This window comes from Vidua macroura, chromosome 13 (genome assembly GCF_024509145.1).
Source record: "Vidua macroura isolate BioBank_ID:100142 chromosome 13, ASM2450914v1, whole genome shotgun sequence".
Classification (NCBI taxonomy): Eukaryota; Metazoa; Chordata; class Aves; order Passeriformes; family Viduidae; genus Vidua; species Vidua macroura.
The window spans coordinates 20,109,525-20,253,703 of record NC_071583.1 but is presented as its reverse complement, the minus strand read 5'-3'; the positions used below and the strand labels follow the sequence as shown (position 1 = coordinate 20,253,703).

General features: G+C 45.7%; 2 protein-coding genes and 1 long non-coding RNA gene across 7 annotated transcripts; 2 read left to right on the top strand and 1 right to left on the bottom strand.

Annotated features, from left to right (window-relative positions):
* Positions 1-15,697: 15,697 nt before the first annotated feature.
* Positions 15,698-16,415, top strand: LOC128813955 (histone H1-like). Its single transcript, XM_053989443.1, has one exon. The coding sequence runs from the start codon at positions 15,729-15,731 to the stop codon at positions 16,374-16,376; it is 648 nt and encodes a 215-aa protein (XP_053845418.1). The 5' UTR covers positions 15,698-15,728; the 3' UTR covers positions 16,377-16,415.
* A 9,379-nt stretch (positions 16,416-25,794) lies between these two features.
* Positions 25,795-118,368, bottom strand: FBLN2 (fibulin 2). 5 transcript variants are annotated; one of them, XM_053989560.1, is made up of 17 exons: positions 117,986-118,368; positions 92,046-93,500; positions 57,265-57,376; positions 55,641-55,770; positions 51,148-51,334; positions 50,128-50,334; positions 48,042-48,158; positions 47,510-47,611; positions 40,581-40,715; positions 39,350-39,487; positions 38,899-39,042; positions 34,810-34,938; positions 34,022-34,147; positions 33,296-33,412; positions 32,184-32,312; positions 29,892-30,015; positions 25,795-27,768 (listed from the first exon to the last, which is right to left on the bottom strand). In XM_053989560.1, exons 2-17 carry the CDS (start codon positions 93,373-93,375, stop codon positions 27,411-27,413), a joined length of 3,585 nt encoding a protein of 1,194 aa, XP_053845535.1. In that variant the 5' UTR covers positions 93,376-93,500; positions 117,986-118,368; the 3' UTR covers positions 25,795-27,410. The 5 variants fall into 5 exon arrangements, with proteins under 5 accessions (XP_053845535.1, XP_053845532.1, XP_053845534.1 ...); XM_053989557.1 differs by lacking the exon at positions 117,986-118,368 and adding an exon at positions 117,097-117,248; XM_053989559.1 differs by lacking the exon at positions 117,986-118,368 and adding an exon at positions 117,142-117,244.
* An 18,783-nt stretch (positions 118,369-137,151) lies between these two features.
* LOC128813965 (uncharacterized) lies at positions 137,152-139,056 on the top strand. Its single transcript, XR_008439231.1, has 2 exons — positions 137,152-137,328; positions 138,370-139,056. It is a non-coding gene; the product is annotated as an uncharacterized LOC128813965 (long non-coding RNA).
* Positions 139,057-144,179: the final 5,123 nt, after the last annotated feature.

The window sequence follows — 144,179 nt, the reverse complement described above, 5'->3', positions numbered from 1 at the left end:
CCTCTGCTGTCCAATGCTTCTAGTCATTGGGAAAGGCAGGAGAATGCAAAAGATTGTGCCCATAATGACACCCCCAGACTTCCTCTCCTGCTACACAGCTCCTCCTGCTCTCCTGGCACAGGCTGCAGGACTCATTTTTCAGGGCACATGGTGTCAGAACAAGGGGGAATGGTTTTAAAATCAAACATGAAAGGTTTAGATTAAATAGTAGGAAGGAATTGTTCCCTGGGAGGGTGGGCAGGCCCTGGCACAGGTGCCCAGAGCAGCTGTGGCTGCCCCTGGATCCCTGGCAGTGCCCAAGGCCAGGCTGGACAGGGCTTGGAGCAGCCTGGGACAGTGGAAGGTGTCCCTGCCCATGGCAGGTGTGGCACTGGATGGGCTTTGAGGTCCTTCCAACCCAAACCATTCTGGGACTCTGTGATTCCCCTTCACAACCACCAGAGCTCAGGCAGATGACGAAACCCATCACTGCCACCAGTAACAGCACTACCAGTGCAGGGGTTGGGTCCCCCTGATGATTATGATCTATCACAAACTTGGTAGAATTGTTTTTAGAGATGATTTATTTTGCACTTACGAAAACTGACTGCAGCCTCTTGAGAAATAAGGAGGGAGAAACTGATGCTTTGCAAAAAAAAAAAAAAATTAAATTAAGTTATTTAAAGGCAAAAAGGAAGACTAGAAGATGGTTACTTTATGCAACCATAGGGATAATAAAATCAATTAGAGCGAAAGGTTCAAGGACTGGCTTAGGGATTAGAAAATATGATATTGGAAAGTGTCTGATGAATTTATTTATTCTTTTGCAAGCAGGTTCTGAGTTTGAACCAGACTACTTTATATGGCAGATGATCTGTTTATCACCAGCATACAGGAGCCTCCTTTCACATCACCAATTAATGATGACGGCAAAGGGTGTACTAGGGAATGGTCCTTGCAGGATGAGATTTGTGGGTTGGAATCTCCTCTGAACTGATGGGTGGCAGCAGCAATGTTGCCTCCAGACAGCTGATTTATGTGGGCATGGAACTGCTCATTAAAATCCATAATGTTTATTTGCAATATGCAGCTGGCAGGGGTTCCCTGTGACCCAGCTCTGCCAGCAGGTGAAACTGCTGCGTGAGAACTGTCAGCAGCAGAATAAACCAGGTGGTTTTCCACACAGCTGAAGGACAGGTGAGCAGTGTCACTACAGGGAGAAAACAAAACCCTGAAATCAATGTATGCAGATATAATATCCTCAGCACCTTTTCCTCACCCTTTCCCTCAGTGTTTAATCAAAACCAGAGCTAGGGTAGAAGCAAACTCCTGACTGAGTGTGCAGACTTCAATTTAATGTGAGCTGGAAGCCTTCAGAACATTCATTGCACCTCCAGTGTGAGTACCCAAAGGCATTCCTAGGAAAAACAAAAACAAACAAACAAACAAACAAAAAAAAAAAAAAAAAAAAAAAAAAAAAAAAACCCACCAAAACCAAACCAAACCAAAAAAAACCTATTTATTTTTACATGCTGGCCACACCAGTCCCCTCCTGCTTTTACTCCTCAGACATAAGAAATAGAGACAAAAGCAACACCCAGAGAGAGGGAAATTACCTTCATTTCATCTCTGTATTTCAATTCAACTGTATATTACCTTCCTCCCTCCTTTATTATTTAAACTAATTTTTTTTCTGAAGTAAAAATAGCAGTGAAACATAATAAAACAGAAAATAAACCACCAAAAACCCACAGAAACAACAAAACAAATAGAAAAATATCCACTCATCAAAAAAACAAACCCTCCAAAAAACCAACCAAACAAAAAACTAAAGCAAACCCATAAACCCAAACATACATACACACACATTAAAAAAAAAAATAATAATCCAACCCATCCTCACCCCCCAAAAAACCTCAAAACAAAATACACCCCAAAATAAAACCAACCCACAACTATTACAGCAGGTGGTGGGATTAATTGCACAGATGAGCAATTGAGGCTGAGGGTAAAACCAAGTGGAAGGGAGCAGAAGTAACAAATCAAATCACAAGAAACTTGGAGATGTGTGTCTGCTTTTTAGAGGATACAATGCGCTCACATATCTTTGTAAGACAAACCACCAGGCCCTTTATTTATGTAACAGTTTCATTATTTGCAGGCAAGAACATTCTGTGAAAACTGGGGACATTTTACCAGGCTAATCCAAGCCACTTCAGCATTTATGTTCTGGGTTTTTTTAGCACTGATGCAGGTGTATTTATTTATTTTTAACACTAAAGAATAATTAAGGTAGAAGCTTGACATTCTGGCTCACAGCCTAGAGGCCTTAATTTTTTTTTAAAAACAAGAACCCCTTGAGACTGTCATAAGAATGTACAAATCCGAAGTATACAAACTAAAATGGAAATCTAAGAGGCCATTCTTCAGAAAATTTTCTTCATTATTTTTCTCTTGGGCAGGGTCTCCATCCTTTGCAGATTCTCCTGGAGGATTCTTTTAGCAAAAACATCCTGCAGAGAAGTATGAAGTAGCTACTGGCACACAACTAATCCTCCTCCTTTTGATTTACTATGGAGGTGGGACTGTGTAGGATTTACATGCCTTGTAAACTCTGGATTTACAGGGAACACGGGTTGTAAATGGGCACTGTGTTTTGGTGAACATTTACTTTTTATATTCATTGTGATTCAAGCATGATTTAATATGCATATTTGCAAAGTTTCCAAGAGGAAGTTCAATTAATTTTGCTCCATTTATTATTCTCCGCATCACTCACTCCAGCAGCCTAGTGTTTGCCAAATTTTAATCTGCCTTGGATTTTTAGAAATAAGTCTTGAATAAATAAGTAACTCACTAATCAGATGGGTTGGCCAACATCCCAAGGCACAACTAACCTGCCTCAACAAGAGCTGGGAGTGCTGAGCTGTGCTCTGCACTGCTCAGGATGAAGGAAACCAAACTCCCCTCAGTAACATCTTTCAGCAATGAGATTATTTAGGTGGCTGCAGTTTAACATAAATTCCTCCTGATCTATGCAGAAAAATAAGTGGGCCTCATATCTCAGAGGAGCATGGATCTAAACCCATCCTTGCTCTTACCACACATGTTCAGTTTTACTTTTCTTTTGTTCAGGAATGTGTGTCTGCAGTTAACCCACCCCAATCCAAACCTGTGTCAGGTAACTGTGATGCCTCAAGTTTAGCTTTTATATTTTTCACATTCTGTGCTGCTTTGGTGTGTGGGTCTTCACATGACGGGAAGGTGAGCTCTCTTCACAGAGCAGGGAGACAAAACAATTCCTTCTCCAACTGGGGACCAAGGACAAATGATCCAAACCTCAGGCCCAGGAGCACAAACAACGTGGGCTGGAGAGAGAAAAACAAGCAGGATGGGAGTGCATGGGCTAAAGCTGGAATGGGACAATGAACTGCAAGGTGCAAATGGAGCAGAGCTGATCCCAGTGAGAGCCCCCGGGAGCGCTCGTGCATTTTGGGACCATTTTGGTTCACCTTGGGTGCAGCCCTGGCTGGGCTCTGCTGCTGCCCAAGGTGGATCCATGGAGGAGATCCTTTTAATAAATCCCTGCTTTATTCTTTAACTGTCTAGGCTCTGTTCTAGGACAGCCTGCATAAGGCATCAGCCGACCCCTCTGGAGCACCTTGCTCCTCCCGGAAGACAGCATCCAGCTCTGGGCCACAGCCCAAGGGAGACATGGATGTCTTGGGGTGAATTCTGGGGGGGTCACTAAGTTTATCCCAGGGCTGGAGCCCCTCTGCTCTGGAGCCAGGCTGAAAGAGCTGGGAATGTTCACCTGGAGAGGAGAAGGCTCCAGGGAGAGCTCAGAACCCCTTGCAGGGCCTAAAGGGGTTCCAGGAGAGCTGGAGAGGGACTGGGGACAAGGCATGCAAGGACAGGACACAGGAAATGGCTCCCACTGCCAGAGGGCAGGGATGGATGGGATACTGGGAGGGAATTCCTGTCTGGGAGGGTGGGGAGGGGCTGGGATGGAATTCCCAAGGTAGGATTTTTGAAAAGCCCCACAGCAAAGTGCCCACCTGATCCTCTGTGCCTGCAGCAGTGGAGCAGAGCTGTGCACTAGGTGGTGGTCACGGACCACCACAGAGCAGAGCCGCAGCGTAGGCAGTGCTGAGCTCCAGAGGAAGCGGACAGGAACAGAAATGAAAAGTATTTAAAGCAACAGCATCCAGCTGGTCCGTGCAGAGCGGATTTCAGCCGCTCTGGGCACACTGGGGAGCTCATTCTCCCCAGGGCTGTGCAGACACCACACTCACACCTCTTCTGTGCAGGAGGGACACACAGGAGCCCCTGGGACTGCTCAGCCAGGAGGGTCTCCAGGAGGGTCTCCAGGAGGGTCTCCAGGCACAGCCTGTGGTCACTGTCTGCAGGAGGGGCAGAAATCTGCTCAGAGCATCTTTAAACCCCTCTCTGACCATCACAGCAACACTGACAGTAGGGGCTGGAGGGGAGAAGGCAGGGCTTTCCCACTGCCTCATGTGTCTGTGGCACCCAAACAAGCTTATTCAGAGTGAACACCCTCCATCTCCCAGCCAACCTTACAAAAACTGCAGGTTAACCTTTTCCTAGATACTCTAGTTTAGAAGGCAACAGACTCAGATTGTCACAGCATGCCTCAGGGTTTTGTTCAGAATAGGGAACTATGCTGCTTCGTCAGGTAGAAAATTATTTTTCCACCCTTAGTTTTTTCTCACTGCAACTGTGTTTTTTTTAAGATTTACATTCTTCAAAGGAAAAAAATCTAGACCACACATATGAGCAAGGCCTTAAAAGAGCCCTGTATTGCTTTCCTATTTCTAGAAGCAGCATGTTTTTAAAACAATGCTTCTCCCTAACTCCTTTGGGCAATCAGTCCAACATGAGAAAGATGAGGGCAGGGGTGGGAGCAACACAGTGATGATGCAGCATGAAGTTAAATGACAAAAGCAATCTGTTTGGCTTGATTTAAACTTCAGTTCTCACATCAGAGGATGCAATAGAGCTGAAGGTCATGAGCTGATCAGCTCTGCTGAAGGACAACCCGAGCCCTGTCTGACACTCCAGCAGGGCTCCAGCAGCAGAGTGTGCTGCAGCTGCCACTCATCCCCATCCTGGCCTCCTTGGGTAATTCCAGTGATAGACACAGGAACAGCACCAGACTGCGAGATTCACCCACAATGCTGTATTTCAGCCCCTTCCCTTCCCTTCCCTTCCCTTCCCTTCCCTTCCCTTCCCTTCCCTTCCCTTCCCTTCCCTTCCCTTCCCTTCCCTTCCCTTCCCTTCCCTTCCCTTCCCTTCCCTTCCCTTCCCTTCCCTTCCCTTCCCTTCCCTTCCCTTCCCTTCCCTTCCCTTCCCTTCCCTTCCCTTCCCTTCCCTTCCCTTCCCTTCCCTTCCCTTCCCTCCCCAGGATGTCTCAAAGCCCAGCAGGCCTTTCCAGCAGAGTTTTCACCCACTCCTGATGAAGGGATTGTGAAGCAGAGCCCGTGCAGCAGCAGGAGCAGTAATGGGAGTAATAGGGTAGTGCAAAGCTAACTGTGGTGCTGAGGGACTGTGACACTGGCTGACACTGATTGATTAAGAGGTTGAAACTCTGACTGTGGCACTTGGCTGTTGAGAAGAAAAGGAGCTTTCACTTCTCACTCGCACACATCCATCACGAGCAGACAGGCATTGGCTTCTCCCGTAATGACTGCGGCTCCTTTTGTGAGAGGGAGGCACGAGATGGAAATTCAGCTCCTTCTGTGGTCTGAAAAGCATTTTAATTAATCAGCTTTTCTGAAAGGATCTTCAAAGAAGAAATAACACTCTTTGGTAACACAGCTGGGTTTCAGCGTGTTCAGCATCGCAGCTATCAAAGACTCTTCCTTGCTTGGGTGAAAACCTGGCTGGGGATTTTGAAGAGAATGGCTGCTGGGTGTTGTTCCCAGGAGGATGCAGTAGTGCCCAGAGCAGGACAGCCACCAGCATCCACCAAAATGCAGCATCTGGAACATGTCTGCCCTGTTACGAATATTCCAAAGCCCTGCCTTGAACAGAGAACATGTATGGAGGCTACAAAGGGCATCTCTATGGGACCAGCTTGTGCATTACAGGGTGCTCTCATATTCCTGCCCTGTGTGTACACCTCCAAGTATTTTTGTTTCAGGATTGACCCTGTTGTAGTTGTGTGATCCAGGGCCTGAGAAAAACCATGATCACAGAATCCCAAACTGGTTTGGGCTGGAAGGGTCTTTAAAGCTCCTCCTGTTCCACCCCTGCCATGGCCAGGGGCACCTTCCTCTAGCCCAGGTGGCTCCAAGACCTGTCCAACCTGGACATTTCCAGGGATGTGGCATCCTAAAAAAGATACAAGTGGTCTCCCCTTGCTTTTTTCTTCTGCCTTTAGCCTTAGGGCACCCTCATGCCAGCAGCTCTTCCTGGGACACTCCTGTGGCCATGGGCTGTTGTGGGAAGATACCTGAAAACTTCATCAAGATGTCAAGTCACAACACTGAATCAATAGGAACAGGCCCATCCAAGGTGCTAGAAAATAAGGATTATCTTTAGGAATAATGACAATACCACAAATCTCTGAAGATAATTGTCCTTACAAAGACAATATTACAAAGTCATTTCAAACTGCAATTTGAAAGTGTCACTAAATAGAGACAGCAAGTGTGAAAGCACAAAGACCAACTCAGCTCCACATTTAAAGCAACCAATTATCAGATGAACCATTTACTGCCTGGACTGGCTCATGTGCAAGTGATTTGCTGAACCATTTCTCTCAGTGCTCTTGGCTTTGCCATGTAGGAACCGTGTTACAGTTTCCAGCACTGGTCTCTCTTGTTCAGATCATAAAGCGACTTGGGGTTTTGTAAATTAGTTTCACATTTCCCACAGCTGCATTTAGCTCCAGTTTACTTTGATCTCTCTTGCTCAATCCCAACTTTGGCCTACCTTCAAAAAAAAAAAAAAAATTTACATTATGGTCAAATTAAAGCCCATTCAAACATTTGCCATTTTGAGAAGCATATTTGCCTTTCCAGAAATAGCAAAATCTTCAACAGAAATTTCAGGAGGATCTCATCCATCCAGGACACTTCCAAATTCCATCAGCCTCCTCAGCTTGCTGCCACAGCATCCCCAGAGGATGATGGCTGCAGAAAAAAAGCTAATTAAGACTACCATCACCTGCAACGCTTGCTTGGTTGCCCGCATCATCCTCCTCAGCTCTTCTTTCTCCTCCACTTCCTGTCCCTTGTCCTGAGGCATGCTCCAGCTCTGTCCCAAGTGCTCAGCTAGTGTCAGCCCCGCTCTCGGTGCTCTAAAATGCCGTGGCTGCACCAGAGAGCACAGGATCTTCTCTGCCAGTGGAAATGGAAGCTCCCCAAGACATTGCTTCATGCAGACCTTTGTTATAGCCTCAGATCAAATACTGTACAAACGTTGACATCGACTAACAGCATTTGAACAATTAATTTATTTGCCAGGGTCTTTTTTTTTTTTTTTTGTACTAATGACCCAACCAAACACGTGCCAGCAGCTTTGATTATACCCCAGACACATAAGTGGCTCTAGTTCTCTGACAAGATGAGCCTAAGTTTTTTATATTCTTGAGCAAAATAGACTTCAAAAGCAAAATTAAGAGCTGCCATTTTCTGTGTCCACACTTCCAAGTTAAAATGCAACAAACCCTCAGTTCCTGTCTGTTCATACACGAGGGAAACACAAAGGGCTGTGAGCCTGGCCACAGCTAATCCATTCAGAAAGTTGCACAGCTCTCTGCAGAAAGGTTTTTTTGAGTAGTAAATCAGCACAGGCAGCTTGGATGCTTTCCTCTTCAAAGCATGCCAGGCTGGCTTTGTGCACAAGGAAAGTATTTTTAGCAATGCACTGAATGGTTTGACATTGAGAGAACTGAGGGACATTGTCATGCTGCGAAAACTTGGACTGGTAATTCTTGTACTGAGGACTTGCTGGACCCAGAGAACAGCCTGGAAGCATTCATAGACACTATAATTATTGCCATTTCTACATCATGCATTCAAAATAAACTCCTGTTCTCTCATATCATTGCCCAGTCTTCCCAGTGATTGCTGAAATATTTTTGTGGAGACATCCCTCCTCCCATTTCAGACTAAGGATTTAGGTAGACACAAGGTCAAGGACATTGGAATGGATGCTAAGGAGTCTTCCCTGGGACTGGTGCTTTGGTAGATACAAAACACAAATAGAAGCAAATTTATTTGCAAATGTAACCCAGTTTCCCAGGGAATACAGAGCCAGGACAGCAGCTGCATCCTTATGGCACTTACAGTCTCAGGAATGTAAGATTTCATGATTAAAGGGGGTTTGCACAGAAAATCTCTCTCTTGGTCATTCCTGTTGCAGGAAAAAAACCTTTGGTGCCATAGCATCTAACTTGATTTAATTTGGGCAAGAAACTGCCTGAGATGTGGAACACAGGAAGGTGTGGATGGATGGTGTCACTGTCCCTGTGTCACAACTTCCCTGTGCCACAGGACCCCCAGCAGTGGAAAGGACCAAGCAGGTGCCCCAGGAAAAAGCTGCAAACTGATGTTAGTACAGACTAGGAAGGAGAGACCAGCTAGATATAAGCACCTACAACCGTAAAACTGTATTTTCACATTCACTACAAAAGTTTTTAGTCCTCACATTGACAGTCTGCCCTTGGAAGTGCCGAATTCTGTGCTTAGTTAATTTGGAGACAAGAATTACCTATATCATATAAAACAGATCAGTGCCATTGCTTGCTATTACATGATGAAAACCTGCAGTCCTTAAACTATTCAAAGCACAACATTCTTTATGTCTAACTGAAAAGTAGGATAATTAGTCAATATGCACAGCCTTTCATCAATCAGAAGTCTTAAATTATGACTGGTATTAATTGTATATAATTGAAATTATAAATTCCCCAAGATAAATCATATCTCACTTGTAAATCCTACAAATATTTTTTCCCAACAATTATAAATAAGTTCTCGTTCATAAGCATTTACAGATTAATGCAGAGCTATAGATGTAATTTCTTTGCAAATGAAGCTATGTCAATATCACTGCTATTCATAAATCTCCAGGCTCCATATTTTTTAATGAAGTCTAACAGGTTATGAATCAAGGCAAATTTTTATTGTTTGGTGTATAAGCCTTAAGAATCAGAAACAGGTTTTATAATCTAATTTCCCCAGAGATTATGTAACAAAAGTGATAAATTTACAGTTAGTACAGCAATGGTTTTGACAGCTATGACTTTTTCCCCAGAAGAAAGTAATTTGAATTTAGATTAAGACACATCACTGTATCTTTCCTTATAAACTGTTGGATTAAGTTTCCTGATTGCTCTGTGTGCACATTTGACTGAGTGAACCAAAATGTGGAAATTAAAAATGTAGGAAGGGAGCAGCTTCTGCATTCCATTGACCTTTATATTAGTTAAGCATTTGAATTCTAATATAGGTATGATACATACTTTAATTAAAGTGTAAATCAGAACTCTGACTTCCTCAGATTTATGAGCTGTGTATCACCAAAGCTCCATTCAACCTTTCCACCAGCAGCTCCTCCATGGCAGCAGCACTGCTGCTGCATGACACAGCAGAGCTGATATCAAAAGCATCTGCAGGCTAAAGGTGAGAACTTCTGGCCAGTTATCTTCGCTTTAATTTAAATGTGAATATGAAGGCAATCAGAGGAAAATATTAGAGAGAGAAAATAATTCAAGCTGGCTGCTCGAATTAGTAGAGACAGAGGAGTAAAAGTCTCTTAAGTCTCTTTCTACTTGTACCTAATAATTTTATAGGACAGCCTGTCTGAATTATCCCCCAGCCAAACACAGAATCACAGAATTGTCAAGGTCAGAAGGGACTTTTAAGATGATTAAATCCAACCATCAGCCCAGCACCACCACCCTGTTCACCACTGAACCAGGTCCCCAAGTACCACATTCACACGTGATTTGGGACACTTCCAGGGATGGGGATTCCCCCACTGCCCTGGCAGCCTGGTCCCATGCTTGACCATGTTCTCCATGAAGAAATTTGGATAAGCACAGCTTAGTGTTCTGAGTAAGTGTATTGGGGTAGTAGGGTGTCTGCTGGCTTCCCTGCTGCCGTGCAAGGGAAAGGGTGTACTCCTCCTTTCAATGCCATTCCCGTTTCCTTTTGTTAAATTCCGTTTTCTTCAATACCATTCCATTTCCCTATTCAGAAAAAAAAGGAACAAAAACCCTAAAAATAACCCTACTCCTCCCTTCCCAAACCAAAAAACACTCCCTCAGCACAAACTCCTGTGCTGGAGTTGGAGGACGTGATGCTCAGAAACCTGCCTATGTACATGTTTTATGGAAGTGTAACACAACAAGCACATCTTTCTCAAATAATCACTCTGGAGGATGCTTAAAAAAATAATAGTTCCTCAGATTGGCTGTTCACTCCTTTCACAGTAGGTTGTATATTTAAGGTAACTGAAATACATTCATCACAATTGCCCTCACTCAGTCCAGCATCTTCCCTTTCTTTCCTACCTCTGCACAGTTATCAAAGATGCTAAAAAAAATCCCTCTGGTGGAAGAAATCTTATTCTGAATTTTGTTTGACTTTCATTAGATCACTCACACAAATAAATGAGTTCTAGAACACCAGTTTGGATGGAAAACTTCCAGCAAGTTGTTTTCATGTTTGGATCACACTTCTCAAGGGGGCACCAAGTGTTACATAGGAGAGATCCTCCTGTAACCCTGCTGCTCCCAAAGGGGTGCTCAGCCCAGCCCCAAGCTGGCAGCCCCAGGAGTAGCTGTGTTGTGTCTGGAAAGCAAGAGCACAACAGAAATGAATCCCTGGCTGGAAAATTGCTGGAAGTTTGCTTAGCTCCAAAAGAAATCCTGAAGCTGTGAGGTGTGATGCTGGCTGTACTTTTTTTCCTGTGTGAGACAGTGGTACCCGGCATTTTTATGACTCTTTGTGCTGATGAATGCAGTGTAGTGCTGTGAATTTTATCTGGGTTTAGATCAGCTGATGCTCCTCTTTGAAAATAGACCTTCATCCTCTGAAGCTGAGGAACATTTGCAAGGATTCATCACGAATGACAAAGGCTTTAACGATGTTGTTGTCATTCTGGCCTATCTATAACCCTTAGTAGTTGTTTCCCCTCGGCACAATGTTATCTGAGAAGAGCAGGATGGTTTGGCTGCAGGCTGAGCCTCACAGCCCCTCTGCTCCCTGCCTGCTCCTGCCTCTTAGCCCTGACATGGGCACAGAGAAGGGACAAAAGTCCAGAGGGCAGAACTGTGGGAATGGAGGGAACATATGGAAATGAGAGGCTAGCAGTAACTTTAGAGTTAAATAAATCACAGAATCACAGAATAGTTTACTTGGAAGGACCTCAAAGCCCATCCAGTCCCACCCTCATGGGCAGGGACACCTTCCACTGTCCCAGGGTGCTCCAAGTGTCCAACCTGGTCTTGGACACTTTCAGGGATCCACGGGCAGCCACAGCTGCTCTGGGCACCCTGTGCCAGGGCCTTCCACTCTCAGGGTAGTGTGACATTCCCATTCTCTGGACAGAGAGACATAATTCTGTCTCTCAGGAGAAGCACAGAGAGAAGAAGAGAATACAATCTTTATCTCTGCTCCTTGGTTTTCCCCATGTGGAATGTGGTGTGGAGATTGTTTACCTGCAGTGATTGCTGGGTTGGATTCTGGTGAAGGTTGTTTAGGTTCAATGACCAATGGGATCCAGCTGTGGCTCGGGCTCTCAGCAGAGAGTCTCGAGTTTTGTTAGATAGGTAAGTAAGAAGTGAGTATGTAGAATTGTATAGTATCTCTTTAAACAGTATATTAATGTAATATAGTATAGTTTTAATAAAGCAATCCTTCAGCCTTCTGATGTGGAGCCAGACATCATCATTTCTTCCCTGGATCTGGGATTCACCGCATTTTTACTATAGGGTAGTTCTTCCCACAGGGAAAAATTTCTCCCTAAAATCTAATCTAAATCTACTCTCTTCAGGTTGAGGCCATTCTACCTTGTCCTGCCCCTCCATCCCTTGTTCCCAGTCCCTCTCCAGCTCTCCTGGGGCCCCTTTAGGCCCTGGAAGGGGCTCTGGGCTCAACCTGGTGGTTGAGTTTCTAGGGAAAAGTGGTGACCTGCACCAATGTGTTGGGAAGGTGTTTGATTCCCCTTGTGCATCCTGCAGTTTTTGCCTGCCCGTTTCCCAGAGCAGCACAGGCTCAGCACTGTGCTCACCTCAGCAGTCCTCACACCTTCTTTGGCAGCCAGGCTACATCAGTTACATTAATTCATAACTGGAGGCAGTGGCCATCAGCTTCTCCTCTGTTTTGACTTGTAAAACTCAAAACGTTTGCACAGCCAGAGGGAACACTAAAACCAAGCGGGGAAGGGGCATTGTGATGTCCTTTCTGTCCCACTGCACAGCATGTGAGCACCCTGTGAGCACCCCCAGCTGCCCACTGCAGACCCAGCCTGTCCCCAGGGCCAGAGCAGCCCCAGCAGCTTTGCAGAGGCTGATTGAGCACCAGGCTCTGCAGTGAGGTCATTAAACAAGGTCACTGTGGGGATAGCTCTGCAAAGGCAGAGGATTATAGCAGGCAGGACTTGGGCTCAGGGCAAGTAGTGCTGGCACCCCCTGAGCCTGGCTGAGAAAGTGGCAGGGGCTGCAGCCAGAAAAGGTGAAGGGGTGCAGGTGTGGGATGAAGTTCCTGTGAAAGTGCTGTGGTAAGAGAACTGCTAATTAATTCAATACCAAAATACTTGCTTAGGTAGAAGGCTGCTTCTGAAACTCATGCAGATTGAAACAGCAACGCTGCAGCTTCAACACCGCTCTGAGGTTTGCAGTCCTCTCCTGAAAGACTCCAAAGATGTGACTCTTAGCAAGGCAGTGAGAGAACCAGTTCTCTCTCAGCCATATGTGGTGGGACCATTCAGCCCATGCAGCAGAGCTCCCACCCCTGTCCTCACAGCAAACTTATCTCTAAAACTGTCCTGAGGCCCACTCCCCTCCTCTGCCTCAGTCAGAGCCCTCCAGATTCCCACTGCAGGGAGCAGAAATTAATTTCCCTTCACACGTCTGAGGAGTAGAGAGCACACATATCATTGCCCCTGAGGAATGTAAAATGAATTTAGGAGCACTGGCATGCTCAAAGCCCTGGAACAGCTGCCATCAGTTTTATATACCAGGTTGTGGTTGTCTCTGACAGCTTGACCTTGACTATCATCTTTGCCCTGAAGGCTCCTTTCCTTGGGCAGGTTGTCCCTTCCCTGCTCCTTCCTTCCCTCTCATCCCACCCTGTCTCCCTCCCAGCTGTGGCTGCCGTTTCTTCCTTCCCAGTTACTAAATCCAGTTTTGTCCTGGAAAAGACTGAGAACACACTGCTGCACCATCACCCCTCCAAGAACTCACACAAAGCAGGAAATGTGGTTGCTTCCTAAGTTAGCTCTTCTTTCCCTGTGCTGCTGCAGAAGCACAGGCAATGTTTTAATGGATTGTTATTCCTCCCATTTCAAACAGGATGGAGGAGGAAACTCTGGAGCAGTGATGGTTCCCTGGGGTCCTGGTGATCCAGGGAGGCTCATCTGAGCTGCACAGCACAATGGGTTGGGCCCAGAGGTGCCACAAGATCAGCTCAAAGTGCTGCAACCCAGGAAACATTGAAGGCTTTTGTCAGTTTTCCACTTTACTCCCTATTAATGCTTCACCCAAAGACGAGCTCTTCACAAGTTAATGGAAAACACCCAGCCAGCACTAAATTCTTCCTGCCAGTTTTTGATGAAGAAAATCCCTAAGGTTGTAATTTCAATCAATCAGTTACGGTATACATTTTTATTCCTTATTACTATTACTTCTGCTTATATAGAAGACAAATAATGTAAGATTAAACTCCCTGAGACTCAAGTTTTGCACAAACTCACTTAGTATCATCCCAATGTACAGCTTAAGTTAGGGCTTGAATATTTCTCAGTACTTCTGCAAATAAATCATTAGATCTGTACCCATCATTTACCAGCCCATCTCTGCCTGTCCTAATGAGCAACACATTGCATTTATCACCCCCTCTATCATCATTTATCATGGTGTAGTCCATTAAAATCCTTGAACCAAGCTCTCTCCTACACTGAGGAGCTGCAGGATTTGACCCACTTAAATTTAATAAGAGACAGATTCTTTCTGAAGTCTCTCTGATGTTAGTAATTCGCATGGGTTTCTTTTTTTAGATTAGGTATTATTGTCTGGCATTTAAGGCTCAGATAATTAAGTAGATTTATATTTATATTGTCTTATTATTTACTCATGTCTGTTACTTAAAACCTAATAACAAACAATGACATTATTACTCAAATACTTAAGATATCCATAATTGAAATCAGGATCCAGTGCAAATGACTGCCTATTCTGACTTGATGGATCAATAAACATTCATTAGTAAAAACAATGAGGACAGCAAATAAAAAGTAAACCCTTGCTCTCTTTATCCTGTGTCACATGGCCAGGACATGCAGCATAGCCTTGAAGGTGGGAAGATGCAGACATCAATATCAAGGATGAGAAAGCAAGTTGGAAAATCAAATATGATATAATTTTGGACATGAAGGTCTTGGGATACAAGCAAGACAAGGTTTGAGGGAGGAGATAATATCTTTATTGCACATAGGGATAGAATGATAACAAGAAATAAGCATTCAGGCTCAAAATGCTTTTTCAACCTGCATGCTGTAAAGCTTGTTTGCTCTTCCAAGAATATCATTATGTCTCAGGAACGATATTATCTCTCCCTGCAGACTCGATAGTGCTTAAAATGTCAGCTCTTCTTGAAGATGTCTGCTTTGCACCTTCCATCTGTTCCCAGGGATGAAGCTGCTGTCCATCTCTGTTTCCCACCTCTCCCACAGCAATGTGGGAAAAGGCAGAGAAAGGTTTCCAAATAAAATATATATTTTAGATTAATATTAACCTCATTTCCATACCTCAAACTGTTGGCAGAGACCACAGAGCATGGGTATTTTATGCCTACATGTGAAATACTATTTATAGGAGTCAGCTCTCTGAGTAGGCACAAGAAAAATTTACCAGTTGTTTCAGTGCAATATGTGTACAGTAAAATTAGTCTATAATCCTTCAGAAAAATCTTTTACTGGTAAGAAAAAAGAATTAAGAAAAAAAGAGTTGATGGATATAGCAAAATTAGTTTGAGTTCTTTCTAAAAAGAAATAAGAAAAAACTAAAGCAAACAGGAAATACCCTAAACTCATATTGTAGATGCTTAGGTAGTATTTATTTTTATTAGAACTGTACAAAAAAAAACAACCAGGCTTTTGTGTTTATGCAGGATGGATAAGGAATGGCATATTCCCCATTTTTGAGAGGGAAGAAAGGTAGACTTTACCTGATTTGCCCAGTCACACCACATCCCTACCAGCGCATGGAATTAAACCTTGCTCCTTTCCCATGGACGTGTTCATCCCACTGTCCTTTGGACACAGCAGTCCCAGAAAGGGCCAAAGCCAAACCAGCCCTCCCAGGGAATTCCCGATGTGGTTTTACCGCAGGCAGAAGGGAGCACTGGCAGACCTTTTGGCCAACTATGACAGCGTACACTGGACTGTACACATCATAAAAGGAGGAGGGTTTGGCTGCAGGGAGCCAGTCCCTGACAAGAACACAAGCAGGCAGCTGGAGTGGTTTCCCTGGTTCATGGGCGAAGGCCGGCACGATGTTGGACACCACGGCCACTGCCGCTGCCTCTGCTCCCGGCACCAAGGCCACCACCAAGAAGCCAAAGAAGGCGGTGAGTGGCTCCAAGGCCCGTGAGCCTGCGGGGCCCAGCGTCACTGAGCTGATCACCAAGGCCGTGTCCGCCTCCAAGGAGTGCAAGGGGCTCTCCCTCACCACGCTCAGGAAGGTGCTGGCTGCTGGTGGCTATGACGTGGAGAAGAACAAGAGCTGCATCAAGCTGGGGCTCAAGAGCCTTGTCAGCAATGGCACCCTGGTGCAGACCAAAGGCATCGGGGTCTCTGGCTCTTTCAAGCTGAACAAGAAGCTGGGTGAGACAAAAGAAAAGGCAACGAAGAAAAAGCCAGCTGCCACGCCCAAGAAGCCGGTGGCCAAGAAGCCCGCCAGCGTGGCCAAGAAGCCCAAGAAAGCGGAGGCGGTGAAGGAGAGCCCCAAGAAGGCGAAGAAGCCGGCAGCCACAGCAGCCAAGAAAGTGGCCAAGAGTCCCAAGAGAGCCACAGAGGCAGGCCCCAAGAAGGCAGTGAAGAGCCCAGCTAAGGTGAAAGAAGTGAAGCCCAAAGCAGCCAAGCCTAACACAGTCAAACCCAAAGTGGCCAAAGCAAAGAAGGCAGAGCCAAAAAAGAAGTAAGATGTCTGAGAGAAAATGAGAGTAAATAAACCCTGTCATCTTAAATCATTCTTTGTTATTACAGTCCTCTAATGATGTCCAGTTACCTAAACCGAAGGTACTGGTACGGGACCTTGTCACTCAGGGCGTGGATATGCGTGTATTTCCACAGACACTGGTATTCGATGGGTAACAACCCTCTGCACCAGCTGGATGGAAATCCCAGACCTTTGGAATGACAATTCGCCTGTGACTTCACCTGGACCTCAAGAGTTGGACACTTTAAGGACATAAGGAGCAAAAGGAAATGCTCCGACAGTTTTAAATGTTACCTCTGATAGTTTTTAAGTTGGTTTGTTTGTAACATTCAAGTTGTAAGTTGTAAATTTTACGTAATTAGCCTGCAGCATGCCACCCAGAAACATTGAACCTTTGATAGCTCCTGGACATGATAGCAAAAAATTGATGGTACACACCAATAGTGAGAAAGATTAGGTTTGTCAGTTTAGTGAAGAATTTAATTCTCCTTGTACCATTATTCTTGTCCTTTCTGCAAAGGGGCCTCACAGAGCAATAATAAACATGGCTTTTATATTTTAAAACAGAAGAGGGGGAGCTATGACAGCATACAGCTGCACTGTACGCACCATAAAAGGAGGAGGGGTTTGGCTATGGAGAGCCAAGCCCTGACAAGAACGCAAGCAGATAGCTGTTGGTCAGTGAGCTGGGTGGTAACCAGTCACAGCCAATCGGGTTTGAATGTGGAGTATTTTGAATAGGGTACAGAAGAGCTGTGTAAACCAATACAGTCTCTGCTGCATGAACCACGAGTGCTGTGCCGTGTCTCCGTCTCCCCACAGTGTGACAGCCAACGAGGCACCTTTTATACACCTTTTATATGCAAACCATCCTGCAGCTTTCTGCCAGGGCGAGGTGGCCTTACAGTGAGCACAGGTACAATTTACATCCCCAGAAATTAATTTACACACTGCTCAGATGGTGCCTGGAGACCTCAGCATCCATGGAAAGGAGGAACAGGGATCAGTTTCCAGTTCTAGGCTGGCCTCTGTGCCAGCACAGCCACCACCTAAGCACAGGGAACAGGTCCCAGACAAACACCTGCACTCCCCGGAGAGACCCCAAGCCTCCTGCCAGGCACAGATGGGGCAGCCCAGCCTTTGTGCCTTTGTCCGTGTGCGCTCACAGCCATGTGCCAGCCATGCTCGCGCACACGGCACCAGCGTGATCCACCCACTCTGCTGGCTCCTTCCCTCAGCATTATGTCAGCCTGTTCTACACCACCAGAGCCAGCCTGCTCCCCCACCAGAGCCCTGCACTCAGAAACTCAAAAATATCCCTCCCTTCTGTTCCTGCCAGCCTCCAGCCGGGGTGAGCTCTGCTCAGCTCCATTTTTAAACTGCTCTCATGCCACACTGCCATGACTTCATGTGAGTCCAGGACTTACCTCGCCAAGAGCCCAGAGCTGAGCTGCATCCCCTAGTGCACAGGATAGTGGGATGTGATTCCTGGCAGAGAGCTCCTAAAATGGAGCTTTTCAACCCTTCCCAGGGAGGCCTCTGAGGCCACGTCTGTCAGGGTGTCCTGCATGGGGCTCTGTGTGCGTGGGGGGCGGCTCAGCCCTGTTGTGGGTGTGCGTTGCTCCTCGCTGTGTTTGGAAAATGTGGGCATGGCAGAGGGCATGGAAATTCCTGAAGGTGTGCTACTTCCCTGACAGGCACTAATTAAAAGTACATGATGAACTTTATTGGTTTAGAGTCCTTAAAATTTTGCACTGTTAAGACCAGTTTTAAACATTTAAACATTTATTATGCCTGCCAGCATTAGCAGGCTGGGATCACTGCAGCTCATTCAGTTGTTGCTTCTACCAACTGCATTTAAAAGAAAGTCTTAATTTTTCCATGGGTGACCCTCCCCTCCATTTTCCCCTTCCCCTCACTTTGTTTCTCTTTTTGTGTGGTCTCTACATTTATGGTAGCATTTATGGTGGTCCTCTCTGGCAAACTAACAATGACCAGGTGAACAATCCCAGGGAGCAATTTTTCTACCCCTGCCATTCTTCCACACACTAAGGTCATCTAACCTGTTCCAAGGTCATCTAACCTGTTCCCAGGTGTTTCTGCTTTTCCCCTTTTTGAAGTAGAAATACTGCATTACTTTCACCCCTGTTATGCATTTGTTGATGTCAGAAGTAACATCAGATGTGATTTTGCCCTGTGCATTCCCAGGATATCCATAGGGAATATTGTTCATACATGCAAAAGCAGATCACAGACATACTAAACCCAACTGAAATTGAGCCAGGTCTTCAAAGCAAACTTCCTCCATACTCAAAGTAAAACACTGAGCTATCTTGAATCATTAAGACTATTTAATGCCACCTTCTCTTCCAATAAATACATATTAACAATTTCAGATACTTTTCCCCTTTTGTTCCAAGTCAAGGAGTTGTTTGTTGTTTCCAAGATCGTCCTTCATTACAAGAATGCAGGACAGTAGCAATTTCCCCAGGAAGCTCATAAAAATCCTTATGCAGTATATTCCAGGAAATTATTCTGAGGAATAAAAAGCAAATTGGAGCACCCACCTCCCATATTTGTCAGAATATTTATATGTATTATGGATCTTGAGATGATTAAATGCCACTGAGTAAGCAAGGAGACTTTTACTGCAAAAAAAACCCCAAGATTCGTTTAAGTTATCTTTGACCTCAGCATCCAGTTATTAAGGGAGGATTACCAAAGACACCAATGTTTCTGTGAAAACGGTGTTCATGAGACAACACACAGCCTATCCACACCTTCCCTCCTGTTGGCACTGATCATGCCAGCCCCAGTTTTCCCTGGGAATTCCAGCCCTCCGGGCGATTGTGGCGAGCTCCTGGCCCTTTGCCACTCAGCCTGGGATATTCTTGGCAACAGTGATAAGGGCACTTGTTCCAAATAAGGAGAAATCGAGAAACTGGTTTGTCTCCAAGCAAATCCACCAAAGCTCACTGGGCCGGACACAGGCGGGGGAAAAAAACACCCACAAAAAACCCAAATGAAGCAAAAGTGAACTTCTGACTGTCTGTCTCACCAGCACCAGCCAAATCTCATTAAAGAGCCACAATGATGAAATACATTGACAGTAAGTGCAACAGACTTGATGAAAGACCTTAAAATGTTTATGCTAATCTAAAGTTTCAGTTTCATGTTCCACACAAGCTTTCCAAACAAGAACAGTGCCAGAAAGCATGGAAGAACAATCTTAACTTTTAACTGTCTAAAAAAATTCCAAACAAAATATCAGGCAAAAAACCCAAGCACCAAATCCCCAGGTTTCCATTTCTTTTCTCACCACCTGCATATTTTGCTGGACAGGTGAAAAAAAAGAAGGCTTTCCTCAGTTTGTTTGTGAGATAAACCTGTGTTGGAGCTATGAGTTCCTTCAGAGTCTGGAGGAACAACATGGAACAGCTGGTGCCTGATTTACACCATGGAGGAACCACCCAAGTAACTCCACAGTTAGTCCACACCTACCAGGGAGGTACCCCTGTGCACAGACTGAATAACTCAGCACGTTAAAAACAAAAGAAAAACCCCAAGAAAGCTCCAGTCCCAGTTCTACTCCAAATCTATTATTCAGTCTGACTGCCCCCGCTCTATTTCCTGCACTTTGATCAACTAATGACCAAGAAAAGCAATTACCAGCATAAGGAAAATATATTCTTGGTATCTTTGAACTGCTGTGGCAAGTGTAAATGCATTCCTTTCGTGAGAACAGAGGAAATATTTCTTCAGTGGCTAAGATGAGAAATGAGGGGGAAACAAGTAGGAGGAGGTAGGGGAGAGACTATTATTTTATTAACTAATTAGATCAGCATTGAAAGCAAACCAGCCTGCAAATCTCTGCACTATTGATTGTAAAGAGATGGCTGCAATGTACAACAGAGACGATGAAACACTGGGATGTGCATTCGGAAATTGCTTGTCCTGCCTGGGCAGGGGAGTACAACAACCTACAAAATAATTGAGTTATTTTCATGGGGGGAGGGATAAATACATCACTGACAGGTTTGGGGAAATGGTGTGTGCAGGTAACAACTGGTCTTGTAGCCTGTTCTTCAAAGTCTTCCAGTGCCAGCACATGAGAGAGAAGAAATCCCTCTGCCATTTCTCTGTTTTTTGTGTGTTTCCATGAACACCTCCACTGCCACTGTTCCAGTCAGCTGTAGCACCACCAAACACACCAGAATAAACCCAAGCAGCTCTGCAATAACAATGGGCCCAAAACTGACTGAACCACTTCAGCACCAGCTGTGGGCTGGGCCAGACACCACCAGAGCAGTGCCCCACCCTGCCCCACACAGTTCCCTGTGGGGGAGATGATGCTGAGGGACATAAACTGAAAATCCCAATATCCTCTGAAAAACGAACACATGGAAGCAAATATTTAACATTAAGCTCTACATTTCTACAAAAACACTCCAAGAAAGAACAAAACATAATGCCTTAAAACAATAAAAACGAAGAGTGGAATTTGGGGAAATATAAATCATCCTTTATTAGTGATTTCCCAGGGCAACAACACACCCTGGGGTCACGAAGGTACAGAGCAGCTGCCTTCCAAACCTGCAACACTGCAGTTTAAAGCCATGGTGTAGTCTAGAATAATATTATTGCTCAGGATCTAGCCTGGCAGCTCAGAGGCTCAGCAGGGCAGTGAGCTCCTCATGCTGGTGCAGGCTCTCAGGCATCAAGAAAAAAGGGTGGATGTTTCTCTTTCTGACCTGTGCGCTTTTAAAGGGGAGAGAAGTGATGAAGGAAAGATCTCCTGGCAGTGGGGTAGAAGCAAGAGAACCCACAGGAGGCAACTGCAGAAAGGACAGGCTGCAAGTGGAATTCCTGAGAGAAAGAGATGGAGATTGTTGGGGGTTAAAGGAACCAAAGTTACCAAATAAACTGTGAATTCCTGGATTTCCAAGGATGGGGAGGCTGGGAAGTGAGGCTGGTGAGAGCTTTCAGAGTCCTGAGAAGGTCACACTTCATGTGAAAAATCAACTGTACATCACTTGCCAAGGGACTTGGGACTACCCAGGTGAGGTGCAGATGATCTGCTCAACACCCCCATGGCAGAGCTGTGAACAGCCACAGCCTCCCTCTCCACCCAAACCAGTAAAAACACAAGGAAAACCTCCTAAAGTCCAACCACCAACACCCAAACTACTCCAACACCCCTCCACACAGGGGTCAAGGCTGACTGAAGGCTAGGGAGCTTCACATTGAAGTCTGGCAGCTCTGACTCTGCCTGTTGGCTTTGGTGTCCTCCCACACTGGAGGCCTGGCCTTCACCCTCCTCTGAGCACTTCATTTACTAGTGCAAACATATGTTTTTGAAAGAAAATTCAGGTACTTACATGGAGTAATCACGTTTTTAAATGGCCTTCATCATTATTTGTCAGCATCTTCCAGATGTGATTCAGGCAACGATAGCAGCACATGTCATTTGTGTGTCTGTTCCCGTCCCCAGGAGAAAATTAAGTTATGATTAAAGCTGTGCCTTCACCCAGCCCATCCACTTCAATGGAGCTCTGCATCAACAGCTGTTGGGAACCTAGGGAAAACTCCTCGAGAATATTAAGTCTTTTCCTCAGCAAGCATTATTTCCAAGGTGATTGAGGTTGGGGGTTTTGTTCTTTGTTTGTCGACCTACCGGAGGTAGCAGGAGGTGCTGGTAGCAGCCAGCACAGCCCAGCACAGCTGCAGGCTTGTGGCACCTGAGAACAAAGTCAGCCTCAGCCTTCAGCCACCAGCACCATCTCTGGTGTCTGCTGTGGGAAATCCTTGGGAGAAGGGAACCAACACCAGTGGGATTTTTTCAGCCTCCATGTTCCATGGTTTACTCAGAATCCAGCAATGGCAGTGTTCCACCTCAAGTGTCCTTCATCAAAGATTATCAGCTTTTTTCCCATACTGAAAGTATTCCACATACATTTTCCTCCTGGCTATGAGTGCTGGGGAGGATCTCTCCCCTTCTATGGCGCATCTGGCTGCAACCAGTAACTGCAATCAGAGTGAGCCAAAATCCCTCCCTGGAGCGGAGCCCAGTGGAGTCTGTGCTGCCGTCAAGGGCCTTCATTGACAGAGGGCCTCCTCCCTCCCATTCCCTCAGGGCATTCATGTCTCCTTTTTGGATGCATTTTCCTTACATTGGATCAACTGGTGTTGCTAATATTGTGAAAGGAGTTTCACAACCCCTTTCTAGTAATGGTGGCAAAGAGGAGAGTTTAGTGCTCTGCACACTGGACTATTATTCCTGAATAAAATTAGATTTTACATCTTCCCCCTCCACCCCTCCCCAGAAAGGACAGCATTCCACACTTGTTATATCGGGAAAAGCTCTGACTCTTTCAGATGGCCCTTTCCATAATCAGAGTTTCTCTTCAGAAACTCTGTATTTCCTCGGGAGGTTGAATGCTTGAGTTACAGACTATTAGCAATGAACCAAATCTCATGAACCCTGCACAGAACTAATTTAATTTCCCTTCTCACACATTCTGGGCTCACTAACCTGACCCTGGGTCACCTGTAAGCACAAGGCATTTCACCTGAGACCAAATCTTCACCCAGAGTGAGCCCAGGGTGCCCAGGGTTTATATCCCATGGGGCAGTGAGATCAGAGACCCTTCTGCTGCAGCCTAGCCTCAGCATCACCAGTTCAGCCCCTCCATCCCATCACCATTGCACCATCCCATGTTCCAAACATCCTGCTGTGCATTTATGCACTGAACACAATCCTTGGCTGCCACACAAGAACTCACTGATGTACAAAGGCTCTCGTCCCACCCCTCTGGTCACAGCGTGTAGGGCAGGCACCACAATGGCATCCTCTTCCTCTCTAGCCCCTGCTAAAAAGGGAAAATTCACTGCAGATGTTGTCATTTTTAACTCCAAACTAACAGGAGCCTCAGCTTATGAGAAGAGAACATGCAAGAGAAAGAACTGTGCTTTAGAAGACAAAAGGTTCGAGTTTGTGACTCCAGATTCACATCATTGAAACCAGATAAAATTAAATCCTGCTTTTCAGTAGCCACTTCAAAATGAACGTCTCTGTAATGCAGAGAACACTGGAAGTGTGAAGACACTTTTTATTTGACCTCAAAATCTATTTTTACTCCACAATCCTAATTCTCCACAGCTGGAACTTTCTCTTCCCCCTGGCATGGGTGGGAGCAATGGAAAGACAAAAGCAAAAAAAGGCAAATGAATGGGAAACCATCTCCCTACATCTGAGGCAGGTCTGCAGAAAGACACAGAGGAACACAGAAGGACAATGTGTGTGTGTCCACATGGCCAGGGGCTGCCAAACGTCCTTGTGTGCCAGGGGCTCCACAAGGGAACAGGGGTGGAGAGGGCTCAGCCCTGCCCTCACTCTCCAAGATGCCTTCAGCTGACAGAGGCACTGGGACCTTTGCACAATAAGCTCTCATACTCTGAAGTTGAAGAGATATTGCAGATTGGCCCTTATTACAGCTTTTTACTATAAAATCTGTCTGAAATTTATTTCTGTCCTGAATCTGATATAATTGATATAATTGACTGAATGACAGGTACAGAGAAATAACAGAGAATGAAAGTCTGGTTGGGATATCTTGGAAGAAATGTAAAAATTAGGGCCCATTAAGAGCTCCCTCCCCAGCTCTGGTCCCAGTGGGAGGAGGAGCAAGGCCCAGGCTGAGCCATCCAATGCCTTTCCCTGCACCAGGCTCACACAGGAATGCTGGCACGGGCTGGCCAGCACCTGCAGTGACCCACAGACTTGTATTTGCACACAAAGAGATTGTAAGCCACTTCCTCCCTGCTCCAGAAAGGGAACAATTCAAAATACGAGGTAAAAACATCCCTCTCACCCATGTCCTGCTATTTCAACTCTGTTATGTACATTCCAGTCCAAATAAACCTGATGCTGCTTTCTGGAATAGACCCACTCGAATTTCCAGCAAACACACAGAGGAACATTTCTATTTCTTCTTCTTTCCAACCGTTCATTTGATCTTGCTCAGTCTCTGGGATCACTGGGTCTCCCAAGGAATAGAAGAGCAGAGTGCAGAGAGGTCAGATTTTATCGAGGCAGGAGCAAGTAAAGCTGAGCTGAGCAGAGCAGGCCTTGCTCAGGCAGGTCACAGCAAGGCCATTTCCATCCTGGGGAACACACCAATAATCTGAGTTTCACACATACAGAACAGATGCCCCAAGCCAGCTATATTCTTTATGAGGTTTGCAGCTGTTGTCTTCCTCATGAGTTTATCAGTTTGCACAGCTCTTGTGTAACTGTTCTTAATTCATATCACCCAGGCAAGGGGTGGGGGGGCCACAAAGGAGCAAAGGGAATAAATGAAATCTACTCAAAAGAAAAGAAATACAGCCCAGGCCTGAAGTCTTTCCACTGAGGCCTCCTGTGCATATAGACACACACACACAGGTTACCCAGCCAAATAAAGTGGAAGAAGCATTCCTGGAGATGGGGATTGGGCCTTTGGGAGCTGGACCAGTTGAAGGAGACCAAAATTTCAGTTCAAGGCCACGTACACCACGTGAAAGCACATCCCCCCTGTGGGTGGGGCTGAGGCTGCCCAAGTTCAGCCACAGGTGCTGCCCCAAGGCAGAGCTAAGGGTACAGTGCTGACTGCTCCTGCTACCCCTTGAACTGACAGGAAGAACTCTTTGGGCTGGAAAAAGGTAAAACCCTCTTCTGGTTAATCTGAAAGCAGAGGAATGTGAAATTACCTCCTGAAATCCTTCCCCTTGCTTTGACCAGTTGCATCAAGCAACCCTTTCCAACCTTTCCCAACTACAGATGAAGACACCCTTCTTCCTAGCAGAGCATTTTCCTTCTAATAGCATGCAAAGACTTCCCTATAACTTTCTTCATCAATTACCTGTCTAGAAAATGAAGAGTTGGTGCTAAGAACTGCCAGATCCTTAATATGATTGACTGTGGCTGGTTTTAGTCAGCAAAAGGCCTCCTGGTAACAAATGAGTTGTCCATTTGTTCTCTGACAAGGAGCACAGTCGAGGCCTGGGTATCGTTTGTGCTCAATCAAATCCTAATGCTGATGGAAAAATCCAAGTTTTGGTGACTCCTGACGTGCCCCAGTGGGGCTTGGAGAAATGTGTCACTCCTGATCGTGGGCAGGATGGATCTGGAAGGCCTGGAGTTGTAAAACAGGAATTAACTGGAATGACAAATTGCACAAGCATGTGTTTTTCAGCTGGCACTTCCCTGTTACATGCTTACAGAACTGCTAACTATGGAAAACAAAAGATGGATGGAAGGAGATCTTTTACTAAATGGTTTTTATAGAAAAAAACCAAAGAGAAGTTTGATGTATGCAAGCTCACAGATAGTCCTTGTTTTACAGCTGGAGAACACAAATAAATTTTCTCTGCTAATGGGATTTTATTATCTCAGATACAGAAAGATTTGCCCTTTATTTTAAGGACATCCAAATTAAAGGAGTGACTTGAAGTAGCAGACACTGGCCTAGGAATATAGTGAATACCTCTCACCATATAGGTGATGCTTACAAGATTTTTAGATGCAAATTTTACAACGTAATAAAACTGTTGAATATGGCACAAAAAGCATGTTAGATTTAATTTCTCCATTTCTTTATGTGTACACATCGACCAAAATAAGATCGACTGTAGAAAAGAACAGGTTATTGTTTTCTCAAGAAAGGTTGGATCTTTGAGGTCCCATCCAACCTGGGATTTTAGGATTATTAAACTGCAGAGAAATAAACACCCATATCTTGTAGCTATGTTTTTCCTTTAAAACATTTTGCAGAATAATTACAGCTGAAACAAAGGAAGATCAGAACATTGCAACACTGGAGCTTTTTGGGGAAGGAAAAAAAAAAGAAAGAAAACAGCCAAAAAGAAGTTCTGATATTCATTTCTAAATTCTAATAAATACTTCAATTATATTATGCTTTGCCAGGTCCGGCCTCCAACTTTGGGCTTCATCCAGTTCCCTGAAAAACCAGAGGAAATCAAGCTCAAAACTTTGGTCGTGCTCTTTTATAAATGGCAAAATACAGCCCACCAATTTCAGTGGCAGTTTTCTCTGCATCACTTGGCAACACCACTGGAGGCATTTTCCTGAAGCAGAGAAGCAACTCCCCTTTTTGTCTACTTAAAACTGCAAGTTATTGTTCAGGGACATGGCCAAGCTTTAAAATAAGAAGCAATAATTATTATCTCATTATTTCCATTTGGACATTCCTTTAAGAATTACAAAGCTTCAAATCTACACTTACACATTATAGAGTGAGGAACAGAGGAACACCAACACCTTTAAAAACAACTACTAAAAATGGCAATGTGAGCTTTTACCTTAAAGCGTAACATTCTGGTAAGGCCTTGGTCTTGCAAATATTCAGCACATGAGCACTCCTACTAAAGCAAGACTCATCCATAGGCTTTTTCACTGGTGGAGTTTCCTTTTATTTATATATATTTTAAGGCAACATATTATGAAAGTTGGAAGGAGGAAAATAACCTGGGAGCAGGAGGTGGGGACCCCATCAGTGTCCACAGATGGCCTTGGACTCAGCACCTCAGCAGAGACACCCCAGTGAGGCCTCTGGCCCAGCCAAACCAGAACTTTGTGTCAGAAAGAGAAATCATTCCATGTTTTTTTTCCCAATACTCCCACATGAACACCTTCCCTCTCTAGTGCAATACCCTGCAGAAGTGACTACACCTAAAAATAATTGCTAAGAAAAGGTTCTAGCATTTATCACAAGGCCCGTACTGCCTTTCTAACCCTTCCTTTGTTTGCTGGCAGATGATGATGTACAGAATCGCATAAGAAAACAGAACATAAAAAGATAAAAATTAACTTAATTTACACAACCAATAAGAAAGTTTAAAGCAACGAAAGAAAAAGAATATAAAGGCTAGATACATGAAATGCCAGTTCAACGGTATTAAACTTTGGTAGAACAGTTAAAGAGCATAGCACCAATAAAATCCAATGTCAGCACAGGCTTCAGTAGGCATGAGCTGTGATGAAAATGTAGATTTTGGCAAGAAAAGTGGTGTAGGTTCCCTGCCTCCAGAGTTTCATTTCCACATCCAACAGGAAGTCTTTGGGCTCCTTGACCTGGCGCTGCAGGTACACGATGCCCGTGTAGGAGTTGAGCCTGCGGGTGCTGAAGAAGCCCTCCTCGTTGCCCTTGGTGATGGTGAGGACGATGTTGTCCCCGGCGTAGGCGGGCGAGGGCCCAATGCGGAAGATGTGGGCTGGCACCACAATGTTGGTCTGGAAGTTGAGCTGGTAGTAGGTGATGCGCACTGGCGTGTTCTGGCACTCCAGGTAGTTGAAGCAGCTGATGCGCTCACACCTCCTGGGGAAAGAGGAGAGAGGCACCTTCAGTGGCCAGGGAACAGCAGGGAAAAACATAAAAACCTCGGGGCATTGCAAAGGATTGGACTGATGCCTTAGGATTTTAGCTTTTAGTTTTTTCATGTATTTGTAATCCTGCAATTCCTTAGTGTAGAACTCTAAACTCCATACAGTGTCAGCTACAGCTTTCCCATTTTGGTCAGACACAACAATTCCTCTCCAAGCCTGGGAATCAAGAACACTTCACTGCCTTGGGTCCTGAGAAATGGAAACAAAAGTGAGTTTTGGGGGGAGCAAACTTGGAGTAAATGACTTCATTACCTGAAGCTGTAACTGGAAGATTAACCCTCAGTATACAAATGGACCAAACTTATAAAAGTAAAAAGCCCATGTGTGGAAACCCAGGGCACTGAGAATATTTCTCTGTCTGCTCTGGGGTGTCCTGACCCCCAGGGGAGCACTGACTTTGACCCTCATTCATGGAGAAAACTTCCAAAACCTCAAGGTAAACCAGAAACCACAAAAGTGTGAAATAGATTGTAGAGATTGTAGAGAGTAGTGCAGTATGTCACACTGGTGAGAAATTTAGGTTTTAGGATTTTTATATCCATCTTGAACAGATGGGTATCCATCTTTAGCATCCATCTTGAACAGATGGGTTCAAGATGGAGGATATAGGGTGTTGTCTTGAGTTCCTTTCTTCTTCTTCCTCTTTCTTCTTGGGTTTAGGTGATATCTTGTAATTGGGTAGAAAAATCCACATTGCGGGTCTTTAGGGGTCAGATATCGGGTTAGAAAGGGAAATAATTTAGGTGTCACTTCTTAATTGGGTAGCTTAGTTTTTGATTAGACTTAAAAGGCCTTGTAACAAGAGATTGTTAGCCGTTTTTGTGCTGTTTTCCTGTATGCAGAGTCTGGTGCAGACAGTGTGCTGAAGTCATGATAAGATAACAATAAAGAACCTGAAGACTGAAGAAGTCCTGTTCGTCTGCTTTTCCTGACATAGAACTGCTTCAGGAGGGTTTCCCCCTGCCAAGGGAGCCCTCAGGGAGTTGCCCAGTGTGGAGCCCGCAGAGTCACACCCATGACCTGTGTCCATTTTGTGTATAGGCCCTGGGGGGCTTTTTCTGTACCTGAAGGCCCTTCAATAAATATAACAGCTTTTTATTCTCTCAATTTTGTCTGGCCTCTGTTTTTAGGTAGTCTCATCAGGACAACAGCAGTCCCAAACCTCAGTGTGTGATCAGCAGCTGCTTGTTCTGCCCTGCCAGTGCCCACAGACACATCTGGGTGTGGTAACTGTGAGAGCAGCACAGCCAGAGGCACAGATCACAGCCTGAGGAGAGCGTGGGGAAGCTCCACAGGATCAGCCAGAGCCAGGCGGAATGGCACAGAGCCAGGAAGGGGAGCCGGGGGCTCATCACTGGCAGGGCTGGGGCACTGCTCCAAGAAAATAACAAGAAGACCCCTTGAAATGGTACCTAAAACATGGGAGTGGAAAACAAACTCCTCAACTGGCAAAGCTGCTCAGTTCTGTAAGGCAGGAAAAGTATGTTTTAAGACATAAGCAACTACATATGGGTTCCCAAAGCACTGGCAGCCACCAAGGCAGGAAATGGGTAGGGAGATTTTGGGGCTCCTGAGCAACAGCTGCTGAGGAGCTGGGGATGTGCCATTCCCAGAATCCTGTGGCCTGGCAAGCTCAGTATCCTGCTCCCCTTCAACACCCCCTGAGGACCTGCAATCCGAATATTAAACAGGGAACCCCAAACTTGCTGTCGAAGTGGAGCACTGAGCAGCCTGGCTGTTCCTGCTCTGATTCAAACAGCACAGAAGATCGTACTTTAAAACTTAATTATAAACAGAGGCATTTTAGAGCTGCAAGGAGAGCTGCAGGCTCTGATCTCTGCTGTTCCAGCAGCAGCTGGAGGGCAAACAGAGGCTCTAAGGCTTAGGAGAACGAAGGATAACCAGACAGAAACTCTGCACAGGGAAGGTCTATGAGCACCAGGTGCCAAAGCAGCTTCTCAGAGCTGTGAGCACCCACACCCACCCACAAACTAAACACCACATAGCACCAGAGGCACTGGGCTGGCGCTAGTGCTGCCCCAAGGCCATACTCACATGTCAGACACCTTCCTGTAGTTGGAAGGGCACTCAAAGGACAAGCAGCGGAAGCTGCCCTGGATGTTGTAGCAAGTCTCTGCAGCTGAACAGTTGTGGGTTCCTATTGCACACTCATCAATATCTAAGAAACACAAGAAAAAGATGTGCAAAAGTAAGAATTAATTCCTAGTATTTTTCAGGAATGAACAAACCCCACCAGGATATAATTAAGCCATGCTAAAAGCCTACAGGACCTTCTCACTGACTTTTTGAGACTGGAGAAAGCTGGGCTGTGCCAAAAGAATGCATCTGTGCATGAAAGTAGTTCTGGATTAAAGCAGAGCAACTAAAATAAATCTGGAATTAAAGCAAGCAAATGCAAAGTGGTCACTGCTGTCCTACAGGATCCAGGAGATGCGGAACATGGGAACTTAGAACAACCCTTCAGAACAAGGCACACAGTTTAGAAAACCCAAATACAAGTATCTCACCATAATAAGATGTAATTACAGAAGACAATAAAGAGCACTTAAAGCTCAAAGACACTTTATGGCCCAGAGAACAACATGGTTACCTAAACAGCACATACTCACAAGCCCAAGCCATGGGCCTGACAATGCTGCAAACTAGATGCAGTGAGAGGGATCCAGCCTGAGCAGGAAGCATTGGTAGAGCCCTCACAGTCACATTGTGTACTCCCAAACGTCTAGACAATGCACAGAGGTTTTAAAATGAAATAAATTCTAACAGACAAGGCATGTGGACTGTGTAGGGCCCTGCAGCTCTGCCAATTGTCACAGAGCAGAGACTCTTATAGGGAAATCATAGCCTTCCACTCCCGCCATTCCCCTGGGATGAGAACTGATCTCACACACTGAACTGGCTGGTTTAAAAGTCTTGCAAAGAAAAGTATCCAATAGGAAATAGCAGAGAATCAAAGTCAAGTAAATCCCTTGCTAGTTCTCAGCAGTGCCCGTAGGTGAAAAGAAAATTTCTTCCATATTGCAATCATTGTCATGAAAGCACTCCCTGCACCCCTTTGGCTGCGCTGCAAAATACCACAGGCAGTTTCTGCAAAAAAGATCCATATGTTGAGCCACTACCCCATGAGATACATCTCATCTTTTGAAATAGGGTACAAGGAACATTCCACCAGTAACTCTTCAGAACTGGTCAGATGATGAGCAACTGGAGCCAGATCTTTAGCTGGGGGAAACCAACATAAACTCCCTGCACAGAGAAGCCAACACCCACCCAGCCTTCCTTAGACCACATTTTCAGACACACCTTGGTATCTGCCCAGACTTATACCTACAGACCTGCAGAGCTCCAAAAAAGGGGATGTATCCAGAGGAGCTGCAGTTTTCTAAAGATGAACTTTACATAAGAATTTAAGTGCATGTGGATATTACTGCAATCATACTTAAAAACACATGTGAAAATATTTTTAAATGTTTCTAAAGGATTTTAATTGTCATTTCATCTGCTTCACTGTTCCACAGTCAGGGTTAAGTATGCTCATGTTGCTCAGGATTTACACAGAGAAAATTCACTGCCATTAGCACTCAGAATTCAAGCACAGGAGATACATAACCAAATCCTTCATTACATGAAGGGTTCCTGAAAGATCCAGGGCAGGAAATGCCTGGCAGTTGGTTTAAGGACTGTGCAGGAATGTGCAGAGGACTAAAGGTAATCAGATCCTCCATCAGGTTACACAGGCAGTGCATCCTTTGGAAAGGGGGATTCAGCTCAGAACCATACAGCTGCACACCAGATGAAAACCACCAGAAGACATCTCCACAATTCTGAGGAAAAGGGGTGTGTGACAGGAGGGTATTTGTCATTTCACCAACATTTATTAATGCCAGCATGATTAAGCTTAGGTGACACTGCTGGATGGCCAAGTCCCAGTTACAGCACCAGCATTTAATCTCCCAGTTTTCTGGAGGAGAAAACTGTAACTCATAAAGAAGCCACAGATTTCTACATCTGGCACCTCTAAAACCCCGAACCATCGAGTGCTGTGCCAAGGTGCACACACAGCTCACATGAGTCAGCAAGTGCCTCAGTTTGAAGGATGAAGTGGGCTCCTTGGGAATTCATTGAAGCAATTAGCTCACACTGACAGCTGAGTTGCCGTAGCACTTTCTTCTAGCACAGGAAAACTGACTTAGCAGATATTTGGCAGCTTTGTCGAAGACTGACTGCTGAACAGTGACTGATACAAAATATGGAGACTTGAATGAGCAACTGAATGGCTGAGCTCTTTCCAAGGGTGTGAATGATCTAATCCTGAGCTGCTGTTACCTCTGCAGGTCCTGCCGTTGGCTGCCATGGTGTAGCCCTGCTCAGGACAGGCGCACTGGTAGCTGCCAGGGACGTTGACACAGCGGAAGGTGCAGAGGATGCCGGCGCTCTGCGTGCACTCGTCAATATCTGTGCAAAGAACACAGTCACACCCCCAGCAAACAAAACAAACAAAACAAAACAAAACAAACACAGATCTGCAAAGGCAGGACACCAGGAAACTCTCAGCTGACACATTTATTTATAACATATTGCTAAACGTGAGCACAACCATGGAGCTCTGGCATTGCTCTGGTGCTTTCTGAAATGCTGAACACCAGCCTGCTCCCAGAAATACTGGCTGCAAGTAGCACACACTCATGGGAAGGAATAATGAAGGTGGGGCATGTCTGAATTTGAAGCACTCTCTCTCTCTGGTGCTTCTGTAATTGAGAGATTAATAGAATCACAGACTGGTTTTAGGCTGGAAGGGAGCTTAAAGCTCATTCCACCCCCTGCCATGAGCAGGGACACCTTCCACAAGACCAGGCTGAACCTGGCTTTGAACAGTCCAGGGATGGGAAATCTCTCTGGGCAACCTGCACCAGGGCCTCACTACCCTTTCAGCAATTAATTTTTCTAGGATTTCTAGCACAGGCTTCCCTGTGCTAGGAAGGATGTTGGCTTCTTCACTATTCCTTAAGCAGAGACTCTCCAGTGTGTCAGTGCTGGTAACTTCAGCTAAAGAGGTAAAACCCTTCCTTTCTTCATTCTGATCTCTCTGCTCCTCATTCACCACGAGCAGCAGCCAGAGCAAACCTTCACTCAGCAGTGCAGGTGTTCATTGATGCAATACAGGAGTATCTTCCCACCTGATTTCTTCAGTCGTAACCTCTGGCCCCATGAAGCCATTGCAACAACCTCCCTGGCTGTGCAGTCCCACAGGTGTGCTCCACCCACTGAACTGCACTGTGCAGTAGCAGAGTAACCTTTTGCAGCCTCTGTGGCAGCTGTAGCTCACAACCATCCTCACGCATCACCTGCAGCACCAGGGGCTGCTGAGGCTCAGAGAGCTCTTCCTGCTCCAGAGAATAAACACACACCCCTGACCTGGTGAGGCAGCCTGACCTTACCTTTACAGGAATGTCCATCTTCTGCCAGCTGGAAGCCTTGCCTGCAGTAGCACTGGTAGGAACCATAAACATTGGCACACTCCTGGCTGCAGGGATTGTTATCACATTCGTTCACATCTGCATCCAAAAACAAACCCACAGAGATGGCCACAGTGCTTCAGAACAGTGTCTTCCACCCCTTCCTGCCCCTGAGAACCTTTATCTTCCAGTCACAGTGACTAAGGAAGGACTAATTTGTCCCTATTTTTTCTGCTCCCTAGGCAGAATGCCAAGAAGCCGGAGCATGTCTGTTGCACCTGAATTTCATTTCTCCATATGCCAATGGAAACACACTCACAGAGACATGTTTCAGACTTCATAGGTTTCAGTTCACTAAGATATGTAATTGTTGCCTGAAAAAAATCATGAAGAACTCAAAAATTTTCCATTCAATTCAAACTCGTTTTTTTAAGTTCTGTCACTACCAAGTTTCATCTTTATCAAAATTTGAATGGTTTCCTGTTTTAACTTTGTTCTGTTCTCCTGTCATCTGAAAGGAAAGCAAAGAGTACATGGGGAAAGGAAGAGAGGAGAAACTTGTTGATGCTCATCCGACAATTCCAGTGTTTGACTGCCTGCAAATTTGAGCACACAAAGGTTACTGCCTTTATATTTCACCTCAAAGCCTTCTCCTAAGTTTCCTAATTCCCACAGCAGTTCCTTCCTCATGGAGGAGAAGCCTGGTACCTTCGCAGTGCTTGCCGTCGTAGGAGAGGCGGAAGCCGGAGGAGCAGGTGCAGTGGTAGGAGCCGGGGGTGTTCTCGCACGTGTGCTGGCACAGGCGCCCGGGGTAGTTCCAGCACTCATTTATGTCTGCCAGCACAACAAGCAAATGCACAATCAGCTAGGGACATGAGCAAGCAGGGTGCAGGAGGGTATTTTTTAAAGTGTCAGAGATTGATTTGCAGAGCATGAAATGCTGCAACCTCGGGTTTGAGGCTGTGTGACTCCGAGCTCTAATTGCTGCACGGGAGGGACCAAAGACAAAGTGTGTGTCATGGCTCTTGGAAGGGCAATGGTGGAACCTTCAGACAGACAAATTCCCACAGCAGCAGAAGCATAACCCACAGGGGAAGCACTCTGCAGGTGGTTTAAGTGATAACCTGCATTTAAGGCAAGCCAAGGGCGCCTGGTCCCAGATCCCAGCCTGGAGTGACAGAGCCCTGGATGTGCTGCACAGCCCAGCTCTGGAGGTGATGCCACCCTCTTCTGAGGCACTGCACTGCACAACTCAGGCTGCAGTGGTGCTAAGCACTGCACAACTCGGACTGCAGCGGTGCTGAGCACTGCACAACTCAGGCTGCAGTGGTGCTAAGCACTGCACAACTCGGACTGCAGCGGTGCTGAGCACTGCACAACTCAGGCTGCAGTGGTGCTAAGCACTGCACAACTTGGACTGCAGTGGTGCTGAGCACTGCCTCGGAGCCCAGGGCTCAGTCAGGGTGAGCTGCCAGCCCCTCCCGTGCCCCACGTACCGATGCAGCTGCGGCTGAAGGCGTCGTACTGATAGCCCATCTTGCAGTCACAGCGATAGCCCCCAGGCAGGTTGTGGCACAGCTGCCCCTCTCCACACCGGTGCACCCCAGTCTGGCACTCGTCCACATCTGCAGAGCCAGACATGGCATCAGCATCAGTACAGTTTGCTTAAAATCAGTGTTTATAAAGAGACACAAGAAGGTCCATTTAAAAGTAGGATTAGAAACTGGACAGGAGAAATAACACCAGCTTCTCCCTCTGTGCTCTTCTCAGAGGCAGTTGAGTCAAACTTGGGAAAAGCAGAGCCTTACCTTCAAAGTGAAAATGGCAACTGGACTTGCAATGGGGCTCTCCCAGTGTATTCTGCATTTCAGAGTAAACACACTTCGATTCTGATCAAACCATGACATTTAAACTCCCCATTCTGATGTTCTGCCATTCTGTGAGTCACACCAAACCATTTAAAGCAAAACATGAACCAGCCAGAAATTCTGCTCATCCTTTCAATTAAAGCAACTGCTATTTTCATCTCCACCTGCCCTCTCAGTCTGCTCCTGCTGTCTACCTTTTGCTCTTTCCCAATGTTGATTTTTTTCTTTTCTCCATCAGCTCTCATTTTGATATTCCCCACGGCCTCTCATCCAAAATCCAATACCAACAAATTATGTGCTTCTCCACTCACACACATAATTTCCAATCTCATTCAAACATCCTTGGAGGAAGATGAGAGTTTTCAATACAGGCTGATTTACAAGACTTGCAACATGACTAAATAGCTCATCAGCATCTAACAAATCCCTCTTACCATCTGCGACAAGAAGCATCAAAAAGTCTGATTAATGCTCACAATTGTGCATTTCTTCAAGTATTCCAAGCTCTGCCACTTCCTAAGCAAACAGATCCTGCTTTTTTCCTATTGTTCACATCTTCAACTACTTTTACAACCCATATCATGTAATTATGGAATCTCGTCCAACTGGGACTCCTGCTTCAGAGGCATTTGCAGAGGGCTTTGGCCACAAACCATGGCAGGCAGGGTACTGAGTGGGGGAGCACCTGACCAGGCCACGGTGGGAAGACTGGGGTCATGGGAATTAGTAGCATGCTAATAGCACTGTCCTCTCTTTGGTCAAGTTTCCAGTTCTTGTTTCCAGCTGGCTCCATGCTTAGTTCATATAAGGTCATGTTCCGAGTTCACCTTTGTGACTGGACCTTGTGCCCCTATACCTGCCCCACCCAGAGGTCTTTGGAATCTAGCCTCTGTACCCTGTGCCACGTTTTGTTATTTTGGTTATTACAGTTTGTATCTTCTGGGCCATTCCCATTTCTCCGTTTCCACCGTTCCCATTTCTCATTTATTAGCCAGCTCCTCCCGGCTGAGCCAAGCGAGGAGCTCACACAGAGCTTCTAAGCCCATATGTAATAATCATCAGGATGGATCTCTAAGGCTGAAAATTCACCATACTGCCCTATTTGAAGTCATAAATTTGAGCACTGTATCATTTCAGAGGGCTCCTGGGCAGTTCTCCATCAAACAACAGCCTTGAAGAGGCAACACCCACACAGTCCCTGCTGGCACCGGGGTCAGGGGTGGCAGGGAATGCCCCTCACCATGCAGGAACTCCTGACAGGAACTGAGATTTCTGCTGGAACAGAGTCCTCATTTTCTTTTAATCAGAGGTAGCAGCAAAAAACAAGGAAGTCTCTAAGGCAGATAACAATTTGTAAAGTAGCAGCTTTATTTGTAATGAATTAGTGTGTGCAACAATTTTGCTAGTTTGTCCAAAATTCTGTATTCCATTGCATTCAGACTTTAATTAGTTCTAGGGCATTACACCATCAGAACTCTGCCATATTTCACACTTACAGCAGTTTCCAGCTAAATCTAAGAGGCAGGTTTTAATAACTCATCTGCTAAATCAGAATATCTGAACAATTTAAAGACAGATGAATTCTCTAAACAGAGGAGATGACCCTCCAAGAGTTGTTCTGCTGAAGAAACACGTGCAGATGATGTTTTTACTACTGTGAAATGAATAAATCTGATTCAGGGATCTAATTAGCTATTGTAATGCCTCACAGACACTAGTCTTTATCACAGAGAGAGGAAATTAGGAGCATATGCTTTTCTTCTTTCTTCTCTGTGCTCTCTACCTACTTAAAAAAAGCCATTCAAAAAATACCAAACAACACAGACCAGCAGTAGGGACAGAGCGCACAGAGGAAAGACAGAGAAATCACCAATTGACATAATTTATGTTTTTCCTAAATCAAGCAAGAGAAGCCTCCTTACGCCTGCTCCTGAAGAGCCTTGTGAGTACTGTAAAGCAGAGACTGAAGGCCATCAGGAATCACAGTGCATTGTGTTATCTCACTGTATTCTAGAGCAGAGATGCTGGAGGATTAATGGCAATTTCCTCCTCTCTCCTGGATTTACACACAGTCACTTTTTTTTTAGGAAATGCTGGGAAGAAAAGCTGGATTCTTTCTGTACCATCAATTTGAAATTTAGGAACATAACTTGCCCCAGCTATTACAGAATCACAGAATCATTAAGGCTGGAAAAGGCCTCCAAGATCACCAAGTCAAACAGTTGATCCAGCCCCACCATGTTTACCACTAATCCAGGTCCCCAAGTGCCACATCCACATGTTTTTTGGGCACATGAGGGATGGGGACTGCACCCCTCCCCTCATTTGCAGGGCATGCAGGGCAAAGGCTGCAGCCAGGATGGCTGTGCTGCTCAGGGCTGACTGCTGCCTTGTGGGATTCAGGGAGACTCTGGCATGGTGGTCCCCCTAAAAACAACATCAGGGTAACCACACACCAGGTGGTGCAACCACACCCAGCCCAGGTGGCCTGGCTGAGAAAGGACTGATCAAAAGCAGCTGCAGAACTGTGTCTGCACAGAACTGAGAGGGACAGGACTTTCGGAGGTTCTTTTTTAAGAACTGAAATATCCCAGGCTGTAACAGGACAACAAAGGAGCACTGCTTTGCCCTGAACTTACAAAACACAGTATTTGGAAGCTTCTCAATTTCCTCAGTTGCACACATGAACGGTTCCTTCCAAATCTGCTACTTCCAAATCTTCTCCACCTTTCCACTGGCCACGCATGGTCTGGATAGTCCAGGGGGTAAAACCATGATGGGACGTGAAGGATAATGAAGAGCAAAAAGGTCAATGCAGAAATATCTGTGGAAATGGGATCTATCTGTACCAAAGCACATTTTATTAATCTGTCATCCTTTCTTTATTCCAAGGGAAGGTAGGTAAAAATCACTGGGGTATCACCACTAAGCAAACTGCTGCTTTGTCATTTATTTTTTTTCTTTCCCCCACTGTCATTTTAGGATTTCCTATCTTATGCAACTTGGAACACGAGGAATTGGAGAACACCCAGCCAACCTTGCCTTGGGCACCAGGGACTGAGCTTCCCAGCCCTTGGTGCCTCATGTGCTCATTTACAAACAAATGCTAACAAGCACTGAAATCTGCTATTCTGAGTCAGTAACTCCCTAAATACACTGGAACAAATACAAATCAGGATCAAGCTGCATGCCAGCCTATATGAATATTTCATATACTCATTCTCCTCAAAATTCTTTTCACACAGTGAGAATCTAACCTAAACACCCTCACAAGTGGATGTAAGGGGAAGACCATGAACAGAACATCCCTACAAAGAACATCCACTTGGTGCTACTCTTGTGAGCCCCCAAACCCAGCATTCCCCATTTGCTGCAGATCACTTCACTTTCAGGGAGGTACTACAAAAACCACCGAGGTATTGTGGTCTTGACTGACAGGATGAGTTTAAAAAGTAACTAAAACCCACTCTCTCCAGAGTGGAAGCCAGTGAATCCCATCTGCAGCTAAAACCAGTTGCTGAGCATACCAAGAGAAACTCCATGGAGCAATGAGACATCAGGATCCTGCAGCACAAACAAATCCCAGAGCTGTAGGGACAGCAAATTCCCATTCCTCAAACACATTTAGGAATCTGGAAGTAACTCCAAACATCTCTTTAGAAGTGAAATAGATTTTTCCCCTGGGAGAGCCCCCACCCAGCCCCAGGGTGCCCTCACCGACGCAGCGCGTGCCCTCCTCGTTGGAGTGGTACCCTCTGCTGCAGCTCAGCATGTTCCTCTGGCACGTGTAGGACCCCACGGTGTTGATGCAGTTGAATCCTGGCTTACAGGGCTCAGGGAGAGACGTGCATTCATTGATATCTGGTGAAGAACATGAATAGAGCGGTGAGAGATGCTATTTAACCCTTCTGGTCTGCTTTCTTCCAACTGTCACTTTTTTTTCTTCACTTCAATTTCTTGTGCTACAAAGATAAAGCTGATGCAGGTCTGCTGTGGGGATAGTTCTAAATTCAACATGCAAGTATTTGCATTTTTAAATGGACAGCAGCATTGACATTAAGCTCACAGCAGGGTTTGCAGAAAACTCCATATCCAAGGGGTCAATGCACAGCTCCTGAGAGGCCCAGGAGCTGCAGCACAGGGCACAGACTCTGCTGCTCACACTCACCCACACAGTTGCCCTCAGGGTCTTGCAGGAACCCATCCATGCAGCGCTGCTTTGACTCGCAGTAGAAGGAGCCCTCTGTGTTCTGACAAACAAAGTTCACCTTGCAGCTGTGAGTTCCTCTCTCGCACTCATCGATATCTGTTCAGCACATCAAAACACCACACGGGGGTTGAGTTCAGCTCTACCTTTTAGTGGCCTTCATGGCCAGCTAACCTCCAGAAAGGAAATTAGCAGGTATTATTTCAACAGACACGTGTTACCAATGGGAAATCTGAGGGTTAAGTGTGTGTGCTTCTGGATGTCACTTCAGGATTTGTCAGGTTCTGCAGCAAATTTGATTCAGGTCCCTACTGCCCCATTCACAGCATCTCTTGCAACCCACAAAATACCAAAATATCTGCAGTTTTTTTACAGGCTACTGTAAAACAGTTTGTAAATATTATAATCCTCTATAATCTAATTTCAAGACTAGAAAGTAAATTAGATTAATAATAAAGGTTAGAAATACTCTAGAATCAGACAACAGAACAAGACATTCACAAAACAGCCTCTTCAAGTAAACCAAGCTTTATTTATGACAGCTGTTTATAAAGGGAGATTTCTGATAATTTCTATTTTATAACTTTATGTTCTATGTCAAAAGCTTAGCTCTTTCCTTAGGCATCTCTTATTGCAGCTGTCAGGACACTATAAAACTTGTAGGTGCAAATAACAGTGAGTTTTGCCCTGAAAGCAGGGCACGTGTGTCTTTGCACATTCCTCTGCTGCTGTGAGCACTGATGTTCCCTTCTTTGTTAGACACGGACAGGGAGGATGAAGAATAACTTCTTAACCCATTCCAAATGGTTACATGTAAATGTAAAATGTAAGTAACTGCTGACAAGGATTCTGAACACAGGAAGGACAGGGCTGTCAGCCCTGTGATCATTCAGGCTGGGAATTTTTGCTGGAATCGCCAGCAAACCGCATCAGCTGAGCCAGGCAGAGGAGCTAAGGGGGATTTCTCCATCAGGGAGATGTCAAATCCTAATTCAGAAGGTTTCATCCATGTTGTAAGTAATTTATAGTTATCCCTGGAAACCATTTCAAATGAGTGAATGTGCAGGAGGAGCCTGCAAAGCCCAACACTTCCATGATGAACTGCAGCGCTGGTATCACAGAGCAGCAACACCAGAATGCTCTGCAATCCCTTCCCTTCCCTCTGTGTGAGAGCTGAGCACACTTTCCTTACCCACACACTCGCCGTCCTTCAGCTCGTGGCCAGGCTGGCAGCTCAGCTCCTGCAGGCAGCGGAAGGAACCCATGGTGTTGACACAGTGCTCTCTCCTCTGGCAGGTGTGTCTCTCTGTCACACATTCGTTGATGTCTGTGAGAAAGAGGGAACCAATCAGTGCCACAGGGTGCCAAGGCATCTCCCTCCTCCTGCTCTTCTGGAAGGAGCAGAAAGCTCAAATGAAGGGCACTCAACACAGGCTTTGTTACAGTGCTCTGATGGAAGATGTTTTTAGTCGAGGGTCTTTAGTTAGCACAGAGTGACTGAAGAGACACAAATCACAGGGGGATTTCCTCCTCCTCCCCTCTTCCCAAACACCAAGGGGATGGTGCAGGCACTGGGGGCAGGGATGGACAGAACTGAGCAAAGGCAAAGGATTGATGAGGTGGTGAAGGGATGGGAACTCCTGTACAAGGGAATGAGAAAGGGATTAATGCCCATTGCTCCTCACCAGACCTCCACAGCTCAGGCCACTGAGCAGCCCTGCTGCCACAGGCCAGGCTGCCAGGGGCTGCTGGGGTGGCACTGCCCCAGGGATGGGAGCTGAGACTGCCTGCCGAGCTGGATCATGCTGGCACCTATTCCCTAAGGAATACATCACTGGGACTGGATATGCAGGAAATCATGGAGACAGCTCTATCAAGTTTGTAAATTTGTATTTAGAGCTTTAAAGACATTTGATTTCAGCAAGTGCAGTAGTGAAAAAGTCCTTTTTAAGAAATCACTTGAACACAAGATTGCAGAGCATGGGACAATTAGGGAAGGAATATGAAACACCTTTAAAATTACACGTTTTGATAGGCTTGGATGAAATAATCTAAAATTCAGGTTTTGCTTATGTTAATAATGAAAGCTGGAATAGCATGATGAGCAAATACTGAGAAGCAACAAAAGACTGGGAAGAAAAATTTCCTTGCCAACCTCCACAAAACCTCACACATTCCCAGTTCTATATAAAGCTAAGAATTGCTAGAGCTAACAAAAGCCAAATGTGACCAGAACCATTACCAGTCCTCTGGCTGCTCTGTGCGTTAAGCCGTTTTCATACTACACAATAAAGCAAGTATTGTTTAAATCAGATTTTCATTTTGGCTGTAGAACCTCCTTCTCAGATAAGTACATCAGATATATGACTTCCCCTGTGGAGCATGAGAACAGGAAAAGCCATTTGAAAAGATTTTTGTATTTAAAAATGTGACAGCTGGTTTTCTAGCAAAGAAATGAGGAGAAGCACCAAAACTCTTCAGTTCCTGGTGGGTTCAGAAAACTGGTGATGTGCACTGAGTTTTGCAAGACCTGCATTAGCTTGGTTGCATTCCACTTCTCACTTACTCCTATTTTCCTGTTTTTTTTTTTTTTTTTGTTTGTTTGTTTTTTTTTTTTCTTCTCTCTGTTTGCCATTGCCACTCTCCACATGCTCTGGGCTTACTTTCTAAAGCAGTTGGTTAATCCACAGCAAGGTCCTGGCCATCACCTGGATCTCTTTCTACCTGTCCCACACAAAGTTTGAGATCCTCCACTGAGGGGCAGGTTCTTGCCTGCCCCAAAGTTCCTACAGGGTTATGTTTCCCTAATGCCTGTGCACTTTCCCAGTTTCTATTAATTAGTATTATCACAAGTGAAGTAGAGTATTTTCACAAGTGATCTTGTGGGGGTAGCAAAACCCCCCTCACATGCAGGGAGATGAATACAAGGTGCTGTGGTAGATCTCTCTCACCTACTTAGACTTAGTTCTTTAATGACTTTGATTTTTTTTTAAATTTATTTTAGAGAAAACCAGCAATGGATGGCCACTTAACAGCACCTAAAGCACTGCAAGACTTTCTGCTGGCAGTACCACAGATCTGAGAGTATCTGTTCTTGCAAACTACAAAACAGCTCTCACATAAACAAACTGACAGCATCACACTGCAGCTCATGAGCTTGAGTCAGTCCAACATGATGTCAAATGAGAAAGTATGTTTGTCTGACATATGAACCAAAGAGGGTAGGAGAAATTCCATTTGATCAGCAGGTGGAATATTAAGTAACAGGCATTAAAAAAAGGTGGTGATTTCACAGAGGGAAAAAAATCTATTATGATTTCATGTTTTGTCTATATTTTTGATTCAATTTTCAAAACTCTTGAGTGCTTGAAAAAATATGCAGAACTGGCTGGAAGACATTTGAGAAAATTAAAATTATGGAAACTGGCAGATTACAATGCAGAATTCTTGCTTTCAATGGAAGTTTTGTGTCCATGAGACACTGACAAGCTCTACAGGCTGACTGTGAGCTGAGCTGCAAGGCTTAAACCCTGAGCCATGGCCAAGCAAAGCTCTGCTCTGCGTGTCCAGAGCCAGGGCAGGAAACTCTGGCTGTGCCATCAGGCCAGCTGCCAGCCCACCACAGTCCCCTGGTCAGTTTATCATGCAAACATGCTGAGTTTTATTCATTTTTCTAAACGAATTCCTAAATTTACCCTAGAATCCAGAGTGCCCATGACCTGTCTCCCTCCAGTCCTGGAAGCCAACTCCACAAATCAGTAAGATGCTTGACAGAGCACTAGGAATAACAGGAGTTATGTTTTCAGTCTCAAACACAGTTAATTCCAATTCTAGACCAGCTGTGGTATTCATCCAACCCAATTAAGGCTGTGAAGGAGGGTAAGATGATATTTTCTTTAAAAAACAGGGAAAAGAGGAAAAATAACTCAGTACTATACTGAAAACAAGTCACACAGTTAATTTTTGAGGAATTTACTCAGTCTGTGTGTGTGGCAGCAACATTCCTCACTTTATGTCAGAAAACAGAATGAAATGTAATCATGTAATAACTCTTTTTTTTTCCGCAGAACTGTGGCTGAAAACAGCAACACACATGATCCCTGAGCACATCTGCTGCACCCAAGAGCTGGCATTTCTGCCATCAACATTTTACCTACTGCCATTTATTTCAAGATGCACTTTGTCATCAAAAACTCATTTTGAAGCACCTTCCATTAAAAAAGTGAAATGCAGACTTTTCTTGTGCTGCATCTGCAGTTTCTCATTATTTTTTCCTCTTCAAATCACCTCAGCTCTGTTTTATGGGACACATCTGTGCAATGCAGGCACTTTGTTATTTTGCAACCACCCACCCTGTGGGTCCAGGAATAAAGAGACCATGTCCTGCTCCCTGTCAGGAGGGAACTGAGGTAGGAGTAGCAAAGACAGGAGCAGAGCTGTCAGTGTGCAGTGCGTGGTGGGAATGACTTTGCCTGAAAGTCACCAGAAAAGCAACACGCAGCCTGGCTCCTTATCTCTGGAGAACATGGAGCTTCCAGCCCAAAGGCATTTCGGTGTCTGCTCCCAAAGACTCACAGAGGGGCTGTGTGAGAGCTGTTTAAACAGCTGGGGACTCTGTGCATGGCTGGCTTTTGGGAATCCTGGGTGTCTGCTCCTGAATGCACCTGGAGTTATAATGTCCCACCTCTGACCAAAGGAAACTCCACAGATCAAAGATTATCAGCTGCTTTGTGGCTGTGCAAAGATTGTTCCTCCTGTCCCTAAAACATGAAAAGAGGAACACTGCTAAACCAACAAGAATTTGCAAGCTGATTACCAAAGGTTTTCTCCTGGTGTTTGGATAGCTCAAGGTGGAGGACAGAAACTGTTAGGCTGGAAAAGGATACCCCAGGAGAACGAGGCAGAGAGCAAAACACAAACCACAGTGTATTCCTGTGGCTTTCCCCTTGGACTACAAAAGTAGGAAAAAATGTTAAACACGGCAAATGTTCTGGTGGCACCACACACGGAGCAGAGCTGGATGGGAGAAGGGAGCACACAAAAAAAAGGAAGAACATTTCCCAAGTTTTTTAGGTTATTTAAAGGGATACCTGTAAAAACTGCCCTGCATTAGAGGAACACAGAAGTCTGGTGTTCAGGGAGGGAGAAGGGCTTCACAAATGGGAGTTGTGTCTTTGCTTTCATGAGCAGTGCCTGAGGTTTATCTGGTATCAGCCATAATAAAACTGTTCTAATGTCAAGGGACAGAGGGAGAACGTGAGTCAAAGGAAGCACTTGGCACCTGCTCCCGCCAAAGCTGCAGACACACAGGCACTGGCTTGGTTTCAGAACACTCCTGGAAGAGGTGAAAAAGGACAGATCCATCCTTCCTGCACAGTCCAGGGAAAACATCAGGGGGTTCAGTGGCAAGAGTCAGGAGCAGAGCTGGAGGAGGGGTCCATTCCTGGAGCTGCCAGGCTCCCAGGCAGGAGTGTGGGCACCTCCAGCAACCGCTTCAGCTGAGGCTGAGCTGTCACATAAAGGCCTCCTTCCTTCCAGTGCTTCTCTCTAAGCCATTTCATTTAAACCAAATAATTTCATTCGTTTCCCATTCTTACCAGTACCTCTGATTTCAAAATCAATAATAATAACAACTAAAAATAAAAATCCAGTGTCAAATTTAAGGAACACCCAAAGGGTGGTAAATCACAGTTCTTCTCTGGACTCTGACACTCCAGAAGTTTTCCTGTTCATGCCCAAATGCCACACGCTGCTTATTAACCAAATAGGATCTTAGAGCTTTAAAGACAGGAACAAAACTGAAGCTGTGGTGGTCAGAAAAACAGTGTTATAAACAAAGGGAGGAGGACAGGGTGGAAGAGAGCACTGCATTCACACAGGACGTTACAGTCACGGGCACTGATGCTTTCATGGATGACTGGAGGTCTCCAGGTGCTCCATTTTTCCAGGCAACGCTGCTGCTGCCTCCTAACACAACCTTTAGAAAAGTACCCAAAAAAGAAACTATTTCACATAAGCTGAGGTCCTGGCTGCTGGAAGCAAACTAAATCCTCATAAATACACTTGTAAAAATTGATCAGTTTCTTACATGAAGTCAAACAGCAGGGATGATCCAGCAGAATTATGATGCATCCTTGACTTTTACACAAAGAAATTTATGCCAGAATCAACAAAGGACTCATGTGAATTTTAAAATGCCCTCCCTTTGGTTTGGATCTTTTCCAGTGCCGGACTCACACGGATTCTTGAGCTGTATTTCTGAAGTTTTATTGTTTGGTGGTGTCTAGAACTTGGCAGTATTGAACTGTGCAGAGAGATCAGCTGCTCTGATCCCTGGGATCAGTCTGCAGCCACCAGAGCTGCTGTGCTCACCACACCTGTGGGCTTGGGGCTCCTGCTCAGGGTTATCTGCACCCTGAGATGGCTGGGGACAAACCAAACAGCACACAGCTCATGAGGTGAAGGGCTGAGCAAATGGTGCACACGTATTTGTGCCGAGTGGCTCTGAGATGTCGGAGGCAGGGATGACCAGGGGCCTGGAGCACGGATGGTGGGGAGGTGCTGCAGAGCATGGAGAGCTGTGATGCTGAGGGGAGCGGCGTGTGTTTCTCGTCTTACCAACACATTTCCTATGCCTGTTGAGAATAAAGCCCTCTGCACACATCCCACTGTGGCTGACACAGGAGAATGATCCCAGTGTGTTCTCACATAATTGTCCGCTGGAACAAGCCTGAGCACCTGTGAGGCACTCATCCAAATCTACAGCAGCAAGGGGCAGCCAAAAGGGAAAAACAGAACTCCATTAGAACAGCTCCTGAAATGAAACAACATTTCTCTCATGCTGGGAATGCTGAGATGAAGTGTGCTGGAGCTCCCACATCAGCACCAGGCCGCAATACATGCAATGTTACACTGAAAATAGGGCTGGAATAAACCCTCGGAGATCATTCAGTCCTTGCTCACACTCTGTACTTTTGTCATTCCAGAAAGAAATATCATTAAAAACAGGCAGGCATTCACACAGAGACAGTGCACACTCCTTGAAAGAAACCTGTTCCAGTGCACCACCACCCTCACCATCAGATCCTGACTTCAACCGAGATTATAAATGTCCCTTGCCAATGTTTAAACTCACTGCTTCCACTGACAAATATAATTTTTTTAATTTCCTGTAGGAAAAAGATTGCCTTGAAATGCCCCTTTTGATGCTGACAATAATTAATCAAATTAGCTCCCGCCACACTTGAGTAAGCAGTGCTTATTGTGAATATTTCATCTGGTGATATTAAAATCCCATTTTCTTCACAGACTGCCTGGAATTTCATGAAAATGATTTGTTATTCAATAAGATCTAAGATTAATAGTGATGTGGATAATTTCTGAGGAATTCTGAGCACTGGGAGCTCCTGCTTGCATTTCCCTGTTATTGCTCCCTCACTTAGAGATTTATAATTAAGGTATGTCACAGGGCATGGCTTCTGACCCCAAAGCCCTCCGTGGGCAAACATATCCCTTGTCACTACTCAAGAATGTCCATTTAAAATTTCTGTAATGTGAGTGGTGAGGATGCAGCTTTGGAATTCACTGCTCATCGCTGGGCAGGCCAGAGCTCCAGCAGCAAGTGAACACCTGGAGCTGGCCCAGTTCCCATGGCACATCCTGCCTCAGCTGTGAAGCCTCCCTGAGTTCAGGTTTCCAAGGCAAGACGAGCTAAAAGCAAACAGAGCAGATGCCAGGGCAGAGCTGTGCCCTGAAGGTGCCCAGGACAGCAAAGGTGCCCGTGTCCTGCTTGCTGCTTCTGTTCCCAGCCAGAGTTCTGCGTGTCCACAGCTGTGCACACAGAGCCTGGCAAGGAACCTCAGCGGGAAGAGAAACCAGAAGGGCTGAAAAAAAGCCTGCAATGTCAGAGGGAAAAAGCAGCAGCCCAGGCTTGCCTCCACCTCGCCAAGTAACAGCCACGCTGTGCTTCAGGAGGTATCTGTGAGGCAGAACTGGGATTCCTTCTGCCAAATGGTCTCTCTGATGGCACTGCAATTCCCAATTCTGAAAATGAGGAACACACAGGGGTGTGAGGTACATGACCATTGAACCATGTCTCTGTGGGAAGCCCAAAGCACTCACCTTCACAGGAAACCCCATCAGCCATGAGTGTGTACCCAGCCATGCAGGAACACACAGCATCTCCTTCCACGATGTTGCACAGGTGCTTGCAGGGGCCGTTATCTGCACAACACAAAATTGCACAGCACATCAGGACCCCCAGCACAGATCAGCTGCAGTTCCACAGTGCCAGACCAGCCAGGCACAATCCCTGCTCAGGCAAGGGGAATCAGCCTGGAACCAACCTGTCCAGGCAGCCCTAAGCACTGCTTCCAACCCTCCTGCTGCACACAGACACACCTGGCCCCTCCTACCTGCACTGCTCACATCACCCTGCACTGCTGCACTGCCACCCCAGCCTGAGGAGCAGGTGGGGAATAACCCTAAAAGCAGAGCAGCCTCAGATTTCTCCCTCGGGTTTCCCCTGACAATTCCTCAGCCTTGTGCCATGGTAACAGATTAAAGCTGTGCACTGAAACCAGACTGGAGAAGGGATGAGTGGAGTTTTACTCTGTCTCTAAACATTCCTCTGCAGCTGACACCTCCAACGTACCTTTGCACTTGTCCTGCTCTTCCTGCAAGGACACCACGAGGATGGGCTGGGAGGGAGAAGCTACTGGAGGGATGGTGGCTTCGGCTTCCAGCCTGGTCATCTGTCCTCTGTCAGGATCTGCAAGGCAAGGGAGGATCAGGGACAGCACCACCCCTACCAGAAGCCCCACAGCAAGGGATGATCCCATTCATCCCACTCCATCATGGTTTAGAGGAGAAAACAAATATCACGGACACAGATCAGAGTGCCTGACTGACAATAACTTCTGTAAAGTACTGCAATATCTGAATAAACTACAAAGTGCTAATTTCGTTTTTTTAAACATTTGCTGTATTTTAAATACAGTGGCTGTCTTTCATTTGGTATTTGATGGAAAAAAACAAGCCTTTGACCTTATCCTGTCCATCCTATTTCAACACAGACAAACAACAAACACCTTTATAAGCACAGAGTACTTTGAAATTACTTTTGTACATGACAGCTGCTGTCACGTTTTCCACTTGGCTGCCACTAATATTTTCAACAGACACTAATGTTAAAGGTATCACAAAAAAAAAAAAAAAGAGCTCTGTTACATGAATAAGAGCATCAGTATCATCAAAACAGACGCTTAAATCCACAGGGCTAAATTGTCCTTTAAGAGGGATGGTCCTGTCCCCACTGAGTTCAAGGGTCACCTGGAGCAAAGTGTGATTCCCAAAACAGTGACAACCTTAAATGACCAACAGTGACTGCAGTGCAGGTTTGGGGTGTGGGAAGAGTGATTTCCTTAAACAAATGAAGTCAGCACAGACACATAACAGGCTGTGGAACAGAGACAAACAAAAATCACCTGCTTGGGGTACAGCCTGAATGATTTCCCCAAGAATGCCCAGAATGGGCACACAGGGACAAGGAGAACTGAAAGGCCACTGTGCCACATATGGGTCAGCCAAGCAAAGCCACTGAGGTTCCCAATCCCTTCCCTGACCCTCCCTCAGGCTGGCACAGCAAAGGCAGCACCAGCCCTCCCTGCCCTGGCCCCTGCCATGCACCTCTGAGGTCCCACAGGTGTCCCCTGCCCCTGTCACAATCCCATTCCCCAGGTGAGCTCTGCAAACCCCTCTGCACCCTTGGCCACAGCCCTGAGCACCACAGCTCTGCAGATCTGCAGGACCATGACTTCTCAGATGACAAGATGTTTCACCCAGAACCTCAGTGCTGGGAGAAGAACAGCAAAGCAAAGCAAAACCACAAATCCATTCCAGGTGAGCAATCAGGCCAATTTCTGCAGTGCTAAAATAAGAATTTTTCTTTGCCTCTTTTGGATTAGGTTCCTTTCCCAGAATTTTAATATAAGCAGAGCAGACAGCTGCCACAAGAACAGTCAAACGCATTCTTGAGGTAAATGCTGTAACACCACACTGAGAAGGATGACATACAGAATGCTCATTGTTTGGCTTGGGCAGAGGATTAGAAGCCTAAGGAGTTCTGTCATTGGATGGAAACACTGCTTTTGCTTGTTAAATAACAGAAAGCACTTGTAACTAATATGAGGTCTCAACTTTCTGGGTTATCTGACCTGAAATTGTGCCATTGGAGAACTCCACACATCAAAACAATTACAACACAACAGACTTTCTTTTCCAGACTTCCACCACACTAGACAAATTTAGAGTTTGTTATCACTGAAGGATGTTAATGATTTTTAGATAAAAATCAAAGCTCAGGAAGCAATGCTATCTGTCTGAACTGAGTTAAGTTTATCTAAACTTATCTAAAGAAAACCTAACTGTGAAATACAAAATTACTCTGAGAAGAGCAGGTATTTCTTTAAAAATCTTTACAAATCCCCTTCTGAAAAGTGTAAGCACTCTTGAATTGAACATATGAAACACCACCCTTATCCCATACCACCAAACACAAAAATAAGGCATAACTGAGTGTCCTAAATTACCATTTTTCTTTACACTTTACAATTTCTACAGAACATGTCCATGCATCAACACCCATTAAAAAACCTCAGAGAAACTGCAGAGAAACTCAAGAAAAGGTTGTTTGATGAGTGAAGGTATAAAGATACTGCCCTTCGTGTCCCTTTTCTCACCTGGAGAGCAGCTGGTGCCATCCTCCTGCAGGGTGAACTCTGGGAAACACGAGCACTTGTAGGAGCCCACAGTGTTGATGCACAGGTGCTGGCAGAGCTCCCCCCCGTAGAGCAGACACTCATCCAGGTCATCTCCAGGCAGGTTATTGGACAGCTCAGCCTCACTGCTGATGGACAACGCTTCGTGGTGATCTTCCCTCTCTGAAACTACACCAGAACATCTCTGAGAACTGTTCTGGCATTGGGACTCGACAGAACAGGGTGGGTGGCCACAAAAATGCCAAGAGAAGTCAGATCTACCCGAAACAGTTACTGCAAGGATAAGGACAAATGAACCCATCCTGGAGATAACACCATTGTGCTGGAGGGCCACCTCCTTCTTCCCTAGGGCTGCAGGGACAGATATTTTACAGAGCCACTGAGAAACAGTCACAAAGGAGGTCACAAGCTCACCTTTCCCATCACTGCCAACCCCATTCCCACTAACACCAGAGCTAAGGTACTGTGCTGACCCCCAGCTGAAATTGACCCCACACTGAATTTCAAATTTCAGAAGTTATCCAGTTGTTCTGGAAACTGTCCAACATCACAATTTGTTGGCTTCTCCACTATGAGCATTAGCAGCAGCCTGGGATCCACTGAGCAGTGACATGGCTGTCCTTCCTCCTGCCTTTAAACACCAGCCAAAGCTGGAACACCACCTGCTTCCATTCGTGACCAAATCTGACAAGGCTTTCTGTGACATTAAAATTAATCCTTAAGTGAGTTTCTCAGTCAGCTTTTCCTGGACACACAGCACCAAAGCTCCTTGCTCAGTGAGGTCTCAGGTATACTTAGGGATGAGAAACATCCACACATTCCTTGTTTTCCCCAACCTGCTTTAGGAACAAGGCAGTCTGAGCTAGATCTGAAAGGAAAGCAGCTGTGCCCCTGATGCTCTGCTCCCTCCAGCACCTCGCTGAAGGCCTGTGTGAGGCAGAGCCCTTGGTTGCAGGGTGTCAGTGACACAAGGACACTCACCCTTCTCGGGAGTCACCGTTGGCATGGGCTCCGGATGCCGCTTGATCTCGGGATGGACGAAGTGATCCCCCCCTTCACAGCAGGACAGCATCACGTGGCTGCAGGGGTAACCCAGGCTGATGTTGGACTCGCAGGTTTTGCCCTCACTCCTCAGGCGCAGGCCCAAGCTGCAGCAATCACAGCATTGCTGCAAGACAGGGAACGTCAGCAACGAGCATTTGGAATGTCAGCCACAAGCATTTGGAAGCACTGAGCGAACTGCCAGGGCAGTGGTGGAGTGTTGCATCCTGGGTTTGGGTTCAGATTAGGGGTTCTGATCTTTGTTAGTTTGCCGGTTCTCTGCCGCTGTGGAGTCCCCACACCCGGAAGTGTTCAGAAAATGTGTGGGTGTGACACTTGAGGACATGGTTTAGTGGTGAACAGGCCAGTGGTACTGGGTTTACAGTTGCACTTGATGGTCTTAGGGATCTTTTTCCACCTTAAAATTCTATTCTGTGATTTAACACAGCTTCAGGGATGAGCCCACACACACCTGGAACTGATCTGCACTTTCCTAAGCAGTGGAGCATCTGGAAAAAACATTTGGAGTGTGGACAGTTGTAAATATCAAAGCTTTACTTGTGCTTGTTTTTGCCATTCTGCACTAACAGGTCAACTGCAGCCACAACAAATACAAAGTCTGGCTGTGCCAGTGATTTCAGCAGCTCCACGTGCCAGGAAGGAGTGGTGCTGCACATCAACTCCCCCCAGCTCTTGCTCACAGGCCTTGCTTGTGGGCAGTATGAACAGAAATTATAAACAAAATACCACAGATCTGCACCTCTTTGCATTAGAGCTCAAGCCGTGGCCAGTTTGAAGCCATGCGACAGGAACTGCAAATCGCCTGCACAGACATGAGGGTCAGCAGCATCGCAGCCCTGTCAGGTGCCAGTAAAGACTCTCCTCTCTGCACTACAGCCCTGCAAACCTGCTCTGACCTTTAATTACCTGGCTCTGCTGGACAGCTTCCTGCTGGGACTGGCTGGAGGGAGGCCAGGGTGTCTTTGATGAGTTCTTTGCCTCTTTTTTTCCTTCCTCAGAGTATCTAAACAGCAGCTCCACTGACATCTTCATCTCCCACCTCTTGCAGTTTGCTCTGCTGCAGGTGGCAGGCAAAAACTGTGTGCTGCTTTACTCATTCCCAGACAAATCTACTGCACAGTCAGGCCACAAAAGGGCATCAGATAAATGATACCAAACTCAAAAAGTGGATACCTAACCAAGCAGGGAAGCTGAGGAGCTGAGTCTGCTGCAGAGACCACAGGGGTCACACCTGAGCTGGAGATGCCTTTGTGGATTTGAATTTAGGTGTCCTCTCACCCCTAATTTATTTATTTGTTTGTTCATGTATTTTAGCTATAAATAACATGTTTCACTGACAGAAAAGCAGAGTCTCTTTCCCTCTGCAACTCCTTTGATAGTCACCCACTCACTGAGAGTTTGCAGCCACACTGGAACAGCCTCTCTGAACCCAGAGAGGAGACTCCAGCCTGTTCAAACATTCACCCTGTGAAAGGGGGTCAGACACAGGAAATGAACATCAGGATTCGAGCTGGCAGCAGGAGCTCCATGGACAGAGCAGTTCCCAGGAGGGAGATCCCTGAGCTGGGCAGGCCACTAAGAGAGGCAGTGTTGAAATGAGTGTGGAAATGGGGAGGGATTACTTTTCATCATTAGAAATCCTAGCTGGGCATTCCCATCAATCCAGAGCCTGTCTCCTGCAGGGAGATGCATCCACTGCCAGCTCAATGCTCACAAACTCTTCTGCTGAGCCCCTTTTTTCAGGACAGCACTGGGGTTTTGTGAGCACTTCACACTCAGCCTGGCATGTTCAGCCAGCACTGATGGCTGCAGCTCACATTTTATGGCCCTGCTTCCTAATCTGAGAAATCCCCAAACACCATAAACAGCAGACATTACTCACATCTGCAAATATGCACAGCCATAAGGAGCTCCCTTCACATGCGCAAATACATTTGTGAAAAATTTACACTACGGGCCTTGAAAAGGGTGAAATATTTTGCACCCTAAATAGGCTAAATTATCTTTTCAAAAGAATTATTTATATATAAAAAAAAGAAGAAACCCAAAACCCTAGCAGCAACAATGAATTGCGGCCATGCTAGAAAAGGAAAAATTCTTCTTGCCATCCTCCCCAAATCCAGAATCCTCAAATTCAAATTTTATGAAAAAAAAATTCTGGTTTCTGCCTTTTTTTTTTTTTCATTTGTTTGTTTTAGCTCAGTTTTGTCACCTTCAATATGCAAAATAGAAGTTCAAGATAATACATGTTTTTTACTGAAGTACTGTAAAATATGCAATATTTGCCTTGAAGACCCTGGCTTCTTTCAGTCATAGTTTGATTCACAATTTATCCCATGTGCAGGCATGACAGAGAGTATTAAATCAGTCATGCATCTTTGGCCTCACATATTTTCCAGGTGAACAAAACTATCTCATTTTCCAGTGGAAAAACCTGTTCGCTGAAAAATTCTTTCTAAAATGCAAAAATTTGAATGACTTGACCTTCTGTTAGCTGCTTTTTTAATTTCCCAGGAAATCTACAACTGATTTAATAGCAAATATGGCCAGTTTTACCTTGCAATTGAGAAACCCACCTTGAGGACCATTCTTTGGTTCACAGCTTTCTGCATTTGCTTCAAACCTATCTTAGCTGGAGTTTTATATAATTGGATTTACCATGGTGGAGTCTCTGTCCACTAAGAAAAATCCCTAAGCCTGTGCTTTTTGTGTTAAGAGTAAATAACAATTAAAGCACTCTAAGATTAGGCTGATTTAGCCCAGGCTGAACTCCTGGATCTGAAAAACCAGCACTGCCACATTCACCTTGAAGCAAGAGGTGAAAACTTCTAAAATGCCTGAAGACCTACAAGTGTTTGTAACCTAGAGATAAAACCCTGGCTTTTGGCAAGACAGTGTAAATATCTGGCTGGGTTTTGAGGCAATTAATGAATCTTTCCACATTCCAGACAAACTTTTTTGATTTATGCCACAGCATTTACTAGGAGCAGACAGATCAGTGGAAACACCACTATGGACTGTCAGCATCTTCTGCCAGATCCCCTCTGAAAGAGTGTTTAATAATAATAAAATTAGAAAACCTTTCCTGTAAAACAAAGCATTAGAAAGCAGTACAAAGAAGGATTATTTTGTATTACACCAGTACATACTGTAATGCCAAAGTAATATGAAGTCTCAACAGTCTCAATATTTACTGATTTTTTTCAAGCAGTAGCTGCAATGACTCAAGAACTAAACAAGCTAAATAGGTGAGCAAAGCTGTTCAGTAATTTTACTGTCTCAGAGGGTTTATCTTAAAGGAAAAATCCCATTGGAACTGGCATGAGGAACCATTCCACGAGAGTATTTTTTCACTGGTTTCAGCTCAGCCAGGAATGATGGAGTTCTCCTTCCCCACCTCTGCCTGAGGAATGGCATGTGTAATCAGGCTGACTCCTCAGGCTGGCTCTGCCTGGCATGCAAACAACCCCTGCTGAAAACCTAAGAATAACAATTCTGTCACATTTCAGACATATTAATGGAATGCACAAATTCTCCTTTTACTCTAATGACAGACTTCAGACCCAAATTAGCAATGGTTCTGAAGATGACAAATCAGCACAGCTAATTAACCCTTAAACCCTGCAGTGGATGTCCACATTCCCTGCTTTTCCAGCGAACAATTATCTGCGAGAATCTGCGATGTAAAAGAACAGATAGAACTAATCAGGTTCCTGCTGAGCCCACTGAAGCTGCACTTAAGCTGAGCTATAGCTATGTAAATTATGATCAGAGGGAAATGAATTCTGAAAGGCACTGTTCTGGTGAAAACAGGACAAGCGAGCTGCTGAATCCTCAAACTGGTTCAAATTGGTTTGGCTCCGCTGCTTCTCATAAAGTAAATCTCATTTATCTAAGCAGAGGCTGTGGCTCAGGATTTGTGATTTGTGCTGTCCATTAATGGTTTGCCTTTATTTATGAACAAGAGCTTCCATCATCATCTAAATGCTTGTTCCTCTAGTCCAGTATTGCGAAGAACTGGGAAAGGGGGCAACAATTCAACACTGGAGCCAAGCAAAGCACCCAGTAATGGGTTTCACATTATATCTTCAATTAAGTTCTGCCCCATCATTTTCTAAATTCTTCTACACTATAGATATAAAAACCAAAATGGACTTTTCAGCTACTTCCAAAACCAGGAAGCAGAAGCAATACAGCCAGTTAGGTCTCCAAAATGGAGATGGAAATTAATTCAAAACAACATTACTGCAAAGTTTTAAAAGGGGCTGCAAACTGAAATGCAAACGGCACCATTTCACTGCCACATTCCTGCAAGTTCATCTTTTCCATGGCCCACAGGAATGCAGGAACAGATGCCTGCTGAAGGCAGGCAGGAGGACACCTTACACATCCCCAGAAGCACCAGAGCTCACCTTGTAGGACGAGCCCGCGCAGGGGTCGTTGTCCTCAGGGCCACACGTGTCCCCCTCCTTGGCGGCGACCATCCCTGCCAGGCAGCTGTTCTCCCTCACCGTGGACACGCAGCACTGCTTCTGGGCAATCCTGCAAGGGCCAGGCCACCACTGTCACGCAGCCCACAGGCACGGCTCTCTGACACTCCCTGGGAATGTCCCAGTGCCACCTCAACTACTCCACTCCTAACACCTAAACATGTGCAGAAAACTATCCTGGCAGAACAGGAACTCATTTTTTTAATGAGTATCTACCCCCAGGATCCCTGGAAGTGTCCAAGGCCAGGCTGGCAGGGCTTTGAGCAGCCTGGGATAGTGGAAGGTGTTCCTGCACATGGCAGAGGGTGGAATGGGATGAGCTTTCAGGTCCTTCCAGCCCAAACCAGACTGGAATTTTACAATCTTTAGGTAGTGAATTGAGCTGGAGCAGACTCCTGGGAGCTGTAGGATTTGCAGGGTTCCAGCACAGGCAGTGCTCTGGGGCTGGAGAGGAGCAGGGTCACCAGCTCCCGCTCACTGGCACAGCTCCCAGTGGCAGCAGCAAGATTTTGTCCTTGGTTTCCAGGCTCTGAGGCCATATACTTGAATACTTTTTTACATAAAATGTTTTCTTTAGACATAATATTCATAGGCAGGCTTAAATCTTTAAAACAGGGACACGACTGAAATTTTACAAGTAAGACAACTGAACCCCTGATCTCTATACTCCCTTTAATCCCAGTAGGTTCACAGGGACGGAAACATTTAGGATCTGGCTTTTTCATCTACAACCAGCCTCAGATCTGCAGGTGCAACTCATTAATGCACTGGATTTGCACCTACTTAGGCCGAGGTTGGAATTTTTCATCTGCCTTCACTTCACAGACAGTTGGTACATGTCAGTCACGTCACGCCAGATCCCAGCAGGGAGGATTTCAATCTTCCAGTAACTTCAAAAAGGTGCAATGATACTCAATTTGATAAAAGGGATTATGCCAAAGCTCTAAATGATGGGATCAGTCTTCAAGAATGTGAGTCTGGAGTGACTTTGTCCCCATCCCTCCCCAAGGGCCGCTCCAGGCTTGTGGGAGTGGGATGAACTGCAGCTCGTGGGGTGCTGATCCAGCCTGCACCCATCCCTGTCCTCCTGCTGTGCAGAGGGAACCTGGCTCCCGCTCAGACCGGTGCTGCCGACACCAGCAGCAGGATCAGGGCATGGTGCCCCCTCCAGCAGAACCAGGGGCCACTCACAGAGCAATAAACACATCCCTTAATGACACGAATAATTACTGCACTTGGCACTTGCCAAGCTCTGCCCTCCCATTTAGCTGCAACTCCACAGATGGGCACAAAACGGGACACAAAATCTGTGCTCTGCTCATGGGAGAGACAAAAAGAAACCTTAAAAAGCTTTTGTTTAGGTTTTGGGCAAATGGACAGGGAAATCCTGGCTTCTAGTTAGCCATGAGTATTGCCAGTCTACAAATAATTCAGACAATGAATGATACAGTTTCCAGTCTCCTGGACATCCCACGAAGTACACTTGATTTCTCCTCAAGGGCTACTCTTTCTGCTAACCGAAAATGTTCCATTTTACCTTACGTACCTGCAAATATCACCATCCATGCCACTTACAGGGATTTCTGTGCACTCCCCGTTGTCTATAGCCCACTGCTGGCCAGCTCCACAGCAGCTCTCAATCAACTCCTTTGTGGAACCTGTATGAAGCATACACACAGAATTTTTTAGATTCTTTTGTATGGAATGGATTTGGTTTAACTCTGCTTCTTAATTGAGAAGATCTTTAAAATAACGATAGCTCAGGGTGAGGTTTTCCCCTTTCTTTCCACATTTTGTTTGGTTATAAGGAAAAAAAAGAAAGAGACAACTGATACCTGAAACATCTTGACATAACTGATCAACTGGTGATGTCTTTTGGGGGGAACAGCAGAAGGAAATCAAGAGTTTTAAATGCTATGTATTAGATAAATGGTTTGAAGAACATTCCATATTTGACAACTCTGAGCAAAATCCTTGAAAAATCATGCTTGGCCACTTGGTGCAAGTTGAGTTAGTCATTATGCTGCTGTAACAGTGCCCTCACTACACAGGCTGGGTTAGCATAGAGTGCCCCAGCCTTGCATGGCTCAGCTGGCTTAAAAATACAATGAAAAGGAGCCGTAACTCTGACTGTGAAATGCTGGCACTAAGATGTAATAAGAGAGGTGGACATGGAGAATGCTGCTCTAGCTCCCACGTTTTGTTTTGCGGATTTGCACCGAAGATGTAAATGTGCAGGTTGCAGTCAAATAGGATTTTCCTGGATCCTCTACACCTACTGCACAGACTTGGGGAACTTTGTTCTCTTCAAGTCTTTGGGAAGGAACAGCCCAAACCAGACCCACGGGTGCAGGGGGTTAATCATCATTTGTGTCCCCCTACCCTGCCCAGCTCCTGCTCACACACCAGGGCAGTGACACCACAGCAATCTGCACATGGCCCCCAGGATATGCAATGCTTTCTTTTTATACACTACATTAACAATCTTAAAATATCCTTGAGTCCTGAGAGCTGTATTAGGCGTAAGAGTTGCTCTGTGACATTGGAGGGTTGATCTATACAGTTAAACTGGCAGGAAATATACCCAGTACCAGATAATTACAACACATTGCTACAAAACAATAACATAGTTCTAATTCACTCCCTCTGTGGAAACTCCATTAATTTTACCAAGTGCTGAAATACATTTGTTGCTCTTGCTGGAACATGAGAATAGAGCAGAATTTAACTACCTATATTGCAGTAATCTACATGATTTATAATTCAACTAAAAGCGAGTTACTCATTTCTCACTGAAGATTCAATATCAGATTGCTCTGCTGAAGTGCCATACTATTAAACAGTCATATTTGCAAAATATACTACCTTTTGTTGTCATCTTATGAATAATTAAACCCAGAATGAAGTTATCATAAAATCAACAAACTACTGCATTTTATCTTCATCAGGAATTTAAAAGAACCTGGAATAGCTCATAATAGGACTCACAGACATTAGCATGGATTTATGATATTTTAATTCTCCATTAGGAAGAACAAGTATATACAACTAAATACATGCACAGGACTGGGGATCACAGAGCTTCTATGGTGGATAGAGATTTTCAGCTCTGTGTGTAACAGGCTTTGAAATACAAAAACATTCAAACGGAGCTTTGTTTATTTGGGGCTTCCATGATATTAGCAGATTTGGGAGCAGATTTGCATCTGCTCATGGAAAACAAAGTAATTTTGTTTGAGAACTCTGTAATCCTGGGGTTTTTTTTATATAATGTTTGATTCTTTGATAAAATAATTTCATAACCCACCTGCTAATAGATAATTTGCTATTTATAGGTATCTTCACTAAGGAAAAGTAATTTATGTCAGGCTGCACTAGAAAACAGCAGCAGTTTCTTCACTTGTTTGCAATTTAGAAACTCACCTCCTGCAATTATCACTTTGCATCTTCAGTCTGAAGATATGAACTACAGAACATTTTGGCCTAATCTCAAAAATCGGTGTATTGTCTTTTAAAGACACTTAGAAGTTAATTCAAATATTTTGAAAAACATTTTTCCCTCTGAGAATTTTAACTCTTCCTTGCCTGTGCTTTAAAGTTTTCTCAGTGCCTGATTCAACCCTGAGCAGCAGCCAGATGGCCTGAAACTGACCTAGGGACACATCCAGGTTTTCCATGGTTACATGATGTCCACACAGCTTTTACATGCTAAGAATTTCAGCTTTCAGCTACAAAAATCTGCTATGAGTGGGTGTTGAGCTACGAAGTTTAGTTGAAACTCAAACTGAGAAAAACACACAGTTAAAGGCTACTAAATTATTTCCTCCCACTGTCACAGTGAACCATAAGTTTGTTAGAGCAGCAAAGGAGACAAAGTGGATTTTCAGAAACTTTCCTCCCCTTTTTCCCTCCCAGTGTTCACAAATTATGTTTCCAGAGTGATAAATCATCAGCCAGCTCTAGAAGGCCAAGAAGGGATAGAGTATCTCAGTTTCTTGCTAGAGCTTTTTTGATACTGAAGTTTCACTGATTTCAGCTTCACCTGAATTTCCGATCAGACCATTTCACACCTCCAATTTGCTTCCTCCCATTCTCACTTCGAGTCTGCAGCTCTGCAGAGCATTTGCATCGACTGAATAACTCTTGTTATGCAAATGCCCGTTCTTGGAGCCAGCACTCCTGACTGAGCTGTCAGCAGCTTTATCCATCATTCCGTTCCAAGTGGTTCTTTTGTCTCAGTAGAAAGATAGACAAACCTTAAGACATCAGCACTTCCTCACTGAGCCTGACAAAACCCTGGCACAGGGTGCCCAGAGCAGCTGTGGCTGCTCCTGGATCCCTGGAAGTGTCCAAGGCCAGGCTGGACAGGGCTTGGAGCAGCCTGGGACAGTGGAAGGTGTTCCTGCCCAGGGCAGGGGTGGCACTGGATGGGTTTTAAATCCCCTTGCACACAAACTGTTCTGTGAGTCTACAACTCCTCACTCGATGGGAGCAGCAAGGACTGACCCATCACACCAACCAACCCACCCAAGCCTCCCAGGCACGAGTGGACAATTATTTCCCTTTCCACTAAAATTACTCCAGGAATTATGATATTAAGGAGTCTCAGATAGCAACTTCAACTACAGAGAGACCCAAGTAAGGCAGACACAGTGCAGGGGCCTGGACAGAATCACTTGACTTCAGGCAGAGGTGAAGCTCAAAACTGGTATTAACACCAAAATCAATTATCTGTAAGCCAGGGAAAGCCAGAGCACTGCATGAATCACCAGGAAGATCAGGGTGTCAGGCAGGGCACTACCAGCCCCAGGCACCCACATCTCTTCACTGCTGGCTTTAATTCCAGCTGTTAATTGCTGGATCAGCACTCACATGTGAGAGAGGCACTCCCAAAACTGAGCTGAGCTCTTGCTGTTATGATGGAACTTCCTATTCCATTCGTATACCTAAAGAAAGTAGTTTATCTTCCCCAAACCCATAGTATTTACACTTGCACCCAGCACATACACTTAATAAGAACTGTTTGCTTACACTGGAGAAAAATAATTTGTACTTCCTTATCAAATACCTGCCTGAGAACATAAACCAATATATTATGAAAAATAATGACAAAAACCTCACAGAACTGTTACAAATAAACTCGTTTTAATAGGTGGGAGTGGTGATGGGTTGTAGGTAATTGTTAAATAATGTAACCAATTGTTAATGTAATGAATTGTTAAATTGTTAATGTAGTAAGTGGTTGTGAGTTACTGTTAGTTACGAAGTTTAATATGTACCATTAGTTAAGTGTTTGTGCACAGTTGCCAATCAAGGGGGGGGAGGCCAGGTGCGTCGGAGGACGACGTCATCAGTCCAACCTGCTATTGGAGAAACAGATCAACCAATGGTGCCTCGAAGTTCAGGAATGATTGGCCAGAAATGCACCATCTTATAAACCAATCAAGGACCAGAAAATGAGCCAATCAACGAGAGGATCAAGAACGCACCAATCAACAGCCTCCAGAGACTTTAACAACCCCGGGCGCTGGCCACCCCGGGGTCTTTCCGCGGACTTTGTTGCCAAGGAAACACTCTGTGCTTGTGCACAGTTACTGTTGCACGTTGTTACTTTCTGGCTTGCCGCTGAGGTCTTGGGCTTATCCTGGGACCTCGTCCCCAGCTGTCTGTGATTTTAATAAACAGGCCCAAATTTTTTTAACATATTCTGGCTTTGAATTTGCCTGTTCGTAACAGAACAACTTGGGGGAGTTCTTAAAATACTGATAAATAACTGTTTCCAGTGGGTCTTTTTTTCTGCTCCATCTCTTCACCATTTAAAGCTCTAATAAATAAATAAATAAGTGCTGTAGCTTTACCCCTTAACAGGCTGTCATTTCCTATCTTATCAACAGCCTGAGAGGGTTTATTAAACTCCCTCCTTGAATCTCACAATCTAGGTGGGCATTGTTCTCAACTTGGTTTATCAGGGATGGCTGGGAAGACGTTTTAATGAGTAAGGTAAAGAGAAGAAGATTTATCTTGGCAAAGACAGGGGAGGGGAGAATGACAGCACAGCCCCAAAGCCAGCTGCTTTCACTCCAAACTGAGCTATCACTTACGTCATTGGGGCTGGTTAATCTCTCCCAGGACCTCTTCCCAGATAAATGAGCAGGGGGTTTTACTCTGTGCAGGTTCCTGCAGGCTCCTCCAAGTGCCTCAGCGTTCAGGATGTGTCTGACTCTAAATCTCCCTGAAACGAGGGCAGTGCCGGAGTGTTTCCATGACCAAACCACAGTTAGCTCACTGCTTGAGATGGGGCATTAACCCACCTGCTCTCCTCAGATTTTGAGGCTTCTCTTCTTGGAAATGATGGAAAAGCAGATTGCAGGAGAAATACAGGTTGAGCTGAGCATTCAGCACACACCTCATGGATTCAGTTCAGTGCCTAATCCTTTTCCACCACCCTCTTCAATTCCTGCCTGCCATGCCATCACCACAGTAGGGTAAGGGAGGTCCATCACACTTGGAACAACCTGCCTTCATTTTAAACCTCATGCAGCAAAGTGTTTTTCTGTGCTCTCCTCCATTTTCTGAAGGCACCCACGTCTCTTTGGGAATCTATCCCACCACTCATCCAGGAGAAGTTCCTGTTATATTGCCTTCACTCCGTGGGAAGCATCTGCTTTCTATTTCAACCTGAAAACACTGTTTCCTACATTATTCTTTTTTCATAAATTCCTTATGCTGGCTTGCTTGGCAAAACATAGAGAGCTGTGTCTGCCCCAAGGCACAATGAAAAACTGGATAACCCGAGTTGAACGTTCATTTTACTGTGCACCATACAGTGGAGCCATACATCAACATAGCCTCAGCCAGGCTTGTTTGGCAGATTTTGTTCAAAGTGTGAATAAATAGCAACCTTATACTCCCTCTGCCTTTAGTTTTGGATAATCCTTGTAAGTCAAAACTTGTATTACCTGTGACAGAGGCCAGATAATTTAGATGATGTTTGGTTTTTAAGGTTTCCATGACAGCATCCTTTATTAGATCCAGGTTGAAAGAAAGGAGGGGGGAGGAAGGAAACAACAAAATAAATTTTTTAACCCTTTTCACCAGCTACAAACCCAACAAACCCAAGCAATTCCTCTTCCTGCCATTTCAAAATGTGTCTCATTTTGCTGTATCCTTCTGCCGTGGAGTTTGAAGCAGAGCAGTTCATGCACAATCATCCTTCTACCAGTTACAATAAGAACTCAGAGCAGGCAGAATATTTCTTGCCCTTCAGCCCAGTCTTGGCTGTATTTTCCCCCTCAACCCTCCTTCCCCAGATATTGCACAGAGTATATTTATGCTGGCTATTAACTTTCAAAAGAGCTGAGGCTTTGGAAAGCCTCTGGTTCCGATTATCCTTGTAATTCCTGTCTGAAGAATTTTATCTTGGGGAGAGCAAGCTCTTTGCATGATCTGTTTTGTGGCTAGGTAGGCTCCTTTCTTCAAAGCATTTCCACCAGCCCTGTTTAATTTTAAAGTTAAAATTTGGAGGAATAGTGTTTATCAGGGAATGTAGTCAGGGACTGCCTGTCAGAGCACTTGGGAAAATTAGGCAGGATCACTAAATCTGCTGCAACTCAAACACTGAATGAGCCAAGCACTTCCAGGATGTTCTTAACCAACTACAAACTGAGCTGAGGTTGTAATGGTAACTAAATTACAAAACCAATATTCCTTCTTCTTAAAAAATATAAAGGCAAACAAACATAAAGAAGCAAATAGATGTGTGTGTAAGGCCTTCCTTTAGCTTATATGCTCCCCTTACATCTGAGTGTTTATCTACAGTAAAAAAATGCATTAATTTCACCATTACCCAATCACACCCACACACTGCAGTATTAGGGACAGCCATCCATTAAGAGATGTTTCTGCTTTAAATTTTAAAAGTTTAGCAGTGAAAAAGGTCTTTGTTTTGGACTAGGAGTGTAGATCAAGGACAAGCCAAGTTACTGTGCCATTTTAGAGCCCAATTGCCTAAAACCACTACACACACTTTAATCATGCAATCCATATAAATAATATTATTCATTCTCACATCAAACACATGGAAATTGTATTTTTGTTTAAAGCCTGAAGGAGGACTGTGCATTTATATCTGAACCACATCTGATTTGCTGGGGCACAGACTGCACTGTGCACACCCTGGCAGGGCTAACATGGGATAGGGAACTGCTCATGGATGCTTTATGAAGCCGACCCCGAACGACAAACATCCTTCAGGTTGCTGTTGTGAGCCTTTAGGGTTTTGAGTTTTGTAACTCTGGCAACTGAAAATCACCAGCACCTGCCCAGTGCTCAGTCTGCTTCCACCAGTTCAACACATGCAGCACAGGCTAAAAACACAGCCTCAGCTGCCCTCCAGGAGAAGCCACTCAGAAATTGTTCACAGAGAAAACTCTCAAATCAGTTCGGGGAGGGGAGGGGAAAACCAAGATTTTCATTTTCCTCATGACCAATTCACCCAAAGCAGAAAAACTGTAAAATTCATCGGAAGAGTGAACTGAGTGTTCATCTCTGTTCAGAACATGACTGAAAACACGGGGCGGATTCACCTCCCGACTCAACTCAGCTGCTGGTGTCAGCTTGTTTGCTCTGCCACATTGCTCAGCACGGCTTTCAGCCACAGCACGAGCCTTGCACACCTGGAGAACAGAGAGGAAACATGACAGCCGCAGTCAGGGGCCTGAACAGCCCCAGGAGAGCTCCTGACCAAGTATGTGCCCTCCAGCTGTTTGGCTGAGGACTGTGGACAAAAGGATTCTGAATAGCAGGGGAAGGAAACCTCTGAGTTTCATTGAGTTTCTAATTAGTGAGCAGGGATGCTTAAACTGAACAGGAGAGTTCTTGTAAAGCTCCATCTCCTTATTTGGGAACCCTCCAGGATTCCTTGCTAGTCCTTGTCAGGTTTATAATCATAAATTACATTGTTCTTTTATTTTATGATGATGTTCTGAAGAGAACTCGCATTTCCTCAGGCCTTCCTTTATGAAGTTTTGTAATCAGGGTTTGGGCAAGAATTTCAGCAGTATTGATTGTGGCCAAGGACATTTCCTGGATTAATGACAGGTTGGAAGAGCTGATGGCTCCCAGTTCTGCCTTGATCCAGTCAACCCAAGGAGTTTTAAACTCTCCAGGATGCACCCAGTACCAGAGCAGTTATTGTGAAGGAATTTCAGAGGGACACTTAAGTCAACAGCAAGGAAACAAGCCTCCTTTTATCCCTTACAGAAGTAGGAGGAAATACTAATTTGAATGGGCTGATAATGATGTTTAGACTGTTCCAGGGGAATTTAGGAGCCCTAGCAGGAAGCACAGCAGGAAATCTCTCCTTTGCCATGCAGCATGCCTCAGAACCACAGATGTTTGGAAACAAGGAGGTTTAGTTCCCTAAGAAAGAAATGGTTTGGGGTAGAAATTAGGCAAATGGAGTTTTTAACTTCTAAATGAAGCACCCTGTTTGATGCTGTTACTGTGGTTTCACACAGCAGGGATTGGGTGAATCATTTTGCTCATTCCCACTTCAGACTTTGCCTCCAGCTCAGACTGTCCAGGGTGCAGCTCAGTGTAACCCCACAACACACCAAGAGGAACACATTCACATGAACTGTTCAATTCCCTAAGTCCTTCCTCCCTGTCAAAAATCTACACCACTCAGATCTCACACAAAATTCCTACGATTTGTTTCAATTCTATGTTCCTAATTAGCAAGTCACTCACATATGTGTTCATCAGGATAAATGACACTCCTGTAATACCTGCCAGCACTGCTACTGAAGTCACCTTCAAACAAGACAACACTTGAAAACAATTGTAAACTATGGCAGAAGTGGCTGTTTTCACCTAAAGCTGGGGTTTGACCCCATGCCCGTGGAAGCCTACAGGCACCACCTGCTCCTTTACTAAAAATTCAAGCACAAAGCCCCTGAATGCAGACTCACAGAATCCGCAAGATTTCTGTGGAAAAGACCTGAGATCAAGTCCAACCATCAGGCCAGCACCACCACCACTAAACCATGTTCCATGTGCTGCATCCACACCTGTTTTGGAACACTTCCATGGATGGGGACTCCACCCCTGCCCTAGGCAGCCTTTTCCAAAGCTTGACAACCCTCTCCATCAAGAATTTTTTCCCTAATTTTCCAATCCAAACATCCCTGGCACAGCTTGAGGCCACTTCCCCTTGTCCTGTCCCTTGTTCTCTGGGAGCAGAGCCCAACCCTCCTGTCAGGGAACTGTGAAGAAACAGAAGGTTCTTCCTGAGCCTCCTTTTCTTCAGGCTGAGCAAGTCCAGTTCAGCCTGGGGTTGTTTATACACAGAGTAAATATAAACATATTAATACTTAGGCCAGTCCTTAGCCCAGCAGCTCTGATGGAGCTCAGGCACGTGCTGAAGGCCACTGCTGACCCCAGTCCTGCCGAGGCACAGCAAGAACGGGTGGGACAGTGATTCCTGCAGGGAACAGCCAACAAGCAACAGCTGCATGCACAAAGTATGAAACAATCAGAAGGATGTTGTGAACAGATCAGCATTTCAGCCTGAATCTGTCTCTACAGAAACTCTTTGAGCTGCAGGGACAGTCCCAGTCCCTCTTCCTCTCCTGTGTGCCCACCACTGCAGCAAGCACAACCACGGCTGCAAGGACAGAGCTGGCATCGGGCTCTGCTCAGATTCTTCCAGCTGCTCCTGAGCAGCCAGAGACAAACAAAAGTACTCTGGGGCAGGTTCCACACCCCACATGCACAACTTAAAACAGGCACAAGCTAAACCCCAGCTGCAGCTCCATCTCCTGCCGTGCACTCTGGCTCACACTTCCTACTTGGACAACACAGGCTGCAGCCACTTGTAAAGGAATTTACATTCCCAATCACATTCCAGTTTGGAATCAGAGATGAAGAGAGAGAAAAGGCACTGACTTGTGAAAAGCTCCAACTATGTGATTTAAATGTGTTTTGGAGCATTTGGGACAAGGCAGCAAATTCTAATGAAGGGTGGAGGAGTCTTCATCTCTCCCACAAAGACTCATTACTATTACTTTCTGCAGAAGACACCTAAAATAGAGTAAAGGAAAATATTAAAAGAGGCAGAACTTCACATACCACTTCATCAATGCTTTTTCCAAAAACCCCAGCCTTCATTACTTGTGTGTAAATAAGTAGAGTGCACCTCTCAGTTTCTCTCTTTTTCAATATTCAACTGCACGCTGGGAAAGCAACATCCATTCCCACACAGTACTTGTGCAAATTATAATTGAATGATCAAAATATCAGGATGGTTGAATTTTGAAGGTTTTTACCCAGGTTTCTAGTTCAGGGTGCTAACAGCTCATGATGAGAGTAAAGCCTTAGTGCTGCCCAGAGGCTGCTGAAAATAAGATCCATATGAGGCCCTTTGTGGTGATGCAGCAATAAGAAAGGAACAAAGTGTCTGGATACTTAAGGCAGACAAGTCTGGACATTGTTGGAAAAAGACAATAACTTGCTGAGTCATCAGCCAGGAGAAGGGATAGAAGTGGTTGGAACACTGGGCTCTGGGTGCCTGAGAGGGTTTGGAGCACCACCAAGTTGTGCACACCCACACAGACAAGCACAAAACTGAGCAAGGCCACAATAATTCAAATTTTTACTCAGAATTTAATTCATTAACACAAAATAGGTCTTTCATACAGAAACAGGTCTTTTATAAACTACTCCACAGAAGCAGCAAGCACCCTGCATACTATTTGCTCTCTCCAGCAATTGTTACAATTTTGACTTCTTGCTGCCAAAATCTACTTTGTTTTTATTTGGGTTCAGCAGTTACACCTTTCTCTGCTGCATCTGCAACCACAAATGGATGTGAAATGGATCTTTAAAAGCAAGATACAACACCAGGGAGCACTGACAAGCAAACCCATAGATCTCAGTAAAGTGCCAGTGGTATCCCCTCATTTTCCTCATCAGATGCAATTTCTTCCTATTAACCTCCCAAAAGTCCCCTTGTCCTGAGAACAGGCTCTGACAAACCCAGCAGCACATCCTGCACATCCCAAATGGGACCCAGGAGGCAGGAAAGGATGCGACTTCCTCTGGGAAGCAGCCTCCTTACCTGGGGCAGGCTCCAGGTCACGTTTAAACCCACTAAGTCTCATCTCAATATCCACCCCCTGTGAGGGGAAATCCTCTCTTACCTCAGAAAAACTCAAACCCTTTGAGACTGCAGGGGTGAGACTGCTGCACTGCAGACGTGAGCTCTGGCACCATGGGCTGTCTCCTGACACCCAGGAGCTGCCACAGCATGTCCTACCCTCCCCTCCCATCACCCCTGAACTGCCCAGAGCCCAGTGGGAAGGACTGGGAGCAATGTGTGGGATGCCACGGGACAGGACAGCGTGTTCTGGGCAGGGGCTGGGCACCAGCCAGGAATGCATCTTTCCTCATCAGGGGAGAGGGTCAGCTTTGAACTTGCTGCTTCTCCCAGCCAGCAAACACTGGTGGTGAGCTGTCAGCTGTTTCCCCATCACTGCAAGACATCAGCTTTCACATGGAACAGAGCCACACAGTGGGGAGAGGTGAGGGAGTGCTCCTCTCTGCTACAGAGCTGGAAATACAGGTCACAATCTGACTTCCCTGCCACTCTGTAAATCTGCAATGAGAAAGAAGAGGGGTGGAGGGAAGGTGAGGTATAAATGGTAATAACAGTATATCAACACATACCCCTGCAGTGTCTGCGAACCAAAACAAAAGCCTGAAACCCTTCTCACATCAGATAGGTGACTCCTTATAACAATTTGGAGTAAAATCTCAACATTTTCAACACATTGATGTTCTGGAAGGCCACTGACCCAACCAGCACAAGCTGCAGGCTTCTAAGATGCATTTTGATTTGAAGTATTTTCCACTTCTTCCCATAGATAAGACAAAACCTCCTGAGGTCTAACTATCCACGTGGCTCTGATGTTCAGCACAAGGTCATGGGAGAAGGTTTTTCTGTAACAGCAGCACAGTTAAAGGCTGAAGCTGCCAGGCAGGGGCAGCTCCAGAGCTGTGGGACAAGAGATGGGAGCTGTGCTCCATTCAGCAAGGGTTAGGACCACCAACAGAGTGTATTGGCAAGGCCGCTTTTAGGGAGGAGTTGTTTGTTTATAAACTCAAGTAAAATGTGCTGCAACCACATTATAGTGAAAGATTGGCTATCTGACAAAAGCCAGTATAAACCATCTTGGGATCACAAGCTTTCTCGGCAATTTGTTACAAAAGCTCTCATAAAAAATATGAATATTCCATTTTCAATAACAGAAAAGTGCCATCCACATCTTCCAGGTTAGGACCCCTCTCTTCAATCTTCTTGTGTGAGGCAGACTGCAGGGGCAAAGGCAAGGCTGTCACACAGGGATGGCCCCACAGTGACAAAAGCAGCAGTGACCCAGCTGCTGGGACAGACAGGAGTAACGACATCAGCCTTACAGCACTAACAGTGTCATCTGTGCCCAGCTGGAGTCCTGCAGCTCTCATCCTTGAAGGGAAGGCTTCCCTGTTTCACTACTGCTTTTCCTCTCTAGAGTCCCTTAGTCTTCTCCCTTTCCTACCTGCCAGCAAACATTATCCCTATTTTTCTTGACCCTTTTTCATTATCTCCCCCTCAAATGCTATCTCTTTTCCTGCATCTCTTCAGAAAATATCCAACAAAAAAAACAAAACAAAACAAAACAAAACAAAACAAACAAAAAAAAAACCACCAAAAAAAAAAAAAAAAACCACGCAAACCTATTTCCCTCCAAGTTAGGACACAAAACAATCATCTATCAAGGCCACCACTACTGATGCTACATTTCTCACCCAGTCTGCCTTTTTCAACCCCAAACCTCTGTGCACATCCACTCGCTGACCCGGCAGAGGTTGTGCTTTCAGTCAGGACCAGAGCTCAGAGTGCTCTCCCAAGTGCCATGAACCCTGAGATCGTGTTTCACAGGTACTGGGAAAGAGCAGATTCCTTGTCCTGCTGGAGAGCAGACCCTTTAATCTGTTTGAGAGCAGATCCCTTATCCTGCTGGAAGCACCAGCAGGTGCTGTGTCTGTGCTGCACCACCCCATTGCACAGTTCCTATGTGCAGCCCCCGGAGCCAAGGGGTGAAATCAGAGTAACCTGACACTTGCACCGAATCCATGCAATTGGAATAGATCTCATTCCTGTGCAGTGGCTCATTGACTTCTCAATGACTTCTAATTCCCACTGTCAGCACACGAACTGAACTGACTGGCACCACAGCCCAAGCGTTAACATTTCAGGAACCTGAGAAAACATGGAAACCTGAGTTCAGAGCTTCATGAATTCCCAACAATGTTAAAATTACTTACATTTACAGTGCATGCAGTGTAAAGCACCACTGCCTCACGTAGTGTAACCATTTCTGATTGAAGGCTCATTACTTTTCCTGCCATCATCTGTTAAAGTTATGACCAGCATAACTCCATACACTTTATTAATGGAGGAAAGTTATTTCCTAATATTCAACACTGAACAGAGTGAAAAGAAACCTCCTAAATATAATTCTGCTTTCCACACCCTTTTATCTCTACCAATGTTCCCGTGTTATAGTTGCCTAATTACCTGTGAGTGGAAAAACTCCTTAGCCACTTCCAGCTTTCCAAGGCTTCATGTCAATCTACAATGACATCAACTGTTACTGACAATCAGTCATAAAAAAGGTGGGGTTTTTTTGCAAGCCTCTGTACAGTAGACTTGGTACGTAAAAACCAACTGCAAATGAGGAAAATGCACTTGCATTTAAACACAGGTTACATTAGTTCCCAAGAATCAGCAACTGCCTTCAAACAAAATCACACCAAAAGCCCAAACTGCCCAGTTCTCTGGCAGCACCGTGTAGATCCAACTCAAACAGAAACACCATGGACAGGTAAAACTTTCTAAATGCTATTTCCATGGGATAGCTCCAAAACACTTCATATGTTTAAAAAGTCAATTAAATTTGATATCTTTGCTTGACAGCCAGTGAAATTTGCTAAAAGGAAAGACTCGACCTTTTTAACTCTTGATGTAGTATTTTCCCAATCCTGTTTGTTGTACAGAAACAAGTTACAAATTGAATTTAGGAACTGTGTACCCAGCACCATCTAGCACCAACCCTGCTGGAGGAATGCAAGGGATCTGACATTTTACTGAGCTATAATCACTGATAATTGTTTTAATTGCTGATTGCAGGTACAACTCCAGTCACACCTCCACAAATGCTCAGCCTGTCCCAATTCTTCCACACTGCAATGCATCCACTTTTTAAACAACAATTTTATGGCTTTAAATTCTGAGGACAGACTGACTTGACATCAATTAGAATGGCTTTAAGCTGAGGATGCTTTCCCTTCAACTCGGCCATAATTTAAATCCCAGCAGTCCAACTCATGATAATCTCTCTTCATGCATATCTTGAAAATCTCCTCAATGCCTTAAGAAGTGTTTAGGCTGCTAGCAAGAGATATCATCTCCATCTCTAAAGATATGTACAGCACAGCTCAGGTCATCTTCACATCAGACAGATCTCAGATGACTTTTTCCTTCCTTTTTCACCTCAGATAAACAAATGGGTCCATCACACATCACCTTCACAGAATACTTTTTTGTTTTTCAAAGTAGGACCCAAGCCAACATGCAGTTTTGATATGTTTTTAACTGTTTTATCTCTTAATAGTGGTAATCTTCACTCACCAGAGGTGGTGCAATACAAATTTCCCCTTCTGATCCGTCTTCCCCCATATAAGAAAAGGGTGATTTTTCATGTTTTACAGAATCACAGAATCGCTTCAGTTGGAGGAGACCTTCAAGATCATCAAGTCCAACCACTACCCCAAGACCCACATTCATTTTCTCTTTGTAGCTGGCAGGATTTGAGGAACGAAGGGTGCAGGGATGATGGCGAAAGACAAAAGTGCAGCAGAGCTGATGTCCCCTGAGCTATGACAGCAGCAGAGAGGGCCCTGCTCCTGCAGCCAGCGATGCCAAAGGTCCCGGTGGAGTTCCTGCTCCACGTCACTCCTCCTGCCAAAAGCCGGCCGGTGCCAAGCCACAGGGAGGGGAGGCTGCAGCCATGGCTCTGCACAGCAGTGCCAAAATTCCCTGGAGCTGCATGGTGGGACACACCCGGGCCCTGGGATGACCCTCCAGCTTGAAATGGCTCCTGTGGGCCAGGACCGCAGTGCTGGTCCCAGGGCAGAGTCCGGCCCCTGCCAGGGCTGGGGACACTGCAGGACTCCAGAGCAGCCCACACTGCTCCTCCAGCTGGGAGGGGGCCAGCAGATCAGCCTCTCCATGCTGGAGCTGTCCTTCTCAGCCATCTCAGCTGAGGAGGAGCTGGTGCAGAGCGTGCATCGTTTGCCTGATTTATCAGAGTCTATCAGCATTCTCACCTCCCTGAGACCTGGCTCGGCCAGCTCCAGCTCCCAGGAATGAGCACTCTCAGTGAGGATTTACCCCACACAGGAATGAGCACTCTCAGTGAGGATTTACCCCACACAGGAATGACCATTCTCAGGATTTACCACCACACACCTATGAGTTTATTTCAGCAGAGGAGGAAAAAACAAAAAAAAACAGGCCAGCCATGTGCCCTGTTTGATCCACTTTCTACAGCTTAATCTGACGGTGTGAAAAATGAAAATCTGCCTTGTCTCATAGTACATGGCTTTTGAATGACATCCCTGAGAAATACATTTGTAAATAAATTATAATTGGTGTAAACTGAAGGACAAAAAGGCTTAAAAAAGAGAGCAAGAAGCCAACAAAAAGAACTACACCTACTACTACCCTTCTTTCTGACTTCCTTAAAAAATGGATATTGACCAAAAATCCCCCACACTTTACATACTATTCTGTGTTTCTTTGAAAATATCTGAGAATTTGCACTACCAAATATGCTGTGTTTGTAAAACAGAGAGAAAGCTGCAATTATTTGGCCGTTTCTATCTCTTTAAACCAGTACTCTTTTTTTCTTATTTCCCATAGGATTTCACAAGTTGCAAATGAGGGAAGTGGGTTTTTTACCTGTAGGGATTGATGCTGTTCATCATAACCCAGGACCCAGAGGTAAGTAATTTTGTGTACAGTAATTGTTTCTAGGAAGAGCAGCCTTAAAACTGAATGACAGCTGAATTAGGGGTGCTGGGTACATCTTCCATCACCCCACTCTCTGCTCCATAAACCTCATGGCAGCTTTTAGCTCTGTGTGTTGAAATGCTGGTGGCTTTCCCAGACTGGAAGAGAGAATTAGCTTTTCCTTTTCCTTCCTGGCTGAAGAGGAATGACCTTTCATTTGAGCATGTTAAAGTGCAAGCAATTCCCACAGCCCTGTGCAGGCCTCCCTGCTACTCGCTGCTCCGTCAACCCACGCGTCATCTACAGGCTTTGCAGCAGGGACTTTTAATTGTAAATTTCTAATTAGAAAAAGCAAACAAAAACCCAAAAACCTAAAAGCTGTTGGGGAACCCCACTTGGGGTCAGTGGGGGAACCACACTGGATCAGCACACAGATTCTCTTCTGCTCTTCTGGCTTTTTCTCTTCCACATTGCATGTGAAAGAGAAATGCCCCGCAGAGCTGCACATCTCTAAAACAATCTCCAGTGTCATACACTGTGTTCAATTCAGAGCCTGGAGGAGGAAAACCAGCTTTGCCTGGCTTTGAAATCCCATCCCACAGAGAAGCTTCCAGGCTCTGGCAAAAGGAACCATGGAATCATGGTTGGATAAGTCCAGCCTTCAGCCCAGCACCACCCTGATCCCCCACCCCAAGTGCCACATCCACACGTGTTTTGGAACACTTTCAGGTGACTCTAGCACTGCCCTGGGCAGCCTGCTCCCAAAGCCTGACAACTCTTTCCATGAAGAAATTTTTCCTAATATCAAACCTAAACCTCCCCTGGTGCAACTTGTGGTTGTTACCCCCAGAATGGAGGAATTTCCTCCTCCCTAAGCTGCTCAAGGGAAATATAGGTTGGATATTAGAAGAAAGTTTTTTACAGGAAGGGTGATAAAGTTCTGGAATGGCCTGCCCACGGAGGTGGTGGAGTCACTGTCCCTGGATGTGTTTAAAACAGACTGGATGTGGCACTGGGTGCCAGGGTTTAGTACAGGTGTTGGGGCTGGGTTGGACTCAATGATCTTGAAGGTCTCTTCCAACCCAGTGATTCTGTGATTCTGTGATATTCCCTGATCTGCTGTGGAACCTGTGGAACCCAGCACTGAGGGACTGAGAGCCCAGGTACTGAATTCACCTCTTACAATTCTGCTCAGTCCCCTACCTTCTTTTCAGACAGCTTCAGCTGCACATATGCAGTGTTTCAGCAGCACTAAGTTAAATCCCAGCTAGTCCATCAGTTAATAAACTATTTTTATTTCCCACACAGAAACATCATGTTGCTCATCCTCTGTTTTGGTCACATAAATCCTTGTCACAGAGAAATACCTCTGTTTGCCTTGGCCCTTGCAAAACAAGTTATTACAGTGTCATAAGGCATCCCCTAACAGGGAACAATTTGTTCCTAATATTGAATCCAAATCTGCTCTTTTTCAGTTTAAAACCATTCCCCCTTGTCGTATCACAATCTACCCAAGTAAAAAATCACTATTCACAGAACTGAAAATCATTTAGGGGTTGGTTCATTCTGGCTGTGTAAATTCCATCAAGCATCAAATACACAGTAAAAGAAGTATCTCTAAAGAGAAAGGTTCTTATCCTTCTTTTAGCTGGGGTATTTAAACTCAAGCTCCATTAAAACCAGTGGAAACCACCACAGCAGGCTGATACCTATCCAAGAGATAACAGCTTCCATTTGTAAAAACAAAGCCCTGAAGTGACAACCCACAGTTTCAGAGTGATAGAGAAACCTGCTTATCTGCTCATTAAAAGACAATTCAGAAATAAATTTCTCATTCTGATGAACCAAATTACTAGCAGAGAGCTAAATAAATCTCTGCAAGCCTCAGACTCTTATTTTCTTGATTGCATATGTAATAAATACCAAGAGCTCGAGGTAATACAATAGACAAGATGACTGAATCATTTTTTGGCCATAGTAAAGGAGATAATTTTAAAATGTTATGTAATCCTAACAGACTGACAGCTGAGGTAACCACCTCATGACAATCTATCTAAGGAACTATATGAAGCATGGCACTGTCCCAAAACTCCCCTCTCTGTCATTATTCATTCAGTGAAAACTCTCATCCATGTGCAACTTTTAATACTAGAAACTGCTTTCAGTATGGAAAGGAAAATTTTACCCAAATATGACCTAAGAAGCTTAAATTACTGCCAGAAATAAGTGGAGAAGTCAATTAAAAGTAAAGGGGCTTTGGTGCAGTGTGTCCCAGGTACATCTTGTGGTACAGGTGACAGGAGGGCAGCTCCATGGCAGTGCTACTAATTCCATGGGCTTCACCAGAGTAATGAAAGCCCCAGACAAGCACAACCAGTTATAAGTTCACTGCAGTGCACCCTTTATTGAACACCAGGTTCCATTTTGCTCATGGGAGGGTGAGGTTGACTTCAAAAAGGAAAAAAAAGGCTCCCCAACACTATCCAGGAGTTGGAGAACGAACCTCCACCCCAAACCTCACCTAGGGCAGCACAGAGGGAACACTGGGAGGAGAAAGAAAGGCTCATCTATTCAAGATTCCTCCTTGCACACATCCCACAGGCCTTCTGGCAGGAAATGTTAGTGTTTCTTCAGGAACAACAAATTATTGTAGCCTTAAACAAGAAGCAGAGGGAAGTATCAACAGTCTATTTACAGCCAGGTAATTCTGATGGGATTTACAGCTGATAACACCTGCACCCTCCTCTCCTTTAGCCCAAATGGCAGAGAGAGTCAGAAAAGGCTCTGTTGTATGCCCAGAGCCCGCAAACATCTCCCCTGGCACCACAAATGTCACACCAGCCCTGCCCACAGCTCTACCCCAGCTCTGGGGGCTCTGAATTCACACGTGGAACATTCTACATGGACCTTATGAAACCTCAGAGCACTGCAGCCCTCCAAGCTCCAACAAAAAATTCTTTGAATCCTGTGGTTTTGTTGCTTAGTTCACCAGCCACCCATCAGCCTTCTTAAAACTTTATATTTAACTATAAAATTTAGTAGCAGCAGCTCAGGCCTTGTTACAGAGATGACAGCTGAGAGGTACAGTCTCCATTTAGACAGTTGCACCCCATCACTTTTAACCCCTTGAAGTTTAATTAAAGCTGCAGAAGGCACACATCGCATTTTGGAATGTTTTATACAGGCAACCACTCACTGAAAACCTGAAAGGAAGAAAGATTGGTTCCTCTCACAGATATACACAAGGACAGACACACACGCTTCTGCAATCTGGGCTTCTCAGCTCCAGATCCAAGACTTGAGAGAACCTGAAATTGTGAATTTTTAACCAAAAACTTGTTAAAAATTGGAGTTAAATCTAAAAGTGCAGCCAGGAGCACCAGTCATTTTTAGGCTGGAAGGAGGCTGAAGTGCTCTGCAGGCAAACACTCCCAGAGCTCCACAGCAATGGGAGGAGATGCTGATACACAGGAGCTGAGTCAGATGGGGAATAGGCAGCTTGAGAGCATCTGCAGAGCAGAATGGATGAGAGCTCTGCTGTGATGAGTCACTAGAGAGATGCAGGAAATGAGGATTACTCAAAACAGGAACTATTATCAGAGCAACATTATGTTTTATAATGGGAAGTTAATGTTTTATTCAAGTGATATTTGCTAGATATAATTCCTTGTATCCAAGCAAGTCTAGAACTCCAGCTCCACCTTGGATCTGATTTTCTGCCCAGTTCTGAACTCCCCCAGTTGCACAAGCCTCTTGATTGGGCCTTTTCACAGGCTGGGAAGCTGAATGGCGTGAATGGGATTTATCATATGTAATGGGATGTAGACATGGATGAACAGGGTTTTGGGGTTTTTAACAGATAAAAGCTCTTTGGGAACAAACATTTATCCCAGTACATGGTATAAAAGATAAATAAGCACTATAAAATCTCCCATAGATTTTGGGAAGGACTGAACCTCAAAGAATATCCAACTCCAGCCTTATCCAGAAATGTAAACAGTTTAAGGGGGTGGTTGTTGTCCACAGCCTGCAAGTAATTAAGCACTAATTCTCTACCACCTACAGAGCAAGAAATTGGAGAGGAAACATGGCACATTGCTAAGTGTGCACTTTTCAGGAAGAATCCTGCATCTCCACCCTCCTCACAGAGCCCTGCAGACCTGCCCTCCCCATCCCAAACCCAGAGATGACACCAGACAGCCCCAAAGGCAGAGGGACAGACCTGCCCTCCCCATCCCAAAGCCAGAGGTGACACCAGACAGCCCCAAAGGCAGAGGGACAGACCTGCCCTCCCCATCCCAAAGCCAGAGGTGACACCAGACAGCCCCAAAGGCAGAGGGACAGATTGTTATCTCAAAATGAGGCATTTCCAGAGTCAGCTGCAATTGTCCGAAAACATCCATCCAGTGGGAGGCTAGGGAGAAACATTCTCAATTCCCTCAACTGGGGCTCTCATCTGTGATAACTAAATCCTTGAAAAGGCCTTCATTCATTTCACCAAAACGTTTTCCACATTATTTGCCGAGTTTTTTTCACTGAAAGAAGATGAAAGGCTTAGTTGCCTTATCTGTAATTAGACACGCATTTGCTACACATTCCTGGAACAACTAAACCAAATTTACCTTAATAGGGTGCTTTTATCCAGCTGAACTACTTTAAATTTGCTGCCGCTTTGTTGCACAGTAACTTTTCACAAATAAAAGCCAAACCCAGTGCCACGAAAGCAGCATTCCATGGCGTTTTTTCCAGCTCTACAGACCTCCTGGGGCAAAAAAAGCAGGAAAGCGTTTGAAGCATGAAGGATTCTTCCCTTCCCAGTCTCCAGGTCCAAGCAAAGCCTTGCTGGAGCTGCCTGGTGACATCAAACACACCCAGATATCCCCATCCTGGGGATCCCTGCAGCACCACAGTTTTGTGGGGCTCCTCTAGTTCACTCAAAGTATGGCTTTGGAGGACACACTCCAAGCTTGGGCCAGACCTCTATTTTCAATTTAGACAAGTATCTATGGCAACTGTGGGGCTATTTTAAACCATTCCCATTTAGCCACCTCCAGGTTGAATGTTAAATAGACACAAAAAGCCAGCCCACCCCATCAGGCGCTCCTCTAACGGCTTAGGGCATGTGACAGAGCAGGACACTCCTGTCTGCTCCTCTCCCTTCTGCAGAACATTCCAGCAAGGCTTCCTTTCCCCTCTCTAGTGACTTCTGTGGGTCTCAGCAAAAGAAATGCCTTGGTTTGCTCTCATCCCTTCAAGCTGTTGGTTCCTATTGTTGGAACCAACAAGAGTTGGTTCTTCCTTGTTGCAGTGACTTCGGGTGCTGCAGGTGCACCCAAGGAGAACTGCTGGGAGAGGTGATCCCAGACCTTGCTGGGAAAGGTGTTCCCAGGCCCTGCTGGGAAACATGTTCTCAGACCCTGCTGGGAGAGGTGTTCTCAGACCCTCCTGGGAACGGTGTTCCCAAACCCTGCTGGGAAAGGTGTTCCCAGACCCTGCTGGGAGAGGTGTTCCCACATCCTGCTGGGAAAAGTGCTCCCCGGCTCCCAGCCACCCCCCCCCCCCCAGCCCTGCCACCACCCCACCCTGCCTGAGGGCTTTGGTGGCTGAGGAAGGACTGCATCAGCAGTGGAGCAGAAACATGAACCACAGAATCTCAGAATGGGTTGGAATGGATCTCTGGAAATCCATCCAGTGCCACCCCCGCCCTGGGCAGGGACATCTTCCCCTGTCCCAGGCTGCTCCAAGCCCTGTTCAGCCTGGCCTTGGACACTGCCAGAGATCAAGGGACAGCCACAGCTGCTCTGGGCACCCTATGCCAGGCCTGCCCACACTCATAGGGAAGAATTCCTTCCAAACATCTCATTTAAACAGTAAAGTCTAATTAATAGGTTTTAATTTGCTCTCTCCTTACAGGGTCGGTGTCTTTTGTTTGGTTTTAAACATTTGAGATTTAGTGTTTCTCTCTGAGGAAAACTGAGAGTCTTCTATTTTTCTAAAAAACATGTTTTAAATGAAAGTTGATGGCTTAGGGCAGCCGCAGGACTCCAGGGAATGGAACCTAACAAATAACCTCGTATATCGGATTATTTGAAACATGTTGTAGAATTTGGCACTCCTTTAATTTTGTAGGTGATGTCCAAGGCATACATTTCCATGCTGGGAAGTTTATTCATCTTCTTTACAAGCACACCTGACAAACAACTTTAACCTCATACTAGATTAACTCTCTTCCTTGTTCTGAATGTGACTTGCTACAAAAGGCAGAAATCTGTCAAATTAATCCATTTGCCTAACTGGCAGTTATGGAAGAAAAATGCAGCTAACAGGAAGCCAGGTGCAGTCTGTTTACACATCCTTGTTATCAAGCCACAGTCACAAATGCATTTGCTGTGCTGTGTTTGCTTTGCAAACCAGATCCTACTTTTCATCACTTTGAGGATTTTCTGAGCCCTGGGGCTCAGCTCAGCTCCCCAAGCAAAGGTTCTCTGTTTCACCTCCCCTGGCTTGACCTCCAGTGACCAAACCCCTGGGGCTCTGCAGCACCTCTCTTTTAAGGGATGTGCCAAAATTTCCATCTGTCTATATGCCAAGTGTTTACATTGAGCCAGCTAGCATTCCCACAGCACCACACATATCTATGGAGCAGTTCTGCCAGTTCTAAACTCCTGCTTACAAAGGTTTTATTTTCAATTACATAAATTGTGGCAACCGCCATCACTGCTGCAGAACTGAACTCTCCCCTGCTTGACAGACTAATTCAGAGAATGTGTTAGGAGCTATTTTAGCATCTGATGAAGGTGGATTTTTAGTCCACACAAGTAGTTAAAAGCTGCTCAGCAGTTTGAAAGTTAACAACCAAGTCTTACTACCAGGGAATAAGAAAAGAGGGCAAACAAGATAAAGGTATCTTCCAGCCTCAGCAGGCAGCTCCCCACCACACAGCTGGAAGTTCCTCTGCACCTTTTTTAAGGCATTTGATACTCAACAGTCGCACACACATACCCAGCAGTGTTGGCTGCATTGACACACTCATCCTGCACACCGTGGGTAATGATCACCAGCTTTGACTCCTGTTCTAGGGCCCAGCCTGCACATCCACACACAGAGGTACGGCTTTGTGCTGACTCTCCCTCAGCTGCACGCACAGCCAGGCCTCTGAACTGGGCTGAGGGAGCCCACATGGAGCCACCTTCTCCTTAATTACACCAAGATACTGAATTAATAAAGGTTAAACTTTACCTTCTCCGCTCCCTGAGAGGCAGGGCCAAACAAACCTGCACTGTACACTCGAACTGATGGAGCAGCAGAGAGGGGACAGGTTATGAGAGCAGATAATTTGCTTTTAATCCTTGGGAGAATGCACAGATAAGGCAACACATAGCCCATACTGAGAGTGCCGTGGGCTACTACACCAAAAACATCCTCAACACCCATTGCCAGCCTGGCTTCTCCTTCGCTGCACCAACACTTGTTCCCTCTCACTTGCCATGAACTTTGGCAGCTTTCAGGTTCTGAATCTGGAGCAGATTGAAGCAGCAAAAGGAAAATCTCAGCAAGGTGGCAGCAAACAGCCAGCCAAAACAAATGAGAAGGGGTTAGGAAGCCTCCCTGATTCATCTTAGGGAATAGAATCAATCACCACATCAGCAGTAGTGTGGCCTCCTGGCCCTCCAGGAAATGGACTCTTTCCTGAACCTTGCCAGAGAGTGAGAGACAGAGAAAGCTTGGACTTGATGATCTCTGAGGTCTTAGTTTCTAACCTTATTGATGCTTTGATTTTATTATATATATACACATACATTTCTTGCCATTAAAATATGAAATAGGAAACTGCTATGAAGATTTCTTCACTAATACCAGGACTACACCAAACTAAGCTAAGACTTGCTCCAAGACAAACAGCATCCTGACCTAGTATGAGTGCAGCACACAAGGACAATTCTTATGCTATATACTTAGAAAACTGTGCAATTCCTCTGGGTCTAAAATGGACCATATGGCACAAAACCAACCATAGACCAGACATTTATGTTCAAGGGCATGATTAACTTTCTGTGGGAGTCTGAAGCTGTCTGTGCCACATTTGAAACAGAGCAGTGAGAATCTCAGTTCTGTGACCCTGGCAAGGGTAGGGGAAGCATATTCATCAGTCAACACCAGCTCTTCTGTCCCAAAGGAATGTGTTTGGTGATGCTGGATGAGCAGGCATCAAGTCCTTTCCTGCCTGTCATGCGAAGAGGAGCTTATTTGTGACCCTTGGCATCGTGTAGTGCCAGGGGCCCTGTGCTATCAACTGCATAGCCATAAATGTCCATTACGCAGACATTCATTTTGGGAAATTTACAAACAAAAGAGAAAAATGGCTAAAATAATGTATTTACACAGTGATTGTATGGTTTATGAGGTATTCGTTTACCATAGATTAACTGCAAATTCTGGGAGAAGAATTTGAGTCTGACCAGAAAATGTAACAAACAACTAAGTGCTTTGTCACTGCAAAGGAAGCCTTGTGAAGTGAGAGCAACTGCTGTATGCCCATGTGAGATGTAAGGAGTTCTTTCTTAAAGACAGCATTTCATTTTTACAATTTCTGATGCTTAACAGTTGCCCTTCCAGCAACTGTTAAGTAATTTTTAAAGTATTTAAAGTATTTAAAGTAATGTCAGAGGAGCAATGCAGCTAAAATGAGTGTATACCTCACTGAAACTAATGGGGTTAACATAGCATTGACAAGACAGGGTCTGACCTTCAGTGTCTTTTTTCAAGAAACATTATTGACTACATTCAAAAGCTGACTAACAAACAAGCACTCTCTCTGAAATAGCAGGGTCAGATTTCAAAGCTGTGTAAATCTGTTCACCATACCAAGAGGAGGCTTCAGTATTACCTAATAAAGGTCAGACCCCATGGTTGAAGTGGTGCAGACAAACAGCAGTGCTGATGATGCACTGGCTCCCTGCATGGTCCAAAGTGAGAATGGGGACTTGGGACTGAAGGCTAAAGGAGGTTCAGCCTCAGCCCTGCAGTGCTGAACTGTTCACCCCCCCACCACAGGAGTTACCAGCACTTAGCCTGAACTCCCCTCTCTGCCACATGCCACAACTTCACCGCATACCAAATTATTCACACTGGAAGGCAAATGTAACTGGCTGACTCCAAAAGCTCCTGTTCATTTTAATTGGCTGGTTACATTCCTCCAGAATAAGAAAACCAGCAGCGTAATTCTTTTTTCATCTCAGTTGGTTAGCTTCACGTGGTACCAGGGCAGTGAGAGTCCCTGCCTGTCCCACAACTTGTTCTTGGCCACACCGCAGCACAAACCTGCTCCTCATGTCCCTGGGAGCTGAGGGTGAAGGAGAAAGAGCACAGACACCATCAGGAAAACTTTTCCAGGGCCATTGGCTGAGCAAGCCAAACGTCTGTACTTCAAGAACACACGCAAAGCACATTCATCACTTTAAAGCATTGTCCAAAACTTCTGACACCACAGCACAAGATTTTGGAAAGTCTCTGTATTTATCGTCCACCAGCAAAACCACCATAGTCAATCCAAAATGACTGAAATTTAACATTTATGGAACCTTCTAACATAAAGCCAGCCATCACTGATGGTCACTATGCTTTTCTTTTGTTTTCAATGCCATGACTTCAGACAACACTTATCAATTTTGATCCAGAACCAGGAAAAGTACAAATTTTATCATTATTGCATAAGACATTACTTAAGTATATGTTATCTTCAATAAAAACAGTTCCTCAGAGTGAATCTCTTACAAAATCATTCAGCTAGAACACTGTAGGTTTGAATCTGGAAATGAAAACTACTAGTAATTCCATGTAAGGCAATTCCAACACCAGGAAAATTAATGAACATTGCAGAGGAAGGATTCTTGGATAAGTGGGAGAACTATATTAATCTTCAGCTGCTTATAGGCCATAAACAAGGTGTTTTATAGACATAGCTGCAGAATTACAGTCGGGTGTAAGGAAGCTTTAAAGCCATCAGCTGGAAGCTTGGTAGCCAAACCCTGACAGCACTTGGCAGGGATGTGGGACGGGTGTACAGCTCTGTGTGCCACCGGGCACACAGTGCATCGCCTTCACACTCTTATCCAGAAGCCTTTTCATAATCACTATTAAAAGGAGAAGAAAGAAAAAAAAAAAAAAAAGACTCCTTAAACACCATTAAACTCGCTCAGAGCTTCTTGTTCTGCTTGTTCAACGCAGAAGAACTCTGTAACCTTACGGAAAGGACTGTAAGAAACCACCACTATATAAGCTCCAATTTCATTACAAAGATATGTTTTCATGAAGTTCACTTTTGGAATACCAGACCAGACAACTTTGGACACAAGTCCCCTCCAGACAAGGTTCTGCTTTCCCAACTCGGCCGGCTGGAGTGCAGGGTGTGCTTTCTGTTCAGTGTTTGCTTTCCAGGGAATTCTCCTCCCTACCAAGGCAACGTTTGTGTGCCTGGAATGTATTTTCCCTGTGCCATTGGCATGCAGGAGGTTTGCTGTCAAGTATAACAAACACTGTGCTACAAACCACTGACAAAATATAATGGGTTCCTAAGTCCCTGCAGGATGTCTACCTCAGAACATGAACACGAGAAGCTCTTTAGCTGATTCACTTCATACAAGATGTGTAACTCCTTAATATTAATCAATTTAACTTGTGCTCAGAAAATTATTCCAGCAAGTAGCACATACAATGTCTTTGAAGACTCAGACTGAAATTAACATAAAATAGTGAGAGGTTAGAAGAAAAGGAAACTGAGGTACAGCCAGATGTTCTTGTTGCAAGAACTCGTTTATCTTCTTCTCAATTCTTTTTCCCTGCCTAGAAGCCAGCTCCAGTCAAACCCCAGCTCCCCTGCTCCAAAGACATGCTGCTGCTCACAGAGAATGTAATGAGGAGGTGAGTGCTATTACGTATCAGTGCCAGACTGGAGCCCTCACACTGTGCTCGGGGGATTATCACACAAAAAGCACCTCAGTGTCGTTCTGTCACCAGAATATATTGCATCAAATTGGCTGAAAATTTTCTGGACCATATAGGACATCCATGGAAAGTTCCCTTTTTCACATCCCATACTCTCTTCCTTTTCAACACCGCTCACTGATGATCCTGTACTGAGCACACACTTGCTTTTCCAGTTGACTTAGATTTTGGTAACCTGTTGACTTCCCTTATACCACTGGAGGCATGTCTGCCTGCATTTCTTTCCCGCAGCTCTCCCAGAAGAGTTCCTGTAGTGGTCCCCAGTGTCTGGTGTCCAGCACCAGGCTGCAGGGTCCCCACACCAAGTCCCCATGCTGGGCAACAGCCCCTCCACAGCTTCTAGAAATAACATTTCTACAGAGTGACCTCATACAAAATAAGCAGTCACCATCCTTACCCCTGAGCCATCCCCATGTGCCCAGTCCAGGTAACCTTGGTGGAAGAGTGTTCAGGACTAGCACACCTATTCCTTGGGCCGTACAGGTCACTGCAGCTGCAAGCAGTCACTTGCCTTGTACATGGCAGCAGTAAGGCCATGAGATCTCATCTGATGATTTTCATTGTTTTTAAGATATATAGTTTACATACAGGAACAGCTCCTAAGAGCATCAACTTTTATAACACCATTTAAAAGTTACTGATGCAAATCCTCCCCTTTCAGGCAACTCTTTGTACTGTTAAAAGCTTTTAAATCCAGAGCTGTTGAAGCCATAAACGTTTATTTTAGTACTTGGTAATTCAAAACTATGGTCAAACAACTCTGAGCCCTTATGAACACAATTGGCCTCCCTGTGGTTCACAACAGCACCACAAAAGCAAGCAGCACTCAGACACCAAGGGGAAGGAATTACTGCTCGGAGGTTTGTGTGAATAGCACCATTTCTGATGTAGGAAGGGCTGGAGAAACTGCAGCTAGAAGTGCAGCACCAGGCTGGAGAGGGCAGGCAGGGCTGGAGAGGGCAGGCAGGGCAGCCCCAGCACGAGCCCCCTGCCCACCCTGGCTACCCAGCCTCCCTTCCCACCCCACTGCATCCACCTGAGCCACTGCCACCATCTCACAGCCACCCCATCAGCCACCCCATCACCACCAGGGCATCCCAGGATGGAGGGAAAGCAGCAATTCCAGCAGACAGTGACCAGCTGCATACACGGTGACTCTGGAATGCTGCTGCTTACAAACCTGCAGGGTGCTTGGTGTGCCCCAGACACCCACACGTAGTGCTGGAGCAGGCAGGTGGCTCCTGGGGGGCTCTGCAGCTCCCTGGCCCCTGGCAAAGGCAGGGAAGGGGGAAATGTGCAGAGGAGGTTTGCTGGCCCTAAATACAGCACAAATACTTCTTTCTCCTACCCCTCTCCCAGCCTTTGGCTGAGCATAAACACCCCCCAGTGCTTTGGGATGGTGATTTAGGACTTTCTGGTGGCTTTAGAAAGGAATTGGTTATCTCAAGCAGAGCACAGACAGTCAAAAAACATAAAACCTGCTTACACATAAGGGGATCTTTATAAAATTCCAATTACTTGCTGGCGTGTTACCTAAGAATCCCTGAGAGGTAAGAGATATTGCTCGCTGTGAGGCCTGGGGTAATGAAATTACAAATCCTTTCATGAGTAAGCATATGCTAGAAAGCTATGTTTATTTGGCCTACATATTTGAAACTGTTCAAAAGGTTATTGTCTCACAAAATCTGGATCAGGAATTACTACTTATACTTTCTCTAACAAGGAGCTATATTCAGAGACAGTTTTAATTCCTCGGTGATCGATTAGAATAACGGTTACATTACTGCAATGAAGTCTCATTTAAATTCTGTTTTCTGAAGAAATATCAATCATGCACCAAAAAAATATACTCTTGGATACTTACTATAAATAACCAGCAAATGGAGTTCCCTCGAGAAACCTGAAGAGACCAACAGCCTCATCTGTTCAAGTGGGTAATTAATTTATACAAAAAAACCTCCCATCTTATTTTCATACTTTGTCTGCAGCATGTTTGAATTTCAGAACTGAGATTCAATGTTCTTGTTGCAAACCATGGATGGAGCTGACTTTGCAAATATAGTGATTTTTACCTCTACAGAACAGGTACATGAGATGGGTTTTCAAAGGTATTTTGATGCCATCCTAGGTTGGGTGCCCAACTCCAGTTGTATTACGACAACAATTTGAGATTTGAACTGTCTTAGTACCTAAACCCCCTGAAGGCAAGAATATCTGAAACCCCCCTGTGTTCAGTGTCCCTGTAGAAAGCTTGTCCCACGCAGGCACTGCCCTGGGTTTGTGCTGCAGGGAGGATGGGTTGCCCCTGCAGGCCCCAGCCAGGTGTGAACGCTCCATCCTGTTCCACTTCCAGTCATCCTCTGTGCATTCTCTTGGTGAGCACTGAGCACAATGGATTTCCTTATACAGAACACTCCCGGGCAGCTGTGTAACTAACTCCCTGTGCTGCAGCACCAACAGCCCGGGGTATAATGCACTGTCAGCAGAGGGAGGTCTGACTGCACCTCACCAGCACAGAGCTGTGTGTGGGACAAGAACTGTGCTCTTCAGAGGATATTTAATGCAGGCAGGACTGGCAGGAGCTGCAGGAACACACGTTTCTCCCACCTTGTAGACTGTACCTGCCCATTGTGGTCCCCAGTGATTCACACTGCAGGCAGCAGCTGTTACCTTAATTTTATGAGTAACACAGGAAGATGGAGAGCCACCTTCTTACACATCTCTGTTTATGACATTGCCAGGTACTGGGGTTTGAAAAGAAAAGAACTCAAGATCTGAGCATTTCTTAAATTATTTAGGCTCTTAGAAGTCAGCAGACACCTGACTATGACAGGCTACAGGGCTTTTAGCAAAGCATGGCATCCAATGTTGGCATTCTGCATACCAGGCTTGTGCCTGCATCACTGCACAGATCCTTGCAGCTTTAAAAAGGATCATCTAAACTATATTTTCTAACTAAAGACCACTATTCACTATACAGCTATGGCTTAAAATACTCTTTAAGATAAGGAGCAAAACAGCCCCGTAAAAGCCTGACACAAAAGTATTGTAGCCAGGAGCTCATGACCTCTGAGTAGTATCTCTGTTATAGAAGGAAGATGCACATGAGGAATGGGAGGACGGTGGTGAGGAGGGTTTGGGCTCTACTGGTGAATTCCTGCAAAGAATAACATTCCCAATGCAGAACCTGCAGCTCTGAGAGGTGCCCTGAAGCCCAGTCAGTTGGAAAAGCAACAGCAGGATCTGACCTAGAGCAGCTCCCTAAACACTGCCAGGCGAGCAGCAGCCATGCAGCAACATGTCCAGAGCCATCACCCAGACACAAACCCCAAAGCACCTGCACTCGCCCTAAAAGCACGCCCCTGACTAGAATAGGTCTGGACACCGGGAATTCGGCTGCTGCCTGTGTGGCTGCTCCCGTCCCTCACACGGGACTGCTCCCATCCTTCACACGGGACTGCTCCCGTCCCTCACATGCGACTGCTCCCGTCCCTCACATGCGACTGCTCCCGTCCCTCACACGGGACTGCTCCCATTCCTCACACGGGACTGCTCCCGTCCCTCACACGGGACTGCTCCCATTCCTCACACGCGACTGCTCCCGTCCCTCACATGCGACTGCTCCCGTCCCTCACATGCGACTGCTCCCGTCCCTCACACGGGACTGCTCCCATTCCTCACACGGGACTGCTCCCATTCCTCACACGGGACTGCTCCCATTCCTCACACGCGACTGCTCCCATTCCTCACACGCGACTGCTCCCATCCCTCACACGCGACTGCTCCCGTCCCTCACACGGGACTGCTCCAAGCACTGGATACAGACCTAACGCTGCAGCCACTGAAAGCAGGAGCTGAGGAAGAAGAGACCCACATTGGATACTCTGGCTACTGTTTATTGCAGTGTCTGTGAAGAGTGCACTCCTCTGTCATTTGGGCAGGTTTGGGCTTTCCTTGTACCCTCTGCTCACAAATCCATGCCTGAGGTGACAAGGGAAGGCTGTGCACCAGCAGCCGTGAGGGAATCAGTCCCCCACATAGCATACGTGGGATGTTTTCATTAATAGAAATGGTTGAACTATTTCATTTTTTCCTTCTAAACTAGCATCTGGCTGCCTAATAAAGTACAAAGGCCACTTTTGGCAGAACAGATAGACATTTTTTAATTTTATAGTATTTTGGTCTTCCTCTCTCTGCAACTTTCTCGGACTGCCTTATTCCCATTCCTGCTACCTCAGAACTCCAGCTACCAAAGGAACCACTGAACACTGTCACCCAGGGCTGTAATTCATGCTGATTCACATTTGCTGGCCCAGAGGCTTTTTCTCCTTGCACACCAGTCTCCTGAGGTTTATTTTTATTCCTCAGATATCCTATTTTGAGGGCTCAAAGCTGATTTCTTCCTGTTACAGAAAGGACTAGGATAAAGCAGAGAACACAGGATTAAGCCTGGGGTAATTCAAGTAAAAATGAGACAACACTTCACCTGATAGAAAAAAAATCCCAACTAATTGCAAACAGAGTTTGTTTCTGAAGGACCATGTAAGCATTCTCCCACCTTCAGTGCTTTTTATAGTGGTAGTAAGAGGGACAAAGGGTGGGCGTGCGCAGGGAATGCTTCCAAACCCTCACTGCAGGTCTGCTTTCACAGAGTTATAGAATATCCAGGCTGGAAGAGACCAAAAGGACCATCAAGTCCAGCTCCTGAACCTGCACATGGATCTGTCTGCCCTCATTTCAGAAATTCAAGGTCATCTTTTTCCAGGAGTTTCAGAATCAGCAAACATGCAGCAGATGGGTGGGTTGGAATCTCAGCTACATCCTCAGAAGTTTCACAGGAACCTTGCAGAAGCTCCTGCCTGGGCAGGATTCACCTGCAATAAATGCCACTCTCACATCCACTGATCTCAGATCCCAAATCGGTGCAATTCACTCTAGCTTGAGAACAATTATCTTTATCTCTAAAAACCACCAGGGTAAAAAAAATCACCAGTTGTGGAGGAGTTTAAGTGGAAAAACACCTCCACTCTGAAACATGACAGGTCCAGCTAGATCCAAACTGCTGCTGAGCCTGCCAAAACCAGAATACAAATCATAAAACATTCACAGTGAGGCTGCTTGCTACCTGAGCTACATTTATCCAAGGAATAGCACTCTACTGCCAGAGCATGGGGAAATGGAAGAAAGTGGGAAAATCGTAACAGGATTTGACACTAAGTTCTTGAAATATGTTTTAGTCAGACCTGCCCTGATCAGGGCATTTTTAGGATGAGGAAATAGGCAATACAGAAATTAAAATTCCCCCCATTTGCTGCTCTTGCAGTAAGTGACAGGTAAGATCAATGTTTGGAGAGAGACTTTATAAAGAGAACAGTCTCCATTAATCTCATCCCTTCCCATGGTGAAAGCATTTAATTTGCACTTTCTCAGCTGAGTAATTACCTCTGCTGTACACTTACAGCTCCTTTAGGAATGGAGTGGCTGATGTGAATACAGGGCAATACTACAGCTGAAAAACAATGCTAAAAAGAAGAAAGAAAACCAAACCACGAAATTAACCTTTCCTGAGCACCAAAGTGTTTCCACCATTAGATTACATATGAACCAGCAAAGATTTGGGAGATGAAAACTCAGCTACATATAAAATCAAAGTGAGATATGCAAGATAAAAGTAATGAAGCCAAGTTTTTAACTAAAGGCATCAGGACCCAACCACAGCAGAATTCTGGGGCCAGGATACAGCTAAACTGGAGGGACAAATGCAATAGCCACCTAACTTGGGCTGAAAGCTTCTCTGGAAGCTCCCAAACTTTTCTAAACTCTGGGGAAAAAGAAACACGAAACAAAACATAAAAATAAATCTAGAATGGCCGTAGAGTCACAGAAATGTACTCCAGAGCACTCTGCTTAGAGCTGGTCGAACAAAACCCTGCACACTGCCAGAGTGGCTGCAGCCTCATAAGGGAACAGCACAACAGCCCCACAGGCTCTGAAAAGCAGGGGATTGATGTAGTTTACATCATGCCAACAATTCCTGAAGGGAGAAAAGAAGTTATTTGGCAATTCTGGTATATTTTGCCATTTTATAGTTGGAAATACATGCACAAAATTTACGTTTTTGTTCTGTATCTGTAGGCAAGATTAATTTTTCTTTCAAGTCTGACTAATATCTTCACTCCCCCTCTACCACTGGCTCAGGAGTTACTGAAGACATAAGATGTATGTGTTTTATTACTTGAAACATATGGAAATACTCCCATGAATCACAACCACGTCAATTAAAACAGCAGAACGAGTGGAAGCACTGCTATCCCTAGGCACGAGTGCTGGTCATGGCAAGAGAGAGCTCTCATTTTTGGAGAGGGTACTGTAGCTCCATACAGATCTTCTACCAATATCCCTGATGGGAATGGTGGGGCAGATCAGGGGCTGCCTGGCCAGGTCCCACCTGTCAGTGACTGTGGGTGATGGACGTGGTGTGGTGGCACCAGTGCTGGTTCCCAGAACATGCAGCAGTTCTGTCGGGCAGGGAAGCAGCAGCCTTGGAGCTGCAGCATCTACAGCCAGTCAGAGAGTTCTGTGCTCCCATGGGACATTTATTTCTCATTTCTACCTCTGCAATATTTAAAGGAAATCGCAGGTATCTTAGCTAAGGGGAAAATGGCACCCAGTGATTCCCAAGCCTGCTTCTGGTAGCTGAACAATTCATGCCTGACATGCCATCCATCACATCTTGCTCCAGGCACCTCAACCTAATCCAGCCCCCAATCAGACCTGTCTCAACCAAGCAGTTCCCAGGAATCACCGACTGCAAATCACCCGAGCAGACTCTAAAATCCAGTACTTAGCTCTGCTGCTAAACACTTTCACCCCAACAGACTTTCTTAAACTCTCTCATTGAAAATTTCAGGATACTCCACCCATTTTTCCTTTTTCGAAAGAAAAAGGCAACTTTATATAAAAAAATCTTCTTTAAAGTTGCATCAAGAAATGGGTTATTGTGTGTCAGTCCTAATTTGGGCCCATGTATCATACACAGCCTTGGTGTGTGGCTCAGATTTTGAGGGAGGCTGAAGCAAATAAAAAGGAAGTCAAAGGAAAAGGAAAAAGCTGTCATCTCCACCCATGGACCTGTCACACTTTCTGTTTGAACAGCCACAAGGTGCTGTGTGTGTCAGGACTTAAGTGTCTGAGCTCCAAATGTGCTCTCCTCCTCCCATCTGTTAATGGAGAGCATTAAACTTCTTAAGCATAAACTTCTCCAGATGGACTGGACAGCTCAAGATTTAAGGGCTACCTACACAGCCCAGGAGAAATGCCACTGCCCAGGGACTCATCAGTATTCTCTGCAAGCATCCTCCAGCTGAGTCTTGTGAGAACATTTTGTGCCACATCTTGAAAGAGGAGGTACTGCTCTTGATTTGATGAAAAATGAATTGGAAATATGGGCTGTAGATGCGCTAATTTACAGAGATAAAGTTTGCATTCATTACAGTAATGAGCATTGCAGAAAATGTATAATCAATATTCCCTGCAGATGTCAAGAGGAATGCAGAGGCAGGGAGGAAATACGTATACTTGCCACAGCTGATCATAAACATCATAAACTTCCAGCCCCAAAAAAACATTAAGCAAGAGAGAGCCCTTTTTCTCCCTACTATTCCTCAGGGAATATCTCTCGAGTTCTTAAACTAATGAGCTTAGACAGGCTTTCAACCATGAGATAAATATTACAAGTGCTCTAAATATTTTTATTTAGAAAGTGAAAGCACAACTGTTTCACTTCCTTTCCAGAAGAAGACAAAAGCTACAAATGTAATTACACTGAGTTAGTAACTGGAGATAACTAATTAAATCCTTCTATGTAGAGGAAGATGTTTCTTTAACATCACAACAGAAGTTAAAAGTAATTGAAGAAAAATGCCAGAGTTTAATAAATCATCATCTGAAATAAAGTTAAAATACCAGAAAACCCCATCCACTGTCTGTGAAATCAAAGCAGGGTGGACAACAGTGAAACGGGACCTATTCTGTGAAACAGAACACAAACCACCTCCTGAAGGGATGGATGAAGGTTGGTGGTGGTTTGGTTGATTTCAAGGACATGTGCAACAGTAAGAACAACACAGCAGAGGATGAGCACCAATGTTATCATGAGTAAGAGTTCTCTAGAGTTCTCTAGACACCCCCACTGGAGTCGTTCTTACCTTCTGGCAGCCTGGGGTTAGCATGGATGGAATTGGGGTCCCCGTCCTCCTCAGGATGGTACCGATACAGCGTCTGCGACTGCTTTGGGGAGGACTGGCTGCGGTCTTCCTTCAGAGCAACCGGAGGAGAGGTTGTTGCACTGAACTTCACCTTGGGGAAATCATTCCCCTCAAGGCTTTCATGGGATGATCTTGCTGAGCTCAGCTCTGTAAAGTTCACCTCTTTCAAGCCCTGATACATGCTATTCTCTGGCTCTTCATTCCTGGCATGTTTTTTCATTTTAGAGTGGGGGGCTCTTTCTTGCTCGTTCCTCTCTTCGTTCCCTTTTGGTTTCCTCTCCAACTCCTCCAGGTGCTGAGGTGTCTCGGTGGTGGCTGTGGTGTGCTGTGGAGGAGCCCTGGTGGTGGCTGGTGCGTCCTTGCGTGTCACCTGCTGGAGGGAGGGTGCCGTGGTGCGGGGCAGCCTGCGGCGCTCACCGCGCTCCGTAGCGCCGTGGACTTCGGCAGGGCCCTGGGGCACCGGGGTGGTGCCAGGCGCCGCCACACCCTCGGTGTGGGGGTCAGCTGGGGCTGGGGCCGAGGGAGCCACGCTGGCCGCCAGGTAGTCATAGTCCTCACCCTGCTCCTGGCTGAGGCTCTCATGCTCCAGGTGGGACGAGTAACTCCTGTACTTCTTTGGAGACTCCACCTGGGTGTTGTCTCCCTCAGAGGCCTCCTGGTCATAGCTGTAGGGATCGTCATAGTGCCGCTCAGGCTCGCCGTCCTCAGCGTCCCCCGGGCTGGCCGTGTTCAATGAGAACGTGTCGCAGTCTGGCAGCTGGTAGCACATCAGCTCCCCGCCAGCATTGGGGCAGTGGCAAACCTTGCAGGGGGGCATGTGGAAGGTGTGCCCTGCCACATACTTCTGTCCCTCGTGCAGGCAGCCGATGCGGCCGCACTGGGGACAACCGTCCGCCGGCACCACCGCGTCGATGCAGTTCGGGGGCAGCTCCGGGCACAGCATGAACTGGCAGCTGATCTTGCCCCCTCCCTTGGGGCATGAGCACTCAGTGCTGCCAAAGTCCACGAAGTAGGACTGTCCCTCGGGCACCTTGCCGTTGACGAAGCCCACGTTGACGCAGTCATAGTACTGGTAGCCCTCGCAGGTGCAGCCGTGCTGCAGGCATGTGGCGCAGCACTCGCCGGGCTCCAGCACGTCCTCAATGCAGTTCTCCAGGGCCTGGCACTCGGTGCCCGTGCAGTCCCTCTGTGCCTGGCAGCTGCCCGTGCACAAGAGCAGCAGAAGCAGGGCATTCCAAGGGCTCTGCTGCCAGCTCCGGGCCCTGGCCATCTTCTTCCCGAAGGAACACGGCTCCAGTCCAACCTCGCACGTTCAGCCTTGGCTGCTCTCCTGGAAGGCTGGGGGTTCAGCTCCAAATCTGTACCAGCCTCCTAAGTTACCTTTTCTTATAGATCCTGGAGTAATGAAAGAAAACTCTGTTAAAGACTACACTCAGCACATATCCTGTTAAACATTAGAGGTCTTTAAAAGTTGGGATGAAATCCAACATCTGGAAACCTAAGGACAAAAATTAATCATAATGCCTTCCAAGCATTAGAGGCACTAAGTTTGGAGTTGGATGCTTCCCCCACCCCTGTTTTGAAAAAGAAAGGAAGAAAAAATGGTTGTGACAGCTCTGTTTTGAATCTGTTCACAAAACATATATATTTCAATAAAAGGAAGGCCCTTCTTTATATTTCAGTGCCTTTTTGTTAATCTTTCCAGCTAAAAAGATTTTTTGGCAGAGAATAAGTAAATACACAGTTCTTCCTCTGCAGATATGAGCTTAAGATAATTATTCTTTATGCTTTAATTACAAAGACCCAAATCTTAAGGAATTTTTATAGACAAAACTTAGCCTTGGGACGTGAGAATTTGTCTGTACACATGTTAACTCAAAATCTGGAGTTTTTTCTGCCTCCTTCCCCCACTGAGCAATCTCTTGCACTTCAGTCTTCAGCATTAACAGTTGCTCCAGCAACTTTGCTCCAGCAGGGCTAAAATAGAACTTCTTTGTGTGTTGTGGTTACTTTGTGGTTACACATCATACTAACTATCCTGTAATACATATTAAGGGCCGGATCCTCTGCTCACAGAGGCTGGCACAGCTCCACAGCAGGACTGTGGTGCACAGAGGGATTGATTCCAACTTCACAGAAGGACATTTACAATAATTGAGGGTGTGCCACCAGTGGCAACCACTTATTTTAGTTTTGACAACACCAGCAGTACTTTTCAGTGAATTACTATACTATGAACACACAATATACATCTATACATACATGAACTGCCATAACAACACTGTTAAAATGCCTTGAAGAAGAGAACATAGTTTGCTTTTTAATTACTAAGCCCTTTGAGCATCAAAAAGTTCAAGGGTTAATCAGCTGGTGTCCTTTATATCAAAATTATGCTCACAAAGCTACACAATTAACATGGAAAACCACTTAAAACAAAAAAACAATTTGCCTATAGAATTGTATGGAACCAGCAATCTGATTATTTTCCCAGGACCCCTCCCATCATCAAAAAAACCAACAACCCTAAAACATTTATCTAGGGGGTAAAATACAGCCACATCACCCAGAACAATGAACCACACATGCAACAGGAGTTGTGCCAGAAAATCCATTCAAAAAAATTACTTCTCCCATTCAAAGGGGGCTTCCAACAAGTCTGCTCAGTCCCTCTGGCAAGAGGCCAGGTTGTGGGAAAAGCGTGCCTGTTCTGATAAGATACGGACAAACCGTGCTAAGAATTTCCACAGTTCTGCCCTGGAATCCCAATTACTTCAGTACTTTATACAGAAACAGAATTCTTACAAATGTAGGTTTCCTACTACTAATTTGAGTATATTAGCTGAGTGTGCTAAAGGAGAGTGATTGAAGGAAAAATAAAATTGTCAGAAAATACAATAATGGCTTGGAACAATTTCACTTTTTCAGAATCTCATGCTCTCAAAACCAGGCTATTTCTCATGAAGGAGAATTTTCAATATGTGGTGCTGAAATTAATTCTTCAGAATGCAGCCTGGGAATTAATAATTTATCCTGCTTTCAGCAGCTTTTCCAGGTAATACAAATTTGTAATTGTTACATTGCTTTAGCTGGGAAATAATGAATGGGAGGACAAGTACAGGTGACTTCTGTGAAGCGCTCACAGCAGGACTTTGTCACATCCCCTCCTGTGGTACCTCCTGGCTGTGATGCCTCAGTGCAAACCCCATGGGGAGGCAGCTGAGCTCAGCTCTGCCCTGGCCATATTCCCCTTTTTACATCAGGCTTCCCAGAGAGCCCCAGCACCCAGCATGGGCCATGAGGGTGTCAGAGGCACAGGTCTGGCAGCCTCTGTGTGCACCAGGGCAGGGCCAGGCATCACCTGTGGGACAGGTAAGGGGTGAGCTGGTGTGAACACCCCAGCCAACCAGCCCGTGCTGGGGCACAGCTCCAGGTAAAGGGGTCCCCAAAACGCCTCAGGCACATGCTCAAATTCCCAAAAGAAACCCCTGTGCTGAAGCAAGAGGCAGAAAGCAGTCATCCCTCACAGGGAGAGTGCTCAAGGACGGCTGAGGGTTTATCACAGGACAGTCCTGCTTTGGTGAAAGGAGCTGCTCCTTTCTGTCACCCCCTGCCCCCTTACCCCCACCCATTTCTATCCAAGGGTTTGTTTGCTTGCCTGGATCACTGCCAATCCTTGCTCTGTTCCCATCCTTGCCTCTCACCCCTGGAGAGCCCAGAGAGCTCATGGCCAGCCCTGTCCCTTCTCCTGCCTCTCACACTTTCTGCTCTGTGCCCTGCTCAGCCCCCTGTGCCTTCCTCTTCCCACCATTTCCACACCCTTCAGCATTTGGCTTAACTGATAAGGCTGAAATCCTTATAAGCCCTTCCTCCATGAATGACACCACAAACCTTCTCTTTCCTCAGGCTCACTTTCCTTCCTCAGAGGCTCCTTGCTTTTGGTGCAATGACTCCAATAAAAAGTATCTTTTTATTCCTTTAAACCACTGTGTTTCCCTGTGCTTTCTCCATCTGTTTCCCACACCCATCACTCCCCCAACTCATAAACGCACATATCAAAGAAAATCTACTTCAGGCACAGAGAAAACCATCTTTGAGGGAAGAACAGACAGGGCTGCTGAGCCCCACTGAGCCCTCATCCCTGCACACAGAGTTGTGCTCCTGCCAGCCCCGCAGCTGATGTGCTCCACCTCTGGATCCCTGCCCTGTCCCAGCACTGCAACGATGCTCTGGAGACAGCAGCTCATTACTGGGGAACGGCATTCAAAAGCTGGAGGTGTAAATAAAAGTCTGAACCAAGAGGGTAAAAACAATACACTATCTCTGTAGGACAGGGGAGTTTAATACCAGCAGATGTTATTGCAATAATTTGTTTCCATTAACTATTTTAATGCTTTCCTTGATGTCCTTTTACACAACTGGAGCAATACACAAGGGCTTCACTAAAATGAGAATTGGTTCTTTGTACTCTCACCAATGTCATTCACCCACTCTTGCCAACGTCACTGACTTTTGCTGTTCCGTTGAGTGACAAATTATGCCCTGCACACCTAAAATAAAAGTCTTTCAAAGGCTTAGTTGAAGGCTCTACAGAGCTCTGCAGCAAGGGAACCATGTGCCACCTGTGCCAGCCCTCATGCACTGCTTCATGTCCCATGAGAATTCCATTCATGTCCATTGTGGAATTTCCTAACCTTTATCTCCTGCTCTGCTTTGGTTCAAGGGCTGATCCTGTCAGCTTTACTGGGGTTTACTGGTTTCAGATTTAAAGAATTTGTTGCCATTCCTGTGCTCATAATACCTCCTGAGCAAGTAGGAGTGTCCATGCAAGAGAGGGGCAATGCTCTGGACTGAGAGTGAGTCCCTCAAATTCTACCCACGTAAACGTATGAGGTAAACCAGCAGTAAACAGAGGATGGTCACACTGCCGCAGCTCCTTATGCCTCGATTCCTTCTTTAAAAAGTATTCCTAGGAAAGACAGAGTAAAGACACCTTAAGGAAAAATCAGCTTTAAAAGGGTCCAAATAAGCATGAACTGCAGGCATACATTTTCATGGGAAGCAAAAGCAGATGAGCCCAGTATCTGCGTGATGGGACATTCAAGGCTAACAGCAGCAGCCATCAAAATTATAACTAGTCCTGGCTGAAAAACACAATATTTCTGTCTCTTGGCAGGGGAATAAAACAAGATTTCAAGACGCTTATTTCAATTCGGTTTAGGGCCAAAAAGTTATAAATTTTGACATTTTTGCAAAACAATATACTCCAAGTGATTTACTTCATTCAAAGCCATAACATAAAACCAAAAGGAAGAATGCTGACTTGATTAAAATTGTTCAGTCGTATTACTCTAAAATGTAGATGAAACCAGTGTGTTCCCACAGAAGATCTAGACATTTTAAATGTGCAATTTCTTTAAATTAAGAGGAGCATTTTACTGGGAGATTCTTTTTCCAGATGGTTTCATTTCAGTGCTGAACCAGAAAGCTTATTCTAGGTAAGCAGAGGTGACAGAAGGCACTCTCCTTCAAAGACTTGACACAAAGACAATGTCTCTGTGTGAAGGGTGCCCCAGAGACATACAGAAGGCGGGCACATGTGGAAGAGATACCACAGGAGCAACAGCATTCTGTCAAATGTTCACTGAACAAAAGGAGGCAGCCATTTATAAACAAAAAGCAGTAAAGAGAATAAATCCAGTGCACTGTAGGAGAACCCACTGACTTCCATCTTTAAGATGTACCTGCAATTTCACCAGCTGCAGATTCCTGTAAAGAGGTTTAGACAGAACAATTCTTTTCTCTGTCCCACCTCTCAGTCTCTCACTAAATTGCCATTTTCGAGGATGACAGCAACAGAAATGCTGGTTTGATGTGAACTTCCACTTTGAGAGTGAGCAGGGCCAGATGCCAGGCTGATGTAAGAGCAGGAGGTGGCAGCCATCTGTGCAATCCATCCCGTGCTGGGTGCTGGGAGCACAGGCCCTGCTGGGTGTAACTGAGGGGGCAGCCCCCGAGCCTGCCCAGGAATCCACACCTAGGGTTCAGACACATAAAGAAAAAAAACTGTGGGAAAGCTAGTGCCAGGCTGGCACTCACCACCTGTGCATAAAGCAAGTGTCCATCAGCCCACAGAGCTGCCATGAACAACTCTCCTGGTTTCCCAGTGCCAGCCAGCTGAAACTGGCCCTGCAGGTTCAAGCCGTACATGAGCAGGGACCAAACACAGCCCTGCTCTGTGCTGGTGAATCTTTTGGTGATGCTGAATCTCTCTCACAGCAGTGAAAGCTCTGCAGAAAGCAGGGCAGCAGGCAGAATCACATGTGCACACCCGTCCCGAGGAACAAGGGGAATGTATTTCTCCAGTCCGAGCATTTTCACACCTCTGCACAGGCAGAGCTCCGGGCTGCTGCAGCTGCCAGCAGCTCTCACTGCCTGCGGTCACAGTTTAGACTGAGGGAGGAGGAAGGGAGGGGACGGAAGGAAACAACAATTTTAAAACAATCCCTTTTAAATGCAAGAAAAAAATGGAAATTTGTGAGAGCATTTGAATCTTGTACGAAAACCAGAAAAAAACCGTAAACCCAGTAACTCCTGACTGGACTGTGCCAGCCCATGGATTAGATCTTCCTTTCACACCCTCTCAATCCGGAAACTTGTGATCTCACCAGGTGCTGGAAGGGATTGCTGCTGGAAGGGATTGCTGCTGGAAGGGACGGCTGCTCTCCTTGCAGAGAGAACTGCAGGGCTAATCACCGGGAGGATGAATGAAAAGGGAGAAGTGTTTCCATCACTGCTCTTACGCAACATTCAGGCCCAGGGCCCATCACTCCTGCCTGCAAATTACTGGAATCTGAGCTGAGCTGAACCCCTGTGTTGGGCAGAAGGAGCAGAGGGGTAGGACGAACCTCAGGGTAAATCCCAATCCAAGGAGCTGCTTTTTGTTATTGAAAGTAAAGCACTCTGGAGTTGTCAACACTCTGGTTCTTGGCTAAACAAGCCTGTGTTCAGGAGTCATAGCTTTTGCAGGCAGTTTTCCTCAGCTTTGTTTTCAATAGGAAATCAGTTATCATTAACCCCTTTTTCATGGAAAAGCTTTTAAAAATGGACATTTGGGAGTCTGGAGGATTTTTACTTAATTCAACAGCGAACTCAAGAGGAGACAAACAAGAAGAAAGCAGGATGGGATCAAAACTCACGCAGCCTCCCAAAAGAGCTCCGATAAGAACTCCCTTCCCAGCAGAAGCACCCTGGGGCAGAGAGGCTGCAGAAGCTTCCCAGGACATTCCCCATGCCCAAATTCAAACAGGAACCTGACATGCTGCAGTAATGGAAAAGCATCACCCAAGGTATTTCAGCTGAAGTAGCCAAGCATTAACAGAAGTGACCAGGCAGCTCTGGGACTTACTCTTCCACAATGTGCAGTGTTTGAAGGCTTTCTGAAGTCCCAGAGAGCAAAGGCAGCCTTTTACCAAGGGAATGACAGAGCCAGGGAGAGGAGAATCATGTCTTGGGGCTATTGTGTCAGTGCTGCCCTTCAGCCCAGCCCAGCCCAGCCCAGCCCAGCACAACAGGGCAGGTACTTGGATTCCAGAGGAGTGAAATTCTGTATCATTGGGAGTCTCCAGTGCAGCAGATCCAAAGTGACTCATGGTGAGCACAGCAGCTGCCCGGGAGCCAGAGACAAAGGGCTCACATGGGACACAGGGAGCTCAGCATGGGCTGTGCAGGGACCAGAGCAGCAGGGACAGGCCCAGGATTCTGCCACGAGAACCCTGACAAATCGATCCTGGGATCCCTGATAAACCCACCATGGGATCCCTGACAAACTGACCATACAATCCCTGACAAACCAACCACGGGATCCTTCATAAACCCACCATGAGACCCCTGATAAACCCACCATGGGATCCCTGACAAACTGACCATGGCCAGGTCCCTCTCTGGACAATGCACAGGAGACTCAGCAAGTCCTGATAGCTGGGCCAGGGTCACAGCTCTGCTGCAGGAGCCAAACTCTTACACTGGAGTGAAAATAAATGTGTTTGCTATTGATACACTTTTTTTCTCTTCTTTTTACATCACCAAGTTTCAGGTGACTATATATACTCCCTAAAAACACAATTAAATAATCCAGCTATTTCCACACCAGCCAAAGAAATCTGGGAAAAGATTAAAGCAAACTCAGCAACAGCCACTCAAAAATGTTTCCCAAGGCACAGCCAACAAAAACTTGTCAAAGCTCATAAGTTATGAACTAATTTGCACAGGGAGAGCTCTTTTGGCAGCAGGCAGGTCCCTGAGCTCCACAGCACCTTGAGCAGCCACACATACGTGGAGACAGCCTCAAGACAGGGCAGCACAGCTCCCAGGAGCCAGCACCAGCTTCAGGCTCAGGTGAGCACTGTCAATACTGGAGGCTTCTCTGATAAGTGAAAGAAAGAATTTTTTCTCATTTATTTAAAGAGCTGCACTCCTCTCTTCCCTCTCAGGAAGGAACAATTCCCTAGTTTCCAAGATGTTCCTCATTATTTAGATATTTACCATTTCCCAAAACTAACTTAATCACAACCCCTGCACAATCTCATAACCTCATAACACTCAAATATATCCTTTCAAGATCCTGGACTAGATTTCTCTCTCTCTGCTTCCTTTCTCTAATCGCTCTGCAGGATGCTCCAGCCCCCTGCCCCTTCCCACAGTTTTACAGAGCTCCCATTTGCAGGGCTGCAGTGCCTCTCACCAAGGAAAGAGCCTGCAGCAGGGACAGTGGCATGCAAAACCTAAGATGTCATTCCCACGCCCGCTGTGATTGCCTCTCCCCATTTTGCCTTTCCTCCATGAAAAAATTCTGATACTACTTAGAACTCTCTGTAAGCAGCAGATTTAAGTTTTGCATTTGTTTCTTTTTTTGTAATCCAGTCTTCTGCTATGCACTTTGAACCCCACTGCCCTAAGCAGTGACAGTAATACAGACCTTTTGTTGGGAAATGTGTTGGTTGGAACATCTGAGCACTCCCTACCTATTTCAGGCAGCTCTTTCCTAACAGTTTAAACTGAAAATTCCCCTACCCCCATCTAAAATCCAAATTAGGCCAAAGAAAGCCTACTATTTAACTGACAGCTTAGCAAGTGGCCTTTCCTGCCATGTGTGCTACCATGTGGCAATGTGGAAATAATTAATAACGGTTTTCATACAGGGAAGGCTGAAGGGAGCTGCCAGGCAGCTTTGCACAGTGTACCTGAGAGGCAGAGCTGCCTCCATCACCTGAACTTCAGCATCAGAACTGAGGAATGGATTTGAGACTCTCCAGAGGAACTCAGAGGGATTTACTTGAGTCTGCCAATTAATTCCAAATCAATGTCAAAACAAAATGTCAATACAGCAGGTTTGCAGCAAATTATTTTTCTGTAACTGCGTCCTGACTTTTTTGTTATCATGATTAATGGTGAAAGTCTAGCTGTTGGGCATTGAAAAATGCCCAATTACTGAATCTGGTTGAGGATCTGCCCATGTATATTTTGGTCTGAAGAAAAGGAACTCAGACTTGTTTCAGCATTCGTGCACATGCTTTCTCAACTTCCATGAACTGCAGACAAGAGCATATGTGGACTGGACGTACCACGAGGCATATTGCCAATTATAAATTAATAAAATCCAGAAAAAACAGCAGTAATCATTCCCTGGGAACAGTTTCCTCTCATATGGTGACAAAAGAATGTCCGTATCAGGGTTATTATATATAGCAATTAAATTCTTCAGCTAAACCAAAAAATTTTTATTTTAATAGAGGAAAGACTAGAACACTTGGTTAAAATGGTCTCATAGACATGTTGGTTACCACAGGCATTAAAAAATGGAAATCAAAGCCTACCATTGGTTGAGGACTTTGAAAAGTTTTAATGCAAAAAAAGTGCTGGAAAGAAACCTTCAATTTTTTCTCGTGAATGAAAGTAAATCGCTGTAAATGAAGCTGCATCTATCATGCTGCTAATCAGTCAGCAGCCACAGATGTAATTCATTAATCCGAACTGTTCCTGCACAAACTTTCCATAAAAGATAATGGAATTAATTTGGTTTGGTGAGTACCAAACTGAAAAGGAGAGAAGCCTGCTCTGCTATTCCATCTCAGAGCCATCATGCAGAGACAAAAATAATTCCAGGTGGGGCTAACAGAAGTCCCACATGCACTGTGCCTCCATCTTCCACCTCGGGTTTATCCTGCACTTTTGCCTGCAGCAGATGTGGAATCGTGTATTTTGACTCCCTTCCTTTGATAGGGAACAGATCCCAATTGTCCGGGGGTAACCTTAATTTGCAGAATAATTTGCTGGAGATAGGAGCATGGATTTTTCCTGTTTCTGCACAGAACCCCAAGCTGGCACACTCAGTGATAGTTTGCCAAGTGTCCACATGCATTGGGACAGCTTCTGACCTCAGATGCACGTGTGCATTTCTTGTGTTCAGAACAATTTGTGGTTCTGTACCATATTCCATCTACAAACCAGAATGAGATTAGAAAAGCAACTCTTGTTTATTTTGTAAATTACACATTACATTTTCTAATACCACAGGAAGTTACTATGATCTGTTGGGTAAGCTTGCAACCCAGGCTCTTGAATACTTTAATTTACTGATCATCACCCAATACAAGTAAACCCATAATCACTTGCGACTACAGGTGGAATACTCAAAATAGAAATCCCAGCAAATCAGATGATACTGCATTAACAAAAAATGCTGACTGAATAATTGTATATGTTACCTTATAGTCACACACATAATTTAAACAAGAATACTTTTTTCTTTATCATCATCTTGGCTGTGTTGAACACAATGACGAAACAGTAAATTCAATCTGATTTTCATCACAGCAAACAATACTCCAGCTAAAGTGGTATTGACTAGTACGAACAATTTGTTTGGTCTTGGCACATTAAAATACATGTTTATGTTTTGGTCAATGATCTTCTGGAAGGGAAGGAAAGTATTTTATTTTCCAGCTGAGGAAATCCTATTACTGTAAATATAATTAATACAAGGGGAAGTACAAGGGGGAATAAATAAGGGGGAATTAGTAAAAGGGGAAATAAATATTTAGTACAACAGAAGAAGAATGAGATTGTAGTCCCTCCTTCCCCATTAGTTATGTACAGTCCAGCACATGAAAATTAAGATAGAAAAGTTATTAACATGAGAGATGAAATAAAGTCTCCCAAGAGTATAGAATATTTGGTATTTAAAACAATGAAAGAAGGATAAAAACCCCACCAAGGAAAGCAGAGGAGGTGCAGTGGGAGGTATTTCAGCTTTCCAGACTCCCCTGTCAGTGCTCTCTGAGGTGCAGCCGCCCAGCAGCGAGAGGCACCTGCTGAGAGCCTTCCTGTGGCACGACCCTGCCTCACCCTGTGTGATGGACACGCTCTGGCAGCCCAGCCAGACGTGCACACCCAGCTGACTGAGCTGGAGCCTGGCACGGGGAAGATTTTCACTGGATTTCAGTAATAAACCGTACACCAATTTTGAAGGCTCAATTCTGAAAGCAAGCAGCCAATACCAAGATCTTGGGTAACCAAAGAACAAGAACAGAACAAAGAGGTCCGTGAGTTTAAGTTCTCAGAAGATCACTGGTGCAGTTTAACATCGGTTTTCTAGAAGTCACCTCGCTGATGAAGTTTTCTACAGTTAGTGGAGGGCTGGGTAAGACTTCAGAGGGCAATTAATAAACTGTTTGGGATGGATGCATTGTCCCTTTGCTCTGAGCTTTACCACAGAATTCCAGATTGGTTTGGACTGGAAAGGACCTTAAAGATAATCCAGTTCAACCTTCCACTTCAGCAGGTTGCTCCCAGCCGTGCCCAGCCTGGCCTTGACACTTCCAGGGATGGGAAGCCCACAACTGTGCACCATACAAAGACAATACATGATTTACATGATACATACCTTAATTTTGGGTGGATAAAGCTGCAGAGCCTGTGATTTTTCACTTCGCAAAGGACAACTCTATGGGCAATATGAAGAAAGCTTACAGAATTGTAAGGAACACAAATAAAGTGAAGGGGATATTCCTTCACCAAATGTGGACCACAACACTGCAGAGGCCAAGGAGGAGAAAGCAATCATTCCCTTGGAGGTCAACTGGGAGAATGCCAGCAGAGCACTGAAAAAAATTATGGACTCCATCATTCCAGCAGTTCCTGGTCATCCAGAGGAATGGAGAAGGAAAATGGTGCAACACCTCACAATTCTGCCAATCCTCTGTTTCACTTACAAGACAAACTTCTATGAAGGGTGCAAGGTGTGCATCTAGATGGTGATGCTCCTCTCAGAAATGTGGGGTGGCCACATTATACATGGGCATGATAGAGACTGTCAGGATCTGGATTTTCATTGTCTCCATGCTCTTCTCAGAGAGCCAGAGCTCTAAAAATCAAACAAGATACAAAAATAATGTGCTCGTTATACACAGGCTCCTGTCAGTACACGCTGACCACTCACACCCTGGCCACTGCCTCCCAAGGCCTGATAAAAGAGATTTCCCGTTTGGGATGTTTCATCAAGGTAAGTGTTCACCTTTAAAATAATACCAAGCAGTACCTTTCCACATTACCTTCCAATCTGTACTACCACCTCAGCCCACAGTCACTGTTCTTCCTTCAGTAGGAGATTTTGAGTTGTTTGACTTTATCTTGTTTACTTTACATAAATGCTATTCCTTCCTTACAGATGGATATGATCTGGTGAAGACCTGGAACATTTTATCCCATAGCAAAACTCATTCAAAAGTACCATCTGTTCTTCCTGCAGGGGCACAGTACTGCTAGAAACTGTTTAACATTCCATAAATAAAGACCATATAATGGATAGCTCATTGTTAAAGTGAAGCAAGGCATCATTTGGAATCTGATGACAGACATTTTGCTGGGGTTTTGCCTTAAAAATAGTATCCAATGTATTATTTTTGGTTTGCTTTTAAAACATCACATTCAACATTAAACAGCAAAGGTGGGTCACAACGTGACCTTAACGTCTGGCTTAATCCCCGCTTCCAGCAGGGTCCTGGCCAGTAACTTCAGGGAGAAAGAGAATTGGAGTGGGCCACTGGGTTATAACAAATTCACTGCAACACCAAATTCTATTCTCCTTTCCCCTGGCATGTGTCTGTTGTATCTACACTTTCTAAGAGAACAGAATTCAATCTTCGAGTTTAAGAGCCATTAAAATGTGTCTTAGTTTATAGATATTACACTTACTCCACTCACACACAGCTCTGCACTCTGCCTTTCACTGACTGGTAAGAAACCCCATAATGGTATGAACTGCCATTTGCCATTCCTTTCTACACCCCAATACTACGATATTTAATCAGTAAAAAGGCTGGACAAAGTCCAGCTGTGAGTATGTATCATCTGAGTCAACACTGAAACAGCCTCCATTTGCCATTCATACAAGAAAACCACAGAATAAAGAAGGGGAAAAAAGAAAATTACAGCAAAAAAAAAAAAAAAAAACCTGAAATACACACAAAAGGAATCAGCAGTGTTTAACTGGAAAAAAAGGGCTCTGTAGGATGCTGCCTCCAGAGTGGGACACAGCAGTCCTGTGCCCTGTTCCTAGGGTTTCCTGGGGCCAGGCACCCTAGGTCCCCTGTCACCTACAGCTGTGGGAGCTGGGCTCCAGCAAATCCACACAACTCGCACTCTTTAGAGCAGGAACCCAGCACGGACCGTCCCAGTGACACAAACCAGCCCACAACATTTGCACGCTCCCAGGGATAGGAATGATCATCTCAAAACTCAATTATTTCAGCCCAGAAAGTCGTCATTTAAGACCCTGTATGTAAGTGTATATAATCATTACCATGTCTTTGGGAAGCTCTCACACCACTATAGTAAAATCTGCAGAAGCAAAAAGCACTTTTAGCCCAGCCATTCCTAATCCCAGAGACAATGCCTACATTTTTCCATCACATCAGATCCTGGATGGTGGGGGAAGGGCAGGAGTGTGAGGAGAGGGGGAAATGCAACTTGAGAAGTGGTAAGTGTGTCAAAATCTAAATTACTTGGAGATATTTTGCAGCACAATTCTCCTTTATGCCCGTGCAGCTCAGTTCATATGGCTCACATTCAGCCTGTCACAGTGAATCACTGCTACTCCTTGACTTACATTAACAAAAACAAACCTAACTTTCACTCCAGCCTGTGAGGTAAAACTTTGAATTCCCAGTCAAAAGGCCAGAAGTGGCATTAAAAATAACTGTTTTTGTAAGAAGCTCACTTTGAGGAGAAAACAAAACAAAACAAAACAAAAAAAAAAAAAAAAAAAGCCCATGAAGATCTGACTAATAGCACAAACACATGCGTTGCTTATGGAGGATTTTACAAAAAAGCAAAAAGCTTTGTCCACGAGCAGCAAAGACCCAGCTTTAGCAGCCTTAACTAAGAAAGCAAACCCGCCCCTCTCTACTTAAGTCTTTAAACTGCATCGAACTGGAGATATTTAACAACAGCTTTAGAGCCTAAAGAACAGTTAAGTCAATCTGGAAAACAAAGTACAAAAACCAAAGTGAAACCCAGCCAGACACAAGCTCTGTAACTAGCAGAACACAAGGCACAAAGCAAAGCCAGCACTCACAAAGTTATTTTACACTTCTCCCAGCAAATTTGCAACAAATGTCCAGTTAGGAAAGATTTCTCCTGACCTGTGTATGAGCAGCAGTGCAGATGTGGCGAGTTCTCCTGTCACCTTTTGTTCCCAGCCATGTCAGCTGTGCTCTGCTCCAAGTGCTGCTCACACTCCCAAATCCCCTTTTCCAGCTCTATCTTAGGAACTGCCCAGATTTTGTAGTGTAATCTGAGCAGGGAAGTACCATGTGTCTATGATATGGTTAATTCACTTTTTACCCCCTGCAACGCTTAAGGAAGCTGCTTCACATTTCAAAGCTGAGCCTAGGGCTGCCTGACCCAGGTAAAGCCAGGGCAGCACTGGGGCTGCCTCCTCCACCCCAATGGGGCCCTAAAATATCTCATTTCCCCCTCCCAGACCCCAGAGGGGATTCAGGGGCTGCTGAGGCCCTTGTATCCCTTCCTCTGCGTGTCTGGTGCAGCAGGGACTGCAGCCCCAACACAGAGAGGACTCCTTGCTGAGGGCCACCATCACCATGCTGGGGCCACCACCATCCCTATGGCCAAAGCCAAGGCTCATCACTGAGGTAGCTCTGGTGAGGCCCCTCGAGACCCAGCAAAGCCCTGGGCATTTGGTCTTGGATCTTTGGCAATGAAGATGATGCACATGTTGGGCTGGAAGAGTCCCATCTGTTCTCTCCAGGGTTGCCATCAGCTAAGCAATTAACAGTGTCCAAAAACCAAGCCTCTAAACTTTGTCAATTAACTCTTCTGTTAATATTCTTCTATTGTTATTGATCTACTTCAGGTTTGAGTTTGAAATTACCATTGTGCTTGACAAGAACACTACACTGAGAGAAGGAGGAAATGCCTCTTCTTCCCAAATTCTGCATAGCGGAGAGTTACACCCATTGTGAAGCTGCCAAGCACAAATGCACCAGAGAAGGTGCAGAGGAGCAGAGGGAAAAGAGTCCCCAAATCCTGTCACTGCTGCTGGTCCAGCCCCAGCGCCACTCTCAGGTCCCCAACACTGGGCACCAACCCCAGGGATAACAACCAGCACCAGCCTGGTGCAGGCATTTCCTGAGTGTTTGCTCTCGAGAAGGGTGAAGTGCAAACTGACACAGGCTGTGCTATTCCCCAGCTTCTGTGCAAGCAAAATCCATGGAATCCCAATGTCAACATTGTCAATGGCCCAACCACTGCTACATCAAGTCAGGGAGGCCGAGGGAGTCCCACTTGGCAAGGGAAAGGAAGGTCTCTGTTCCTCTCTCCACCAGCCCTGGGCTGATGGGGGAGCAGATAGAGCTGCTTTTCAACAGCCAAGAGAGGGCCCCTGAAAGAGATTAAAGGGAAGCAACAGTCAGGGATCCTGAAGAGGAAAGATGTAAGACAAAAAGATGGCAGAAAACAGAAAACCTTTGGGGGAACTTTTGACTCTTGGCCAGAAGGAAACAAAGCAATTTCATGTAAAGAACATGCTTTTTAAATACTTGCCCTGGTATTTAACATCTACAAATACCTTGTGTGGGATTTCTGAGAACTGCATTCTGCATCTTTGAGCTTTCCTCTCTTCAAGCTCTTGACCTGTTGCATAATTTACTAAACCCAGTTGTGTTTGAAATTAGCATGTTGGTAAGGTAAAACTTGGAATAACGTAATGGACTATTTCAGAGAAAAACATATATTCTTCAAGGATGAATTCAACATCTCAGCTCAGAAATTTGATCTCAATTGGGGTGACAATTTCTTACAAAACAAAAGCAACAAAAAGGAAGTGAAGTGACCTCAAAGGTTAGGAATAGATGCCAACAGTTGTCTCTGCTGATGGCTGTGTTTATAGCACAGTATCACAGAATGGTTTGAGTTGGAAGAGACCTTAAAGCTCATCTTGTTCCACCTCCTGCCATGGGCAGGAACACTTTCCACTGTTCCAGGGTGCTCCAAGCCCTGCCCAGCCTGGCCTCGGGCACTTCCAGGGATCCAGGGGCAGCCACCGCTGCTCTGGGCACCTGTGCCAGGGCCTTGCTGTGAAGAATCCACAGCCCCAGGCAGCACCTGCACTGCGCCCAGCAGCACTCCATGGTCCTCACCTCACCACCGTGGCAGTCCAGGTGCCCCATCCCTGACTGGTGTGGGTGACCTCGATTTCTGTGCCCACCCAGCCCTCCAGGTGAGGCCAGGTAGGGCTGCATGGCCAGGGCAGGGCACAGCTCACTGCAGGAAGCGAGCTCTTCACTGCCTGATTCCATTAGCCTGCAGAACCGGCTATAATTTGCTGAAATGATGATTAATCAAATCTTATTTTTCTCTAAAGCAGCTAATGAACAGCCAATTAAGTGTCTCAGTAATTCTCAAATAACTCATGGAGTGACAACTACCAGCTATTTAACAGCACAGGCATGGCAGTGAAAGCCAGCCTGGCTAGAAGGGCAGGAGGTGTGTGACCACCGCATCGTCCCAAAGCCAACTTTCTTCCCCACTTCAGATCACCACCACCACCCCATCCTCACTGCATGCTCCCAGGCCTTTGTGCCCACTGGTGTGGAGGGACAGGGAGCCCTCATAGTGCTACAGAGCCAAGGGACAGGGGATGGGGTGCCATGGGGACTGAGGACTGGGGTGCCCAGGGGACAGGGTGCCATGGGGATAGGAGATGAAGTGCCATGGGGACTGCGGTGCCCAGGGGACTGAGGACTGGGGTGCCCAGGGAACCCCACAGCACCCACACATCCAGCTGGAGGAGCTGGGCACCCAGGGCCTGCCAGTGCCGCCTGTCTCATGGTTCAGTTCACATCCTTTGCAGACTCCAAACAAATCCACAAATGCTTTGTTTTGATCATGTAAATCAGGGTAAGATTAAGATACATAAACACAACTTAGCGCAGTTACCCAAAAAGCAAGGAATGACATTTTAAAAAGAATCCATAATCTTTGTTTTTTGAAGTATTTCTTCAGTGGGAATTGTGCTGGAGCAAAGAATGCAAAACCTAGAAGCTTCCAAGAGGGGGTCATGTGAAATTACTCTATTTCAAGATTTTTCCAAATCACTAACATTTTGACTCTGAATGTACTTGTAAGAATCTGCCAAAAAAACATCAAACCAGTCAATTTTTTTTTTTACAGTTTGTAACTGTCTCCTTTTTTCCCAGGTCTTAAAAATGTTTTTGTAGAGAACTTATGTCATTTCTGTAGAAACTTCTGCAATCCACAATGACATTGCATATTTTTTTTTCAAGTAAAAACAAGCCTCCCAATAAAGAACAAAGAACATCCTTTGTTTCAGATGAAGAATTTCAGGAGAAACCACAAAATGTTCAAGCAAAACATTAAACATTTGATTTTCCACCCATTTTGCCAACAGTCTAAGTTTTCCCATACTTCTAATATCAGTGTCAATAAGGAGGGGAGGGGTCGGGAGGCAGGTCAGATGGATGACAGTCACTCTGCAACTTAAAACCTGTTAATTAAAAAAAGATGAAAATAGGATGTTTTGAAGAAAGCATTTTTTTTCTTTTACTTAGCTTTTCTTTTTAATGAGAAAACAAGACCTGCTTGTTTTACCCATCAGGAAAAAACAGCATTGAGGGAAAACTGGAAGTTGTTACTTGAGTTATTAGAGAAATCCTCGGCTCTGCCCCTGAGAACACCCAGCTCTGCAGCCACCTTAGTCATCAACATGAGAGTCCTGTCATTTGTTAAGGCCCAAACATTATTGATGGCAGATGTTATTTAGGCTCTTTAAATGAGTTTTCAAAAAGCAGGCTTAAAACCAAATGGAAACATTTCATTTTGAAACCATTGGAGGTTATTTGAAACACACACATGCTTGCCTGACACACTTCACTGCCTGTTTTCACAGAATGGTTTGGGTTGGAAGGGACCTAAAGATCATCTAGATCCAACACAATTATCGAGTTCCAATTCCCAGTTAATGAGGTTTTTCCCAGTGCAAAGCCAAGCTGTGGCAGCAACATGGAACTTCATGCAGCTGCATGTTGGAGTGCCACAGTGCCCAGCACTGCACACACACACAATTTACACAATCTAAGTGCTATTTACACCCTCAGAGACAAGCAGCCCCAAACCACAGAAACATAACCAAGAGTTACATACATGAGCTGTCTGGTCTAGATATATGCTTCATCTTCATGGCAAACATCATAAAGTGTTGATTTATTTTTTAAATCGTTACAGAAAGAGAGATTTTAGTAAATTTAAGTAAACCTCAATGAGTTTCTTTCACTTCACTCTATTTAAATGCAGGAATAGAAGTGATGCACTCAAGTTAACCTGTTTGCCCAGACTGGAGAGACATTATTAAATGTTCTTTTACACATTTTAAATATTCAGACACTTGCAGCACCCCAGGGCATAGTGTGCTATGTCAACACCTTGAGAAGAATGCAAACATCTTAATAAAAGCGAGGAGAGATTACTTATCGTGCACTCTTGCTGTTAACATCTGCATATTACAAAAGCTCACGAATTATTACACACACTTTCCACAGGACATATCCTCCTGGATATGCAGGCAGCCATGCCAGGAACCAAACAGCGTGTCAGAAAGCAGACTGCATTTTTGGTTTTGCTCTGAAGGCAAATGAATGTTTCCAAGCATTCTGCAGCTCCCCTGAGCAGAGCCATTTAGTCTACTTCACCAGCTCAGAACTCAGGGGTAAATCCCCCAAACCAGTCTGCTCTGTATCACATTATATCCTTTCCAAATAGCCATCCAAGTTTTATACATTAATCATACCCAAGCTCCTACATTCAGGATCATCAGACTGGATGTTGTATTGATTGTAGGACAGAGCTCCACACGTGAGGCAGACGATCAGAACAGGACGTGCCGTGCCACCAGATGCGAGTGTCCTGGTTATGAAAACCAAATAAATAAAAAGTTGGCCTCCACAGGGCTGGCAGAGCCTCTGGGCAGGCTCAGCAGCTCAGCTCCTTCAGGTGGATGGAGGAACAGCCTCTCAGTCCTTGCTGGTTCTCTTCAGGAAAGACAGAGAACAAACCCAAAAGGCAGCAGGATTATCCTCAATAGTCTAGTGGCTAGAGATAATCCACTTGGCTTTGTCTAAAGCAAATTAGGGAGTGCTCGTGGGAACTGTGCAGAGGCAGTGGCCAGCAGGGCCCAGAGCAGGGGAGGGCTGGCAGTGGTCACTGGGGTCAGGGATCTGCACCAGCTGCCCACCCTTGACCCTGGTCTCAGGGGGTTTCAGGAGGTGCACACCACTCCAGTAACTCTGCCCAGCAGAGCTGCTACCATCTTCTCTGCCAACTCCATTTTGAGCCAGTAATACACTTAGCAAAGCCCAATTTTTTTTTTATTTTTAATCTAGTTTTGCTTTGCTATCAAAACTAAAATCTGGCAGCCTGTTCCCATGCAAAATCCTTCACAAGTGATACATTTGTGGAAGACAGCTGGAATAAATCCATGACATTTAATGACATACTAAAAGCAAACCTTGAACAAACAACTTTAAATCATTTGAAATACTACTGTGAGTAGATTAAACTCTGCAGTGCTCACATGTTACAATAATTAATCATTTCTAAACAGTGGAGTTTAATTATTTAAAAAAAAAATCATTTGCAGAAGTGGATGCTTTTCCCCATTCCAGACATGTATTTAAAGTAACACTCTCCTGTGAAAAGGTTTCACTTCAGAGTTTTAAATGTATTCTCTCATTCTGATCCGATTTATGACACCAGCAAAAGAGTTTTTCCAGCTTTTACCTTTATTTTTTTATAAGTAACCTTACCTCCAAAGCCCAGAGCACAGCACAGAAAAGCAGCAGTCTTAGAAGTTTTTTCTATAAAACACTTCAAAAATGTGATTGCCACAGAAACTGAGATAACAAATTGCCTTATAACTTAAATGGGAATTCAGATCTCATAGGCATCCCCTAAACCTCTGTCCATGCATATCCAGTATCATCCTAAAAAGTTCACAAATGCTTGGGCAGAACAGGTCTGTCATTCCCTGGGTAAAACAGCTGTTCAGTGGGAATCACACTGAAGGATTTCAGCTGGCCCGCCCTGAGCACCAGGGACCTGTGGAATTTCCCAGGAGGGACAGCTATGAGCTGGGGACAGGTACCAAGCTGAGATGGTTTAGGACAGCACAGAGTGTAAGGGGCACACCTTAAGCTGCTGCTGGCCCAACGGCCCAGCTCTCATTAAGTGAAGCCCAGGGATACACAGACAGTGTCTCCTGGCCATGGCTATAGCAGGAGCTGGCTGAGGACCAGCAGCTGGCTGGTAGTCCCCCACCACATGTCTGGCAGGAGGGACAGAGGGAACATTCACAGTGCTAGTGCAGACTCAGCTAATTCAAGTCAAAAACAAAGGTGGTTTGAGCTAACCTGGCTGGCTTTGCAGTGAGGTGGATTAAGAACACCCATAAGACCCCTTCTGCTAGCTCTGGTGGGGATATAATCTTTGCTGGTTGTATTTTCTATTTCCAAAATGTCATGTATGCCTGCCCCAGGAATTGCTTTTTTTCTCTTTCTCTCTTTCCATCACCAGTCTAGACAAAACTGCATTAAGATCCTTTCTTGACTTATGTGTACAGGTGTAAGGGGTTAGCAGTTACTAAAAGGTTTTCTGGATACAGGAAAAAATGAGCTCCTTGTCTCTGAGGTATTCTCAGTGAATAGAGTCAGGAGCAAAAAGCAGAACTAAACTAAAAGAAGTTTCATGCCAAGGATCATCAAAAAAAAATTACAAAAAATTCCTACCAAAATAGGCAGAAAGTCTGTGAGGTCCGGAGGGGCACTTTGTCAGCCTTCATGTCACAGAAAGGAGCGTGTGAGGAGTGTGTGAGTGCCTGAGCCCAGCCCACAGCAGCTGGCTGTCCATCTGTCTGTGCAGCTGTGCCAGGGACCCCGTCCCTCCCACAGTGCGTTCCTATCACCGGGCTGGGCACTCCCTGCCTGCCTTCATTCAGAAAAACCAGCCTATGCTGGGGAAAGCCCCAGGCTCCAGTGCACCCAGCAGTAAATACCAGTGTCATCTCTGCTCAAACACACTGCCCTGGCCTTGTCTGCATGCTGAAGTCAAGATGAGTGACAGGGCTTAAACTTCTCCCTGCCTCTGGCTCCAACCCACAGAGCTTAGCAAACAAGACAGACAGGAATGTATGCCTGCCGCAATGCAAAGCAAGGGATGTAATTAACACAGCTTAATTATCATGAATAGGGGGTTAGGTTTGTAATGCACTAGAATGAAAACGTAGCTCAAAGGGTCTGGTCTTGCTCTGGTCATGTTCAGCAGGAGGAGGAGTGGCCAGGCCACAAGTGAGCTGCACTTCTTCATACCTAAGTTTGTTTTGACTGTTTGATTTCCAACAGAAAGACCACAATAACATAAGCAGGAGAAAACAAACCACTTCTGGGAAAGCCCTTTTCCAAATCTCTTCTGTTTAACTCCTCATCTGTATGAACGTGGAATTGGAAAGGACTTCTTGGGATATTAAATACAGGCCCCTGTTATTAAAGGCAACATGTCACTTCCAGCAGAAAGAAAGGTTAATGTTATGCCCATGAGCTGGAAGGAAATCCAAAATTCTAATGCATGAGAATGGGGGGAAAAGCTAAACAAAAGTGAATGCATGAGCCCGTATCACGAGACCAGAGCCTTATTCTAAACATATGGGCTGGTGGCACATCGAAGAGATAAGAGGCACAATAATTAAGAGTCACAGTTTGTTCTTTCACTAGGGATCCGCATACAACTAAGAAAAACACCTCAGCACGCTCAGCCCTGGGACAGAGGAGGAAGGGGAGCTCCCAGGGCACTGTGAGGCCACCTGAGATCACAGTGGCCCCGAGGTCAAAGGCTCATGGAAGAGGCAGGCAGGCCCCAGCCAGCAGCACTCTGGTTTCTTCTGCTGAACAGCCAGAAGGCAGCTGGAGGAAAGCATGTGCCCACTGCAAGTCTTTTAGCAACCACCAAAATCTCTGCAGAATGTAAGAGACACTTCTCGTTTTGGCACAAGCAGCTAAATCCCACCTTGTACCCACAAACTATGGGAAGAAACTCCCAGGCATGGAAACATTTCCAAAAAACAGTTTGAAAGAGAAGACCAATCCTGTAAAGATTTCTTATCGCCCTGGATTAAGGAAAGAAGGCAGCAGAGAGAGGTGTGGTTGGCAGGAGGCTTGGTTTGGTTTACAAGGGATGCAAAATCTGGAGGCACAGGGATGATGGGGAGGACAGCCAAGGTCCCTTCCATCCTCAGCAGTGTCCATGCAGCCTGTGAGACCCGAGTCACCAGACATGATAGTGGTGAGAGCAACAGGAGAGCTTCCAGAACACACAAAAAAGGCACAAAATCATGGCGTGGAAGCAGCCTGGAGAAGGGCTGTAACCACTCTGTTCCTGCAAATCCAGAGGAAGGGATGTCCTTCTGCAGTGCTGGAGGGGTTCTGGCAGCATGGAAGCCCCAGCAGTGTCCCCTCCTGGAACTGTCCAGCAAAACAGTTTCCAGGTAGTGCAACACCAGGACTCCATCCCAGCCAGGGACAGATGATCAGATGCAGAAGATGCCACTTCGTGCCTGTGCTGCTGCTCCACTGCCATCCACCACCTGAGCCCCAAAAAGCAGCCTGGGGTGCCTGGAAGGTTCCATCTCACACACCTGCAGGAGTGAAGCTGCACTCAGGAGCGCTCTGGTGAGGCTCCCTGGGAGCTCACAAGCCTCTTTCAGTGGGATCCAGCTGATCCTCAGCCACACTCACCCCCCAGCCCCCAGAGATGGGGGTTCTTGTTGTCCTCCCACGAGCTCATGCCTGAGCAGGACAGAAAGAGCTTTGTTTGGAATGTCATCTTTAATGCTACCAAGCATTGCAGGGGACTCTGCCCAACATCACCTCTCAGAGGCCACCTACACTCAGTGCACAAAACTGCAGAACACCATTTCTTCCAGCTTCGAGCAGATCAGAGAAATGTAGAAGTGTATAATATCACATTATCATCTAATGCAACTGGAAAGGTATTAAAGTGGATGGATGGACAGATAGATGGAAAGTAAAGAGAGATCTCTTCAGTCACCAAAACTGATTTAAACTAAAAGAAAACCATTTTCCTAGTATTTATATACACTGCAAGGCTACTGTTTAGTTATCATTTATTCTAGTGCCACTTGCAGAATAGCCTGATGCAGTGTGCTCAGACCAGCAGTCCCACAGAAGTGGGGTCCCTGAGGAGCTCCCGGGGTGAAGATCTCCATGGCTTTTTGTTTCTTGTCTTTAGTGGAAAAGTTAAAGCTCCAGGCTCTACACTAAACTCAATAAACCCTGCTCAGAGCACTGCTTTTGTGACATAATACATTGATGCAATTAAAATAACATGGCTCCTGAAGAGTAAGGCAGCACTGGGAAAGCTTTGCCAACAAAGCAATGCCAATTAAGAGTGTGATTTTTGGAATATATTTTTAGGCCAACATCATCCCTATTAATGCTGGTATAACCGTCTTCAAAGTGATTTTTGAAGGTCCAGCTGACGCCACTTGGGAGAAGAACTAGTTAAAAGACTAGGGTTTGGCCTCTATAGGCTCCATTCTCTCATTAGGGGAAAATTTTTCATAATAAAACTAATTTCATCCATTCCACTAATAGGGGGGGGTTCATGTCCAAAGTCTTCTCAGACGATTTTAAACCCATTAAATGTCTAGCACGAGCTGTAGTTTTTGTTGTTAAATAATGCAAGCTACAAGTAAAGCCACGTTTATGGGATGTGCCCATAGCTTCCGTTTGCATCTGAAAGAACCGGGATGCCTAAAGCAAGAATGTGTCATGAGGAGGAGCAGGAAAAGGCGAGAACTGAGGTGCCGATGATCTGTTAGAAAACCACACAAACTCCAAACACCGCCCCTCTGCTCACTGCCTGTAGGTGCAAAGAAACCAAACTCGACGCTAATATAACTTGGCAATAACGGCAACTTTCCTTTCCAAAGAAAACCAAAGGTTGAGAGAGAAAATTCAATACCAGTGGGGCACACACCAGCTCCAAGGCCCTTCCTGCAGGTGTTACAGACCGTGCGACCAAACCCTCCTCCTCTGACCTCATCCCCGGCGCGGCTCAGCTCAGGGCGACCGCCAGGCTCCTGCACGAGGCTCTGAGCGACAGGGAGAGAGATAAGGTGAGGGGAGGCACGGGGGCCGAGAACCGGCTGGCTTTGGCTCAGCCCTGCACGCACTCAGTGATTGTGCGGCCGGCAGCTCGATTTCTCCACTGATCCTACGAGCCTGGTCCCCCCAGCCTTCCCCAGCACATCCCTCCCCTGTCCCCCCGGCGCTCCCGGCACAGCCCCCGGTCCATTTTAACGCCGCTCACTCCAGAAATCCGAGCATACCAGCAAGAGCAGGCAGAGAGCGCTTTTCTTAGCTCTGCCATATACCTTCTCCTCTTCCTTTCGAACTTCCCATTGGATTGCAAGCCTGCACGACTCAGTGGACGCGATTGAGGAACAATCTGGCCAGCTCTCCCTCCAGCCAAATGACATTTGCTTTGCAAACACTCTCTCACCCCGCAGGCTGCTCTCGCCTCCACCCAGTGAGTTGTTTGCAATAAACCAACAGCTCCGAAACCATCCATAGCAACTTTTTTTCCTTTGACAATTTGCCGCTTTCAAACCAACAGAGAAAAAAAAAAAAAAAAAAAAAAAAAAAAAAAAAAAAAGAGAGAGAGCGCGCAAGGAACTATCCGTGTGTTTGTCCCGGAAAGGGCTCTGGCAGCGGGCTGCAGCGGGCTCCGGGAGCGCCCTGGGCTCCGCGCCCGCGCTGCCCCGCACTTACCGGGCCGCGCCGCGCCGCTCGCTCCGCTCCGCGGGGAAGGGGCCGCGGGACCCCGGGGCCAGAGGGAGGAGCCGGAAAGCGGCGCCGGGGCCGAGCGTCGCCGGGGTTTGTCCAACCTGACAGCGGCCGGGCGGGACGGCAGCCCCGCGGCCCGACACGCCGGGACGGTGGAATGGGATGGAATGGGATGAGCTATGCAGGGAGGCTCACGGGGACAGGAGCAACCCTCAGACGGGCTCCTGGGGACCGCAGCTACACAGGAAAAGAAAAAGCCGGGGGTGAGCGGTGAGTACCGCGCCTGCAGGCTGAGGGGCCTCACCTGGCTCTGCTCAGGCTAACGCCGCTCTGTCGACCAAAGGTGGCTTCGAGGTTGTACTATAAGAAGGGTTTTTCAATTTCTTTTTGTCCCACAGCTGCTTACTGAGACGTAAGTAGCCCCAAACTCACCTGGCCGTAAGCCCTCAGGGAAGCGCTTGGTGCTCGGCCGCCGATCTGCTCATCGAGAGCGTCCCGTTATTGTCGTGTGACAATAGCGACTGTTTATAGAAACCCATCCTGGGATAAATTAGAGACAAGTCCCTGGGACGAACCAAGTCCCTGCAACAAATACTATGTCATCGGGAAAGCATCCCTCCTCAGAGGGTCTCGGGAATTAGCCCGGTGCTGCTCCCTGCCAGACAGCGGGCTGTGCCTGTGAGCTCAGGGGGCTCAGCCAGAGGGAGCCGCTTGTCCTAGATCGAGAGCTCGGGCACCTCTCTTTGGGCACCAGGCTCGGCTTCCCCCTGCCTTTCTGTCCCTCCCGTACCAGCTGTTTCCAGCCGGGCCCTCGGGCCAGCCCTGGAGCTCTGTCCCTGGGGGAGGGCAGCACTGAGATACGGCTGGGATGTTTTCACACTGAAAGGCTCCTCCATCTTCTCGGGCATTTGGTTATGGGAAGGAGAGACCCTGTTTGGTGCCCGCCGGAGCTGTTGGCAGGACAGCTTTGCCCAAGCCAGCAGGGAAGAACAGCAGGAGCACGGCAGTGTCCCACCAAGGCCACCTGTCCAGCCCCGCAGCCCAGCAGCTCTGCAGCACCAGCCTGGCCTGGCCCGGGCCCTGGGGACAGCTGCAAACAGCTGGTGGAGGCACCAGAGTCAAGGGATGCAGCAGAATCTATTGCTACAGTCTGAGGTGGGAGCTTCCCGCAGTGCTTGGTCACCTTCCTCCTCTCATGGCAGAGTCAGCCTGGCCCAATCTATGACACTAAATGCAACATTTGAGGAAACTTGGGAGCTGGGCCTGGCTCTCAACTCCCATTCACAGGTAAGACTGAAGTCTGCACAGACAAAATGTGCATACAATTAGGGAAAAGTAGCAGGGTAAGAGTTTCCATTTCTGAAATGTGGTATCCTGTCTCCAACACAGTCAGTGCTTGGGAAAGTGGGACTGTGTTATTGTTTGATGCTGCAGTGTATGTGGGTAGGGTCCTGCCGATTGCTGCTGGACACCCTGAGGGATGGACCAGCTACACAAAATCATTGTGTAACTTTAGCCAGAGAAAAAAAATGCTATTTACTTTGTAAGCAAACAGTCAGCCCTCCCAAAATATTCCTACACAGTCTTGAATTTCATCTGGAGGAAAAATGAAAGTATAGAAGGAGGAGAGGACTCTTGATTTCTCTCTCCCTCTGTGGAGATACAGTGTGAGCACTACTGCTCTTAAAGTAGGGTTATAGTGCCCTTAAATTGTCTGGTGACAGCCCATGAGTGCCCCTTGCTGGCCCCCATTGTGTCAGGAGCAGAGGGGAGCAGCAGAGCTGGGGTAATGCTTTACCTGGGTTTGCACTGAGACTGGGACTGAGCTGACAGCGAGCCCATATCTGCCAGCTCAACACCCTGAGCTGTGTGTTTGAGGAACACCAGGAGAGACCAAAGGAGTCAGGACTGTGATAAAACTAAAACAGGGATTACAGGAGACTCCCAAAATCACTCCAGCAGCTTTTACTGTCAAAGCCATGATGCCCTAAGCAAGGTAAAGCCTGTAGGCAGGTTTAAATTCTCTCATCAGACCAATTGAAGCACATGGGAAATACTTTCAGGCACCCAAATCCTTCCTCAGATCAAAGAGGGGGTAGAAGCTGCACCTCACCAGAGCACCACTCAGGAAGTCCTAAACCTAACCCAAAAATTGGAGCCCTATGCTGGTGGCCTGTCCTCAGGCAGCGCTTTCACTCAGTTTATCCAAGTAAAAAAATTACTGTTTCTGAGCCATATTTTTAACAACATAAGATCACTTAAAATATTTTGCTTTGACTTCAAGTGACACTGAAGAACTAATACATTCAGGATTTAATGAAGTGAGGCTAAATGGAAATATCCATCATTTCTGAATGAAAGAAAACCAACAACATTGTCTGGGGACTGAAAGGATAAGACAGGTCGTGTGAATCCACACAAAGACACAGCAGACATCCTCATGGGTGGGATAAACACATACCCACTCAGGGACTAGCTTTGGAAAGCAAAACTCTTTGGAAGTCTGCTTTCAGGAGAAAAGTTTGGATTTGAATCCAGCCTTTTTTTTTTTTTTTTTTTAAATCTCCAACTCTCCTGAAGCTCTGAGCTCTGCACCAAAGGAAAGAAGGTAGCACTGTCCCCTTCCAAGGGATAGGCAGGGAACCAGAGCACAGAGAAGCCTCTGTACATGGGGTGTTGATCCTTGACCCACCTAGAAACAACTTATTTTCCAAATAAAAGCCCCACAGAAGTGGAACCAAACCAGAAGAGAAAAGATGTGCCATTTTAAAATTCCAGAGCTAAGATTGAAAAAAAAGAAAAAAAAAAAAAAAAAGAATAAAAAGTCTCTAGTGATTCCTAAGCAACAATTTCCTAATTGCAGACCAGTGGAATTACACCACCAGTGTCATCTGCCCCTTTCTTCTGCCCCTGTAATTTGTAGGAACTGTTTTGCCACATCTCTTCTGTGACCCTGCCTTCACATGTCTCTGGCATTCCCACTTTAAAGTGGTGCTACTCTGGTTGAAGCCATGGAGCAGAGCAGCCTCAGACTGAAATATTTGTTTGCATGTCCTCATCCAACCACAGTTTTTCAGAATTTGGGAAAATGTCACAAAGCAACAGAAAATAATGCCCCCTTGGCCAAAGTCAGACCACTCCACAGCGTGCCTTTCATTGCAGTACATGGTTGAGAAACGTAAGAAGTGCACAGCTCACACAGGAAAAGCTTTCAGCAGATGCTGCTGCTTTGAAATACCAGAGAGCCACTATTCTAGCACATTTCATACAAGAGAAATCGACTAGCTCAATCCAAACAAATCCATTACAGTCTATGTTACTCTGAGGCCATGCAGAAAAGCTCACACCATTCTGGGGATTTCTGATCACCACAACTTGTAAAGGTTTGCTGCAACCTGCACAGCTGAACTTGTGACAGGGAAAAGATAAAGAAGCAGCTTACAGGAGAAGATTCCTGCAGTGTGAAAAGTACCCACAGTAATGACTCTGTTTCTGAGCCATATTTTTAACAACATAAGATCATTTAAAATATTTTGCTTTGACTTCAAGTGACACTGAAGAACTAATACAACGAGGATTTAATGAAGTGAGGCTAAATGGAAATACCCATCATTCCTGAATGAAAAAAAAAACTACAGTTTAGGAGGGAAACAGCATCTCCCTTATCATCAGCCAATTTTTCTGCAGGTATTTGGTCACATTCGCTCTCTGCTACACCCATTCAGTGCCCTGAGAGGAAATCAGGTTGTACATGTGAAACAGAGTAAAGCCTAATTCTTCAAGCCAGGAACGAGCATGCCTGACAGTGACTTGCCATTAATTTAATGTACTGGCAAGGGAAGGGCACTTAAAAGCAGCATTTGATAAAGTATTCTTTCAGATTCTGACATTTTACTGCCAGTGTCTGAGAAATGTACCCAAATCCAACATCAAAAGGCTCTTCAAGGGAAATATCAGGAAAATTATCTTTATCATGGAACCTGACTTGAAACTGCTCCTGGTTCTCAAACTTTTTCACCACTAGTAATTGATGGAAATCAGTACTCTGACACCAGCAGATGTCACCTCAGCGAGGAGCTTTCAGGTGGCAAAGGCTGCAAGGACAGCCAAGACAAGCCCTTCTGCTGCCCCATAGCTGCAGAAAGAGCCCCTCTGCCAGGGCTGGTTATCTTCAGTTTTATCACAAGTAAAGCTGCCAAGAAACCCAAACCAAGCACATCAGACACACTTTAGCTTGGACTGATTTCCAAATATGCAGTAGAGACTCAAGTCTGACATCCATACAGGTGTGCAGTGAGCAGGCAGAGTGGTGTTTTTTCCCAGTCTATCTCCCATTTCCTCCTGGCCATCCCAGCTCCTCTCACTGGATCTGCTGTACCTGAACATTTTGAGAGTGAGGAAGTTGAAGATGTAACTGAAACAACACATTTCTTCTTTTTGTTTTCTCTTTTTAGACTGTCAGTTGACCTTGAAAGTTTTCAAAGAACGGGGGGAAGCTCTGGTTCTTTCCATGGTGGATGAGCTGACTAATGCAGACTGTCAAAATCCACTTTAGATTTGCTGCAGCAGGTAAACAAAAGAAATATCCAAGATAAGAGTGACCACCAGCAGGCTGCATCCTGTGGAACCACTGTGACTGCTGTTATGACTCTGAAATATGCTCCTAATTTAGAAAGGATAAAGTATTGAAAACCCATTTCAGCAGAAGTTTACAAACATTTAAGGTTGCCAACCAGGACCTAGAGCCCACGGGCTCTTTCTGTGTGGGCTGGTTTTATGTGTTTTTTTTGCACCCACACCCAGCTCTGCTCCATCAGCAGGATTTTCTGTGGGTGCAGAGATCTGTCAGGTGGGTATGGCAGGGGGTAGGACACAGGAAAGACTCCAGTGGGAAAGCCAGAAGGGATGCAGAGAGGAGGAAGATAGGAAACAGGAAGAAGTCTAGAACTTTGTAAAGGGATCATTCTGAGCCTGGATAGTCCTACCTGGATTCCAGCTGCGAGTTCACCTCCTCTGTAACACACTCCTTTACCCACCCAAAATGAGTGGAATTGTGTTTTCATCCCTGAGGTGAGGTGTGATTTCCATCTGCTGGTTCTGCATTTCACTGCACAGGAAGTCTCATCTCCCAAGCTCTGCTTTGCTGTCTGGAGTTCCCTGCTGCCTTTGCCCACTCACTGAACTACCAGAAAATTGCCAGAAACATCAGCCCTTCAAAACCACTCAAATCATGAACAGGACTACCTCTGTCTCATCCCAGTGCTCACAAACACAGAGGGAAACGCTGCCTAAGCCTGCCACAGCTCCCTGCTCTGCAGCAGGATCTCAAATCCCAGCAGCACTTCACCTCGTTAGTGAGGCTGGGGCTTTGTCTCATCCCCTCCAACCCCCGGTGCTGCTCTGTCCTCACACACACGAGTCTGTCCCAAGCAGCACCTGCATTTTGGAGAGGAGCCTGCTGTGAGCCCAGCCAGGTGACACACAGGACAAAGGAGGGGCTGTCACTGCTGAGGAGAGGTTTCCAGCTCAGCCCACACAGGCAGAGACCTGCTGCCAGTGAGTGTGGGTCGTTGGCAAGCTGGAAGGTACAGCAAGGTCCCATTTGACAAAGGAGTGCATAAACCCTTAAAATTACTCATCACAGATCATTGTTTTCCTCTGATGAATGGCTTAAGTAAAAATGTTTGCACTGAGGCCAAGAATGCAGGGTCTGAGGCCAGGCAACATCCTGCAATGGTAATAAATACCTACTACACAAATAAACTACCAGAATGGCCGTTTCCCCAGATGTCATGAAGTTACCCTGTGCACAAGCTGCTCTTTGATGCTGCCTGCTCTCACAGCCTCAGGCTCCCAGCACCCCTGCCACAGAAAACCAGTTTTCTGTTAAAATATACCAATTGGGATAGAAACTAAAGTGGTGTTATTGAGTATGCAGTTATTGTCACCGCTGTTGCCTCACTTCTTTGAAAATGCACATGATCCAAAGCAAAAAGCAAAGCTGTGTTTTGAGTGCTGTGGAAAAAGGAGTGACAGTCACCAAGTGCTGGCAGACCAGCTCCATCCTCCAGCCAGAAGGAAGGCCTCACATTAGAGGCTTTGCAAATTGGATGAGGTGTGGAGCTAATAAAAACTTGAACCAGCCTCGAAACCTGATGATTAAATCTTGGAAAGCTGAAGGCCATGTGAGCTGGTTAGCTCTGACTTGTGCAGTGATGGATCTCTAACAACATGTGAAAGTTATCATCTCATGAGGCAAACATCCCCGTTGTTGGGCAGCACAGTCACACAGACAGCCAAATTCTGAACAAAACCAGCTCACAAGCCCCACAGGGACTATTTGGACATCTCATCCTGCACAAATATACCCAGTTCACACAAAATCATCTTCATTAACATTCAAAGTTAAATGTTACTCCTAATGTTACCTGCTCTGGAAAACCCAACTGTGATGCTTCATTTTCTATTTTTCCACCATAGCTGAAACTGCAGCACTGGGGCTGGATCCATGCAAAAGGCATCCACATACAGCACATATTTCCTTGCTGAATTTATGGGTGCTGCTGTGCAGGAATATAACAGGGCTGGAATGCCATGCAGCCCTGGCTAGCTCATGCTCAAAGGCTAACCCATGATTGCCTTGGACATGGCTCCAGTTCCTACTGAAGGGAATAACTGACCTTATAAATCAGACAGCAGCAACGCCCCTTTCACAGCTGTCTCCAGTTTCTCTCCTGAAATTTGGCTGGGTGTTTACTTTGAGATTCAGAGCACACATGTAAACTGTTTAGGGATATTCCTATATCCCTGTTTCTCATTAAAAGTGCCAGAGAGAATGAAAAATGTGATCCATTAGTGTTATAACCATCAGAAAGAAAAAATAAATAAATAGGAAAAAAACCCTGCAGTGAGGGTTTGACCCGTAGTAGCCCAGTCTGCTTCCTCAGCATGTTCCAGTTTCTGGGGTAGTGCTGCTCTGGAGAGGTTTTTAGGCAGCAGTGGGCAGATCCCTGCTGCCCACAGGTCCCACTCCAGTGGTCTACAGTGTAAGCCATGAACATCTCTGGGAAAAATAAAGGGTCATGCAGAAAACTGTGTTGGTTTATTGTTGCCCTTAAGGTAAGATCTGAACAATGGGACTACCAAAGCCCTGGAGTAGCTGCTCATCAGCACAGACCCCTCCTGCCACGCTGCTTTTTTGCTTTCTTCTTTGGAGACCCCTTCAGAGGAGGGTGGCAGTTTCCATTTCTTATGGTTTCCACACACAAAAAGGATCCCTTTTCTGTGTTCCTGAGGCTGAGGCAGCAGAGAGAGGTTAAAATGCCACAGGGCTGTGAGGAAAGAAGTGTCAGAAGCAGCCCAGTGACACTCGGGAGAGAGGAAGGGGAGGAAGGTGTTTTATGTTTTTGTTTCTGACCATCTCTATTTTAATCAGCAATAAATTAAACTGATTTTCCCCCAAACTGCTAATGCTTCTGTGGCAAATCAGCACCACTCACAGAGAAACTGGAAAAGATAATGGATATTTCCCTCTTCAGTGTTATCTACACAGACTAGCACAAAGTGTAGTTAGGAAATAGTGCCACAAGCAGAGAGCCTGGTGACATTTGTGATGAGAGTGGCCACAGCTCCTCACAAGTCCCAGACAACTCTCAGGACCAACACCCTACATCCCACCCCAGGGGAGGCCCTCAAGGTGTGGGGAAATCCCTTCTCAAGCATAGAAGGGAGCTCTGATGTTTAACCAGAGCTTGGGAGCAGCTCAGGGATCCTCTGGAGCCAAGGACAATCACATTCCCACCTCTGCACCCAGGAACTGGTTTGCAGTGAGAACTGTTCCAGCAGACCTTCAGCCGTCTCCACAGGAGGCTCAGAAGGGCTACATTTAACAGCTACTTTGCTGTTAGTTAAGATTTTTTTTTTTAATTTTTTATTTTAATGAGACTTGTCTGTGTGCAAAAAAGCTCTTTGCAGAAAGCGTGTGTAGGTTTGAGGAGTGGGAGAGAGCTGTGAATAGATTCAAGTCCTTCAGCAATAACCAACAGTCTGCTCGAGATGTAAATTCATCCTTTTAGCACTGAGATCTTTAGAAGGTGTGGAGACCTGAGCTGATACTGGCTTTTTTTTTATTCTGTGTAGACTGTTATCTTCAAATCATAAACCAACAGTTTGCCTTATGCAAGGCAATGAAGAACAGTGAAAATATCCTTTATCATCTACATTCTTGTTATGTAGCATCAACACAGCATTTAATAAAAAGCATCTTGATACAATAATAGTTTGAAGTTTATTTTCCAAACAGAACTGTTGTTTGCCTAGAGTAACGTAAATTTGCAGTATTCCTTGACACTTCACAGATGATGAGAGAAAAAGATCTTAGGATCTACCCAAAGGAGAGATTTAATTGTAAAACAAAGCACTAAGTATGACATTTAGCTGAGGCTGTAAAGGCTACAGTAATTAAAAAAGACTAAAACATATGGTGCACTTATGAGGCTGGTTAATATCAGATCCCAAACTGAATCTTTTGGGTGTGTGAGAAGAAACAGGAAAATTGCAACTATTCTCCTCTATCCTGAAGCATAAAAAAAGCCTTTGCTGTAGTCCTCGTGAAGCAGGAATGACACTCCCATCTTAATTCACTTACTCTGGAGGAGGGGGATTTCCTTTCACCTGCTAAGCGAGATATAAGCAACTGCTGTGATCTGTTAATGCATTTATGAGATTAAATGATTGCTATATGATTGATATGAATATGATATGATTTATATGATATGAGGGAAGGAGATTGTCCTCAGTGGTTTGTAATGGCCTGGCAGCCGATGGCAGCATGGGATAGTGCCACACTTGGCTGGAGAAGTGTCTGATAAGCAACGCTTAGGTCACACTTGGAGCATCCTCCCTAAGCCCACATGCTGGGTCATATTTCAGTGATTGGAGGAGCGCTGTGGACCACAAGGAGCCCTTTGCAGCAGGCACCAAGCTGGAGATGTTGCAATGTGGTCAAATCCCAAAACAGCAGAGACAGAAACACAACAAACACAAACCATAACAACAACTTGTGTAATCAGATCATACAGAGGAGCTGGGAGCCACGTCCCTAGCTGGTGCTAACCAGCACAGCTCTTTCTACACTCAATTTCTCCATTTTGGGTTTAGCTTTAAAGCTCTACCTTCCCATTTCAACATGCAGAAAGTCTATAAACTCTGGGCTACTAGCCTGAAACCGTGTTTTGTGAAAATCTCTGCTCATTTGAAACCCACAAATGTCTTTTCCAAACATTTCCATCGTCAAAAGGCAAAATACATATATATGAGAAGAAAAGCAGATAAGAAAACACATCTGACTGTCCTGGAGCCAAACTTTATTTAGCATCCTCAGCTTGCTCCCATAACCCAGGCATGTGCTATATTGTAGAATCACAGAATGTTTAGGGTTGGAAGAGACCTTAAAGCCTATTGGCCCCAAATTCACAATGCAAATCTTAATCACAAGCAGCAGCACCCACGAGCCTGTGCTATCACAACCATGCCTGGTGTAATGACAGCCTCTCACAGGCAGAGTGGCTGCTCCACCCCACACAAACTCAGCTGGGAGCTCCATTCGCTCAAAGTGGCACGTTCTAAGGCAAGGAGAGGGATTTTGGCACATTTTCTCGGGAAGCCTGAACCTCATAGCCCTCTGCCAGCACTATGTATAAGACATAATTTGCCCGATTAAATTATGTCACTGGTGGAGAAAGGTGGGCTGATCTTGCAGACCTGCAAAGCAATAAATGTCAGTTCCAGCAGAAATAGAGCAAGTGCATTGCAATGAGTAGCCCAAACCTTTCACAAAGGAGTGAAAATTATCCCTGAGTTACACCTTTACTGAAAAATAATAGCAAGCTCATTAATGCTGGTGGTTTGTTTCTCTTTTCTTTTTTTTCTCTTCTGTACAAGTAACATGGAAACAAAACAGGATAATTTCTCTGGTACTGAATTGCTTTCTGACTGCAGTTATTTCTGGATTCCCCAAACCCAACATTTGCAGTTTGATCCCAGGAGAAAAATATGTAGTTTGCATTTTTAGGAAAAACCCCCTCCGATTAATTTGTGCAGATTTGCATATAAATGACTTTTCAGGCTCAGCATCCATCGTGATGGCAAGTCTGGTTTGTGACTCCCAGCTGTCTGTGGTCTTCAGGAATCATGGTAGCCTCTAGGATTTCTCTCCAGTTGGGCTTGCTTTGTTTGTGTCTCAGCTCAAAGGCAAAATATGTTCTCTTCTACCAGATGCCTTATTTAGATGTGATTTACATACGGGAGAAAAGCCTGAGAAATATCAATATTTGCATTTTAAACATGATTTCAGGATGTCTGTCGTGGCTCATTCATCTGCTTTTTGGCTCTTGCATGCATTTAGTTCACTCTTCTTTGACTGCACAAGCATATGTGTCTCATTAGCTTAATGACACGTTTATTTATCCTTCCTCCTTGCTGGCACTTCTTATCTGCAGGACAGGGGCTGTTAGGTGAGCTGCATTGACATTCACAATTATCCTCATCATAGCTAACCTGATTAGCAGGTCATTGATCCCAAGGAGACTTTAGGTGATGATCATCTTTGTTTTGCTCTTTTCAGGTCAGATGTGCCACCTTTGTGCCAAGCAGGGGCTTTGGAGAGGGAAGGCATCGAGGACAGCTGAACTGTTTCCTGAAGGTGCCTCAGGACTCTAGGTTTTCATGTTCTGGGTGGGTTGTCTCAGGTCCAGTGAGACCCCCAGAAAGAAACATCCCTCCTGCTGGATGAGACCACATCCTGCTCGAGCAACGGGGCAAAGCCCAGAGGGGAAGAAGGAGCAGCCTCCACAGGTGCTGGGAGTCCCCAGCTTAACACAGGCACCATGTGTGCTGCTCACTGTCCCAGGGGACACTGGGGTGTCAGCTGCTTACCTGGAGCCCAGGACAACCCCCAGAGCAGTTACTCTGTAGGTCCCATGGCCACCTCCAGCTTTGGTTTAAGCTTCATGACAGTTTTCCTTTGATGTCTCTGCAGGTTCCCTAATCCCCTTGGTGAGTTCCACAGGACCATGGCTCTGAAAGTGACAGAATAGCAGATATTTTACCTCTTCCCTGAAGGAAAAGAGCTATAGATACATAAAATCATTAAATGACTAAGCCAGCTCCTGGGACACATTAAAAAACTGTGTGCTTAGATAATGTTCAGCAGCCTCAGAGCCCGCAGAGAGAAGGTGGGAAAGGAAGAAGTGCTGCTTGGAAAAGCTCCTGAGGAAACAAAGCAGCTGTCTGTGCTAAGGAAGTTCTGCCATAGCTATTTAACACTCCAGGCTGAGCCCACAAGCCCAGGAAATGCATGGGTACTTCACCACTTACCAAGTCAGAGAGCCATAAAGTGTCCTGAGCAGGAAGGGACACACCAAGAATGTCAAGTCCAACTCCTGGCCCTGCACAGGACCCCCAGGGTTCCCACCACGAGCCTGAGAGCATTGTCCAAACTCTCCTTGAACCCTGGCAGGCTCGGTGGCCTAGGTGTTATGTGTATTTCACAGCCCCAGACCTGTGCAACATTTGCAGGAACACTCCCAGCAAGTCTCATTTTTCACCCTAATCCAACGGATAAAAACAATAAAGCAGCTTTGACTGTCCATACAAATTGTTTACTTTAGTACTTCCATGGCTATTTGTACTTCTCCTCTCACTTGTCCTGCAGCCTGGGCGATGACAGATCTGGAGGCAGGACCCCTCCAGCACTGCCCTGCACCACCTGCCCCTCTGCTGCTGCCACCTGGCTGGGGCTGCTGTCACAGACTTCATTTTCACAGCAAACCCCTGTGGTTGCAACACCGTGGAAGCATTAACACCCCCTTGACATGCCAGAGATGAGAAAATTGTTGAAAACTGCAGCAACTGAATTTCCTGGCTCATCAAGTGGTGCTGAACAGCCTTCCCCTCCACCTTCAGATTTCACATTGGAGTCTCTCACTTTATCTTTCTGTAGTTCCATTGCTGCTGAAGAGCTTTAACTGTGCAGCAGGTTGTAGTGATGGAGAGTTGGTTTAAAAGCTCCATAAACCCCCTGCCACTAGGGCTTTTTAGCTTTTCACCTGCCCTCATTGTGCCTCCCAAATTCCATCTGGTAAGCTGCCAAAATTATTTTCTGATTTAAAGGCTGCTTTGTACATGATACATAAGAGCATCATTTCCAAAAAAAAAACAACTTTGCAGCATAAAGAGAAATAACACGAGAAGGATTAAATAGAAAACTGGTTGTGTTTCAAGAAATTGGTGCCGCGACAAAGAGCCAGCAGCTCCCAAAAGCAGAGATACTTTCCTTTCAGATTTCTTCATATAGCCAGCAGGGATATCTATAATGAGTAATTCCACTAAAATATATTTAAAAAAAAAAAAAAAATGCACCCTCCAAACTAGTCTTCTATATGCAAGGGCAAATGAAGATTATAAGTTTTTACAGCAAAATTCACTCTGCTGCAGAAGGAATGTCCCTGGGGCCCAGGAACTACATGGCTTATCCAACCTGTCCTACTCCCTCTTCCCCCCTGCTTCTGTATCTCCCACATGAGAGGCTCCACCAGCTCAGGGTGCTCGAGCTCACAGAAGTCTGCAGTCCTGTGGGAACTGGGAATGCTCAGAGACCCATTTCCACTTAGCTCAGAGAGGCAAAGCAGAGTTCTGAGCATTTCCTCACGGGAATGGCTGGGTTTGCACACATCAGTGCTTCCATCCTAGGTGGATCCCAAAGGCAGAAGCTCTCCACTTTTCCATGGGGCCCCATGGGAAGACAGGCAGCTCCTGGCAGGTCACATGTGCTGCAGACCTCCAGCCTCCTGGGCACTGCAAGTCATTTTTAGCTGATTTTCCCTCGTTGCATACATGGCCCTTGCCACTTTGGTTGCTTTCCATGTCCATCTAGGGCTGTAATTAAATAGGTATCTACCTACAAAGCATCTAAAAACTGGAGAAAGTAATGAAATATGACACAGTTCTGGCATACTGAGAACGCATGCTGAGTTCAGAGCAGCCTCTCCCTGGGGTTCCTTCTTCTGTCATTTACCAATTCCACACTCCATCTTAATAGATGACCTTAAAATGTGGGGAGAGCTTCACCCATCCAGAAAAATAACCTAATAAAGCAGTTGGTTGCTGACACGCCCCCAGCTTCTCTCAGTTCTGAAGTGTTGTGCACAGCTCTCAGTTTAACAGGAGCTGGGACACAAGCAGTAAAGCAGTGGGTAGCATCATTATGGACCAATACAGAGAAGAGAGGAAATGAGGCTCACTTGACATTCTGTTTGTGCTTCTGGCATGGCAACAAATGCAGTGAAAGTGCCAGGGCAGCTCTAAGTGAGGAAAAGAGGAGAATCTCACCAGAATGGCAGGAACTAAAAACCAGAGGTAGTGACTCTGCAGTGCCAATGCCATCAGTGCTATGGCCCCATTCTCTGCAAACTCCAGCAAGGTTAGCAGTGGTTTTACTTATAGATGGAATGCCAGAAAGAGCATTAAATTGGTCTGCTGTGACACCAGAGGATCCTGCCTGGGACTGAGGCAATGTGAGCACCAACAATGAGATGTTGCAGGTGGGGGCTGGTAAAACATGCACATGTGCAGCCCGCAGTGTGAATGTGTGAGTACAGCCAGGCTCCCCCACTCCAGCAGCCCCGGCTGGGGTTCTCCCTCCCCTCCTGCCCCGGAGCTGCCAGGCCAAGGGCATGTTTGACATCATGGTTTAACCTGAGAAAGCTGTTCTGTATCTCCTGAACGGACTACGGCCCAATATTAGGAAATGTTCCCTTAATATTTGGAGAATTAATGACACATGAGTAATGCAGCAGCCTGATCCAAGAAATGTTCTAGTATACTCTCATATTATCAAGTTTTTCCAAACACCTAATTTCACGGGTACCCACAGAATACTGGAGGTGCCTGGTGCCCATCTGAGGAAGCAGTGGCTGTGACTGGAGCAGCTGAGGCTGTCCTGGTCCCTGCAGGCTCATCTGGAGTGTGACAGAGAGGATCCTCATCAGGCATCTGTGACACACACCCCCACTCCCTGGAGGCTGCACAGCTCCTGAAATTCACTCACAGAAGTTATTTGTGTTGATTTAGAATTTGCAACAAAATTTTTCCCAGAGAGCTGTCCACAGGCACACGACACCGCCTCTGCAGCAGCATCTCCCGGCGCTGCCCATGCAGTACAGCTCTGCCTGGGGACTTCCAGCCCTGCATCCTTCCTCTGTCAAACTACAGGATTCTTCTAACTCAAACTCTCCTTCTAATAGGAATTCCTCGGACTTGAAGAGATTTTGGAACTCGGAAGATCATGGGGGTTACTTAACAAATTGCATGTTTTGTCTTGCTCCTGCTGGTTTTTGATAAGATGACACTCACCAGTCTGCCTCACTTGCAGTGTCTGTCAGCTGGGTACCCCCACCAAGGTGTTCATGTGGTTGTGTCACCATGCAAGCAGCTTCCACACAGATGGAGGATGGCAGCAGGTACCTGAATTTTAGGGTCTACTCTGCTTTCTTGCTGAATTAACCAGAAGAAAAGAGCCATTACTTACCAGTGACTGAACACTCGTCTGCATTTCCCTTTCCCTTCACCATCATTAGTGTGGGGTCAGTAATTCTGTGCTGAGGACACACATGTGAATTTGTACTGGTATTTCCAAAATAATGGGTAAATTTGTGCCATTTCAAAAGTATTTGTGATTTTCTGAGAAGTCTTTCATGCAATACTTACCCTGGCACTGCCCAGCCACGGTGGTGGAAGACACAAAGCTGAGGCTGCACAGCACCTGATCCCACAGGGCCCATTGTGCACAGAGCCTTTGGTTCAGCTCCAAACTCCTGCCAGTGACTGCTTTTTCCCAGTGCAGTTCCAGTTGGACACTGGGAAGCTGGCCTGGTGGGGTTTCATAACACCCTGGGAATCCATAGGAAATGATAATGTATACTCAGTTCACAGGGGGATTTTTTCCTTTTTATTTATTGCTAGGACTACAGACTCAAATCTGGGATCTGAAAGCCAAGCTGGATTCCTTCCTGGACATCATTGGATAGCTGTACAGATCTGTAGAAAATCCTCCCTTAAGCCTTTCTGCCTAATGAAAACCATCCCAGGCTCTGTCTCCTGAAGCTCTTGGGGCTGAATTGTTGGGAGGGAGGAGAGGACAGGGCAAGGGCAGGGTAACCACCATGGACTGGAATTGTACCTTCACCAATGGGCACCTTCAGAAACTAGGCAGACTTTAAATAAACTTAAACATTTTTAATACATGTTCATTTCAGCAATGAAAACCAGAAACTATTTCACATGAAAATTCAGGTGATGATTAGAATTGCAGCATTAGGTTATCCAGAGTTTTTAGACTGACTGGATAAAAGTCTAAAAGCAAAAGCTTTGACTGAGCAAAACCAAAGGCTTTGTTTGGTTCTCTCATTTCCCTGCTTTAGCCCCAGTCTCACCTTCCAGCCTTTGCACCACTCCCCAAGGATTTTATCTCGGAGGCTGATCTGAATTTTTGGTTTTTCTCTAATTCTACCCAAGTTCATATAGTAAGTCTCTCAGACATTTATCACCCTGAGCCTCAGCCCTTTCTTCTCAACCCTTTCTAGGCTTTTAATGTATAAAATCCTCTTTCAAGCACTTGCTGCTTAACAAAGGTAAATGCTGTGGCTCTGCTTCCATCCACCTGCCATAGTTTGACACGGAAGTGAATTTTTTTTTCAGGAAGTTGGGTCAAACCAATCAGTAGTCAGGTTTGGATATTGGCACCTGGAGTGACCACTGAAAGTATGGACACGCCTCTGAGAACACAGGGGGTTAAAAGCAAAAACTCCCAGGGGAACTCTCTCTTTGGCTCCGGTTGTCAGAGAGTGCAGACTCTCCCCTGCCCAGCCATGGGCTGGGTGCGGGAGGGGAAGCCACGCGGCCTTGTCCGGGTAGGCCGAGAGGGCTGAAGGTCTGGAACCGAGCCAGCTCCTGCGGACGGAAGGGTGGAGAGAAGCAGAGATGCCTTTGTTCCCCCACCAGAGGGAAAGAGACAGAGAGCCTGACGGCACCTGGAGATTTGCCAGCAGAGGAGAAGCAGAAAGGGGCGGGGGGATGATGCCCAGCGTGGGAGTCGAGAATGCTGGGCAGAGATTTCAGCCATCCAGGGAGTCTGAACTTTTAACCCTTTCCAGGAAATGAGGGCTTTGTAAAATATTACTTCTCCTCAATTTGTAGTAGAAAAGAGATGGTCCAGGACCTGAGATGTTAGAAGAAGAAATTTTTAGGTAGGAGGAGATGATGGAGTAGCTTTTGGCTGGACTTTTCTTGTTAGCCATAGACTGAACCAAAATCTCCTGCAATAGAGACTGCATTTTAGGGGGATGCAGTGGTGACCCAAGGAGACCTGCTTCAGCAATGACCAGCGAAGGAATGGCAAGAACAGAGGAAAGCTGAGGAGGGAATGGTGATGCCCTCTGTCTTCAGGAAGAAGATGATCTCTGTTCCTGGACCCTTGGCCCCAGGGGAAAATGGGGGGGACTGTGGTCCCAAGATGAGAAGCTGAACTGTTGTCTCTTTTAGTCCATGGCAAAGCTCCTTAAAGGAGCCCTATGAGCAGTCTGTCCATGCACGGTGGTGAGAACACTGTGACATGGAAAGGAGAGTGTCACACTGGCAGATTTTCTCCGGGCGGTTGCCATGTGTGACATAGAAACACAGGAGGTGGCAACTGTGTTTCCTGGGGGGTCTGTGGTGCAAGAGAGACTTCTCTCTCCCTTGATAGATTGAGTACTGATTATCTGAAGGGTGGTAATTTGATCAGGAATCCCGGGTGATGTTTCATGGTGGGTGTTTTGGAAATTGAGAGGAGGAGGGGTGTTTTAGAGGGTCTTCATCCTGGATTTATTTTGTGTGTCTTTTGTAGTAGTAGTTTAATAAAGTTTTTTTTTTCCTTTGTTATTAAGCTTGGGCCTGCTCTGCTCTGTTCCTAATAACATCTCACAGCATTTATTTGGGAAGGTGTATTTTCATGGGGGTGCTGGCATTGCGCCAGTGTCAAACCATGACACCACCCTACTCCAAATGCCAGGCTGTCAGAGCAGTAAATATGCAAGTATTTTGCTTGGCAGTTCTGGCTGCAGTAAGAACATTGTTTTGTAAACTGGATTTAATGCCCAGAGAAATGAGTTCCTGTTTATAATGCAACATACAGTACACAGGAATGTATGCTCAGATTCCTGTACCTGTTATGGAAATAAAACTGCTATAAAAACCCATAAAATTATTAAATCAATGTATGAGCTGGATGAATTGCTCCTGGAACATGAGGGACAGGCTGGTAGCTACAGTTTGAATATATACATGTGAAAATCACACCTCATTTTATTCATAACTAAGGAGATGAGATTATCTGAATACATCCCTGAAGTGCAAAACAAACTTACCCTTTTTTTACTGTAAGACAGAGATGACAAGTCAGTAAACAGTTGGATTTTAAAGAGCTGTGCTAAAAAAATGCTGAAGCTGCTGTTGTACCCTTGACAGGCAGACATGACCACATCAACATTTCCCATAAATCCTTATGTGGTTGAAAAATAAATGTGGTTTATCCAGCTCATGGAGAGCTACAGAGAAAATTGCTTCACCCCTATCCCAGAGCAGCTCACCATGCTGTTGTGCAATGGAAAGACATTCCAGCACCGTGTCAGCTTGGGACTGGATTTCAAAAATGCTGGGGCCTTCCTTCATGGTTCATGCTGCTGCTATGCAAGAACACCAGTGGGGTTTCACAAGAGGCAGTAGTGGTCTTTTTGCCTATCCTTTGGTGTAACCAGTCACAAAGAGTCAAAGGCCAATTTAGAGTGGAAGGCAGTTTAGCAAACAGAGAACAACTCACAAAAATGAACGAACAAACAAACAAATAAATAAATAAACCCCAACACTTTTTCACTCATCCATAAGTGTCTCTACCTTGTACTTGACCAGAATACTCATGCTTTCAGTAAAATCCAGGGCTGTGAGGTCTGGTTCTTAATTCCAAGGAACCAGCTGTCTGCAAGATCTCAGCAATCAGGCTGCTGCTTGGAGCAAACTGGAGAGGAGAGGCTGTTGTGAGGCAGAGAACAGGCTGTGGCAGACAGTTCAATCATCTAGTTCCCAGAGCTGCTCCTGCCATCCCACCAGAGGTCCATGCTCCTCACCCTGACTTTTCCCAGCTTAGCAGGGCTGTTCTGGGACACCTTCCAGCCCCTAGGAGAGTTCATTCAGTCTCTCCCTAAAAACAATCCCTCTTGCCCCCGCCGTGCCCCTCGGCTCCAGCAGCACACACGTTCCTCATACCCTCCCTGGCTGCAGGCAGGGAACACGTCCCTTAGATCCGTTCCTGCTCCCAGCTCCAGCCCTGGGGAGGCTGCTGGGACCTCATTATACCTCCAGCATCTTGACCTTCAGTTTTGCACCTCTTCTTCCTCACTGCTCAGCTCCTCAGAGAAATTCTGCATGGCCAACTCATCAAAACAAGCACTTTTAAATGTTCTTTGAGCACTCAGGGCATTCGACCTCATGTGTCCCTGCAAATCCCGGGCACACTCACCTTCCCATCTTTTCCTTGCTGCAGGTTGACTGCACGGTGCCCCTCCTTGCAAGCTGGCTGCACTGTGGGCAGTACTGGGACAGCACACCCACCACTGTCACTGCTGGCAGCTGAGGCAGCCCTAGAAATTATAAGAATCTCCTCATGCAGCCAGAGGAAATGTTCTGTGGCCACCAATGATGTAATCCAGCTCCTCTGAGGGTCTTTGAGCTTGGCTTTGTGTGTTTCTCCATGTGTGGAGGAGTACAGAGCAGTGTGACCATCCAGCTGGTTCTGGAGCCACAGAACATTCTGGAGGCTGTGAGCTGGAGCTCAGCATACAGCAGGCTCAGAAATCCTCCTCTATCACACTCACATTCCCTGCTAACAGCAGAGGCATTTCTGACACAGCAGTGGCCAACTGGCAGGCACACACAGAGATCAAAGGCTTTCCTGTGGTCCCTGGCTCTCCAGCAGATTGCTCTCCACAGGTCAGGCCAGAGCTTTGTGCTGTGAATTGTGTGACCCCCGTGAACCTGCTGAATCAGGGCCAAAGAAGTGTTTGTCCCATCCTTGCATCTGTAAAGCCTACAAAGAGCAGAGCTATTTTTCATTAATTGCTAACTATTCCTCTTGGCAAGCCAGTTTGCCTCCCACTTTCATTCACTTTGAAACAAAACCTATCAAGAGCCCTTTTAGTCCAGCACTACAATGGACTGATAGTATATCCCTAGTTTGTCTTCCAAATTCCCATACAAGCTATCAAATGTTGTCTCGTAACAACAACTCATCCAACCTTTCATCTGTTGAAACTTCTGACTGGTTTTTGTCACAGCCTGGTATGTCCATCTCTGAAGATGTTTCTAATACAAAATTCACACTTCCTTTTTCCTTAATGTCACACTAATTTGCCTTTTTACTTTACGTACTTAATTTCTTCTCACTTGTATTTACAAATTTTAAATATTTGTTCTGTTTCAGTTATCCTTTAAGCACCCAGTTTGCCTTTAGTGAGAGTGGGAAGCAGCACAGCCATTGACTTGTTGCTTGGGAAACTCATCCAAGAGTTGTCATCATCAAATGAACATGTCAGCAAGGTGCTCTGGCAGGCACTACCCAAAAATAACTGAGGATTGCAGCCGACCCACAGCACACGTCTGAAATTCACGCCTCTGCTTCTTCTCAGGTGTGAGGAACCTCCCTTCTCCCAGCAACTTGAGTTTAAGTTTTGATTGCGATTTAATGAATTTGGGAGAAACATTCCTATTTTAACTTATAAATACCCTAGGGGAAAAAAAAAAAAATAAAAAATTACTGCAAATCCTGAGCCCCCCATAAAGCACCCAGTAAATGTGGCTCCCCAAGGTGAAAGACTGGCAGAGCCAACCCTCAGCCCTTTCTGGGCAGCAGGCTGCTCTTTTCCCTGGTTTGTCAATCCCAGAAAAGGTCTTTTAAAAAGCAGTGACCTAGGATAAATTGTAATTAGAAATGCTGTCTGTTTATGAAATGTTATTTGATATTCCTGAGACACAGACTCAGAATTACCTCTTTTTTAAACACCTATTGATTTTGTCACTGACTTGAACTTTGGTCTAGCAATAGAATTTGTGTCCCATAGGTGATATTATATCAGGGTCCATCAGTAGGAGCAAAAACCTCTCCAGATTTTTTAAGACAGCTGTAAACAGAATTTCTTCAGTACGTTCATTAAATGATTGAAGCAGTCCAAGTTGAAAATAACGTGATACCACACAGAGTATAATTACATAGAGAACACATTAAAACCTTAATAGAAAACCAGCATCACTATGTAAGCCCAAAGCAGCACAGCAGTTTGTAAGAGCACGCTGGTGTACACGTGCATCAGTCTAACCTGCAAATCTCTGGGGAGAAAAAGGCACTGGATGGTATCACTAGCCACCACCTTTGGGCAATATTCCATGTTCCTGTCAAGTTTTACATCAGATATATTGTACCTAGGGAATGAGAAAGATGTAAGAGAAAAATCTTGATGATTAAAAAAAAAAAAAAGTTATGTACTTTTGAGTTAGTAGTTCAGGAAATGCCTTCAGGAGCTCAACTTCAGTTCTGTGGTACATGCAGCCAACACTCCATGAAGCCCCAAGTGGTGTTAGAGAGCCCAGGACAGCACTTACCAGGCAATAGTGGATTTGGCCTTTCTGTTTTATTCATTTTCCTCATTTCCTTTCTATTTTCCCCCTCATAGCCATGGGATCCTCTTGGCTGACCTCCCCCTGCCCCAGGGCACACAGGAGCTGCCCAGTGACCATCGATCAGCCCCTTCTGCCTGGAGCTGCAGACCACAAGGTGCTGCAGCCGTGCTGGCAGGAGCACGGGGCTGCTCTGACAAGAAAGCACAGAGGAATCTCTTTATCTACTGATATCAGCAACCAGCTCTGCTGCAGCCTGACAAAGAGGCTGGGAGGTGAGGCTGGCTCCAGGCACATCCAGCCAAACAGCAGGAATGAGCAGGAAGGTATTTCACAAGGAGCCACTGTTGTTGCAATGTTCACCCTGATGATTGCAAGGCCAAGAGAGGTTTCCCTGCAAGTTGTTTTGGGTGCTGGGGTTCTCAGAGCTGCCAGGGAGCTGCTGCAGCAACAAAATATCAATGCATATGGATAAACCTTGGGATGAATAATAGAATCATGGAGTGGTTTGGGTGGGAAGTGACCTGAAAGCTCATCTCATTCCACCCCTGCCATGGGCAGGGACACCTCCCACTACCTCAGGGTGCTCCAAGCCCTGTCCAGCACCTAAAGGGATAATGCTCAACTCCTCTCTGCTCCTGCTCACTATGGGTGTAAGACAAGGTTTTTTCTTTAATGGGACTGTTGCTTCCTTTCCATCATCTCCAGCCAAGTTAAACTAATTAAACTGAATGCAGATTATACTAGAGGTGTATGGGTTTGGGTTGTTTGTGGATGGTATTTGACCCTTTTCTTTCTCACCTACCTTCACCATTGCACTGCAGTACTAGGGAGAGCTGTGTCACACCAGATCAGAGCTTCCACCCTCCCCTCACTCTTTATCCACCTTTGAAGTGGTTGTGATGCTGCAGCTCTCCCCAGAACAAAGGCATTTTCATCCCCTGACACAGTGCACTGCCAAAGAATTTCATCTCCCAGACAGACTGCAAAGGGAAGAATCACCACAGACTATGTGCAATTTATGGTTTCATTAATTCCTGCCACAAACCACACAAACGGGCATTTTTCAGCAAGGAATGCACGATCAATTAGTCGGAGGAATAAAAACAAGGGCATAGATTCTTGAAATGAAAAGGGGATTAATCCTGCTTAAACATCAAAATTATGCTGGCTCCTCTTTGGATGATTAGGTGGAGAATTTATAGGAGATAATGTTAAATGCTCAAAGGTTTCCCACTTAATTGTGGGAAAAGTCGTAGTGGGTGCTTTGGTGGGTACTGTGAGGCTGCTGCCAGGGTGAGACATTCTCCCAAGATTTAAGCAATAAGCATGAATTGCATTGACCTCTTACTGCCAAACAGTCATTAACTGGTGCAGTTATTAGGGGGGATTTCAATGTAAAAGGATGCTGAGGTCCAGCTCTGGGGCAGGCAGAGACAGCAGCACCAGCCCTCCTGCATTTCCTAATGGGCCAAGTTTCCACAATCTTCCCTCAGAAGAGGCTGTGCTCAGGTTCTGCTGCACTGCAGGCACTTCAGCACGGCCCTATAGAGCCAAGTGCTTATTTGAGACCCCTCAGCCCATGCACACCCGAAGGCCAGTGTCCCTCCCCTCTCACAACCCCTCTGTGTCCCAGGCAGAGCTGGGCTCCACACACACAGGGTTGTTTATCCCAAAGGTTCTGGTGATTTCCACAAATTAGACCCGGGGCACGGCGTTTCCAGGTTAAAAGATTATAGCTATAAAAATGTTGATATGGGAGAAATATTCCCTGTGGATTTTTAAAGCATTACAGAGTCATTCCCTGAACTATGGTTTATACTGTTTTCTTAATGGAATGCAGCTGGCTTAATGAATAGAAATAGTCAAGAATAATGTGTTCAGTGACTGATAGGGGGGAAGCATCCCAAATAATTTATTTTATTATATGACACCGATCTACTAATGAAGGCATTTATTAATAAGAAGTACGCTCAGCAATGATGGTGAAATTCAATCAAACACATTATTAGCAATTATTATTCCAACATTTCTAATTGAGAGGTGAAATTTCCTGTAGTAGCTGTAGTTTAGCTGTAGTTTCTCTAGAAAGTCAATTATTCAGGTAACAGCACCAGAAATAGTTCACATTTCAGAGGCAAAGTATGCATAAAACAATACCAATTAAACTCATTCTGGCTAAAAATTGCAATATTTTACCTTGGGGTTTCTGCTACTTTCTACTGATTTTGCATTATTAATTTGGAGTAATGCTTACACAGAATACCAACAGGAATTTGACAGGAAATTAATATAGAGACTCCCCCCAGAGATCTTAGATGTTGCTAAGCCCATTTTTCCTTAGCCAGAGTTAATGAATAATCATCTCCTTGGCAATGGTTCCTGGAGTAGAGACTTGTACTTTGGTTCCTGTTAAATATAGAAAAATGAAAAGTGTCAGATAATATCAGCATCAGGGGGATTTATCTAAAGCAACCGGGTGAGTAAATGCCCTCCATGCACTGAGTCGCTGCTCCGAACTGCCCCCATTGCTGCAGCTATTTGGGAAAGTTTTCTCTACAAAGAATGTTTATCCCTTTTCAGTCTAAAGGTACTTTGATGTCTCTTTCACATGCAAAAGCAGCACTCCCTCCTTTCTTAGTCCTACAACCAACTCCTAAGTCCAGCGATTTCCTTTCTTTTTCCTTCTCAAGCTGCAGGACAACTTCTTTCAGAGGTGCTTTTCTGGTATTTCATCACTTAATTTATTGCCGGCATCAAGGTGAGGGCTGGAAGTCGTTTTCCTGCTACTTTTGTGCTCGGGAGCAGCTGACCTCTGGGGCAAGCTCACAGGGAGATTTCCTGGAACAACCTGAAACCCTGAGCTGGAGCTCAACGTCCTTCAGGAAATGGATTCAGCTGCCCCAGTCACTGGGAACAGGGGCTGCTGCTGCTGCTTTGGAGCCAGCTCAGGTCTGCCCTCCTGGACACAACATCCCCAGCCCTGGGGCTTCCCCAGCCGGGCTGGAGCTGGTCACACTCGGCCATCGGAGCTGTATGTGGCTTCCGGCAGGACTGGGAAACCAGGAGGGAACTGGGACTGCAGTGGGAATCACAGATTGGTTTGGGTTGGAAGGGACCTTACAGACCATGCCCAGGGGAGCTGGGGACAGCAGGGGGAGGAATGGCAAAGGCCAGCAATGGGGAGTGGATGCTCTTGCCCAAGCCCATGCTGCCTTTGTGGAGGATGGACAGAAACCAAAGGTGTTTTCAAGTTCAGCCATCCACCAAACACGGCTGTGTCTAATTCCAGCCCTCTCATCAGGAACAGCAAGGGCAAAAAAAAATCAATCCCTCCAGCCCACTGGGACACCATGGGCACTGCCCTGTATTTCTTACTGACATAATTAAGTCCAGGTTTCTGTTTGGAGAGTTTGGGCTCCTCCTCCGATAAATACCAAAATCAAACAAAAAGGGAAATGTGCAAAGGGATCTGGCTTATCCCAAGCTCTCTGGTGGGCACTGAAGACCTCAAAACACTTCAGAGGGCAACTCTCCTCTGCCACACACAGGGATGCGTGTGGCAGAGAATGCCAGGGAATGCCAGGGAATCATCATCTCTGCAATAACTTCAGGTAGTGCTCTCAATTTGTGCAATGTTTCTACTGTTTCTCAGACTCCCTTGCAAACATCAGCAGGTTCAGAGCCCAAATGGTGCTTTTTGCAAGATGAAGCGGGCAGAGCTTGCCGAGATGCAGAAATAAAATCCAAATTAAAATGAGTCCCTTGAGGTTGTTCCCACGTGTGACTGAGGGCACTGCTTAAGGAGAGCCTATCCATCCTCCCTGCAAGAACATTTATCACTGAAAGACCCCAGGTTTCTGAAATAATTTGGGGAAAATCTTGGTCGTGAAGCTTCTCCACCAAAGGTGGGGCTTTCTAGGTGATATCAGCACACCTTTCAGGGTGGGGAGGTGCCTTCCTGTGCAAAGAACTGTCTCCCAACCCGCTGGGCCTGTGGGGCATTTACTCCACAGCAAAGCCAAGATTTTGGCTGCAGCAGGAGGGTGAGCTATGCTGAATGAAGACCTGAATCAGAAGCCTCAGAAAGTCCTCACAAATAGGTACCTGTCAGTGGGGATGTGGATCATTCCTCTTCAGTTCAGGTGCAAACAGGGCATTTTGAGTAACATTTGCAGCCTGTACTGGCTCCCCTGGGCCTTACACAGCCCAAGGCAGAAAAGGAAGCCTTGGAAAAAAGCATTACTTTCACAAAAGTGGTGTTGGGAAAGCAGGAGATAGCAAAGCACTGGCGAAAGCACACAGTGTATATGATGTAAAATTATTGTTTAATTGATATACTGCAAGATATTGTTCTAATGGTAGGAGGGAAAAGAAATAATGATCAGTTAACGCATTATTAATGTTCATTTTCTCTTCCAGTATTGCCAGCGGGTTGAGTTAATTATTAAGCATGACAGTTGGGCTTTAATATATCAGCTATAGATTCCAGTCACAGCAGTCTAGTTTAATAATTGGGTTTCTTTCTCCCTCATTTTGACTAATGGCATACTTATAGCAATTATTAAAATTCATCATAGCACAAAAATAAACCATTTGAAACCTCACTAAAAATGGCAGCACAACAGAGCTTTGCTTAGCATTTAGTAGAGAATTCAAAACAACTTCTTAGAAAACATGGAACAGCTTCTCTGATAATTCAACACCCACAATGTGAACGTGGACACTCAGTGAAAGCCAAGAGTGCTTCAGGTGAGCCAAGGCAGTGTTGAATAGGCTGCTGTCACTAAAAAAGTGCATTCAGACTTCACAGGAAATTCCCTCTGAAAATGCAAATTCATATGTGGTTCTTTAGGTATAGGTAGTTCAGCCAAGCTATGGCAGGTTACCAGCACTGGCAGAAAGTTGTTTTAACACTGCATCATCAAACTGTTCTGGAGACTTCACAGTCTGCCTTGGAATGGCTGTAGGTGCCAAGTGGACACAGCTTCTGTTGTGAGGAACTTAAAATCCTCCTTGCTGCTCTTCCAGAATCTTTAAAGACAAAGTTTAACTTCCAGCATGAGCTCAGCTCTGCATAAGCTCATTGAGCCCAAAACCTACAGGCATCAAGGCACCCAGCAGAAATCCTGCACATTCCCACCGTGCCAGAGAGGAATGGGGCTTATTCAAGGACTGACAAATAGGCAAGATTTTGAGGGGTGAGATAATTAATTATAAAAATATGGAATGAAAATAGAAAACTTGAGAAAAGCCTGGTGTTTATAGTTCCTGGAGAAAGGACAGCAACACTGTAAGCTGCTTGCTCACCATCTCTTCCTCCAAGTGCACAAAGGGATGGAGCAGCCCCGTGTGTGATGCAGCCATTGAAACCACTGTAGACTTGGAATCAGTTCACAAGTGAAAATAAAGACAGAATAATCACAGAATCACAGTCTGGTTTTGGTGGGAAGGGACCTCAAAGCCCATCCAGTGCTACCCCTGCCATGGCAGGGACACCTTCCACTGTCCCAGGCTGCTCCAAGCCCTGTCCAGCCTGGCCTTGGGCACTGCCAGGGATCCAGGGGCAGCCACAGCAGCTCTGGGCACCTGTGCCAGGGCCTGCCCACCCTCCCAGGGAGGAATTTCTTCTTAACATCTGACCAAATACCTGGTTACACAGACACCAGGAACTGCCTCACTCTGCAGCAGGCTGCAGTAAATGTCTGCTGAAACATGACCCACAGAATCCACCACAGGTTCCTCCTGCACACGTTGCCTGCACTCCTCTCAGGAGACAGCCCTCAAGACCAGTTCCAGAGTGCTCCTGCTGCCCAGGAGGAGGTGGGAAAGGGCTGTGCCCTGACTGCAGCCTTGGCAAGAGCTC

Coding starts and splice junctions, on each gene's coding strand:
- LOC128813955 (XM_053989443.1), top strand. CDS start 15,729: ATGTTGGACACCACGGCCACTGCCGCTGCCTCTGCTCCCGGCACCAAG.
- FBLN2 (XM_053989560.1), bottom strand. CDS start 93,375: ATGGCCAGGGCCCGGAGCTGGCAGCAGAGCCCTTGGAATGCCCTGCTT. Junction 39,488..40,580: donor GAAGGACGGCGAGTGTGTGG/GTAAGGAAAGTG, acceptor TGTGCTGAACAG/ATATCGATGAGTGCGAGAGA. Junction 34,148..34,809: donor CTTCAGCCGCAGCTGCATCG/GTACGTGGGGCA, acceptor TTGTGCTGGCAG/ACATAAATGAGTGCTGGAAC.